The following is a 125,904-nucleotide window of genomic DNA, read 5'->3' as shown; positions in this document are numbered from 1 at the left end:
CTGGCAAAACCCAGGGTTGTTGCATGAAAAAGAAAAACAAAGCAAAACAAACTTCTCTCTTATTTAAGGCATTGCATTACGGCACTGAACCCTTCATGATACACTATCCTTTAAGAATTTCCTTGATGATTCCACAGGTTGACTATCTTTGTTCTATACTCCAGTAGCATGCCTGTGTTTTCCTTCTTGTTAATACCCTGACCCATGCTAAGAAATTCATGAGGCCAGGAATCCTATCTGTCTTCATTATGGTCATGTCTTCCTTTCCCTCCATTATGATTGACACACTGTGTACGCTAGATGCTATTTGTTGGTTAAATAAAATGAATGATTGGGCAAACAAATGAATATATTAAAACAGCTTGGGTGTAATGGTAGAAAACTTTTTGCTATAAGCAATAATGACTTAAACAAATGGGGGCTTATTTTCGCACATAACCAGAAGTCAGGAGGTCAGTGATTCCATGCTAAACAGTGCGACAGTTTCAAAGTTCTTTAGGAATTTTTTTTTCCTTGACCTTTGCCTCTTGGCTGTTAGATGGCTCCAACAGCTCCAAGTAGCAGTTTCTTACATGACAGCATTCCCATTCCAGGAAGGGAGCAGGAAGGAAAAGAATTCCCCTTCCAGGCATTTCTCCTTTGTTAGAGAGGGAAATCTTTTTTCAGCACCCTCCCAGCAGATGTCCCTTATATCATGTGACCGGAACAAGGTCACATGACCACCCTTAGCTACGTGGGCAGTTGGGAGAGGAAATGTTTTTCTTTTTTAAGACCCAGCTGTGTTTTGGTACTGTGGGGCTCACTGAGGCTGGTAGGAAGAAGCCAGTTCTAAGAGCCCATGCCTTTCTTTAGCCAAATGGTCCTTCCATTCGGGAAGTCCCAGGAACCACAGGGTATCATGATGTGGTCACAAATAAGAGCTTCATGCACTGTGCTTAATGCTTGCTGGAGAATGTCACTTTCTGCCTCTTGAAATTCTTCCCAGGAGGCTGAGCTCTGCCAACAAGCTTACCTGTTCCAGTAAAATCCATTGACTATCATCTCTGTGGTCACAGCAGTAACTGTCCACCCACCACGTGCCCATGTGCCTGGGGACTGAACCAGTGAAATAACCTCTTTGTTCCTCCTCCTCCTTGTTTGTCAAATGGGGCTAGTTATCTCGTAGGATTGTTGTGAGGATTAAATTACTTAATACATGCAAAGTGTACCTGGTGCACAGGGCTAAATAAGAGTTTGCAGTTGTCATTTCATTATATCCCAGTCTCATACATGAGATTATATGCTCAGAAAGGTTAAAGAACTTGCCCAAGGTCATGCAGCTGGGGGAACCATCAGTCAAGCCTGGTCTGTCTGACTCCAGAGCCCATACCCTTTCTTCTCCGACCACAGGCCTTCTCTGAGATGACAAGTTTATCCTGAATGTCCCAAGGGTGGGGTGTCTGGCCACAAACACTTTAGGGCCCGGATGGAATGCTACCTCCTTCCAGAAGCCTGTCTGGAGACTTGCCCTCTACTCCTCACTGGCATGTGGCAGCCTTTCTGGAGAACGTGAGAACTGCCACTTGTCTCTTCCTTTGAGGCAGAGAAGGTCAGTTTTGTCCGCTGTTGTGATCATCAATATGGATACACTGTTAGTCCTCCAGTAGCACCTCGTCATGGTAAGGACACTGATGCCCGGGTAAGGTGCTCACTGCAGGTCGAACAGCCAGTACTGACAGAGCCGTGCCTGTAGCTCCCACCAGCAGACTCCCCATTCAGTAGTCCCTGCTCAAGGCTCCTTCCATGAGGTGAGCACTTTGCAAGGACAGCGGCTTATCTCAAGGAGACCTTATTCAAGTTGGGCCAAGCATGGGGCTCCCTGGGAGACTGTAGCCTGAGCAGTAAAAAAGATCATCTCTGATCGCTCACCTCCAGCCCCTGTTCCTACCTAGACCCAGGTCCTGGGTCCATCTCCTGCATGTATGTCAACTGACGCCTGAGTGCCTGTAATACAGATAGTGACACCAGAGGGCGACATCATTACTTTAATCCTTGTGAGCACAGGGGCTTCAAGCAGCCTCTCAGACTCAGATGATGAGGAAGATGATGATGATAACCACGGCCAGGGTTAAGATTTTTTAAGCCGAACCTCTTTGTAATAAGCATGCATCACCTCTGATCAGGAGATCTTCCTGCGTGCACCCCCTTTCTCCTGCTGTGTTCTGCATCTCAGAAAACGGACCACGTGCCCCCAGTCACCCAAGCCTGAAACCTGGGCATCAGAGACAGCAGCTTCTACACTTGCTCCCCACCCAGTATCACTCACTCCTGTCCACTCTACATCCTAAATCTTAACCCATCCACTTCTCTCCATTCCCACTGTTTGTTCTCTGCCTCCAATTCCTAGTTCCACCTACAGAGAACCACAGGCTCTGGCCTCAAGCTTGGTGTTGGCCCATGGTTCCCAAACTTTGCTGCTCATTAGAACCACCTGGGGAGCTTTGAAAATGCTTGCTGCCACATCACAGCTCAGATGAGTTAAGGCAGGAGGCAGAGGGCATGGGTGCCTCCCTGGTAGCTCAGCTGGTAAAGAATCTGCCTACAATGCAGGAGACCCCAGTTCAATTCCTGGGTCGGGAAGATCCCCTGGAGAAGGGCTGGGCTACCCACTCCAGTATTCCTGGGTTTCCCTCGTGGTTCAGACAGTAAAGAATCTGCCCGCAATGTGGAAGATCTGGGTTCGATTCCTGGGTTGGGAAGATCCCCTGGAGGAGGGCATGGCAACCCAGAATAAATGCTTCAGTATTCTTGCCTGGAGAATCCCCATGGACAGAGGAGCCTGGTGGGCTACAGTCCATGGGGTCTCAAAGGGTCGGACATGACTGAGAGACAGCATGGCACAGAGGGCATGGGGGTGGGAGCCAGGCATCAGTACTTTTTAGAGATCCCTAGGTGGTTCCAGTTTGCAGTCAAGTTTGGGAACCACTCTCCCCTTGTTCTGAGACCCTCTTACACATCCTTTCACTGGGGCAATGTCCACTTAATCTGGCAGGCTTCTTTTTAACATTGCTGCTCCTGGAAGCCTCCCTGAACACACAGATCTAAGCAACTGCTCCTTCCCAGTGTTGACACTTACCACATTGTGTTGTTATTGCTTTTTCAAATGTCTGTCTTTCCCCCACCTTCCCCCACTGACCACCACCTCCTTCCCCACTGAGTGGATACGTGCATGCAACTAATCTTCACAACAAGAGGCAAGTTTTATTAACCTTATGATTTTGAACGTTGCCCAGATTTTAATTTTTGCCATTTATCTGTTTACAGTGTTTGAAGCATGAAGAAAAGCATTTTCTCTTTAAATGTGGATATAGATACAAAGGGGGCTTCCTAGGTGGCACAGTGGTAAAGAATCCACCTGCCAGTGCAGGAGAGGTAAGAGACACAGGTTTGATCCCTGGGTCGGGAAGATATCCTGGAGGACGAAATGGCACATAGATGTAAAGATGTCTGTTCTTTGAACTCTTCAAGCCAGTTTTTATCTGTTTTCTATTTGAAATTCCCAAGTGGTGGCTAATAATTACCCAGGGAACTCGAGACTGGGGAAAACACCCTGTATTTAAAACTGATTTATTATTTCCTGTCGATTATCTGTTGACATTGCTTCTCTGGTGTCCAGATTCAAGAGCTAAAAATGAAAACTCTAATGTTTGTTTGATGTTTGTTTCTCTTTTAAGGAAGCTGCTCTCTCTGCTGTAAGACTGTAGTTTTTTCTCTTTTTCTGTAGAGTTCAGTTATAAATTGACAAATTTATATCAGGTGTATAAGGGTATTGGTTTTAAATATGATACTCAGTGAGCCCTTTCAGTTTGAAAACAAGTTTTTCCTCACAGGGAATTTTTCTTCTATAATTTCTTAATTTCTTCTCATATTATGTAAGAATGTAGCAGAACAATTGAGTAAAGAATGACTTGAATAAATAGGTGCTTATTTTCCTGACCTCACAGGGCTCTGGGTAGGCAGCTGCTGACTTGGGTTCTGTTGTTCGACAGCATCAGGGTTTCAACTGGTATCTCCTCACTTCTCTTGGCCTCTTTCTTATGGTTACAGGATGGCTGCTGCAGCTCCAGGCATCATGTCTGCATTCAACATAGGAAGAAAGGAGAAAAAAATGTGACACTAATTGTCACGCGAGTGTATGTTCCTCGGTTCTTGGTCTCGTCACAACGAAGATTTGGAGTGACGGACATTTAAAGTCCCCTCGGTGAGTCACAGCTCTCAGGTCTTGGATAGACCGTGTTATAGCTCTTAGACAAATCAGTGTTACAGCTCCTTTTTATTTAGAGGATAGCAGGAAAATCCATCTTTGAGGCGTGAGGGCACGTCGATGTAAAGACACGAGGAGAAGAGCGCCCCAGCACGCAGGAGAGAGAGGGAGCTGGCTCTGGCTCCTCTATTTGTATGTTTCTCTCTCCCTGGGTCTGTCCTATGTACGTTGGGCCAGCCAGGAGTGTTGTTTGTTTTACCTGAGGTCCTCACTCCGGTTCTCGGACCTTCTTTTGTTTCATTTTCGCGGGTTTTTCCCTTCCTTGTCTTTTAGCCACCACCATTTTGGACTCCTTGTCCCTATTCTACTTACCTAACATCCCCCCCCTCAAGAGATGGGAGGCCCAATTCTTTGGGAATAGGGGCGTCGAGGTCTCTCTGGCTACTTCCTGCTGAACTCGGGCAGCGAGGGGTGTTGGGCCTCCCCCTCTTGCTAGTCTCAAGCCTCAGAGTCCTGATAGCGGTGTCCATCTAAGGGTGTGTGATATTTCCCGTGGTCGGCTGTAGTTTTATATCTTTGTGGAACTGGCACTGTATGTTGTAGCTGGTTGACCTGGGCAGAGACGAAACAGGTTAGACAATTGGCAGTACATGGAACAATCATAAGCGTCATCAATGTAGCATAACAAGGACTAGTAGGGGCATCAGTCATTTTTAAATTCACATCGCCAGGATGGCTCAAGTCCCTCCTTGTTCAGGGATCAGAAGATCTATCTCCTGTCTGTTTTGGAGTACAATCTCTGTCAAGCTGTGTTGGCTCTTTAGAGCTATCTTGAGAAATCTTATCTCCAGAAACCAGATTTGGGGGGTGTTCATTAGAACGGCACTCATTGGTAGTCCTGAATAGGTATCTGAGATCTCCCAGGGGCTCACAGGTGTATTGAGTGTCCTCTTCTGTCATCTTCCATGGCTTGACTCGTGAGTAGTGAATTCAGGAGTCGTGTCCTGGTACCTTGACTGCTGCGGGTAGAAAGTATTACAGGGTAGGGGCCCTTCCATGTGAGCTGGAGTTGAGCTTTTGGGGACCCATCTTTCCAGACTTTAATTAGGACTTGAGTCCCTGGAGCATATAGTGTTGACTCCTTAGAATCTTTTGGGTCCTGGTTCATACCCCACAAGCGTATATCCTATTGGAATTGCCCAGTGGCCATGGTATAAGACTGGAGGGTCTGAGCCTCCGGATCTAGGAAGAGGTCATTGACATAAACGAGAGGTCTCCCATATAGCATCTCATAAGGACGAAGACCAGCCTGTTCCTTAGGGGCAATATGGGTGCAGAGGAGGGCTATCGGTAAAGCCTCCTTCCACCCCAGGGAGGTCTCCTGGGTTATCTTTTTTATTGCTGATTTCAAGAATTGATTGGCTCTCTCTATTTTTCTTGAAGATTGAGGCCTCCAGGCACAATGGAGATAATAAGTAACACCCAATGAGACCCCTTGGGTGACCTTAGAAGTAAATGATGTCCCGTTGTCACTTTGTAATGACCTGGGCAGACCAAATCTTGGAATGATTTCATGGAGCAGTTTTTTTACCACCTCCTCAGCTTTCTCAGTCTGGGTGGGAAAGCCTTCAATCCATCCTGTGAATGTATCTATCATGACTAATAGGTATTTATACCCTTGAGAAACTGGCATCTGGGTGAAGTCCATCTGCCAGTCCTCTCCTGGGTAGGCCCCACGTCGTTGGATAGGCTGGGCCAGCTGGGGTTTTTGAGCTCCTTGGGGGTTGTTTAATTGGCAAGTGGGACAAGAGGACACCACCTGTCTTATAGTTGTTTGGAAGCCTGTTCCTCTGAAGGACCTTTCTAATAATCTTTGGAGGGCCTTTTCTCCTAAATGAGTAGTGGCATGTAAGGAGTTAACCAACCTCCATTGGAGGTTCCCAGGCAGAAAAAGGAGTCCCTCCTTTTGGAACCACCCCATATGATCTTCTTGAAAGCCCTTGCTCTTAGCTTTAAGAGTCTCACCTTCAGTATATGAAGGAGTTTCTGGCAAATTAGTCTGTGGAACTAAGGTGGCAGCCCCTGTTAGGTCATGCTTCTGTAATGCTGCTCTCCTAGCTGCCTGATCAGCTGCTTGGTTCCCTTGTGCCACTTCTGTGCTCCCTTTTTGGTGTCCTTTACCGTGGGAGACTGAAACCTCAGTGGGCAGATGGACTGCCTCCAAGAGTCGAAGAATTTGATCACCATATTTCATTGGGGACCCTTGGGTGGTCAAGTGGCCCCTTTCTTTCTGAATAGCCGCATGTGCATGTAGCACCAGAAAGGCAGACTTGAAATCAGTGTAAATGGCTTTTTTTTTTTTTTTCTTTTCCCAGCTCTAAAGCTCGAGTCAGGGCTATGAGCTCAGCTAATTGAGCTGAAGTACCTGGTGGAAGAGGTTTAGCCTCTATCGTCTCAAAATTGGAGACTACTGCATACGGCTCTTCTTTTTCCATCCAAGACAAAGCTGCTTCCATCAGTGTACCAGATTTCCTCAGGGTTGGTCAGAGGATCTTCTGACAATCCTTCTTGGGGTTTTGTCCAGTGGTCCAAGGTTTCTAGACAGGAGTGAAAGGGGAGAGAGCCCTCGGGGGTAGGCAGGAGGGTGGCATTACTTGATATCTAAGGATTCTTTGATTAGACATCCATAAATGGCCTCTCCCATTTAAGAGTTGTTTTACTTGGTGGCTGGTAAAAATAGTTAGTTTGCCCCCAAAGGAGTGTTTAAAAGCATCTTCTAGCATGATTGCAATAGCTGCGAGATTTCGAAGGCAACCTCGGGTAGTTGGATTGAGCTTTTTGGATAAGTAAGCTACAGGCTGGGGCTCAGATCCCAACCTTTGAGTTAACACTCCCAAGGCTATTCCCTCTCTTTCATGGACATAAAGTTGGAATGCTTTTTCTGGGTCTGGCAACCTCAAAGCAGGTGCCTGAGTTAAGGCCTGTTTTAGTGTAGCCTCTGCCTTCTTTTGAGGAGTTCCCCACATCAGTGGGATTGAATCATCTCGTCCCTTTAAGCTTTCATATAAGGGCTGGGCAATTAGACCATAGTTGGGTATCCAGATTCTACAATATCCAGTTAGCCCCAGGAAAGCTTGCAATTGTTTTCGAGTCATGGGGGAGGGCAACTGGAGGATTCCTTGTACCCGATCAGAGGACAGCCTCCTGGACCCGTGTGTAATCTGAACTCCCAGGTAAGTGACCTTTGTCTCGACCATCTGTGCCTTAGCACGGGAGACCTTATATCCTCTTTCTGCTAAGCAGTTTAGAACCTGAACTGCATGTTGTTGGGCACTTTTCTCATCTGGAGAGCATATTAGTAGGTCATCTACGTATTGTAATATTTTCCCATTAGGTCCTAGGTCCAGATCTAGGAGATCCCGGCTAAGGGCCTGTCCAAACAGGTGGGGGCTATCTCTGAACCCCTGAGGTAATACTGTCCAAGTCATCTGTTGGCGTTTTTCTCCTGGGGTCTCCCACTCAGAGGCAAAAAGATATTGGGATTCTTTAGCCAGTGGTATGCAAAAAAATGCATCTTTGAGATCCAAGACTGTAAACCACGTGGCACTGGGTGGGATTTCTCCCAATATTACATAGGGATTGGGTATTGTGGGATGGAGGGGGACTACAGCTTCATTTATGATCCGGAGATCTTGAACCATTTGCCAGGTTCCGTCTTTTTTCTTTACTGAGAGGATTGGGGTGTTACATGGTGTACTGGTGGGGACCAATAGCCCACAAGCAAGGATTTTATTTATTAAAGGCTGTAGTCCCTCTTGAGCCTCTTTTGAGAGGGTATTGTTTGCGGTTAGGAAACCGAGTGGGATCTCGGAGGACAATGATGACTGGTTCAGCTTGGTGGGCTTGTCCAGGAATCCACTGGTCCCACACTTGGGGGTTAATTTTGTCTTCCCATAGTTTTTGGTCCCTCTCTATTGAAGGTGCAGTGGGTTTTTCAGTAGTAACCAGGAGCCGCAGGGCTCTAGGGGCTGAAAAACTTCCCATCACAAGGGTGGTCCCCAGTTTCGTGAGTATATCTCTTCCAATAAGGGAGTAGGACACTCAGGGACCACTAGAAACTGGTGGGAAAATATTTGTCCATCTCAGCAACAAAGAAGTGCTTGAGTGAATCTTTTAGTAGTTGCTTTTCCTGTAGCACCCAAAATGGTACAGGTTTGGGAGGAGAAGGGTCCGGAGTAGGAGATCAAGACAGAGTAGGTAGCCCCTGTGTCAACCAAGAAATTTTCAGACCTACCTGCCACATCCAGTTGCACCCTTGGCTCCAGCCCCGTGATGGTTATCTGTGACAGGCGGGCTGGCTGGAGCGGGCCGCTTCACTCCTCTTGAACCATCATGAGGGTAGGCTTGGCGCTTGACCTTGAGGCTCTTGGGTCCCGAGGGCAGAGTGCCGCCCAGTGTCCCAGTTGATGGCATTTGTGGCAAGCTGTTTTAGGAGACTTGTCACGGTTTGGACACTCTTTGACCCAATGCCCCGCCTGTCTACAGATCAGGCATTTGTCTTGTGCCTGTCCTTCAAGGACTCGAGATTTGCCATAGGGCTTCCCTGGAGGGCAGCCAGCATCTGGGCATGCCTTGTCTCTTTCTTTCTCTCCTTCTCCTGGGCCTTGGCCTCCTTCTCCTGTTCTGTTATAAAAGGTATTGGTGGCTGTCTGGACCATCTCATCTAAAGAAGCAGCGGAGTCCTGCTGTTGTAGCTGTTGTAACTTAATTCTGATATCTGATGCACATTGGGACAGGAATTTGTCCTTTAAAATCACCTGTCCCAAAAAAATAAAATAAAATAAAATCACCTGTCCCTCGTAAGAGTCCAGATTGGTAAACTTTTGCAGGGCCTCTTTCAGCCTCTCCAGAAAGGCAATGGGGTTCTCATTGGGCTCCTGAGTTATTGCTGAGACCCGGGCATAGCTAATTACTTTTTGTTGGGCTGCTTTCAGTCCTGCCTTCACACAGATTAGAAAATGATCTCTTTCCCAGATGTGCTCAGGGTCATTATAATTCCAATTAGGATCGGAGGAGGGGACTGCAGTTTCCCCTACTGGGTGTCTATCACTGGACATGTGAAGCCCTGTTGCATACCTCCGGGCCTCCTTTAAGACCTTAGTATGTTCAGGGTCAGATAAAGTTTGACTAAATATGACCATAATGTCTTTCCACATCAAGTCAAAGTCCAAGGTAATATGTTGGAATGTATCTATGTATTTGCCTGGGTCATCTGTATAGCTTCCCAGATCTTGTTTGATCTGTCTTAGTTTTAAGAGGGAGAAGGGCTTATGGAACCGGGTTGGTCCGAATTCTCCTCCAGTTTCAACTAAAGGACATACTCGAGCTGGCTTTTATAGAGGGAGTGCTCCCGGATATGAGGGCACGTTAGGATACTAGGAAGGAGCACCAGGCAACTCGGGAGCTGTGGGTGGTGAGCCTTCACGAGGGGGTTCCTTCTCTTGGTTGCCTGTGCCTAACACCATGTGCCTAGTGGGCTCACTTTTAGGGCGTACAACAATCCCATATTTAAGACAGAGTTCCTTCATATCCCTTAGTCGGAAGAAAATTTGGACATAGAGGATCTCTTTCAATTTTTATGGGTGGACTTCCTTAGGGGTGAGTCTTTTTGAAGGTTATCTTACCCAGAACTGTTGCAACCTGAGAGCCAGGCGTCCCCGGGTCAGGGTGCAGATCTCCAGGCAGGCTGAGGCGTGACAGCCTCCTAGAGATCGAATCCCCGGGCAGGCCGAGGCGTGACGGCCTCCTGGGACCCCTGGGACTAGCGGATCCCCGAGCAGGTTGAGGCATGACAACCTTTCGAGGACCAGATCCCTAGGCAGGTCAAAGCGTGATGACCTCCTGGGACCCCCGGACTGGAGTTTGGGAGTCCCCAAGGTCTCCAGTGTGACCAGTACTGGGTAGGATTAGGGGGTTGGATATTATAGAGTATTTCCCTCCCAAGACCAGTTATTTTCTGGTTGTCTCTCCAGAAGATTGTAGAGGAAACCTTGTGGGTCTGGATGGCACTCAGAAAAAGAGCATGAAACAGGAGGAAAGGGGGCAGAGCACAACCTTTGAAAGAATGACATAGCACAAGGGTATAATGTAAACCAGTTAAAATCAATTGGGTCTAAAATGACAAGTCAAATTCAAGTAAACCTTAATCTCCAATCTATAAGCCAACAGACACACCCAGAGGTGGCAGGACAGCTCCAAGGCACTGTGAAAGAGATGGAGGAGTGGGTGGTTCCCCAATGGCTGGGATGATCCTCACACTCGTTAGCATATGAATTTGCCCCTCTAGCAAAACCGAGTCAGGCCGCATTCAATGGCCAGTACCCCGTAGAATGCAGCACTTTTTTCTGAATCTTAACAAATCTACCTCTTATCTATTGCTTTGACTCTCAATGAATTTTTGTAATGAGACCTCAGAGCCTGAACTTTATTAGTTTTGGCCGGGCTTGAGTCCCGGGAGAGAGCTGAAGGACAGGAGGAAAAAGCAGTGGGAAAAACGTGCCAAGGAATCCCATTCATAGCCCGCCGGAAAATTTGCTAAATATCTGACGGGTGCTCACCGTTTCTTTGGTCTGATTCTTGGCACAGAGAAGAGAAAGGACAGAAGAACCCCCACCGGCTTGTGTAACAGCTACTGGGGCTCAGCAGATAGTGCCTTTGGGACATGCTGAGGAGTAGCCCCTCCAGAGTCCCTCAATTGTGCCCCCTGCCGCCCGCCTGTTCGTGGGAGGTTCGAGGAAACAAGAAATGAGAGGTTGTAAAGGAATTAAGATTTCGTTAGGCATGTCCCTCAAGCCAGAACAGCGAGGACCTCTTACCTTAACTGGAGGTCTTCTGGGATCTGAGACTGGGCCGCGTGGGCTTTCCGCCGTCCCGGTTTCCAGCACGATGGGCCTTCCCCTGCGCTGGATTTCCTTCGCGTTCCGCCTCTACCGCGGGAGCTTCGCTGAGCTGGGCTCCGGCTGTGCTTGGCCTCTTCCACGCGGAGATTGTTTCAGCCAGGTTATCTCCGAGTCACGGCCCCATAGGCGTCACGCGAGTGTATGTTCCTCGGTTCTTGGTCTCGTCACAACAAAGATTTGGAGTGACGGACATTAAAGCCCCCTCGGCGAGTCACAGCTCTCAGGTCTTGGATAGACCGTGTTATAGCTCTTAGCCAAATCAGTGTTACAGCTCAGTGTTACAGCTCTATTTTATTTAGAAGATAGTAGGAAAATCCATCTTCGAGGCATGAGGGCACGTCGATCTAAAGACACGAGGAGAAGAGCGCCCCAGAGCGTGGGGGAGAGAGAGAGAGAGGGAGCTGGCTTTGGCTCTTCTATTTGTATGTTTCTCTCTCCCTGGGCCTGTCCTATGTACGTTGGGCCAGCCAGGAGTGTTGTTTGTTTTACCTGAGGTCCTCACTCCGGACCTCGGACCTTCTTTTGTTTCATTTTCATGGGCTTTTCCCTTCCTTGTCTATGGCCACCGCCATTTTGGACTTTTTCCCTGTTCTACCTACCTAACACTAATTATATCAGAAAAGACAAAGAATCTTTCTGGATGTCTACGAACCAGAACAGTATCAAGCAAGGGAAGCTGGTAATAAGTATACTTCACATGTCCAGCCTCCACAGTGAAGGAGGAGGTTGGGAACAGGGTTGAGTTCGTCAGCAGCAGCGTCTACCACATTCATCCTGGACCTGGCCTCCACATCTCTTCATCTTTTTCTTCTAATCCACCTCTTTGTGTTTTTCCTCTGAATTCTGAGATACTTCTCTCTCTGCCTTTCAGACCATTGACTCAATGTGCAGCACGAGCTGTCTCTATTGGATTGTTATATTTGAAAGTCATACTTTTTAGTTTGCAGGAATCTTTTTGTGTGTGCTCCAACTACATCTTTCCGTGACCCTTTTTTCTCTCTTTGAAGTCCTCTTCTGTCTGTCTTGCTAGTTCTAATTTACACGTTCACCTAGGGCTTCCTCCCGTTGTTACTGAGTCCTTTTAAGCAAGTGTGATTTTTCTTTACTTGCTCATATTTTTTTTCCCTTGGTCCCCCTAGGGGTCAGGCTGTTGACATGTCCAGAGCAGGGCCGAGCCAATAAGTGGTGGAAGACACAGCCCTTTCTGCTCTCCTGGGCCTTTGGCAAAGCAAGGGTCTGGCAAACAGTCATTCCTTCACCACTGTCCACCCGAGGCATCCTCAGATGTTCACTGGCCACCTGGGATCCACCGGTCCCCCAGCGCAGTTCCCCTCTGGTCCATGGTGGTCAGCTGGGTGGGGCAGGCCCCCCAGGACCACACACGGCTGGAAGGCAGAAGCAGCCCGCTCTCTGAGAAGAGTTAGGGTTCTACTGTGGCGGGGGGTGGGTCACCTCTGGGAACCAGGAGTTCCTTTCTACCTCGTGCCAAAAGGAGCTGTGCCTTTTTTCCCACCACTGGTCCTTGAGCTGTGACTCCAGAGGGTGGGGCCCCAGACCTTCTCTTGTCCTTGGAGATGTAGGGGCTCCCTGTGGCCTTAGATGCTCTTTCCTGGCTTCCTGGTTATTTCACCCAGAGAGTGAGTGGCAGGCAGGGGGAGGGGATATGCACTCGGTGCTCAGTCAAGGCAATCTCAGGATTCACTTGAGCCAAGTTTGTATGGGTTATGCTTTTGCTTAATACCTGGGTAGTCTCTGTATAAACAAATGTTATAATAAATCTAGGTGTAACTTACCTGTTTGCTGAAACAGGCCTGGTAGGGCTTCTCTGGAGGCATTTGGTCAGCAGTTTGAATTAGTGATTTCAAACAGTGGGTGATGACTAGTGTTTAAAGGGAGACCATAGAAAATACAGGCATGCATCCTGCGGCAAAGGTGACTTTGTTTCGTGCAGATTTTCTGAGTTGCGTGTTTTGTACACTGGACTGTAATGTAAAATACAGTTCTGCATCATGTTATAAACAGCTGTTTAAGCTGGGGAATTCCCTGGCAGTCCAGTGGTTAGGGCTCGGTGCTTTCACTGCCACAGTTGGAGTTCAATCCCTGGTTGGGGAACTAAGATCCCACAAGCCACCGGGTGTAGCAAAAAAAAACAAAACAAAACTATAAGCGGTGTTGAATTGGAGGATGTTCTAGGGGCAGTTGTTTTGGCTTCACATGAAAATAAAAATAGAAAAGGATTAGATCCTTTACCAGAAGAATTCCATGACTCCCTCCACCCCAGCTGATTTTAAACACAGGTTCCTAAGACATCCTGAACTAACTAGTATTTAGCAGCCTAAATTTTCAGTGTTCTTTCCCCAGCCCCCACTTGACCCTCCAGAGGTCAGACTAGCCTGCTTTCTCTGCAGTTCTTGTGAAGGTTTGGGGTCATTTGCTGGGGGCAGAGAGGGAGCCCGCTTTGTTCCAGTGTTTGGGGGGACGATTGAGGAGGCTCAGCAGGAAGCAGAAACCAGCCCTAGCCTGCGTGTAGACTGTAGGGCTGCGTGCCTTTGGGCACACACTCCTCATGAATAAAGCAAGAATTATCTTCCTTGTCTAGTTTTGCACCCAAGGCTATTCTGATGACCCATGGAAAAGGAAAAAAATCCCTCAGTCAATACATGTTTGTAACAGAAAATGGAGTTTTGCTAATGCAAAGCCTTTTATTTTCTCTGAGCCGGACAGAGAGGGACTTGGGAATGTAAGACAGAGAGTAGCAGCCGTGGCTGATGCAAATTGCTCAGCAAACAGGAAAGAGGAAGTTGAAACGGCCTACAGGGAAATGTAGGCCTTAGGAGTCTGCAAGTCTGGGAGAAGGGAACTGGCTCCTCCCAGGACAAGTTTTACATTAAATGTCTGTGGGACTAGGTTTCTGGTGGAAGCCCCAGGGGAGGGCGGAACCTGCAGTCTGAACGAAGCTGCAGGCAGAGGTGGCTCGTGTGGCCGTGTCCATGTTTAATGAGCAGCTATGTGTGTCCAACACCCCACCAGGCCCTCAGATACCAATTGGTGAGATGGTCCTTGCTTCATGGTGCCAACAACCATGGGGAAGGAGGGTGATAGCCAAGTAAATCTAGGAGTGGTGAGGGCTCTAATATGTGAGTGAAAGCACTGTGTCAGCTCTAAACTGGGTTGTCTGCCCTTAGGCCTACCCTTGCTGGGGGTCCTCTAGCAGCCAGCACAGGGCAGGATGCTGTGGCTTGTAAACCTTCCTGACATAGATCAGCAAGTCCATGAACGTTTTCTGAGTGTAAAAGCCTTACATCCCTTCCTCAGTAGCTACAGGATCAGGTTCAGACCCCAGTTCTGTGTTCCCCAAGGCCCAATCTTGGTACCTTCTGACTGCACTGGGGGCCCAGCCACCTCCTCTGAGGCTCCCCTCCCCCAGCAGCACCCAGTCTTCCAGAAGTAGCTGCCCTGCTCTTCCGCATGACAGGTGGAACCACTGCTGCAGCCCTGATGCCCGGGTGCCCGCCACTCCCAGTGAGTCACACAGCCCTGGCCCAGCACCAGTGTACCCAGGCTGCTTTCCCAGAATTCCCGGCCGGGCCCCAGTGAGGTCAACCCCTGCAGGTGGCCAGCTCCGAGACCCTTCCTCTGTTTGAGAGGCCAGCCTGGAGTCTTCTCCAGAAGGGCCTCTCCCCTATGGGAAGAAGAGGTGGGAATGGCATTTCCCCCGTCTGTCAGCCCTTGGCATTGCCTACTTAAAGGAATCTATTAGTTAATTTTAAAATGTACAAAGGGGAAAAGGGGGCTTCCTTGGTGGTTCAGTGATCAAGACTCTCTGCTCCCATTGCAGGAGGCATGGGTTGGATCCTGGTATCCCACATGCTTCACACCGCAGCCAAAGAAAAAATATACAGGAGATAAAATCATAAAATTTGTAAAACTACAAATGACTAATCAACATGTAAAACTACACTTGGCTTCACTAATCATAGAGGATATGCATATTTAAAAACTGTTTTCTTTTCAAAAAACATTTTTCTTTTATTGTGCAATATAACACATATAGAAAAGGGCATTAGGTGTAAATAGACAACTGTGAGCAGGATGCTGGCTTCTTTTAGCTTGAGTTCCTCTGTTCATTTATGAGAGGGGTGGACTGAAAGATCTCTGAAGATCCTCCCAGCTTGGCCACTCCCTGAATCACGACTGTCAGACTTGATTTACTGCTAATTTCCTCTCTGGTCTGTGGGGATGGGGTTGATGTCCTAACCACCCTCTTTTCTCATTTGTAATCAGGCACACAAACACGGAGTCAGCCTGCCTCCCAGTGCTGGCAGGTGGCTCCAAAAAGTTTGAAGGAGAAAACCAGCCAGAGGATAAATGCCCTGGGAGGGTCAATGCCAAGCACAGGGTCAGCACCCAGGCTGTGAGGGAAGGGAAAGTCTGTGAGGTCAGTCCTACCACCCACAATGTCTACTGGTCCCCATTGGACTGGGCCAACTGTGGGCAGATCTGACTCAGTTCTTTAGGACCAGCTTTGTTTTAAGTACAATGCTCGATAATTTCATTTGGTTACCTTGTAGGGTCCCATTTCACAGATGGCATTGGTGTCCGAGGAGGGTAACTCGGGTTCCCAGAGCCTCATTCAGAGTTGATTGGCGTGTGGTAGGGCTGGCATGTAACCCTGCCCCTACCCCAACCCCCCCCAATCCTGAATCACAGTGTTTTTCTCACAGCTGTGCTGCTTCAGGGAGCTTGACTCATCCTCAGCATGTCTCCTTGGTCCCTGTCCCAAGGGATCCCTTAGAATGAACTTTTCCCTTTCCTCTCATGACAGCCTCCAGAACCTGAAGACACTGGTCCTGTCCCCTGAGTGTTTTCTTCCTCTTTCTCTGACTTTGGGGGGCACAGTCTGAAGCTGTCTTGCACTGGCTACACCTCTCTGAACATCTGTGAGATGATGGAAAGGATGGAAAGAAATAGGATGACCAGTTGTCCTGCTTTTGCACTGGTCCTTCCTAGTTTTAGCACCCAAGCCCCTCCAGTCCCAGGTGGACTGTTATTTCTCAGGACTGTCCCAGTTTTAAATGTCCCACAAACCACTAACAGACACTAGTGTTTGAGATGTTAAAGCTGGTGTCTGGGGGAAGATAGAGGTGTGCAGTCAAATATAGTTGAGAAAAGCTGCATCTCCCTCTTTCTTATCGGAGAGAAACAATATCTGTTCTCATGGTAAAGGCTTTGAAACAGTCCTTCAGCATTTCCCAGACTTATTTGATAGATCCTTTTTAACAAAACACTTATCTCACAGAACTACTATGTTGCAGTAATGCACAATAATGCTACGGAAAGTTGCAACTCTAACCAGTATTGAACTCAGTATCTGAGCTATGGTGTATTATTCCAGTTGCTTTTTAAGCCACATAGTTAACTCATTTTACTCTAGCACAGCTGGGCCACATCTGCATTCGGTAGAAAGCACATCATTTGCTGGCTCATAGAGCATTTGGACTTCCCACTGGAGAAAAATCAGTTTACTTCTTTGAACCTCAGTTTCCTTCATCTTTCAACTGTAAAGTGGGATTCATCAAATCAAATTCTATGGGTGGTGAGAAATTAAGAGGTAGTTATGTGAAAGCCCTGATGCTTAATGTGGAAGCATCAGGGCCTGATGCTTAATAAATAACTGGTCGGGAATAAACAGAGATCCTTGAGAGTTAAGATGGCATGGGAAGGAAAAGTGGCCTAAATTCTGAGCCATGAGATGGCCCCCAAAAGAGTCACGGAAAACCTGAAGGACAGTAAAAGTCCCTCCTCCAGAAGAAATAAATTGACTCAAACATGCAGTACTTTAGGGGAAAAACTGGAGGAATGATTTAAATTGATCTGATGACTCTCAAACTTATATCATCTAACTTAAACTTCACTTCTGAGTTCCCTGGACAATTCTACCTGGGTTTTAAGAAGGTATCTCAAAAAATTAAATGGCCAAAGTAATCGATTTTTGACCCACATTCCCCCACCTCCCCCCCACCCCCTGGCAGCAGCATTCTTCGTAACATCCCTCACGTTTGTAAATGGGAGCAAACTTTACCTGGTTGCTCAAAGCAAAAACACTTCGGAGTATCTTGATTTCTCCCTTCCTCACATTCCACACCCAATCTGTCAGTAAACCCTGGTGGCTCTGTCTCCAGGATACATCCCCAGTGCAGCTACCTGTCACCATTCCCAGTGTGTACCACTAGTCCACAGCCCTTCACACTGACCCTGTGCAAAGGCTCCCTAACCAGCTTTCCTCACCCCCAGCCCTGGCCCCCTCCCATCTGTCCTCCATGCTGAAACTGTCTTCTTTTTTTTTGGTTGTGTGGCATGTGGGATCCTAGTTCCCTGACCAAGGATCAAACCTGTGCCCCTGCAATGGAAACTCGGAGTTTTAACCACCAGACTACCAGAAAAGTCCCAGCTGCAACCTTCTAAAGTTTAAATCAGATTCAGGATCACGTCCCTGCTAAACACAGTACCCATGGCCCTCACTAAACCTGGAAATAAATCTGAACTGTTTACAAAAGTTGTGAGGTTTCTTCCCACGCCTCTGATCTCTCCCCATTCTATTATATTCTCCTGAGGTCCTTGCACAAGCCACATGGACCTTCTCAAAGCTGCAGCTTCTCTCATGGCCTTTGTACCTGTTGCTTCTCCCGCTCAGAAGGTCTTCTCCTGCATCTTCAGCACTTGTCAGTACCTGAAATTATCTTTGTCTTGTATTAGTGGTCATACATGTTGCATATCCCCACCCCACCCCCCACCCCTCCAATGCCTCAATAGAAGAGAATAGGCGCTCTTGTCTATCTTGTTTATAGCTGTATCCCCAAAGCCCTGGGCAGGGCTTGAGTCACAGGAGAAGCTCAGCGTTTATTTGCTGACTGATTTGTCTGTGAGGACTATAGCTAAGATTGTTAGAACTAGAAAAGAAACAGTCCAAACTGATGGTTTCACAGAGGGGGAAACAGAGGAATGGATGCCAACTTATGCCAGCCAGGTTGGTTGTGCATAATCGGTAGGTTTCTTTTTCATAGGCGTAGTGGCCACTAAAGGTGAGATTAGTTATTTCCCCCTACAATCTCCCTGCCAGGTTATCATGAATTAGGTATCAGAACAAATTCTGCTACCCATGTAAGCATACAGCAAGCATTTACTAGCAAGGAGCCACAAGACCAGTTCATACAATGTGTTATTTGAAGTCAGTGAAGCCCCAGTTCCCTGTATCACCTTGCATGAAGAGTCCAATCAAGACAGATACAACAGGGACTTCTCTGGTGGTCCAGTGGCTAAACTCCATGCTCCCAATGCAGGGGGCCTGGGTTCGATCCCTGGTCAGGGAACTAGATCCCACACGCTGCAACTAGGCACTCGTACCACAAGTAAGAGAAGTCTGAGTACTGCGACAAACAGCCGGCATGCCGCAATGAAGACCCAGTACAGCCTAAATAAACAAAATTTAAAATGTAAAAAAAGACTCAATCTCTTAAAAAAAAAAAATACAATATCCTAGAGGCAGAATTCAGTTAGCTAGATGGTCACATTAGGCAACCAGAATCCCTCAGGATTTGGGATGCCTCAAGAGTTTAGCCCAGTGCATCACCCTTAAGTAAGATTTTTTTACTCTGAAGAAAGAATCAGTAGTGCCCTCAGTCATTTTAGCCAACCCATACATCTTGAATGCGACAGGCACACCTTGTTTTCTTGCACTTCACTTTATGGCATTTGGAAGATACCGTGTTTTTTACAAATTGGTTGGTGGGAGCCCTGTGTCAAGTCCAGCAGCATCTGCTCACTACATGTTTCTGTCACATTTTGGTAATTGTCACAGTAGTTCAAATTTTTTCCTTATTTGTTATGGTGATCAGTGATCTTTAATGTTACTATTGCAAAAAGATTACAACTTGATGAAGGTTCAGGTGATGATTAGCATTCTTTAGCAATAAACTATTTTTATTTTTATTTTTTTTTAATAAACTATTTTTAAATTAGGCATCGACATTGTGTTTTTAGACATAATGCTACTGCACTCTTAATAGACAATGGTATAAACCTATCTTTTATATGCACTGAGAAACAGAAATTCATGTCACTCACTTTATTGCAATATTGGAACCCTCAACATGAAATATCTCTGAGGTAAGCTGGCAGTAAGTTCATCAAAGAATAGCTCATTTCTAACACCTGTTGTGCTAATCAATAAGCCATGAGTTTCACTGATGCATTCATTATGGCACTCCCTATGCTAATCAGTATTGAGATAAGGAAAGCTGTGGGGCTGTGTTGAGCTGTTTGGGTGTGACTGTGCACATCTCAGACATGGTGGGAGTATTTACACCATGGAAAGTGGCAAGAGTCCCCCTCCGCACCCCCTACCAGAGAGCTAGTTATTTAACTTGGACCTGCATACCACTGGATAGCTGAGTGTCCTCAGGAATGTGACCTTTCTGATAAAATTCTGACTGACCACCTCACCCTCATGACTACCTCTAGACTGGCAATGCCTGCGCTTTAGAAATTACCTGGGACCTTTACAATAACACTGATAACTGATACGCAGGTCCCTGTTGGTGGAGATGCTGACTTGACTGGACTGGGGTGGGGCTTGGAAATCAGGAAACATTGAAAGCTCACCACGTGCTTCTAACCTGCAGCCAGGGTCACCCTCATGCCTGTATGTCATATTGGGTTGGCCAAAAATTTCGTTCAGCTTTTTTTTCTGTAAGATATTCGGGAATACGATTTATGCCACATATTCTAACAAAGTTCATGACTGAACCCGGCTTGGCATCAGACCTGCTGACCCGCAGCCAGGAGTTTCTGGCAAAAGGAGAGAAAAACTGGCACTTCCCTGGTGGTCCAGCAGCTAAGATTTTCAGCTCTCAATGCACAGGGCCTAGGTTCGATCCCTGGTCAGGACCTAGATTCCACATGCTGCCACCAAGAGTTCACGTGCCACAACTAAACATCCTGCGTGCCACAATGAAGATTAAAGATCCCATGTGCTGCAATCACCCAGTGCAGCCAAATAAAGGAAAATAATTTTTTTTTTAAATGGAGACACTGAAAATACGTTGTCACCGCTTCTGAGATCTCAGTGTTTGCCAGTGTGACTGAAGAGTACCCCATAGCACTTGTGATCAGGTCGGGGATAGGGAGGGACAGCAAACTTGCTCAGGAACTGGGGAAAGGCTGTGCTAGCCCCAAAGAGCTCCAGGCTTCCTCTGCAGGGGTGTCTCAGCCTCATCACTCCAGGCGTCATTGTACAGGGGCTCAGGGATTGCTGAGAGGAGCCACTCAAATGAGTGCATGTCATTAGGAAAGATTTGTAGAGGAGCGAGTGCAGCTAGCTAGAAGGCCAGGACTAAGACAGGGACAACTGAAAGAAAATCCCAGCAGGGAAGGAGGCTAGAAGGCTAACCCCAGGGAGAAGGAGACAGACAACCCCTCCGAGGGCATGGTGCTGAGTCAGCCCTCCTGGGGATGGAGGACCTCAAAGAGTAGGTGTAAGGTGAGGGCTGGTGAGGAAAGTTAGTCCTGTAAAGAGGGGTAAAGAGTTAGTTTCTTCCTCCTTAAAGGACAGAATATGGGCTTCTCTGATAGCTCAGTTGATAAAGAATCTGCCTGCAAATGCAGGAGATCCCGGTTCCACTCCTGGGTGGGGAAGATCCCCTAGAGAAGAGATAGGCTACCCACTCCAGTATTCTTGGGCTTCCCTTGTGGCTCAGCTGGTAAATAATCCACTTACAATGCGGTAGACCTAGGTTTGATCCCTGGGTTGGGAAGATCCCCTGGAGAAGGGAAAGGCTACCCACTCCAGTATTCTGGCCTGGAGAATTTCATGGACTGTATAGTCCATGGGGTCGCAAAGAGTCGGACACCACTGAGTGAAACCATTCAAAGGACAGAAATGACAACTTCTAACCTTGAGGTAGGATGCCTTTGAAGCCCCAGGTTATGCATTTGAAGGTGACCCTCAGCAGTCCCTGGTTCCATGTCTCTACCCAACCTTGCAGGGTTTGCTCCCTTGTACCAGGAAACTGGCTTCCTTTCAACCCCTGGGCATGACATTGCTTCCCTCCCCACCCAGACCTTACTTGCTTCCTTCTAGAGTAAAACCGGCAGAACTCTGGGGGCTGGGCCGCCGGTCTCTATCTGTCTCTGGCAGGCTTGGGAATTCAGATCCCGGGAATGGGACAAGAGTGCCATTCCCGAAGTCGCCACCAGGGACCACACCCAGCCCTGCCTTGAACTCTCATATTTAATTCCTGAATGCTACAAACATGGATTGCCTGGTTCCCAAGTCCCCAGCTGAGCTCGTCCTGCGGGGAAAGGAAAACAGCAGTGAGTCAAGCAGGGGCCGTGGGAGACAGACTCACAGCCAGGAAGACAGACTTTGACCCCAGACAGAGGAAAGGCTGGGCGGAAAGAGGCTGGGTCAGACCTGGGCTGTGTGCAAGGTCTGAGGCCCCTGAGTTAGGGCTAGTGGGTGAGGGCTTCTCGGAGGAGGAGGCCATGGGGGCAGGGTTGCTACCTCACCTAGTCCCAGTGAAGGAGAGGATCGGAGACTTGGGGGAAAGCCTCCCACTGTTACAAAAGGAACTGTGGGGCCTTCCATGAGGGCCCTCTGCCCTACCCTGGTCTGCGGCGCCTTCCCAGATGCGACCCTCCCGCCCTGCTTAGACTGAGCAACTCCATTTCCTTATTCCATTCATGGCTTGCACACTTGATTGCACATTTTTTAACGCCTTAAGCCATAAATTCCTGTCCTTTCCTCATGGTCTTCCCTCTGGACCGCAGTAGAAAGCGGGCATTCTGTGTGCCCCGAATGAAGCACTAGCTCTCTCCGTAGCGACGCCCTGCACACTCTCTCCCACGCCCCCCAACGCGCCTTAGCACGGGCGCTTCTAGATCTGCCCGCGACCTGGTTCGCACCACCCTCGCCCCCGCCCCTGCCTTGGCCTCCTCTGGGTCCAGGGCCTCCGCCCCGCCCCAGGCCCGCCCCCTCCCCGAGCGCCCATTGGCCGCTGGGGCTGGCCGGTCCCGGGCCGGAGCTGTGATTGCGGCTCGCCGGTGTCAGTCCCCGAGCGAGCGCGGGTGGCGGGGCCGGGAGCCGGTCCGGCAGCCGCAGGTGGGGCTGCTGGCAGCGAGGGACCCAGCCCGGGAGCCCCCCAGGATGCCCCGCGGGGACTCGGAGCAGGTGCGCTACTGCGCGCGCTTCTCCTACCTCTGGCTCAAGTTCTCGCTCGTCATCTACTCCACAGTGTTCTGGGTGAGTGACCCCAGTCGGGCCCCGGGATGGGAGGGGGAGAACGCACTCCCTTGTTCACCCGCACGATGCGCCGGGGGGTGGGGGGATGGGGGTTGGGTTGGGTGCAGACTTGTCTGCTCCAGGGAGGGGGCAGAAGCGGACGACTGGATTCTCGTCCCACTTTCCTTGGGAACCAGGAAATTCTGGCTGCTCGAGCTTAGCCTGAATTTCAGCCGCCGGGTGGGGAGCCTTAGAGCTCGTTGGCAAGGGCTACGGCGAAGGAGCTCCGCGTGGCTCACCTGTGTGCACCTGACCAGCAGTTTGGTTCTAGGAGTCCACCAGCCTGCCCTGGTGCGGTAGGCTGTGGTTACCACGTTTGGCCGCTCCCGCCCCGCCTGCCGGGTGTTACTGAGTTCGCCTCCCCATCATTCTGTGGAGCAGCGGTCAGGCTTTGTGGTCTGGGGTTGGGGGACCTGGACTCCTTATCCTGTTCCACTATATACCTGCCGACGTCCCCCAGGATGCCTCCCCACTGTGCCGCTGGTTCCTCTAGGGTGGAAGGAGGATGCCTTGTGGGAGGTGTGGTCAGGCGGACTCCACCAGAAGTGTCTGAGGATATCTCCAGCTGCTTTTAGGTGCTCAGATCTTTAAAAAGCCCCTGCGCTTTACCTTCTCTTCTCTCCTGTTGGGGGACAGGATGGTTGTGGTTGGACATGAACCAGCTTCAAATCCTGCCACTACCACTTTCCAGCTGAGTGATAGTGGGGAAGTTACTTCGTCTCCTGAGGCCATGGTTTCCTCATGTGCCAATAGAAACAGTGATGATACTCAACTTTCAGAATGGTTGTGGGGATTAACTGAAACAGGTCAAATCCGTTGCTTACTACAGGGACCAGCAAAGAGCTCAAGAAATCCCAGCCATTGTTATTATGGACAGGGGAGCTGACCCTCCTGGTAAGCTGACCCAGTAGTCTGGGTTTCACTATGGAGATTTCGGACTGGGCTGGGCCCCCTCCTAGATATGAGGACTTCTTTCTACAGGGCAGTGCCAGCCCTGCCACTCTAGAACAGTTCCCCTGCCCCCAGTATGCCACAGGGCAGACTTGCCCAGGTACCTGACACCCATCCCCTGCAAACACATGCACACTCTGGTCTCTTTCTCAACCTTCATTGAGTCTTTTCTTCTGGTGGGAACTGTGAGATCTGCCATCAGGCTTTCCTTGTGACCCCTCTGTGGATGTGACCTTACCTGGTGTCCGGATCCAGAGTCTCGATTTGTTCTGTTACTGACTCAATGGGAGATCTTAGGCAAGTCACTTCCCTGTTTGGGGCCTCAGAGCTGTGAATTGACTCACCCAGCTCCCAGTTCAGTTCTCTGACTCTATGTAATGAGCAAGAGTGATGAGCAGTATGTACGGGGGCTGGAGCACAGACTCACTGATGGATGGTCCAGGGAGGCAGAAGTGTTTCGTTTTGTTTTTTAATATTCATTATTTTGGCTGTGCTGGGTCTTCGTTGTGGCACGCGGGAACTTTAGTTGCAGCATACAAACTCTTAGTTGCAGCAGGTGGGATTTCCTCAGTCAGGGATCAAACCTGGGCCCCCTGCATTGGGAGTGTGGAGTCTTAGCCACTAGACCACCAGGGGAGTCCCAGGGGCAGGTTTTATGTGAAACTGGGATGGGGATGATCTGAGCTGTCACTCAGCGGTTCTCTCTCAAAGTTACACCAGAATCAACTCAGAATTTTAAAAACACTCTAGATCCCTGGGCCCTGGCATACATATTTATTTAAACTTATTTAACCTCCCCAGGTAAGTGTATAATAAGTGTTAAAAACTGCCGGGCTAGATGGTCTCATGGGCCCCTTGATTCTGATTCTGGGATTTTTTTTGCCTGCTCCTTGTTTGTCTGGCCTCAGAAGCTCCTTCCCTGGAGGTCAGAGTTGGCAGGGAGAAGACTAAAGTTGATGGGTGGGGAGAGGGGGAAATAGGAGAAGACCAGGAGTCAGAGGGTGGGGGTTACTTTTTTGGCTTCACTGCTTCTCTCAACATTGTCACTGTCAGTCGCTAAGTTGTGTCCGACTCTTTTTGACCCCATGGACTGCAGCATACCAGGCCTCCCTGCCCCTCACCATCTCCTGGAGTTCACTCAAGTTCATGTCCATTGAATCAGTGATGCCATCCAACTGTCTCATCCTCTGCTACCCTCTTCTCCTTTTGCCTTCAATCTTTCCCAGCATCAGGGTCTTCCAATGAATTGGCTGTTTGCATCGGGTGACCAGAGTATTGGAGCTTCAGCTTCAGCATCAGTCCTTCCAAAGAATATTCAAGGTTGATTTCCCTTAAGATTGACTGGTTTGATCTCCTTGATGTCCAAGAGACCCTCAACAGTCTTCCAACACCACAATTCGAAAGCATCAATTCCTTGGCACTCAGCCTTCTTTATGGTCCAACTCTCACATCCATACCTAACTACTGAAAAGACCATAGCTTTGTCTCCTAATTTCTTTGCATCTCCATTTTTCCATCTACAAAATGGGTAACTGATATTCTGCCCCACACCTCACTGGATTGTTTTTAGGGTTAGCCATGTGGGGAGAAGGTGACACGTGGACAAACCAAGTGCTATAAAAAAGAAAGTCACACAGTTAAAATGAAACTTCAATTTTCAAGACCCTGCTTGCCACTGTCCCTGCAGCCGTAAGAAAAGCCCACTCTCTGGCCCTTGCTCTGTCCCTTCTGGAGCAGGGTGGGACTCAGAACTCAGAATCCTCCCTTTTCAGCCACCTGAGACTGACTTTAAAAATCTTCAACTTCCCATCCCTGGAGGTATTAGTGCTTAATAATCTCCTTATGCATGCCAAGAACCCAGCCACCTGCCAGGGCAACTTCAGGTGCCAGAATTTGACTTCAGGGTGGAGGCCCAGTTTAAGTGATTTGTCCTAGACTGGGTTTCTTGTTATTTGGAAACCATTACAGGAAAGCTTATTAGCTCAGTGCCATCCCTTGGGAGGAGCAGTGGGGCCAAGGGTTACTTGCTTTGTAAGCCCAAGGAGCTGGCATTTTCATCTCAGTTATCTAAGGAGCTAAAAGGTTTACCATAGCTATGCACCTTCCGTAGGACTTTATGCTTTAAAACTTATTATCAAATAGGAAATACAAGGACATTGTACAAAATTTAAACGTATGAAAGAGTAATCATCAGTTATAAGCCTTCCTCCAGTCCCTCTCTGGTATGCCCTGTCCATAACTTTAGTGAGTTTCTTTAGCCTTCCTTTTTTTTTTTTTGGCCTTGTCTTGTGGCATGTGGGATCTTAGTTCCCCAACCAGAGATCAGACCATGCCCCCTGTATTGGAAGCATGGAATCTTAACCACTGGACTGCCAGGGAAGTCTCTGTTAGGAGTTTCTTGTGATTCTTCTCTGAGACACTATCCCAGGCACAAACATGTTCATGTGTTATATACCCTTCCCCCACCCCTGCATAAAATAGCATTCTGGGCTTCCCAGGGGGCCCTAGTGGTAAAGAACCTGACTGGCAATGCAGGAGACTTGATAGACATGGGTTCAATACCTGGGTCAGGAAGATCCCGAGGAGAAGGAAATGGCAACCCGCTCCAGTATTCTTGCCTGGGAAATCCCACGGACAGAGGAGCTTGGCGGGCTTCAGTCCTTGGAGTTGCAAAGAGTCAGACACGACTGAACACACACACACATAAAGTAGCATACTATACACAGTTCTGTCCTTACCTTTTCACTTAAATTTAAATCCGTGTAAATTTTGGAGCTCTGATAGGGGCTGCCTCATTCTGTTTGATGGCTATGTAGAATTTACTGTGGATGCGTGCTAAGTCGCTTCAGTTTGTGTCCGACTCTTTGTGACCCCATGGACTGTAGACTGCCAGGCTCCTCTGTCCATGGGATTCTCCAGGCATGAATACTGGAGTGGGCTGCCATGCCCTCCTCCAGGGGATCTTCCCGACCCAGGGATCGAACCCACATCTCTTTTGTCTCCTGCATTGGCAGACAGATTCTTTACCACTAATGCTGTCTGGGAAGCCCAGAATTCACTGCGGGCTATGCCAAAATATATTTCATCTGTCTCCAGCTTGGGGACTCAGGACTAAATCTTTGATTACTGCAAATAGTGCATTTTTGAATGTGCCATTTTACACATGTGTGTGTATGTCTGCAGGGTGATTTCTAGAGGTGGAATTGCTGGGTTAAAGGCTATATGAATACATAATATACATATGGGAATGCACTCATCTTAAGTGTATACAACTTAGTGAATTTTTACAAAGTGAACATCACTGTATAATCAGCCCCCAGGTCAACCAACAGAACTGTCAGCAGAACCAGAAACCCACCTTGTGTCCACTGCCAGTTGCTACCACCCCTCACCAGTAGTAATCACTATTGGGATGCCTAATAACACAGAAAAGCTTTGCCTGTTTTTGTACGTGCATTAAAACTTTTGATTAATGTTGTTAAAACAGCCATACTAGAAGCTATAAGTATTATAAATTATTTATGTGTAATATTATATTACTTTAAACTGATTCACTTTTTAAACTTACATTTATTTCCCATGTGACTTGCAGGATCTTAGTACCCCAACCATGGAGTGAACTTGTGCCCTTGGCAGTGAAAGCATGGAGTTCTAACCACTGGACTGCCAGGGAATTCCCTACACTTAAATTTATTTTTTAAAGGAGGCTTTATATCACTACTTCCAATGGGGAAGGCTTCCTAAGTGGTACAGTGGTAAAAATTCTGCCTGCCAATGAAAGAGAAACAAGAGACTCGGGTTTAAGCCCCAAGTCAGGAAGATCCCTTGGCGGACTACGTGGCAACCCACTCCGGTATTCTTGCTGGAAAAGTCAATGGACTGAGGAACCTGACGGGCTACAATCCACGGGGTCACAAGAGTCAGATACGACTGAGTGCACGCACACACACACACACACAATGGGGAACCAAAATTCCTCATCGAAAATAGCTGGTAACAGTGATAGTAAATACAGTGCAGGGAGCAAAATCACATTGTGAAATCCTAGCTAGAGACTGTGGGTGCTGGAGGCTGCGAACCTGAGGCTTGCCTGGGTTGTCCCAAAGGCAGGTTGGCAGATGTCTTGAGAGGTGTAAAGACAAACTGACACCAAAGCCAAGATTTGCTCCATGATGAAATTGGAAGGATCAGAAGGAAAATGAGCACCAAAAACTTCTCTTAGTCTGTGAGTCAATATGAACATGACCTTGAACCACTTATGAGATCTCTTTTGCCATGCTTGGGGGCCCTCTCATTTTTTTTAGAGGGTGACCCCAGGGCTCCGACAGGGCATGTCTCAAGGTCACTCAGCACAGCTGGCACTAGCCTTCAGGTGTCCTCGTTTCCAGTTCAGTGAGAAATGAGCTCATCCACAGGCTCTTGGAGCCTCCTCTTCCCACTGCACGGGTGAATCATTCTGACACATGTGCCCTCAGCCCACTGGGGACACACCTCTAATTATAGCACCGACCACAGGGTATCCTAGAGATCTGTTTACATGACTTTTTTCTCGCTGGACTGTGGGCTTCTGGAGGTCAGGGGAGTAGCTCTTTCATGTCCTCTTCCGGTCTCAGGGCCGGGCACACAGTAGGTGCTCAGGAAAGGCTTGTTGCATTGGGGTGGCTGAGTCCCGACCTATACCTCGGAAGCAGGGATTGGCGATATGGGCGCCCGGATCAGAGGCCAAACTGGGTGTGTAGCCAGCAATGGTCAAGTTTGCTGACGCTTTGAATTTGCAAAGTGGGCTGGACTGATCATGGAGACACTGGCTGTCTAGAAAGCACCAAGCCTATCGCCTTACAATGAGGTAGGGTTTTCGGTTGGGTAAGGGTGTCAGGGCTGAGCGGTGTCTATAATTGGGAAGGAAGTGGGTGCGGACAGGTGGTGGAGGTTATAAATGCCGGAGGCAATATTAAGTCTTTCTTGTCCCTTCAAGGATGGGCCTCATTACCATAGTTCTTGTTACCCAAAGTTTAATGGTTAAGAGTGTGGACTCTGTACCAAGCTATCTGGGTTCAAATCCGGACTCTGACACTTACAGGTTGAGTGACATAGGCATTAACTTCCATCTGCCTCAGTCGTCTTATCTGAAAAACAGGTGACACTAGAACCTACCTGAGAGTCGCTGAGACCCTTAAATGGATTAATTACTGGAAGGGCTTAGAGCAATGCCTGCCACACGATAAACACTACACCAGCTACTTAAGAGTTAGCCATTCTTTCCCTGCCTTCCTTTCTATTCTTCAATTAGAAGGGCCCTTGAAGGCACCTCTAGTGTGAACTTTTCATTTTACTGAGAAGGAAACAGGCCTGGAGAGGAGAAGCAAAGATCGGAGACCCCACAGCAAGTTAATGACAGACCCAGACCAGGACTTAGCCACCTGACTTCAGTTTCTTCATGGGGTCACCGTGACCTTTACCAGCAATGGTATCCCCCTCCCCCATCCCCCAGTGGCCTTCCACTTGTCAGGGCTCCAGGTATAAGTGGACAACAGCATTTCTGGAAGGAGCTAGGTAACTGGCCTCCCTCTTGAGCACAGCAGGAATTTTTAAGTTTTGAAAAGAGCTTTGTTTGTGCGAAAATAATATGTGGCACATAGTTGAAAAAGAATTCCAACCAATTCAGGTAAGCACAGAGATGAAAATAAAAGTCACTTTCAATGCTATCAGTAAAAGAACCATTATTGGGGTAAATACTCATTTGGACATCTCATTACACATTTGTGCGTGCGTGCTAAGTGACTTCAGTTGTGTCTGACTCTTTGCAACCCCAGGGACTGTAGCCTGCCAGACTCCTCCGTCCGTGGGATTCTCCAGGCAAGAATACTGGAGTGCGTTGCCATGACCTCCTCCAGGGGATCTTCCCAACCCAGGGATCGAACCCCCGTCTCTTACGTTTCCTGCATTGGCAGTCAGGTTCTTAACCACTAGCACCACTTGGGAAGTCCCTTCCTTGTACCTATATGTACATATTTAATTTTTTTTTTTACTGTGTTTGATTGATTGGGAAGTTCTATTTCCTTCTTGTTCTAGGCAAGCATTTCAAAGAGAAAATAGTGAAACTCAAGAAAATGAGGCAGCCTAAGTAGTGGAGGTGGTCACGGTGCCTCATGGGCCCAGAGACGGCCTGGGGCTGGGCTCAGGCCTCAGGCCCAGGGAGGTCCCTCCCCTAGCCGGGCCACAGGACCTTTACAATCCAGAGAATCCAGAAGGCTGCCCCTGAAGGGGTTTGGAGAATTTTCTAATGCTCTCATTTTCCAGATGAGCAAGTAAGGCCCCAAGAAGGTTTCTTTGTGCTTAGTCAAGGCTTCTGTGGGTAAACCCGCCTTTTCCTGTAAGAGAAGGGTTGTTTTATGCTGTAGGACTGGGTTGGGAGCTCACTGCTACCTTCGGTTGGTTGTTCTTGAGAAGCAGGAGTAAGTAACAGTCTGCCCTTCTCCTTCCCCCTGCCCAGTGCCTCTTCTCTCTGGGTGGCTCACAATGCCGACCTGGGGTAGGACTCAGAGTCAACCAGACTAGGGGCTGATAATGAAATTTTTGTAGTAGCCGACTCCAAATACAGGGGAAAGATGTCTTCTGGGTAAGCCTGGGCATGGGGGATTGAAAAGACAGACTTTTCCCAGAGCGCACCTCTGGATGTGAGTGGGTTGGAATCGACGTCTTCATGGAAGGCAGGAGAGTTCAGTCTTGACACACCATTCCCTCCAGGGTGGGGACCATTTGTTTGCTTATTCAGTCAACAAAATAGTTATTTAATGCCTACTGGGCATACCAGGCACAGTGATAGTTAACCAGGAAACAACTGTGAACAAGATAGACTTGTCTGGAAGACAGACAAACCACTAAATACACATAGCTGCGATAGGTGTTAAGGAGCAAATTAGGGAGGAAGCGGGGAAAGGTGGAAATTCTTACTTTAAATGGGGTGGTCAGGGAAAGACTTTATGAGGAGCTCAAAGACTGAGAGGCTTCCCAGGTGGTTCAGTGGTAAAGAATCAGCCTGCCAATGCAGGAGATGCAGAAGTTGTGGTTTTGGTCCATGAGTTGGGAAGATCCCCTGCAGGAGAAAACGGCAACCCACTCCAGTATTCTTGCCTGGAAAATCACATGAACAGAGGAGCCTGGCGGGCTACAGTCCATAGGGTCGCAAAGAATCGGACACAACTGAGCAACTGAGCATGCATGCAAAGACTGAGAAGGAGCCAGCCACACAAAAGGCCGGTAGAGAACATCTCAGATGGAGAGAACAGTAAGTGCACAGGCCCTAAGGTAGGCAAGGATGGTTGCAGCACATGAGGAAGCCTGCTGCTGCTGCTGCTGCTGCTGCTGCTGCTGCTGCTGCTGCTGCTGCTGCTGCTAAGTCGCTTCAGTCGTGTCCGACTCTGTGCGACCCCATAGACAGCAGCCCACCAGGCTCCCCCCGTCCCCGGGATTCTCCAGGCAAGAACACTGGAGTGGGCTGCCATTTCCTTCTCCAATGCGTGAAAGTGGAAAGTGAAAGTGAAGTCGCTCAGTCGTGTCCGACTCTTCGCGACCCCCTGGACTGCAGCCCACCAGGCTACTCTGTCCATGGGATTTTCCGGGTGAGAATACTGGAGTGGGGTGCCATTGCCTTCTCCGTGAGGAAGCCTGCTGCTGCTGCTAAGTCGCTTCAGTCGTGTCCGACTCTGTGCGACGCCATAGATGGCAGCCCACCAGGCTCCCCCCGTCCCCGGGATTCTCCAGGCAAGAACACTGGAGTGGGTTGCCATTTCCTTCTCCAATGAGGAAAGCCTAAGAGGACCAAATTATGGAAGGAGAGACTGGTGGGAGTCTGGTCATATGAGGAGTCTGGGGTCTGAGTGACCTAGGGGGCGGTTTCATTGTCAGGACTTGATGGCAGTGCCATCTGGAGACATGGATCAAGTGCTGGTTCTGCTGTGACTCTGAGTAAAGAGCGGACTCCCTGAGCCTGCTGGATGACTCATCTATGGATGCTGTGGGGAGGATCCCGCAAGATGAGAGATGTGGAAGCTCCCAGCTCACTGTAGGCCTGGTCCATGGAGGTGATGGAGACTTACCTGGGGAGCCTTACAGAGCTCAAGGGAACTGGGACATTAGATTGATAACTTCTGGAACTTGTCTTATCAGAGGAAGTTACTTTCTGCTGAAGATGCTCTGCCTGCTTAGAGCAGATGGCTGTGGCTTTGCCCTCGGGTGGAAAAGTCTGACCCCTTGGGAGAACATGTGGCTTCTTCTAGGAGCTGGGCCCTTCCTACTCTTTACTTCCTGGCTTTAATGGTGCACCAGTAGAGGCTCTGTGCCATATGCTGAGCATGCGAGTCTAGCCTAACTAGAAGGCGCTGAGAACACCCAGATGAGAGAAGAGGGGATGGGAAAAGCACTTCTGGGAGCCTAGAGGCAGGGTCTGCGCTTGCCAGAGAATGTCAGACAGATGATGTCAACAGGGGCACTGTTCAGCTCCAGTCTGGGCCTTCTTGCCTAGGCCAGGAGGAGGAGACCAAGGAGCAGATTAGGAGAAGAGAAGATGAAGAGGTCAGCCCACGAGGGAGATGGAAACTGAAATCAGGCCGCAGTGGCCAGCTGGAGCTGGTGTGTGGTTTTCTGCCGACTGTCTGGCTGTGACTGCAGAGGAGCCCTGGGGACACTTCCAGGAGGTGGGAGCTGGGCTGGAGGGGCGCAGAGGCCAGGCTGAAAGGAGTGGAGATAAGCTTCCGGAGGGGAGGGTGGGTCACTGCAGAACTGGATGTTTCTTGGGCCTGGTTGTTGAGGTCAGAAACAGCCACTGGGGGAACTAGGCCTGGAGGCCCAGCTCTACTAGGCAACTAGTTAGGAGAATGAGCGCTTCTTGTTTGATGGGTGGGGAGCAGGTCTGATTGACTGAGTGACCGTGGACAAGTCACGAGCAACTCTGTGCCTCAGTTTCTTGTCTGTGGAAATGAGGTAACCCTTGTACCTTGAACAGAACCAGGCTTGGGTGGGCAATGCTTCCAGAGCTCTTAGCAGGGTGTCTTGTGTAATAAGCATCAGCGTGGATGCCGGGAGAAGTGGCATCATTGGGTGGGAGCCAGGTGGCAGCTTGTTGGGTGTTGGCAGAGAGGCTGGAGGGTGGGAGGAGCCTCCACTTTGCACTTACATCACTGAACTTGCACTTCACTTCTCTGGGTTCTCAGAACAACGCTGTAAGCTGGACACTCGTCCCCTTTTACAGCTGAGGGGACTGAGGCCTAGAGGGAGACATGACTGACACAACCCACTGTTTGCCTCCATCCCTGAGACCAGAGCTGTTTCACTGTGAAAATTGTACCTGTTTTGTTTTGTTTAATTCTTTCCAAAGGAGACTTTCTCGTTAATGGAGATATTTGCATCTTAGTCTGCGGGGAAGTAAATATTTGCCCAGAGGGTAGAAGGAGAACAGCCTTGGCCCGGTCATTCTCAGAGCCCTCCCCTTCCTGCGGGAAAGCCCCTCCCAGATGTGGCAGGTGGCCTTGGACAAGTCAGGGCTCCCCGTTGCTGTTTGCCATCCCTACCGGAAGATGGGCTATACTGGGTTCAGTGCAGGGGGCTGCGGTCAGTTCCTGTGCATCCACTGAGAGCTGGGCACTGGGCCCAGAGAAGGGCCCATTGTGCTTGGTGGTGGGCAGAGGGCAGCCTCCAGCCTGACCCATCACAGACCGGGGCCAAATACCCTGCTGTGGTGGAGCGGGGTGCTGGCTTCCGAGGCTGGCACGAATTTAGAGATTGGGTCACTTCCTGAGGTCGAAAGACAGGACCTTCTAGGCCACTGGATCTGTGAGGCCTCCCGTCTCATGGATTTCACAAGCACATGTATCTAAGATCCATTTTCACATCTGATTCCATGGGTCTGGGTTGGGGCCCAAGCACCTATAATTTTTAAACTTCCCCAGGTGATTCTAAGGAGCTGCTGGAATAAAACCACTCATGGCGGTGTCTGTGAGGGAATTCTGGTGGAGTGGCCTGCTTTCCAAGCCGACTTTCTCACTAGCTGAATCCTGATTGATTTGCTGAACGTTATCCCAATCTTGCTGACCATCTGGACAGTGTGTGGGCTGGGGAAGTCAGTATGCCTGTTTGAGGGAAGCTCGCTGGGAGGGAGCTGTCCTGGAAGTGGAGGGAGCATGCTAGGTGGGCGTGGACAAGTCGGGGATGTGAGGGGTGTTGGCAGCACCCAGTCGGGGCTGGTGGAGGTATGTAGAGACTACCAGCCTTGGCATTTGGGTGACTGTGGAGGCTGGGCTTCTCTGGGGATCTAGATGTATCTGGTTGTGGGTGGGTATCCATAGTTCTAGAATTCTGTATTCCTTTCGTTATCTTTACAACATCCCTTTATCTGCTTTAAAGGCAACGCTTCTCTGTAGTTAACTTTGTAACTTGAAGACATTTCTATAGAACCAGACTTGAAGTTTCTTGAGTCAGGGATTCACACACTTAGAGGGTGAGCTGTGATCATTTCTCCCCTTCAATTATGTCTCCAGTTTGAGAACAGCTGATCTGTTAGCATTGTGTTGGAAGGCTGACTATGATCTACTGAGTGTCAGTGACCTAAAGTAATGACCCTACAGGGGAGGTGCAGCAAGGAGGGAAGCAGAGCTTCAGATGGCTGTGATGAACCTGCTTGGGGTCACTGTAATGGCCCAGTTAGTGGAAGGATGAGGACTTGACTTCTGACTCTGACCATGAGCTCTGTATTGGGTTGAATGGTTCCCTCCCCCGCATCCCCAACAACAACATAAAAGATATGTTCATGCTGCAGAACTTGTGAATGTGGCCTTATTCGGGAAAAGGGTCTTTGTAGATATAATTGGGCTCAGAATCTTGTGATGAAGTCACTCTGGATTGACAGAACATGGCTTAAACTGAAATGACAAGCATCCTTGTAAGAGAAAGGCAGAGGGAGCTTTGAGGCAGAAGAGAAGACAGACATGCCGAGGGGAAAGCCGTGTGAATCAGAAGTCACCTGCAGAAGCTGGAAGAGGTGAGAGAGGATATTCCCCTGGGCCCTCTGGAGGAGGCATGGCCCTGCCCCACCTTGGTTTCAGGCTTCAGTGCAGTTCAGTTCAGTTCAGTCGCTCAGTCATGTCCGACTCTTTGCGACCCCATGAATCGCAGCATGCCAGGCCTCCCTGTCCATCACCAACTCCCGGAGTTCACTCAGACTCACAGTCAGTGATGCCATCCAGCCGTCTCATCCTCTGTCGTCCCCTTCTCCTCCTGCCCCCAATCCCTCCCAGCATCAAAGTCTTTTCCAATGAGTCAACTCTTCGCATGAGGTGGCCAAAGTACTGGAGTTTCAGCTTTAGCATCATTCCTTCCAAAGAAATCCCAGGGCTGATCTCCTTCAGAATGGACTGGTTGGATCTCCTTGCAGTCCAAGGGACTCTCAAGAGTCTTCTCCAGCACCACAGTTCAAAAGCATCAATTCTTCGGCTCTCAGCTTTCTTCACAGTCCAACTCTCACATCCATACATGACTACTGGAAAAACCATAGCCTTGACTAGATGGACCTTAGTCGGCAAAGTAATGTCTCTGCTTTTGAATATGCTATCTAGGTTGGTCATAACTTTTCTCCCAAGGAGTAAGCGTCTTTTAATTTCATGGCTGCAGTCACCATCTGCAGTGATTTTGGAGCCCCCAAAAATAAAGTCTGACACTGTTTCCACTGTTTCCCCATCTATTTCCCATGAAGTGATGGGACCGGATGCCATGATCTTTGTTTTCTGAATGTTGAGCTTTAAGCCAACTTTTTCACTCCTCTTTCACTTTCACCAAGAGGCTTTTTAGTTCCTCTTCACTTTCTGCCATAAGGGTGGTATCATCTGCATATCTGAGGTTATTGGTATTTCTCCTGGCAATCTTTGATTCCAGCTTGTGTTTCTTCCAGTCCAGCGTTTCTCATGATGTACTCTGCATATAAGTTAAATAAGCATGGTGACAATGTACAGCCTGACGTACTCCTTTTCCTAGTTGGAACCAGTCTGTTGTTCCATGTCCAGTTCTAACTGTTGCTTCCTGACCTGCATACAGGTTTCTCAAGAGGCAGGTCAGGTGGTCTGGTATTCCCATCTCTTTCAGAATTTTCCACAGTTTCTTGTGATCCACACAGTCAAAGGCTTTGGCATAGTCAATAAAGCAGAAATAGATGTTTTTCTGGAACTCTCTTGCTTTTTCCATGATCCAGCGGATGTTGGCAATTCGATTTCTGGTTCCTCTGCCTTTTCGAAAACCAGCTTGAGCATCATGAAGTCACGGTTCACGTATTGCTGAAGCCAGACTTGGAGAATTTTGAGCATTACTTTACTAGCATGTGAGATGAGTGCAATTGTGCGGTTCTGGCCTCCAGAATTTTGAGAGAGTGCGTTTCCGTTGTTCTAAGCCCTTTGTGGTAATTTGCTGTGGCAGCCCAGAGAACCAGTGCAAGCGCTTTCTGCTTCACCCGGTTGCCTGGCTAGGGAGGGGCCCAGTTGAGCAAGGCCTTGAAAATTCCTTTCCCTTCGGCAGGTGCTGAATGCGGAGGAGAAGGGGTGGGGTGGGGGGAGGAGCCTGGCTGGCCAGGTTGAAGGCCCATAGTCCCACCCCACTGGGGCCCCGCCCCTTACGAAGCCCCGCCTCTCAAGCGGCCCGGCTCCACGCAGGTCCCGCCCCTTTCAAGTCTCTGCCCAAGCAGATCGAAGGCTGTGTTCTACAGCTGATTTCTCAAGGGTTTTTCCTCTGCGAGGAAAGCCTGATAGAAAGAAGTTAAAGCATGGGAAGGGAGTATAAGTTAGCTCTCAGGAAGGACTTCCAGATTCTGAAAATAGTTAAATCTAAGCTGCTTGCCGAGCGGAGCTGTGAAACACCCACTGTTCCCCTACAACCTCTCAGAACAGGAGTGTCACCCACCCCTTGGGGCATTTAGGATGTGGTGGAGTTCCAGTTGGGCGAACTTCGAAGGGCCATGGAGAGCCCCTGGTGTAGCAACACCTTCCTTCCGGAGCAGAGGGAACTGAGACCAGACCACACAGAAAGTGCCTCTGGTTCGAATACCTGCATTCAGAGGGGACAATAGGAACTGCTTCGTGATTTCACCCCAGTGACAGCTTCTCTCGCTGGCATTGTTGGTGTCCTCCCCTGTAAACGGGCGTGCTGCTGCACCTGCTGCAGAGGCCTGATGTGTGACCTGTCACAGACTGGCCTCTGCAGAGCTAGAAAGAACTCAGGCAGCGGGAACTCTGTACCTGCCGCTGACCTGGTTCTCTTCAGCCTTTGACGAGGGAGCTCTATTTGCCTGACGCTATGCTGGGTCGGGGGACAGATGTTGCAGTCATGTCCCTGTCCCTTGAGAGGCTGGCACTCACTGCGTCCTAGCAGTGTGCTCAGGACAGCGGCAGACGTTCTGTGATTGGGGTGGAGCCGGCCGGCAGCTCCCAGGAGGCTCCGGCTGATGGGGAGGCTTATGGGGAAGCTTAGTCAGCAGTGGAGGCTTGGGTTCTGGGCGGAAGCAGCCACTTGACTTTCCATCCTGGAGAGGAGGTGGGCTTAGCATCAGAGCAGAAAGAAGAGGAGGACAGGAGTTGTTCAGGGGCCCACAGTCCTGAGACAGGAGCGGCCCTGTTTTTGTCTTCCTTTTCCACTGCAGTCTCCTTTACTCACCTTACTTAGAATTAAGCTTTCCCTTTGCAATTAGAAAACCTCCCTTGTCTGCCCTCTGTCTAATCTGGTTGTGCCTTGTGCTTCCTCTTTTGTCTTTTTAATTTTTATTCCAGCTGTATATGTTTAAGGTGTACATAATGATTTGATGATGGTTTGAATTAAATCATGAAATGATTATCACAGTAACTTTAGTTACCGTCATCTGATATATCAATAGATATAAAATTAAAGAAATAGAAAAGAAAAATTTTTCCTCATGATGAGAATGCTTAGGATTTACTCTTTAAAAAGTTTCATGTATGACATACAGTAGTGTTAATTATATTTGTCATATAGTAAATTACATTTCTAGTATTAACTTACCTTTTAACTGGGCATGTGGGATCTTAAGTTCCCTGACCAGGGATTGAACCCGTGCCCCCTGCAGTGGAAGTGAGGAGTCTTAACCCCTGGATTGCCAGGAAAGACTCTAGTCTTTTAAAAGCTAACAATGAATGAGCCCTTCCTATGTGCTAGACTGTGCTCTTTCTTAGACATTCTTTCCTTTAATCCTCCAGCAACCCTGAGAGAAGTTTTAGGCTTATTGCCCCACTCTACACTGAGGTAAAGAGAGGCTCAGAGAGGTTAGGGAACTTGCAAGTAAATGCAAAGCCTTACTCTCTCTCTTCTGGCAAACTTCTCGATGCCTTCCTGCCCAGGTATTTGTCCTTAGGAGAACACTTTTAAGGGAGGTGGGCTGTTTGGGGATGAGTTGTTTGTTCTTTGGTTCTATCCTTTAGTTACTCATTTAACATTTCCTAAGCATACAGGAAATACTTGGGGGCTTCCCAAGTGGCGCTAGTAGTAAAGAACCTGCCTGCTAGTGTAAGAGACGTGGGTTCGATCCCTGGGTCGGGAAGATCCCCTGGAGGAGGCATGGCAATCCATTCCAGTATTCTTGCCTGGAGAATCCCATGGACAGAGGAGCCTGGTGGGCTACAGTCCATAGGGTCGCAGAGAGTCAGACACGACTGAAACAACTTAGCATGCACACGTGCATGCAGGCATACAGGGTCTGTCAGAGTCTCCCTAAGATGCTGCTAGAGGAGAAAGGGCACTGGAGTGGGGACCGACTTTCTGGGGCAGGGACCCTGGGCTCCTCAGGGAGATGGGTTGACTGCCCCACTCTGTGGAAAGGGCAGGGGCAGCCCTGAAGTGGCCCAGGTGCCCAGTCCTCTTCAGGCTGTAGGCTCTCTGGAGCGACAGGAAGGGAGAAATGGAGCCTTCAGAAACATCACTGTCCTTCAGAAACAGGTTTTTAAAAATTTTTCTTTTAGGAGAGGATGTGCTAGGGTGTGAGAATTCTTTGTTCCCGATGGGAAAAGGCAGCTTGCCGTGGAGAGAGCACTGGCCTTAGGAGTCTGGGTCACAGCTGCTAACCGAAGGCTAATGTGCTGTGTGACCTTGTGGGAGTGACTGCTTCTCTCTGGGCCTCAGATGCCCATCTGCCAAATAAGAGAAGGGGACTGGAACAGCACCAGCTCCTTAGTGCTGGTGGCCCACAGTGATTTTAGGTGCTTCTGGGGGGGACATTTTAAAATTTAATATGTGTGTATTAGGTGTAATGTGTATTAAAGAAAATAATTAGTACTTCAGATTTATGATTTCATAGATGTAGATTAGGTTAGGTCAGGACCGTATTTATCTTAGTAAGAAAAGTCAGTCAATTTAAAGAAAAATTGTGGCATTTCCCGGTCAGGTGTAGGCACTTAATAGTCTTGGTATCTGCTGAACCTTAACGAAAGAATGGGGATTCTCATTATGTGTTACAGCACTTTACAAAGGAACTTCCCCTTCTCACTGGGTCCTTTGAGTGACCATTAGGCAGGTATTATCATTCCTTTTTGGGTGGCTCTAGTGGTAAAGAGGGCTTCCCTGGTAGCTCAGCTGGTAAATAATCTGCCTGCAATGCAGGAGACCCTGGTTCAATTCCTGGGTGGGGAAGTTCCCCTGGATAAGCTACCCATTCCAGTATTCCTGGGCTTCCCTGGTGGCTCAGACGGTAAAGAATCCACCTGTAATGTGGGAGACCTGGGTTTGATCCCTGGGTTGGGAAGATCTCCTGGAGGAGAGCATGGCAATGCACTCTAGTATTCTTGCCTGAAGAATCCCCATGGGCAGAGGAGCCTGGGGGCTACAGCCCATGGGGTCACAAAGAGTCAGACATGACAGCGTGTGCACATGCACACATCATTCCTATTTAGCAGCAGAGTCAACTGACTCTCCAAGAGGAAAGTGGTCTATCCAAGGTCACACAGCTCCTAAGTGGGCTCAGCTGGCACATGCTCTTTGCCCACCAGCCCAGCCTCAGGGAGCGCAGTTCACATGGCCTTTGGCTGGCACCGGCTGACCTCATATTGTTGGTTTCCCATGTGCATCTTCTCTGTTCTAACTTCCTTAAAGCAGAGAAGGATGCAATTAAAGGTGACGAGAGACTCTCTCTGTCCCTTCTCCAAGCTTTTCCCCCAAGCATAGGAGGAGCATGTCCCACAGCCCCGGGTGCTGTTTTCCTGTGTTCTTGCTGGATGGGTAATAGGCAGGTTCCCAGCACAGCCAGTATTTAGTCCTGGTTGGCAGTTAGTGGAACATCTGGTGAGGGCATTAATTCCAGGCCAGAGGAAGCTGCCGGCCCTGAGCCCTCGTTGAGCCGGCCCCTGGCTGTGGCCACTGAGACCTCCCAGGCCAAAGGGAGACTCGGACTGTGAACAGATCCTCTCGTAGAAGAAATGGAACTTGGACCTTGCTTGCTGCTTCAATATTTTTATTGTAAAAAATTTTTAAACATAAAAAAGGTGAAAGATTGATAGTGAATACCCATAAGCTTACTTTGCTGTGCTGTGCTTAGTCACTCAGTCCTGTCTGACTCTTTGGGGCCCCGTGGACTAGCCCGCCAGGCTCTTCTGTCCGCGGGATTCTCCAGGCAAGAATACTGGAGTGGGTTGCCATCTCCTTCTCTAGGGGATCTTCCTGTCCCAGGGCCTGAACACAGGTCTTCTGCATTGCAGGCAGATTCTTTACCAGCTGAGGTACAGGGAAGCCATATATGCCCACTGCTGCTGCTGCTGCTGCTAAGTCGCTTCAGTCGTGTCCGACTCTGTGAGATCCCATAGATGGCAGCCCACCAGGCTCCCCCGTCCCTGGGATTCTCCAGGCAAGAACACTGGAGTGGGTTGCCATTTTCTTCTCCAGCGCATGAAAGTGAATAGTGAAAGGGAAGTCGCTCAGTCGTGTCCGACTCTTCGCAACCCCATGGACTGCAGCCCACCAGGCTCCTCCATCCATGGGACTTTCCAGGCAAGAGTACTGGAGTGGGGTGCCATTGCCTTCTCCAATATATGCCCACTAGCCAGAATCAATCATTTTAACATGTGGCAATGTCAGAATAAGTTGCAGATAGTTCACCCCAGATATCCAGGATGCATCTCCTTTTAAAAAAAGTGTCCTTAGATATAGCCACAACACCATCATCATGCCTAATAAAAAAACAAGTCCATGTGAAAACTTTGCCAGTTGTCCTTAAGATGTTTCTCACGGTGCATTAGAAAAAGTAATCAGGATCCAGTAATACATTGAATCTCATTTTGACAAAAAAGGTCCCAAGGCATCTGAAACACGAGGGGTGATCTCTGAGGCCCCAAATGATACAGATTCTGGAGTCCCAGGAAAGATGATCATGTGTTACTTGCCTACATTTGCCTAATCCACCAAGAACTACTAGGGCCTGGCTTAGGGAAATTCAGAAAGTGGAGAAGGAGGAGCTTCCTTGGTGATCTGGTGGCTAAGACTCCGAGTTCCCAAAGCAGGGAGCCTGGGTTCAATCCCTGGTCAGGAAACTCGATCCCACATGCTGCAACTGAGTTTGAATGCCACCTAAAGATCCTGCTCGACGCAATGAAGATTAACTATTCTGAGTGCCGAAACTAAGACCCGGTGCAGCCAAATAAAATAAATAAATATTTTTTTAAAAAGAAAGAAAGTGGAGAGGGAGAGGCTTGCTGGGCTGGGATATCCATGTGGATCTGCCGGCCCTGCCTGCACAAGCCCTCTTCCTGCCTCTTCCTGTTGGAAGGAGCACTGCTCAGTGGCTGGAGCCTAGACACTGGACTCCCTGAGTCCCACCCCTTCACCCCGCCCCAATCACCAGTGGTACGTGCTCGGCCCTGTGCCAGGTGCTGTGGGGCGATGTTCTGAAGAGCTATGAGACCTGGGTCCAGCTGCCCACAGTCTGCAGGGACACCCCATAGATGCTCTGTTTGCAGATAACCAGCGTGTATGGATCGGAGAAGGCAATGGCAACCCACTCCAGTACTCTTGCCTGGAAAATCCCATGGATGGAGGAGCCTGGTACGCTGCAGTCCATGGGGTCGCGATGTCGGGCACGACTGAGCGACTTCCCTTTCACTTTTCACTTTCGTGCGTTGGAGAAGGAAATGGCAACCCACTCCAGTGTTCTTGCCTGGAGAGTCCCAGGGATGGGGGAGCCTGGTGGGCTGCCGTCTATGGGATCTCACAGAGTTGGACACGACTGAAGCGACTTAGTAGCAGCAGCGTGTATGGATGTGTGGGGTGGAGCCTCTTTGTTCCTTGGCTTGGCTGCCTGGGGTCTGGTTGGGCTGGAGTGGGAGAAGCTTCTTGCGTAAGATGGAAAGCACTAAATCAATAGTGCCTAATTAGCCGTGACAGGGAAATGAACTTTGAAAAAAAAAATTTAAACCCATAGAAAATTTGAAAGAGGAATTCAAAGAATACCTGTATGTTATTATTAGCATCTTGTTTTAATATCTCTCTCCCTATCTTTCTTCCCCCAAACCCTTCTCTCTTAATACTTTTTTTTTTTGACTGCAGCTTTTGTGACCACAGCCTTACATACCCCAGCAAGCAGGTTTCCAAAAGGGGCATTTTTCCACATGCTGCCATTGTCCATCTGAAAACAAATTACCGTTAGATAGAACCTATGCCGTCCATATCCAGATTTCCCTCCTTGTTCACCAAATGTCTTTTGTAGTGAATATTTTACCCAATCTAGGTCCACATGTTTCGGCTGTGACGTGTCTCTTTCATCTCCCCTAACCTAGACTCTCTTCACTGCTTTTGATTCCTTTGAAGCCTCCAGGCCCTTGTTCTGTAGAATATCAGCGTTCTGGATTTACTTTATGATCTCCTGGTAATTAGGTTCAGGCCATACATTTCTAACTGTGGTGCTGGAGAAGACTCTTGAGAGTCCCCTAGGTAGCAAGGAGATCAAACCAGTCAATCCTAAAGGAAATCAACCCTGAATATTCTTTGGAAGGACTGATGCTGAAGCTGAAGCTCCAATACTTTGGCCACCTGATGTGAAGAGCTGACTCAAAGGAAAAGACCCTGATGCTGGGAAAGATTAAGGGCAGGAGGGGAAAGGAGCAACAGAAGATGAGATGGTTGGATGGCATCACTGACTCAATGGACGTGAGTTTGAGCAAACTTCGGGAGATAGTGAAGGACAGGGAAGCCTGGTGTGCTGCAGTCCCTGGGGTCACAAAGAGTCGAACATGACTTAGTGACTGAATAACAACAACGTAAATTTCCCGTATGAGTGCTTCACAGGGTATGTGGAAGGTATAGGAAGCGTGATGCTCAGCCACTCAGCTGCTCTCCATGCCAGCCTTGACCCCCAGCCCTCTCCATTGCAAGCATGCATTTCCCCGTGATAACGAATGCCTGAGCTGTGGGTGACACCTGAGGCTGTGTGAATATTCTGTCTACCAAATAACTTTTGAAAGCAAATCTGAGCATGGGACTCCCTGCTTAAATGATGTCAGTGATTTTCCTTCAGAATATATCCAGTCTGCCTGCTTCTTGCTACCTGCACATGCCCGTCCTTGTCCAGGCCACCATCACCTAGCATCTAGGTTGCTGCAGTAGATTCCTGACCATTCCGATCCCGTATCTCCATCCCCCAGTTCTCAGCACAGCAGTTTCAGAGTAACTCATTTAAAAATCAAAGTCAGATCAGATCACTCCTCTGCAAACTTGGAGTGCCTTTCACCCACGCAGAGCAAAAGTCAGAGTCCTCTCCATAGCTGCAAAGGTTCCGCCTGCTCCCACACCGCTGCCCTCTCCCCTTCTCCCCTCCGTTCTCCCCACCACTGGGCTGGAGCAGCTATTCTCTGAACACATGGGCACATTCCAAGGTCTTGGTAGCTGCTTGGATGTTGACCTGTGTATCCGTGTGGATGGTAGAGAGCCCCCTACCCCTTCACGTCTTCACTCCAATATCACTCTCCCTGGCTGTGGTATTGAAAATGCCAGCCCCCTCCATCAGCCTTCCTGGCCTCCTTTCCTGTTTCTGCCTTCATAGCCCTCATAACCAAGACATACCATATACTTTTTGTTTATTTATTTCTCCCCAACTGGAACATGAGCTCCCCCATAGCCGAGACACTTGTGTTTGGTTGGTTAACTGCTAGCTGGGCCCAACTCCCCATCCCACACCCCATTCCTTTTTTTTTTTTTATGTGGAGCATTTTTAAAGTCTTTATTAAATTTGTTACATTATTGCTTCTGTCTTATGTTTTGGTTTTTTTGGCCAAGATACGTATGGGATCTTAGCTCCTCAACCAGGGCTCAGGCCCACACCCCCACACCCCCTGCACTGGAAGGTGAAGTCTTAACCACTGGACCAGCAGGGAAGCCCTCCGCACCCTGTTCTTAGCTGCTCCCAAAGTATGCTCCAGGAATCCTTGGTGGGTGGAGCCTTTTCAGGGGATCTGTGAAGTCAAAATCATTTTCTTGGTAATACTAGGATGCTATTTGCTTTCCTGCTGTCATCCTCTCAAGATTGCCTAGGGGAATTTCAAGGATGTATGATGGTGATGTGGCAGCAAATTGAGTGAGGGGCAGCTTCAAGAATCTACCAGCTCAAAAAAAAAAAGAATCTACCAGCTCATCTCATCAGCCAGATATTTACATTTGCAAAAATGTAAAGCCCATGCTACCCTTCCTCTCACAATTTTTTGGGAAAATTTTTAACAAAAAATATGCTATTTATGTTAACATGTAAATCTATTATTATTATTTCTAAATTCAGTTCAGTTCAGTTCAGTCACTCAGTCATGTCCGACTCTTTGCGACACCATGAACCGTAGTATGCCAGGCCTCCCTGTCCATCACCAACTCCTGGAGTTCACCCAAACTCACATCCATCGAGTTGCTGATGCCATCCAGCCATCTCATCCTCTGTCGTCCTCTTCTCCTCCTGCCCCCAATCCCTCCCAGCATCAGAGTCTTTTCCAATGAGTCAACTCTTTGCATGAGGTGCCCAAAGTATTGGAGTTTCAGCTTTAGCATCAGTCCTTCCAAAGAACACCCAGGACTGATCTCCTTTAGAATGGACTGGTTGGATCTCCTTGTAGTCCAAGGGACTCTCAAGAGTCTTCTCCAACACCGCAGTTCAAAAGCATCAATTCTTCAATGCTCAGCTTTCTTCAAGTCCAACTCTCACATCCATACATAACTACTGGAAAAACCATAGTCTTGACTAGATGGACCTTTGTTGTCAAAGTAATGTCTCTGCTTTTGAATATGCTATCTAGGTTGGTCATAACTTTCTTTCCAAGGATTAAGGGTCTTTTAATTTCATGGCTGCAATAAATATTTAAAGTAGGTCTTTTAATTTCTTATATAGTAAATGATCGATAGATATAATCACCCAAAACAAAAACTCTAGGGCCCTCAGAAGTTTGTAAGAGTAAAAATGAATCCTGAGACCAAAAACTTGGAGAATCACTGGCTTACACAACCTCTCAGTAAAGAAAGATCAAACAAATGAATGAACTTCTTGGTTTAGGCTGAGAGACTTTGCCATGGTGGTCTGACTTCTGAGCTCTTCCCTGTCCTCCTCCATCCCCTGTCTGCCTCTTCTCGGTTCTAACTATGCCGACCTGCTTTCCTCGTGGCACCTTCATGGGCATCTAAAATTCCTTGTCCATTTCAGAAATTCTTGCTTGTCCATTACATTCATCGAATGGAACTCAGTTTGAACTCACCTCTCCCAGGACACCTTCCTTGATCTCCCTGGTATTGCCCGTGATTTAGCGTCTCCTCGTATCTAGCTCTTCTGCACACTCAGTTACCTCTACCTCAGTGTCCCCATTTCTGTTGCATTTGTTGGTATACAGATATGTCTTACCAGACTGAGCTTCTTGAGGACAGAAACTAGATCTTACCTTTTTGTGTCCAGTGCCTGGTACATACTAGGAGGCACTTTCTAAAATATGTGTTGAATCAGTGAGTGATGCCTTGGAATTCAGAATAGGGACTTCCTTTCTTCTGATTTATCCTTGGACCAAAGTGCCTCTAAAGGGGGCATGGTTTCCGGCATCGGATTTGAGTCTTGAAATGTCAGGGTGACAACAGTGCTTCACCTTCACTCAGAAGTAATGTTTATTGAGCGCCCGCTGGGTGCTGGGGAATTTTGCCTGGTATCTTGTTTCAGGGGCACTGTGGTTCATTAGGCCATTGTGAACTGGCTTGGGCTCTAATCACTTTTCATATGGTTTCTATGGGGATAACATGGTCTGGGAGCTAAGCTAAACTTCCTGTGGACTTCTGGGACTAATGCATTTGTATTATATATGCAGACTGTGAGGTTGTTAAGTCAAAGATGGTGTGGCAGGTGTGTTGCTGGGTTCTGCTACCATGCTCTGTATGCAGTAGGTAGTAAATAGCTGGAATAATTTGTTCAATGGGCATAGTTAGCACTGGAAATAACAGTACAATGAGGGCTTCCCATTGGTGGTTTCATAGGTGATCATAAGTGGAGAGAGATTTCTATAGCTGGAGTGATCCAGGAAGTCTTCCCAGGAGAGGAGTCTTTGAGCTAAACTTTGGAGGATGGGTGTTAGCCCCTTTCATTTTTGCTATTTCCAAAAACACTTGGTCTCCTTTCCGTGGCTGCTGTGGGAGGCAGTGCCGGAGTCGTATGCCTTGATCAGGCTGGAGTGGGAAGGATATCTGTTCCCTGTAGGACCTACTCATGCAGAAGTGTGACATCTCCTGGCCAGGTGGGAAAGCAAGGGCGGACCCATGGAGAAGGACTCAGTAGCGGAAAAGACTTTGGACTACCATGGCCTGCTGATGGCTGGGGTTCTTGCAAGGGCTGTCTGGGCATGGGTTTCCATGGGTTCCTGGAGCTATGAAGGGATCCTAGGGCTTGTGGCCAAACATCTCCCTTTTTGAGCAGGGAAATTGAGGCCCAGAGAGGGGAAGGGACTTGCCCAAGGTCACATGGGAATTAGTGACAGAATTGGGATTAAAGTTTAGGGCTCTCCTCTCATTTGCCTCCCCCAACCCTCAGCGCTCTTTGTAATGTATAATGCTGCCTCTTTCCCCCTTTTTCCCTTTGACCTCTTTGGAGTCATAAGCCTTTGGAGTGGGGGATCTTTGGGTCCCCAGGGGTAAATCCTGTGCTGTCTCAGGGAAGAATGGGGGATGCCTGGCCCAGTTCCTGGTGGGCAGGTGTGGATTCTGGGACCTGAACTGGAGGCCATTGTTGAGGACAAAGTCCACTTGTCACCTCCGTGAGCCTGTGGCTGCTTTTAAAATGTCTGAGTGAAAAGGAGACTTGGGCCATCTGACTCACTCCTGCCTGCGTCCTGCAGCTGTGAGCGAGGAACCTGTGCCATCTGGGACAGAGGACCAAGGAATGGGGACCAGCAGTGGTCTGGCACAGAATGTACTCCTGAGTGTACCCCAGCAGGAGGCACTGCCCCTGGGCTGAGATCTGGGGAGATAATCACCCAGGTGCCACGGTAATACAGCGCCGGGAGGTGGGCTCTGACTTTCCTGGTGCTGACCTGTGGACGGTGGAGAGGAGGGGGATCCAGAGAGGGAAGGGAAAAGGAAAACCAGGGAGAAGTGTCTGTTGGGTAGAGGTGATGTGTTCTTGGCTCTTCTTTGCCCCTTGGCTGTTTCTCTTTTCAGATTAACCAGATAAGTCATCTTGTTAGTATTATTTTTAAATGGAGGTTCCTCTGGGAAATCTGCTCTTATTCACCGTAATGAATTAGGTCTGCCTCAGGTCTCAATAACATAAGACACCTATCTTTCTGAGCACCTCGATTCTCTTTTTAATGCAAGTTTTCAGGACTGTAAGTCATTTAATCTTGAAGCCTCAGAGTACTCTGGAGCGGGATCATTAGCTTCTTCTTTGGGTTTATAGGCATCTAAAGCAATAGCGTTTCTCACATTCATTCCTCTGATAGGCCTGGCGGCTGGTCCCTGTGTTGGTGGAGCGTCCAGTAGTGTGAGGTCAAAATCCTGTGCAGGCTTAGCTCCAATGGACCTGCTCTGATTTCCCAGAAGGAAGAGACTGCCAGGCCCTCTTGTTTCAGAATATTTTCCCCAGCTGTTTGTTATACCATTCTCCATCTGCCTGCCCCTGAACGCTTCTCAGAGAGAGTCCGGGCTCCATCAGATCTTAACCTCCAGTGTTTCATTAGTTTATATTTGTTTGTGATTAGACATTCCACTCTGCTTCTGCTGGGTTGAGTAGCTGGGGCTTGCAAACCTCCCAGCTTAGCTCTTTCACAGCCTGGAATGTGCTGCGTGCTTGTGGGAGTCTTTTTATTATCATTATTATTATAGGAATGTGGAAGATCATTTAGAGAGAGAAAGGGACAAGGCAGACCTCCAAAAAAACTTAACAATATAGAGAACAGATATGTGTGTGGGTCTTTTATCTTTTTAATTTAATTTTTATTTTATATCAGAGTATAGTTGATTTACAGTCTTGTGTTAGTTTCAGGTGTACAGCAAAGTGATTCAGTGAGATGTATATATACACATATATTCATTCTTTTTCAGATTCTTTTCCATTATAAGTTATTTAAGAATATTGAGTAGAGTTCCTTGTGCTATAGTGGGTCCATGTTGATTATCTGTTTTACGTATAGTAATGTGTATATGCAGTCTTCCCACAGACACTTCCAGTAAAGAACCCTCCTGCCAGTGCAGGAGACGTGAGAGACACAGGTTCAATTCCTGGGTCAGGAAGATCCCCTGGAGGAGGGCATGGCAGCCCACTCCAGTGTCCAGATTCTCCAGTGCCTGGAGAATCCCATGGACAGAGGAGCCTGGTGGGCTGCGATCCATAGAGCTGCAAAGAGTTGGACGTGACTGAAGTAACTTAGCACGTGCACAATGCACAAGTGTGTATATGTTAATCCCAGACTCCTAATTTATCATGCAGGAATGAGTGTTTGTAACTGTTGGTGACAGGAGGGTAAGCAAAACAGGGTGTTAAGTCCACTTTGCTTCTTAGAGAGAAGGCCGTGTTTCCCACCCCGGGCCGAGCTGGAGAGCCGAGCCTGGGAAATACTTCCAGAAGTTTCTCCCCGAATCTGTCTAGACAGCCATGGGAAAGCTTGAGGGAGGTGGAGACCACTGTTGTTAGAGAGGTCATGATAAAGATGATGTAAATAAAGAAGGAATAAACCATGCCTATGGGCAGGAAAGCCTGGTAAAGGTGTCGATTTTCTCCCAAGGGATCTATAGATCCAGTGTGATTCCAGTCAAACCTCAGGAGATTTTTTCAAGGAACTTGATAAGATGATTCTGAAATACGTACACAAGAGTCAAGGTCTAAGAATATCCAGGATGCTTCCAAAGAAGGCAGGAAGGAGGGGCGTGGCCTTGCAGATGCCACAGTGGTATTATAAAACTGCAGTCACTACCGAAGGGAGGTTTGTTTAGAGACAGACTGACTGATGGGAGAGACTGGGAGCCAGAAAGAGACCTAGGCATGTGTAGAACCTCAGTGTATACAGAAAAGTTGTAGCAGATCCATGGGGACAAGAGGCCTAGTTAATAAGTGGTGCCTGTTGCATTCCAAACAAAAGCAGATTGTCAGAGAATGTCATGGACCAAGGGTTGCAGTTAACCAAGTTCTCTGCATGGATGTCAAGCTTTTTTTGTTTTGTTTTTTAAGAAGAAGTTCAGGGTCAAGGCAGAGTTGACAGCAGAGTATCGGTGACGAAGACCAGGGACCGGCTCTTTTGCTGGCAGCGGCTGTCTGCTGCTGCTTCCTCCAGGGCTGGCTTTGTCTTGGGCTTGAGAGGAACCGTATTCCTCCAGCACAGACTGCCTGAATTTAGCACTGGGACCAGGCCAATGGCACCAAGTCCAGGGTCCCAGAGCTTAGAATACTGCCCTGTCCTTCTGGAGGTGGGTCTGGCACTCTCCTGGGAGACAGAATGAGCCCTAGATCAGTTTGGGTTGGGAGCTCTGGATCTGGTCTGTCCTGCTGTTCGTAGTGGCAAGAGAAGTGGGGTGGCAGGAGCTGAGCTTTCTTGGGGAAAGTGAGAGAAGAGATTACTTTCTCTTGGATGAAAGTCATTGAATATAAACTTCCTCTAGCCAGTGGTAGGATGATTAGGGCACATGACTCTTTGATAAGGATGGTCTCTACCATCAGAAAGGAGCAAGGCAGGAATGGTAAGGGGCAGCATCCAAGTGGCCACCAACTACCCCTGTCACATCTAAACTATCTTAAATGAAGTAAAATAAAAAATTTGGGCTTCCCTGCTGACTCAGTGGTACAGAATCTGCCTGCCAATGCAGGAGACACAGGTTCAGTCCCGGGGTTGGGAAGATCTCCTGGAGAAGGAAATGGCAATCCACTCCAGTATTCTTGCCTGAAAAATCTCATGGACAGAGGATCCCGGGAGGCTACAGTCCGTGGAGTCACAAAAGAGTTGGACACGACTTAGCAACTAACCAATAACAACAAAATGAAAAATTCAGCTTTTCAGGCACACAAGCCGTGTTTCAAGAGCTTGCTAGTTCCATATGGCTAGTGACTGACCACACTGGATGTTACCACCATCATAGAAGATTCTGTTGGGAGCACTGCTCTGCTACCGGCACCTTTGTATTTTGCAGAGACATTTCGGACCCATTCTCTCCCAGATCAAAGTGAAAGGCCTGTCTGGTAGATTTAGTGGCAGGCAGACAAGTTTGGGCTGTGCATCCTGACTCCGCCTCTTATAAGCTCTGTGTCACTTAACCTCACTGAGTCTGGTCTTTAAAAGCAATTAGCTGTTTCTTAGATGTGCCAGGGTGTGTGACAGTCAGGGAGATGCTGGTATGGCACTTTGTAGGCTGTTGGTGCCACATAATCACTCTGTACATGGGAGCGGGCATTACTATTTTACAAGTGAAAAGTGAGGCTCAGAGAGGCAAAGTGACATGGCCAAAGCCTCTGAACTAATAAATGAAGGCCCAGAATGCCAACTCCCATCTCTTATTTTACCTCCATCCAGCCCCAATCTGTGCAGGACAGACACTGGTAGAGTGTGCTGAGCAGGAGCACACACCTGCAGGGTGGGCTCGGCCCTGGGCCAGGCAGGATCAGTCTGGGACCAAAGGGCTGGTGGGTATGAGGTCCAGGACTTCCTGGATGGATGCAGGGGCCCTGCTAGCCCCACCTTATTTAAAATCTCTTTCAGGCCTTGGAGTTTATCCTTTTAAGCTCAGACTTTACAAAAGTGCTTTGTTTGGGCCATATAGAGCCTTGCAGCCTTTGAGCGCCCCTTAGGTGGTTCCAATGTGGATCAGTTATTGGAGACTTCAAGAAAACACTGGCTCCTCCAGGAAGCTCATCCTGATTTTCTGAAATTTCCTTTCGCCCCCACAATTTTGTTCAAATTCCCAGAGTCTTCCCCATGGGAGAGATTCAGCATGCTTCCCCTAGATCTGAGATTCTTCCTCTTTTTTTGTGCCAGGAACATTTCAGTTGAAGGATAATGATAGTAAAGTTTGGCTTTTTTCTCCATCCCCAGTTCAGAGATCCCTGAATCCCATCCATCAGGCCATAGAGATCATTTCAAGACTCTCAACCTGTCTTCCCCCAGACTTAGCCCATGTACAGTCTTGTGACCCCTTGTGACCATCAGGGTCTGGGACACAGTAGGTGCCTGGCATGTGCCTTTGGGGGTAAGGGTAGGCCTTGTGGGTCCCCTCTGAGTGCAGACCTGCCCCAGCTGGGAGTGAGCCAGCCGGAACCAGATGCTTCCTGAAGGGGGAGGCAGTGCAGGTGCTGGAAGGCCTCACATGCTTGCCAGCAGCAGCATGAAGCTGGGCCTCAGCTTGCAGAGGAGGAAGACAGTTCCCAGGCTGCAGGGCTCAGAGGGGACTTCAGGCCTGGTTCACAGTGGGCAACAGGCTCCCATGCAGCCTTTTGAAGATGCCACGTGGCTTGTGGCAAAATCTGGGGCTCTTAGCCTGGCCCATGGACTCTTTCCTTCTCTGGCCCCAAATGGGCATGGCCGTGTGCCCCTCACCCCCAGCCAATTTTAGCTGAAGCTGTCCTGCTTGACAGATGGGCCATTTGCTTCCTGTGCTGGAGCTGAGTGGCTGGGTGCCCAAAGAGAGACTATAATTAGCAGAGAAAAGGGGATGGGATTGCACACTAGCATTGACAGTTAATTTTATACTCACAGGGAAACATAAACTAATGTTCTCAGAGATGTAAATATCATTTGGAAATCATGAAGTTCCTGGGAAGGGTATGTCAGCCTCTCCCCATGCCTGCTGCTCCTGCAACCCTTGAATAAGGAGCCTAGATCTGCTTGTGCTGTGTGTAGTGCCACCTCAGGGGCTACCCGGTGGCTTCTGGAAGGACTGAGGTGGCAGCACCCCTGGCTGGACCAGGAGAGATGAGCCTGTGATGGCTCAGTACACAGTGGTGCAGGAGCTCAGAGGTTTGGGTCTGCACTAGAAAGCTGCAGTAGCTTTTTATGGCTTTAGTGGTCTGGAAATGCTGCAAGGCTGACTCGCAAGGAAAATGTGATCTTTTGTAACAGGAGGGAGATCAGACCAAAGAAAGTTTTGTTTCCTGCCAGGAAGGCCGTTCTGGAGTGGGTCCCGGTGCTCTGGAGAGCTTATAAAAATAGAAGAAGCCACTGACTGCCTTTACAAAGAGGGCTGGGGTCAATTCTGCTCAGAATGCAGGCCTACAACAGCTTGGTGTTTTGGGGATGGTTTCCAAAGCAGGGTACCTGAACCCAGAAGCATAGCGTCAGATAGGAAGGAGGGGGGACAGCCTAGGATGGTGGTTAGATGTTGCTTTTTTATCTAAACAAACAAACAAAAATACTGAAACACAGAAGTCTCAAAAGTATGTGGAATCAATCCTGAAAATATTAAGGTGTTATCTTGTTGGTTCAGTGACAACATGCAAATTACAGTTTTCACCAAGATAGAGGATAAAACGCCACTTCTGTTGCCCGAGGCACACCGTGTCCTTGCATATTGATTACACGCCCTGCCTGGGCTCTGATGATGTGGGGTTCTTCTTTAACCATCAACCCTGACTCTAGGGCTGAAAGATCTCTGGGTTCTGTGTCTGGTTCAGGGTTGCTGCTGCTGCTAAGTCGCTTCAGTTGTGTCCGACTCTGTGCGATTCCATAGACGGCAGCCCACGAGGCTCCCCCATCCCTGGGATTCTCCAGGCAAGAACACTGGAGTGGGTTGCCATTTCCTCCTCCAATGCAAGAAAGTGAAAAGTGAAAGTGAAGTCGCTCCGTCATGTCCAACTCTTCACCACCCCGTGAACTGAGCCTACCAGGCTCCTCCGTCCACGGGATTTTCCAGGCAAGAGTACTGGATTGGGGTGCCATTGTTCAGGGTTAGAGTTGAGTAATACCTTGTAAGTGCACTAATAAGGAAGGGGAAGATTTGGCTCTTTAAAACTTCTTGCCCTTGTTCTCAGAGGACCCGCAGGGCTTAGGCTGGCCTTGAACAATAATTTCACCATGTCCTGGGTTTTGGAGCATGAACTGACCAAATAACTTGGGTTAATATTTTTCTATCAAAAGTAGATTTTATTTCTTGTGGTCCTCATTTTCCTATAGAGGGCCTTGTGTGTGTGTCTCCTAACTTTTTAAATTTAAATTAAAAAATTTATCCAGCTGAGTGATTTGGATGACATCATTTCACTCATGGTTTTCCCGACATGGCCAACTTGTTAATAAGCAGTTCATGGCCAAGTTTCTCAATGCCTTTAGCACCTCTTGGCCTGTGTGTGCTGGGAAGGCATTCCTTTTAGACCTGGGGAGTAGGTATCAGTAATCCCAGATTATCCTTTCAAACTAAGGAGAACGGCACTTAGCAGTGACATACAGCAGAGCCCTGGACCGGAGGAGATGGCTTCCCGGTAACCCTCTGTTACCCGATGTTTCCAAGTAAGTAAGTTTGGTCTGTTTGACTTTTGGCATCCCTGCCACTTGCAGAGCTTAGGAGAAGCAGGCACTTCCCTTTGCCCAGAACAGTCTTGGCGCTCTTTAGAAGGCTGTTGAGGAGATCTACTTTGAGGGCACATTGTATAATGCCATTTTAAGCTGGAGGTAGACCAGGAGTAACTGGAGGAGCCACCACCTCCTTGGTGTTCAGGATGTTGACTCTAGGGTGGCTGTGCTCATGGCGTATCTTGCCTATATCTTGTCTGTATTATCCCTCATTTCCTTTACTTAGACCTTCACTGACAGCACCATGGCTTCTGACTCCTCTCCCACACTGCCTCCTGCTCTGTGGAGAAGTCCAGTGTATCTGCTCTTGGGAATGTGTGGCCTGGAATTCCAGAATCATTGGACAGGCAGAATGCTGGGTAGACAGCGCTGGACTCAAACCCAAGCGGGGATCTACTGGGAAGCCTGGCTTGCATCTGTTCAACAGACATTGATTGTAAATGCCTGTTGTGCTTCCTTAATGTCAGGGCTGTTCTGGTGCTGGGGATGCCTTAAACAGTTGAAAAATTCCTCCTAGCATGGAGCTTATGTTCTTGTGGGGAAGACAAACAGTTAAAAGAGAAAACAAAAAATGTAGTACATTTAATACTTGTCAGTACAAAGGAGAAATAAATCAGGAAATTGGGATTGAGAGTTTCAGGGAGAGAATTTTCTGTATTTAAACAAGAAGACCCCGAAGGCCTCACTGAGCAGGTGAGAAGTGAGCAAAGATGAGAAGGAGGTGAGGGAGGGAGCCGTAGTGCCATTTGGAGATCAGGAGAAAGCGCATTCCAGGGAGTGGGAACAGCCTGTGCAAAGGCCCCTAGTGTTTGGCAGTGAGGGGCCCAGTGCAGTTAAAGCAGAGTGAGGAAGTGGGGGGAGTGAGAAGTGAGCTCAGCTAGGCTGTGTGGACTGTGATTAGGGTTGTGGCTTTTACTCTCAGGGCACAGAGAACCAGCTTGTCCTTATTAGATTTTGCTTGGTCAACTCTGGTAGGAAGAACAGGCTGAAAGGGGCCAGTTAGAACACTATTGTGAATCCCAGGGTGATGGGGCAATGCAGTCCCAGACATGTCTGAGGGTTTGGGGTGACAGCCTCCGATAGGGCTCCCTGAAGATTTAGTATGAGACTTTGCCAGCTGAGAGCAGGAAGGGGTCCTCCAAGAACTTTTTTGCCTCATTTTTCCTGATGGGGAGTTACAGTGGTCACCTTTCCACTGTTAGGAAAATTGATGAGGAGGAATTTGACTTAAAAATCTCTTCAAAATCCCTCCTGCTCCAACTTTCAGTTTTCCTGATGATCATTCTGAAGATAAATCCCACTGGGTGCACTGCCCATCCCCCTGAGCAGGTCTGAAATTTCCTTTGGTGTTCTGCCTGTGTAAGACACACCCCAGGGCCCCATGCTTTCAGGTTCATAGTGTTTCCACTGTCCTTATCTCACTAAAGCCTTGCAAAAACCCTTGGGTGAACAGGGCAGAAATGATAGTCTTCATACCCATTTTTCAGATGAGAACACAGACTTGTGTGGTCCAATGCTTGTCCAAAGCCCAGGGTTAGTTAGCAAGTGGCAGAGCTGGGACTGCGGCCCAGGTTCTCTGATCCTCTAGGCAGTGGCATTTCCCCTGACTCACCAGTACTTCCCACCAAAGCAGCACTTCCAAATAGGGTCTGTGTTAATTTACTAGGGCTGCCGTAATAGAGTACCACAGACTGGGCGGCTTAAGCAACAGAGGTTTGTCGTCTCTCAGTTCTGGAGGCTGGATGTCCAAGATGAAGGTGTGGGCAGAGTTGGTTTTCTCAGAGCCCCTCTCTTTGGCTTTGCCAATGACTGTCTTCTCTGTGTGTCTTCACGTGGTCTTCTCTCGGTGTGTCTATGTCCTAATCTCCTCTTATGAACATTCATCGTGGATTCAACCCGAGTCGTAAGACCTCATTTTAACTTCATTACCTCTTTTAAGCCTCAGTTTCCAAGTACAGTCCCGTTCTGAGGTTCTGGGGGTTAGGACCTCAGCTTGTGAATTTTGGGAACACAGTTCAGCCCATAACAGGTTGCCTCACATCCAGTGACCTGGGGTGACCCCTCCAACGGCAGGCACCAGAACCCTCCCTTGAGTCCTTCGTAGGAGAATCAAGCAACTGCAGTCCTTCTCCTCTCTCACTCCTCGTTTTCTTGCTGCAGCTGATCGGGGGCCTGGTCCTGTCTGTGGGGATCTATGCAGAGGTCGAGAGGCAGAAATACAAAACCCTGGAAAGTGCCTTTCTGGCCCCGGCCATCATCCTCATCCTCCTGGGGGTCGTCATGTTCATCGTGTCCTTCATCGGCGTCCTGGCTTCCCTCCGTGACAACCTGTGTCTCCTCCAAGCGGTGAGTCAGCCCCAGGCACCCATCAGCTGGTGGGGCAGGGGGTGTGATCCTTGGAGTCCCTGGGAGAGCTGAGAGACCACCCCTGGGCCCTCGGGCAGCGCAGTTAATCAGTCCTTGCCTCAAACCAGCTCTACTGGAGGGTTTCGTGGGTCAGCCTGTCCATATTGGCCCAAGAGGGCTCAGCTTCCTCCACTTCTGCTTAGAAAGGCTGATTCAAAAACTGTTCTTAAACCCCATGTTGGTCTGGTCTGTCTGTTGGAAGTGGGAGAAGGTACGCTCAGATGAGAGCAAGCAAAACCAAGAAAAGTTGTTAGTGGTGACTCATTAGCTCATGTAACCAGCAAGTCCACCCTAGGTCCAGGGGTTTAGCTGACGCCCTGGGCTTTCTCTTGCCACCTCCCAGCTGGATGCCAGCTGCTGTCCTCAGGTTCTCTTTGCGATGGTCACCAGTAGCCTTAGGCCAACAGTCCTTATAGCTCAGGGTCCTGGGGAGTCTTTCCTGGTAACTCTGGCCAAGATCCTAGGACTTTGATGGGACTGCTTGGCCAAGTGCCTGCCCTGGGGTCAGGGATAGGGTCAGCCTCCCTGCCCCCTTACTGTGGGGTGAGGGATGGCTTCTCAACACAGGGGGTGCCGGATAGGAGATCTGTTCAGTCTGCACCCACATGTGTGTTTGACCTCATTGTTCCCCTCACCCGGGAAGCCCCTAAAAGCCCCTATGAGTGTGGTCTCAGTGATCCTTCCTGAGGCTGGAAGTTGTTGACATTAGTTTGGACAATGCTTGTTTCTGTGCTAAAGAGTGGTGTATATACTCAGCCTGAGACAGCCCCTCATCTGCCCTTGGGGTCTGGGAAGTCACTTTGCAGGGGCTTTGCTGGCAGAGCTGGAAACGCTGCTCTAACCTGCTTGTCAAGACATGCCTGTCCCCTCTGGGTCAGCCAGAGGAGGACCAGCGGCTGCTCAAGGTGTGGGGTTGGGGGAGGGGATTGTGTTTTTTCACCCAGACCCCACTGAGGACTTCTGGGACAAACCTCGATAACAGTCTGGCTGGGACAGCTGAGTCACTCTTCCTCATCACAGGCTCCAGCGACGGGCTTTCCTGGGAATGTCTGTCCACATCCTGTGCCTCACAGGAGGAAGGGGTGAAAGGCCCAGGAACCCATAAGAGCTCTGACAAAGATGATTTTCTTACTGTGCTTGACCTTGAAGCAGATGGCACTTCCCTTCCCCTCTCGGTGACTCACTGAACTTTGTTTTGCAGTTCATGTACATCCTTGGGATTTGCCTCATAATTGAGCTCATTGGTGGCGTGGTGGCCTTGATCTTCCGGAACCAGGTGGGCCTCTGGCACATTTACCAGTCCCGTGTATGCTGGGCACCCGCTCTATGTGCGCCCTGTTGCAAACTGGGAGTGTAGCTGAGAGTGGGGCGGATAATCCCTCCTGTGTCTATTGGGCTGGGGAGATAGGCACTGAACAGGTAGCCCAGAAAACAAGAGAACAAAACAGGCTGATGGCAGTGTGCCTGGGGTGGAGGTGGGGAGGATGCTGATGAGAAGGAGCCAACCTGCTGAGGCTCAGGGGGACAGAGGGAACCACTGAGGCAGAGGGAGCTTGGTGGGTTTGTGCACAGTGTGGAGGCTGCTTGGCTGAAGGTGAGTGATGGAAAGTGGGTAGAAGGTGAAGCTGGAAGGACTGGCCAGGGCAGATCACGTACGGCCTTGGAATTTTTTTAAAAGGCAGTGGGAGCCTGTGGAGAGTTTTATGCTGGGAAGTGATGTGATCTGATTCACGTTTTACTTGCTGCTGAATGGAGAATGGACAGTAGGGGCACTAGCCGTGGGTGAGCCTTAACCATGGGCGTGTCTTAGCCTTGGAATCCAAGGGTCTTCTTCCTGTTTCATGAGTACCGGGAAAGGGAAGGGGAGATTCCCGTCACATTGATGCAGTCACTGAGGCGCAGAGAGGTTAAGAAGCCCTCCTAAGAGTACATAGCAAGAGGGAGGCAGCTCAGGGATGCTTTCCAATTTCTTTTCATTTCTTTTTTCCTCCTCTGCCCCAGCCTTATTGAGGAATAATTGACAAATATTGACAAATAATTGACAAATTATGTTTAAACTCTACAATGTGATGATTTGATATAGGCATACATTGTGAAAGGATTACCATAATCAAGTTAATAATACATCCATCACCTTGGATAGTTAACTTTGGGGGAGGGGTAAGATGTTAATATTTATGATCTATTCTCTAAGCAAACTTCAAATATATAATACTGTATTATTAACTATAGTCCTCATACTGTTCATTAGGTCCTCAGAACTTATTCATCTTGTAACTGAAAATTTATACCATTGACCAACATCTTCCTGTTTCCCCCACCTGCTATCCCCCGACAACCACTTTTCTACTCTCTGGTTCTATGAGTTTGACTCTTTTTTAGATTTCAAATGTAACTGGCCCCATATAAGAAGTGTTTGTCTCTCTCTCTCTCACTTATTTCTCTTAGCATAATACCCTCAAGAGTCACCCATGTTGTTCTAAGTGGCAGGTTTTCCTTATTTTTCATGGCTGAATAATATTCCATTATATATATATACATTCTGTATACACAAACAATGGAATATCTGTGTCTATCTCACATCTTGATCCATTCATCTGGCAAACAGACAGGTTGTTTCCATATCTTGGCAATTGTGAGTAATGTCGAGATGAATGTGAGAGTTCTTTTCACGGCAGATGACTCTTTGAGATAGTAATTTCATTTTCTTTGGCTATGAGTGGGATTGTACCACATATGGTAGTTCTATTTTTAATTTTTTGAGAAAGCATCATACAGTTTTCCATAGTGATTGTACCAATTTTACACTCCCAGCAACAGTGTACAAAGGTTCCCTTTTCGCCTCACCCACATTTGTCTCCTGTCTTTTGATAATGGACATTCCAACAGGAGTGAGATTATATCTCATTGTGGCTTTAGTTTGCATTTCCCTGATGTTTAGAGATGTTGAGCATTTTTTCATATACTTGTTGTTCATTTGTTCATACATGTCTTCTTTGAAAAACTGTCTATTCAGGTCCTCTGCCCATTTTTTAATTAAATTACAGCTGATGCTTGAACAACATGGATTTGAACACTGTATATCCACTTATACACAGATATTTTTCAATAAATATAGTATCTGTGTTTCATTTTACAGATCTTTAAATCAACCAAGTGTGAGAAATGTTTATGTTCATTTTACAGAACTTTAAATCAACCAAGTGTGAGGAATGTTTATGTTCAGTTAGAGATCACAGTGCTGCTGCTGCTGCTAAGTCGCTTCAGTCGTGTCCGACTCCGTGCGGCCCCATAGACGGCAGCCCACCAGGCTCCCCCGTCCCTGGGACTCTCCAGGCAAGAACACTGGAGTGGGTTGCCATTTCCTTCTCCAATGCATGAAGGTGAGAAGAGAAAGTGAAGTCGCTCAGTCGTGTCTGACTCTTAGCGACCCCATGGACTGCAGCCTACCAGGCTCCTCTGTCCATGGGATTTTCCAGGCAAGAGTGCTGGAGTGCGGTGCCATTGCCTTCTCCGAGAGATCTCAATATGTGGAGTCAAAAGGACTAGGGTTTGAGTCCTGATTCTATTTAAACTGTTTTAGCTTCCTGCCCTTCAGTGAGTTATTTATCAGTTCCTTTGTTCAGAGGCAGTATGCAGATTCTCAACTGTATTGGGGGTTGGCACCCCTAATCCCTGTGTTGTTCAAAGGTCAACTGTATTTTTTTGTTGTTGTTGCTATTTTGCAACTGTAGTGGTTCCATATATATTTTGGGTATTAACCCCTTTTCAGATATATTGTTTACAGTTCAGTTCAGTACAGTCGCTCAGTCATGTCCGACTCTTTGCGACCCCATGAATTGCAGCACACCAGGCCTCCCTGTCCATCACCATCTCCCGGAGTTCATTCAGATTCACGTTCATCGAGTCAGTGATGCCATCCAGCCATCTCATCCTCTGTCATCCCCTTCTCCTCCTGCCCCCAATCCTTCCCAGCATCAAAGTCTTTTCCAGTGAGTCAACTCTTCGCATGAGGTGGCCAAAGTACTGGAGTTTCAGCTTTAGCATCAGTCCTTCCGAAGAAATCCCAGGGCTGATCTCCTTCAGAATGGACTGGTTGGATCTGCTTGCAGTCCAAGGGACTCTCAAGAGTCTTCTCCAACAGCACAGTTCAAAAGCATCAATTCTTCGGCGCTCAGCCTTCTTCACAGTCCAACTCTCACATCCATACATGACCACTGGAAAAACCATAGCCTTGACTAGACGGAACTTAGTCGGCAAAGTAATGTCTCTGCTTTTGAATATGCTATCTAGGTTGGTCATAACTTTTCTTCCACGGAGTAAGCGTCTTTTAATTTCATGGCTGCAGTCACCATCTGCAGTGATTTTGGAGCCCCCAAAAATAAAGTCTGACACTGTTTCCACTGTTTCCCCATCTATTTCCCATGAAGTGATGGGACCAGATGCCATGATCTTCGTTTTCTGAATGTTGAGCTTTAAGCCAACTTTTTCACTCTCCTCTTTCACTTTTCTCAAGAGGCTTTTGAGTTCCTCTTCACTTTCTGCCATAAGGGTGGTGTTTACAGTTATTTTCTCCCAATTCATAGCTTACCTTTTAACTTTTTACATAGTTTACTTTTTAGCAGAAATGCTTTAGTTTAACATAGTCTCATTTATTATTTTTTTTGCTATAGGCAACATTGCCTATATATTTGATGTCAGATCCAAGAAATCATTGCCAAGAACAATATCAAGGAGTTTTTTCCTATATTTCCTTTAGGAGTTAGTTCTACTTGAGGTCTTCTGCTACATTTAAGTCTTTAACTCATTTTGAGTTGTTTTTTGTCTATGATATAAGGATCCAATTTCATTCTTTAGCATGTGGATTTGCAGTTTTCTCAACATTATTTATTAAAGAGAGTTGGCATCTTTGTTGGGAATTAGTTGACCATGTATGTTGGCTTTATTTCCAGACTCCCTTTTCTGTACCATTGATCTATGTGTCTATTTTTATGTCAAAACCATACTGTTTTGGTAACCATAACTTTGTAATATTGAAATATATGAAGTGTGATACCTTCAGCTCGGCTCTTCTTATTCCAGATTGCTTTGGCTACCAGGGTTGGTTGTGATTCTGTATGAATTTGAGCATTTTTTTCTGTATCTCTGAAAGATGCCGTCTGAATTTTGGCAGGGGGATTGCGCTGAATCTATAGGTTGCTTTGGCCCATTGGTTGTCCTCCCGATTCAGTTTTGCTATTTGTTCCTCCCTTTTCCTCTTTTCTGCTTTTCAGACCATCTGCTCTGGGCTGGCAGACCCAGGGTCCTGGCTCATTTTTCAGCAGCCTTGAGGAGAGAGAGATGTTTATTCCATTTGCCCATGGGGATGCCATTCTGTGCAGCCAGCAGGGCTCCTGGCTGCCCACAACTTTCCAGAGTTATGAGTTAGTGCTTTACTAACTAGAGCCCAAGTCCAGGCCACAGTTAGCAGCATCAGTGGCTTAATAAGTGAATAGCAGTTCTCGTTTACAGGGTGCTTTCACAAAGACTGATGACTTATTTTCCTTGCCCGTAGCTCAACAGGGGCCATGACACCACTCCTTTCCAGGGAGGAGCTAAGTAAAGGCGAAACCTCCAGGGACCTTTAGTCCTCACAGCTGAGGATGCCATGGGCTTGAGGTCAGGGCTGAGAGCTTACATTATCCCCAAACACGGAGGGCATGACAGGGTGAAGTGTGTTCCTTCCCCTTGGGTACTGTGTCCCCTCATGGGACTATGTCAGTCCAGGAAGGACCCTCATCGTCAGGGCTCTCAGCTCTTTTGGAGGCTTATGATGGGCTGTGCTCTCATATGACAGTGATATATAATTCAAAAACGTAAAAATGAGATACAAAACTGTAAATGTAGGGACTTCTCTGGCAGTCCAATGGTTAAGACTCTGTGCTCCCAACGCAGGGGACATGGGTTCAATCCCTGGTTGAAGAACTAAGATCCCACATTACTGCACAGCATGGCCTAAAAGAAAGAAAAAGAGAGAGAGAAAAAGAAAAAAAAAGCCCTGTAAGTGCAGTAAGATCTCCACAATGAAAAAAAATAGGCCTGAAAAAATCTGGAAGGAAATAGAAATATTAACATATTAAATCATATTTTCCCTGAGGGATGGAACTAGGGTGATTTTTATTTCCTCCTTTATATTTTTTTTCCCTAGCTCCCAAATTTTCTTTTACATTTTTTATAATCAAGAAGGAAAATACCATATAAAGGAAAATAATGTCCCTGCCAACTGTGATGCCATGTGATTTCGTAAAACAAGAAATGGGCCAGTGGCGAGGATAGGGAAGGAGGAGCCTGGCCACTGATGGTGGGGAAAGAGGTGAGGCACAGTCAAGGTCGGGTTCCAGGTGAATTCCCAATTCCAGTTTTTCTTCCCCAAGAGGAGAAGACAGATTTCTCTGAGTCACAGTGTAACAAGTTCGGTCTCCAGCCCCCCAGGCTACCTCTTAACTCTAAGACTCCACTTGTGGTGACAGATGAAGACAAATCATCAGGCTGATGACTTCACACAGGGCTCCCAGGAAGGTGCAACCGTGGTCACCTCCAGGCAGCAAAAGATAACTCCCGGGTGTGAGGCAGAAATTCTGTATCAGTTGCTGACCCTGGGCACAGTTTCTGCCGCTAGGCATGACCCAGGAGTTGGATTGAAGCAGCTTCTCTACTTATGTGGGGTGGAGTGGCTGTGTGATGGGGAACTTGGTGCAGAGCTGGTGGCCCCAAGGATCCAGCCATTAAAAGGCGGATAAGTGCAGAGAAGTGCAGCACCCTGGACCCAGCAGTGGGTGGAGAACCTGCATGACTTCCACGGGTGTCTGGGTCTCCCTGCTCTTTATTTTTTTAAATTAATGTATGTTTTGGCCGTGCAGGGCTTCCCTGGAGGCTCAGTTGGTAAAGAATCTGCCTGCAATACCGGAGACCCAGGTTCAGTCCCTGGGTCGGGAAGATCCTGGAGAAAGGAATGGCTACCCACTCCAATATTCTTGGCAGGATAATTCCATGGATGGTGGAGCCTGATAGGCTACAGTCCATGGGGTCACAAAGAGTCAGACACAACTGAGCAACTAACACTTTCACTTTGGGCTTCTCTGTGGCTCAGATGGTAAGGAATCTGCCTGCTCTGCAGGAGACCTGGGTTCGATCCCTGGGTTGGGAAGATCCCCTAGAGGAGGAAATGGCAACCCACTCCAGTATACTTGCCTGGATCTTACTTCCCTGACTAGGGATTGAGCCTGCATCAGGGAAGCATGGAGTCTTAAGCACTGGACAGCCAGGGAAATCCCCAGGTCTCATTGGTTTTGACCTGACATCACCCCAGCTTGCTGTGAGCCTCCCTGAAGGAATATTGGGGGTGTTGGAGGTGGGCAGCTCCTGCCCATGTGTTCCCAGCGAGGCAGGGCTGAGCAGGGACACCCAGAAGGCTATGGCTGGTATGTCTGTACCCATCCCTGGCCTCCTTCCCTCTACCTCCTGGACAAGTGGAGGAGTGACCTCTTTTCTGGCCTTCATTGGATGGTGCCATGGTCACACCCAACACCAGCCAAGGAACAATGGGCAGCACCCAACCTGTTTATCTTGGCACTGTCACCAGCTGGCTCTTGGCATGACCCTGAGGTTGGAGCAGGGAGAAAGGAGACCGCATGGCCTGCTTGTCCTGTTTCCACCTGGAGCAAGTAGAGAAAGTTCTACACTAATGTGGATGGGCTCCTGCAGCTGGTGCATCCCACTGTCAGCCGTTTGGAAGTGAGAGCTGGGCTCCAAACACCTGGGAAACCAAAGCATAACCCTCCCCCACCATGGGGATTAATCCTGCGACTTCCAGCCAAGTGTGATAGGCTTGCCTGGTGGCTGATCTGCTCGTGGTGGCTCGTGGTGAAGCATCTGCTTGCCGTGAGAAGACCTGGGTTTGATCCCTGAGTTGGGAAGATCTCCTGGAAAAGGAAATGGCAACCCACTCCAGTATTCTTGCCTGGAAAATCCCATGGACAGAGGAGTTCATGGGGTTGCAAAGAGTCGGACACAACTGAGGGGCTAACACACAGTCCAGCCAGGTCTGAAGAAGGGACTGGCAGATATTCCTGAGAACCTTGCAGTGTTCACACCTCTTTCTTTCTCACTCTTTGGGTTCCTCTCAACCCTTGGTTGTCTGATGGGGGCCCATCTCAGGGCTGGAGCAGAGGCTGGGGTCTGGAGGCAACAAGGATGAGTCTTCACCCTCTGGGGGATGCTGAGGGGAACCCGGAGATGCTGGCTCAGCCCAGGCACTCAGGGAGGAAGGAAGTCCGAGTCTGAGCACCAGCGTCTGTGTTGTGAGAGCTGAGCTGGCGATGGTTCTGGCTGAGCTGCTGGCTACTGGGCCTCCCCAGTGTGGGCCCCAGAAGCTGACATGAATCGATGGAGGCCGGCTGGCAGCCTGCAGGAAACTAGGGCAGCTCCGTCCCCAGAGGCCTGGTGGGAGGCTCCAGCTGCTGGCTCTTCCACTCCTCCTTTCCTGCTCCTCAGCCTCCCATCCGGGGGAGCTGCCACCCATTCCCCCCACCCCCCAAAGCCTTATTTATTTGTTCTTCAGGCTTATAAAGGCTTTATTGATGCATAATTCACATACCATACAGTTCAGGTTTTCCCGGTGGCCCTAGTGGTAAAGAATGCACCTGCCAATGGGGGAGACCCAAGGGATGAGGGTTCGATCCCTCGGGTGGAAAGATCCCCTGGAGGAGGAAATGGCAACCCACTCCAGTGTTCTTCCCTGGAGAATCCCATGGACAGAGGAGCCTGGTGAGCTACAGTCCATGGTGTCGCCAAGCTTCGGACACAACTGAGCGACTGAGCATGAAAACCATACAGTTCACTCGTTTGAAGTGTCCATTCGTACATGACCTGTTGATTTTAGAACATTTCCGTGGCTTTGAGAAGAAATCCGCCACCCCCGAGCTATCCTGCTCGTTCATCAACAAACTGTCCAAGTGCCTCCACTGAGGGGAGTGATGCAGAGGCTTCGGGCATCTTTAAAACTAGATTGAAAGACAGGACTAGAAAGGGCAGTGCTCTGTGGCTCGAGCCTGGTAGCTTGAACAATGTGCTGTGAAAATCCCATGGTTTTGATGATTGCTTACCCTTTGTTTTATTTAGCCCAGGCCACATGCCTCTGAGGCCACGCCAGCCATTCATAAAAGGTGGTTTTCAGGTCCTCACTGGAGCTGCCCCACTGCATGACCTGGTTTAGAGCTGGGTGGGGGTGGCCCTGGGTGCGTTGCCCTCTGAGACAGCAGAGGAAGCCAGAATTCGCTTTTCCCTGCTGAGCTCCCACAGGACATGTCCTCTGAGTGGCTCCCCCAGTCCCTCAGAACATTGTGGAACATAGCAGCGCACTACAGTTGATTATAGTTAATTAATGAACCATACAACCCCCACCCCTGCAGGAACCACCCAGAGATTCTACGCGTCTCCCTGGTGTGGACGTGTGCACACACACACACACACACAGACATGGTGCCAAGCGCAGCACGCATGTGTAAGAGCTAGCACAAGCCAGAGAGCTCCCTGGTGGGAACGGGGGCAGCTGCCGCCCATGCAGTCTGGGACCATCTGTTCTTCCTGTCCGTCCAGAGAGGCCTCCAGTGGGGCCTCCCTCCCCCGCAGGGTCCAGCTCAGCTAGCCTGATGGAAGGCCTGATTTGCACAAAGAAGCCCTCTTTCAGAGTCCGCGCCTTTGGAAAATACCCAGAGACTGAGACGGTTTGGGGAGAGAGGTCAGGGCTGCTCACCAAAGAGCGGGGGAGAGCTTTTCCCCGTGGGGCTGCCGGGCATCCGCTCTGCTGCTTGTCTTCCTCCCTGCCCTGGGCCTCCTGCCCTCATCCCACCCTGGCTCCTAACCGCATGTGACCCCATGGGAGGGCTGAGGGGTGACCCAGCAGAGGGACTGTGAGGTGGCCAGTGGGCTGGGATAGGAGGGCCAGGATGGCCTGCAGTGCCTTGAGACTGAAGGGAAGCCACTTCACCCACCACGAGTGTGGCCCTTGACATATCCCTGACCGTGGACATCACCCCCTGCCAAGAGCCCCTTACAGCATGCCATGTAATCCTGTGAGCTCATTCCCTGGGTGACAGACTAATCCAGCCTGGTGTCCTGTTTCTTAGCCACCCCCAACTATGCCCCAGCTGGCTGGCCTTTCCCTTCATCATCACCCCAGGGAACAGGCACCCAAGACTGGAAAGGCTGTGGGACCTGGGGACCTCTGGGAAGGATAGACCTGAGAACCAGGCGGGTCTCTGCTCTGCCCAGGTCGGATGGCCAGCAAACAGCCCTTCCACTGAGCCCCTGCCCCAGGATCCAGAGCCAGACCCGGGCAGGGTGGACGGCTGGTGATGGCAGAGCCTGTTACAGGGAAAGAGGGCTGGCCTGGTGCCTCCCGAGGCTGGCGTGATCCTCCTCAACTCCCAGGTCTGCTCCTGAACGGTGATTATCATCAACAGAGGGTTTTCCTTCTGAGCTCGGAGACTGGTTTCCTTGAGCCAGTCTGCTTTGTCACCTTGGCTTTGAGCAGTGTATGAATGTCAGGAAGGAGGTGGCTATCACATCCTTGTTTCTCTCTTCCTGATACTGGAGATAGTTTGGGGAGCTGGCCCTGAACTCAACCTTGGGTTCTTGGCTTCTTAAAGCGTATCAGGATGCGATTTTGACAGTTTGGTTCCAGCAGCTCTCTGCCCGTGATCATTGGGGTGACCTTAGACAAGTCACATTACCTCTTTGAGCTGCAGGGAGTTTGGGAGGGGTCCCAGATCAGGAGTGGCTCTTGGACAAGACTTAGGGTCTTGATTTCTTTTTGGATTAGCCACTTTCCACTGATGCCATGATGGGTATGAAGTGGTACTACCTCCTGGAAAAAGAGAAAAATCTATCATAATAATACGTAATAATGCTATGTGCCTGGCATCGTGCTAAGCACTTTCGTTGCTCTAGTTTGTTTGAGTCTCAAATTCCTCTGAGGCAGAGGATCCCCTTTCCCACCCTGTAGGGGAGGAAAAGTGTCAGTCACCCAGTCGGGTCCAACTATTTGGAACCCTGTGGACTGTAGCCTGCCAGGCTCCTCTGTCCATGGAATTCTCCAGGCAAGAATACTGGAGTGAGTTTCCATTCCCTTCTCCAGGGGATCTTCCTGATCCAGGGTTCAAACCAAGATTTCCTGGATTGCTGGCATATCCTTTACCGTCTGAGCCACTGGAGGTTCAGAAGTTAATTGATATTCCTGAGGCAGGTGTGGTGCAAAGACTGTTCTTGACCACGAGGCGTGACAGCCCCTTGCAGCTTAGTCTTTGATCTTTGGCGCTGGAAGATGTCTTAAAGACAGGCCTGCATGACTGATTCACAAGTGGGGAGCTGAGAGTGCAGGAGTGGGGTGGGGCCTGCAGTCCTAGGGTGGGGCCTCGAACTCAGGACCCTCTTGTCCCCACGGAACCCTGAGGGCGCCTCCCCCGGGAATTGTCTGGCTCCAGAGTTGAGAATGCGCCCTTTGTGCCAGCACAATCTCTGATGATCCACCGGCCTCCCTGCTCTGAAAGCCCTGATTGTCACTGTGAGTTTGGAGCTGGGCTGCCCACACTCCCGCCCAATCCCTTCCCGCTGTGGGGCCTTTTGTGCTCCTGGATCTCAGCACAACAGCCGGGCTGTTGATCCCGAAGGCCCAGCGTGACTGGGAGAGGGTGCCCTGCCAGCACCCTTCCCGGTGGGGATTGTCCCAGTCCGAGAGGGAGATGGGCCCTGTCGTCTGGGCCAGAGCACTGCAGCGACAGAGAGGCCCAGAGGGAAGTCAGGACACCTGGTTTCCAGTCCTGGCTGGGCCCCTAACCAAAGCCGACGCCTGCTTGGTGACCTGGGAAGAGTCAATCTCCCTCTCTAGGCCTCTTCATCTGTAAAAGAAGAGCTTATATAGGAAAGAAGAGTGGAGAGGGGGCTGGAGGGCAAAGGGAAGGTTCTGGTGCAGGCCTGTCTTTAGCTACAGTAGAAGGCACACTAGGGCAGCCCAGCCCCAGCCCTGGCCTGGCTCCTTCGGAATGGTGTCCCCCAGGCAGGGCCTCACCCTCTTGGGTCCTGGGTTGCCTGATCTGTAAAGGAATGGGATGCACCATTCCTGCCTCTGATGGGCACTGGGGACATGGAGAGGGTGCTGGTGCGGGGAGGTCGTGGGTGGGAATGGAGGTGCTCTCTGCAGGTCATGGGGGGAGGCTGCCTGGGAGGTGGACTCTGGTTCAGTCCTGATCTGGGAAATCTTGGGTTGGGCCCTGGGGTCGTGTGCTCTTCCTCCTTTATAATTTCTCTGTCTACATAGACCATCGACTTTCTGAATGACAATATTCGCAGAGGAATTGAGAACTACTATGACGATCTGGACTTCAAAAACATCATGGACTTTGTTCAGAAGGAGGTGAGTCAGGAGCTTGGGGTCAGAAATTTGCCTCCCACGTCCTTAGCTCTGCTCCCACTGCGCCCCCCCCCCCCCCCACCGCCCCCAACTTAGGACCCTGCTCAAGAGGGTGGGGGCGAGAGGTCAGGTGGCTTATCCATCCCCACGTGGCTGGCCAAGTTGGGAGTTGAGGGTGGGCCATGGACAGCCACCAAGGGTGGGGATGCCAGGGCATGCCTGGCCCAGCATATACTTGCCCTGCCTGTTCCTTTCCAGCTACACAAACCCTCCCTTTCTGAAAAAAAAGAAAGAAAAAGGTCAGAGGGAGCTACAAACCACGTGGCAGAGTCTCAGGGTGCCCCTCTTTAGTGGGCAAAGAATCCTCTTTGAGGTGGGAGTGACCTCCAAGCCACCCAATTCAAAGTTCCCTCTGCCGAGACCCTTCAGGGACAGGGAGCTCCCTCCCTTGCCAAATCAAGGACAGCCCTGATGGGGAGAGAGCTCTTCCCTGGTTCCATTTACCCCTGCATGGGGAATAAAGCAAGTCTCCTTTCATCCGACGGCACTTCTTTGAATGTGATGATTGTTATCCCTCCTCCCCACGGTCCACTCAAGTCTGTGGGTGTAACAGTAACAGCAGTGCCTGCTGCTGCCGTCGGGGGCTTCTACACACCAATCTCACTTAGTCCTGAGCCTCAGGTTCCACACCTGCCCCAGCGGGATACTGATGGTCCCTTCTACTTAGTGTCGCTGTGAGATTTGCCTTGATTTATTTCAGAGGTGGTTAGAGCAGGGCCAGGCATGTGGTGAGACTAAATCAGTGTCAGCTGGGGTGATCATTGTCTGCCTGTCCTCCTAGGTGAGGATGAGTGGAGTTTTAGAGCTGAGGGCCTCCTCAGCCCTGGCAGCGCTTCTTGGGACATGACCTTGGGGGCGTCAGCTGACCTGATCCCCATGATAGCCCTCAGTGGGGGATCAACATCTCCCTTCACCCGGGGCCATCCATAGTGGCCACCCCCTTGGCTCAGGCCTTCCCTGTAGTCATAACAGGTGCAGCCTCTGGGAAGCCCTTCTCTGCCAGGGATGCGCCTGCCAGCTCTGGCCATTGGGTAGGGCAAGATGTTTTTATTGGAAGCAACCTTCAGCTGGCTTGCGAATTTCATTTCTCCCAGGGTGGAATGGCGAGATGACTCATGCTCACTGGGCACCTGCTTGGGGCCAGGTCCTAGGCTGAGTGCTTCATGCTTGGCTTATCTTTGTACTTCTCAGCTCAGCTGTGCAAAGCTGGCATTGCTCTTCCTGCTTTACAGTTGAGCCTCTGAGGCCCAGAGAGGCTGATTGACTTGCCCAGCGTCACACAGCATGGAGTGGTGGTATGAGGATTTGAATGCTGGCCTGTCAGGTGGCTAAATAAATACTCTGCATTGCACCCCACAGAGGCACTTCCTGGACCCCTAGACTGATAGCCTGAAAGGCTCTGTGGAGACTCTGGAAGGGCATCTACTTTATTTCTACTAGAGCCTCTGACCATATCACTCCCCTGGTTAAAACCTTCTCCAGTAACTTCCTGTCACTAAGGATACTACCCCTGTTCCCTGCTTATTTTGGCTGACAAAGCTTTCATGGTCTGACCTCAACCCCTCTTGCTCACTCTGCTCCAGTTACGCCTGCTGCTGAAATATCAGTGCAACTAACTCATCTCCGTGCGGGGTCTTGGCATGTCTTGACTGTTTTTTTTTCCTGTTCATATTTCCGATTAAATGAGATCTCCTCAGGCCTTTCCCAACCTCCTGCCTCCTTCCCCCATTTGCCATATCCCTGGTACCCAGCACTGCCTCACACCTTTTTCATGTGGTGGTTCCTCTCCATCTCCCTCAGGGCTGTGGCGCTTTCCCTCCCCCTTGGTTTTCGGGCACACACAACAATGCCCGGCACACAGCAGCAGCCCAGTGGAGTAACTGCTTCCCCCAGGTGTTGGCATCTGTACAGGGGGACATGCAGGGCAGAGCTCAGCCGAGGGGAAAATGACGCCAGCTGTGCCATCACTTCAGTCCTGAGCCCCGACCAGGGTGTGTGTGTGTGTGCCCCTTTGCTAAGGGTGGGATAGGCAGAGCTGGGTGGGTGAGGTTCAGGGGCCCCTGGATTGTGGGGCTCCCCTAGAATCCTAGTCTCTGGGACTTTAAAGGCCAGGTCCTGGGGTGGAGCACCTGCCCTGGGGATGTGAAGATGGAGTCCGGCTGGCAAGAAAGGGCTTTTCCTCCAGTATTTAGACACCACCCACCATCCCACCAAAAGGCTACCCAGCCTTGGCTTGCATGCCTCCTCAGTGACGGGGTGCTCGCTACCTCCTGGGCCACTATTCTGCTTTTGTTGAGCTCTGACCTGTAATGATGCTTCACATGCTCCCCATGATGCCCCCTACCTGTGTGACCCGCATCATAAATCACATCGTCCCCTGGCTGGGCCCCTCCCTGCTGTTTGCCTGGGGGCCTTGGTAGTGACGGCAGCTCTCTTCCCCACTTGCTTCCTCCTGCAGTTTAAGTGCTGTGGCGGGGAAGACTACCGAGATTGGAGCAAAAACCAGTACCATGACTGCAGTGCCCCTGGACCCCTGGCCTGTGGGGTGCCCTACACCTGCTGCTTCAGAAACACGGTATCCACTGTTCCTGGGGCACATCTCCTGGCTGGTCAAACGCTTCTCTCACCTTTCAGGACCGGGGCGGTGGGGCTGGATAGGAGGGGTAGGCAGGAGGTGGTGGTTCTTGCCGAGGCGAGGCTTCCTGAGCCTCAAGGGCTACTGAATGGGGTGAATCTGGGGGTAGAGGATGGGGAAGACTTGTCTTATTAGTAATGGTTGTTGATATATTGAGCACTTACCACGTGGTGGCCTATTCTAGGTTCTTTAGTTGTTTTAACTCGTTAAGTCCTTTCAACAACCCTGTGAGGTAGGTATGGTTATTTTACCCACTATACAGATGAGAAAACTGAGGCACCAAAAGGTGAGGTTCTTGGCTCAAGGTTGATAGAGCTAGGATGAAATTCAGGCAGATCTTGTCAGAGCCGTGCCCTGGACTACTGTGCACGCCAGGCGAAGAGTGGGAGAGAGTCCAGGCCGGGGGTCTTAGCAGGGTGGCCGGCTTGGCAGCCATAGCTGGGGGCCAGGGCAGGGCCTGTACTTTGAACGTTGCTGGTGGACTTTGGGCTTGACGTCCTGGTGATCATCAGCAACAAGGTGCTTGGAAGCGGCTGGTGATGTAAATGCCAGCCTCTGCCTCTCCCCAGTGGGATCCTCTCAGCTCTGTTGCCTCCTTGGCCACTTGGGAGGCTGCCCTGTGCCGTCACTGCTAATAAATGAGAGGCTCGGTCAATCCTGTGTTTGACTAATGTGTCCGAAAGCTGCCTGGTTTCTGGAGTGGAATGAGGCGGGGAGTTTTGCAATTACTCATGCCTTGAAGAGTCATGGAAAATTTCTCTTCTGACGTCTCCACCATCCTGTGCCCACTGCTGGATTCTGTAAACTGAGCAGCTGCTGGTGGGGGTGGGGGCCTCACCCATGACTCAGGGAGCCAGTGCCAAGTGCATGAGCCCTAAAAAGGCTGGGCCAGGAGGGAAGGTTTGTTTGGAAGTTGGAGCTGCCATTTTAGGGTAGCTCTTTGTGCAGGGGGAGTGCTGAGGAGGAGCCCAGGGTTTTCAGAGAGGCCTGTGGTGGGGGCGGGGATGACTCTGAACTTCATCATCCAAGGCAGTGGCACCTGAATGTCCAAGTTGAGAGGTGAAAGCCCAACGTGCATTCGTTCATTCATTCATTCATTCAACAGGTATTTACTGAAGACCAGCCAGAGGCAGTTTTGTGTTCTAAGGATACAGGAAACACACAGAACTCTCTGCCCACGTGGAGCTGACGTCCTTTCTAGTGGAGAAAACTAAAAAGCAAAATAAATAAGTAAAAGAGATAATATTCTAAGAGATGATAAATTCTAAGGAGAAAAATAAAACAGGGGCATGGAGGACTGCATTTTAGATACTGAGAAGGTTGGTTCTCAGTGAAACCCTGAAAGTGAGGGAGTAAGCCATGCTGTCTGGGGATGGGAATTCCTGGCAGAGAGAAGAGCAAGTGCAAAGGCCCTGAGGTGGGACCTGCCCTTGTGAATTTAAGAAACAGCACAGAGACCAGCTCCAGTGTGGCTGGAGCAAAGTGAGCTTGGGGGAGGATAGTTGTAGATGAAGTCAGAGGTCATGGGTACCCTGAAGGTCATGATCAGGACTTTGCTTCCCTTGAGTGACAAGAAGTCAAGTGACAAGGCTTTAGTGGGCGAGTAGCAGATTTTCCTTAGGCTTTACCAGCACCACCCTGTCTGCTGTGGTGGCAGAGATGACATGGGTGGGCAGTCCGGTTAGGGGCTAGTGCAGTGATCCCAGTGTCTCAGCCAAGGCTGTCTGGAAAGCTGGCTCTGAGATGCTGGTTAGTGAGCAGGAAGCTTGGTAGGAGGTGTGCTCAGGATTGACACCTGTAAAGGAGGGGATAGAAGCTGGGCTGGGCAGAAGGAGAGGCTGAGCAACGATGCAGTCTCAGTGGGCATCTCAGCCAAATCCATGGGGATGTCCTGGGATGATCCTGCAGAATTGTCCCATGTTGGGGTGAGATGGGCAGGCCTTCATACCTCCACATTCAGCAGGCATTACATGAGTTTAGTGTTTCACCCAGGAAGGGACTTGCTGGCTTGTTTAGCAGAAAAACAGAATCAATAGGATGTGTGTGTGTGTGTGTGTGTGTGTGTGTGTAAAGAGGTTTATTATAAGAAATTGATGCACAGAATTATGGAGACAGGCAAGTCCCAAGACCTGCAGAGTGAGCTGGCAAGCAAGAGCCCAGGAGAGCCAATGGTTTACTTCCAGTGTGAGTCCACAGGCCTAAGAACCAGGGGAGCTGATGATGCAGCTCCTGTTTGAGGCTGGCAGCCTCAAGGCCCATGAAGAACTGATGTTTCAGTTCAGGCTTGAAGTCAGACAGGAAGAATTCTTCCTTACGTGGGGGAAGGGTAGCCTTTTTGTTCTATTTAGGCCTTCGACTGATTGTACGAGGCCCACCCACATTAGGGAGAGCCATCTGCTTTACTCAGCCTACTGATTTTAATGTTAATTTCATTAAAAAATGCCCAGAATAATATTTGCCTGGATATCTACATCAGTTCCTCTGGGGCCTAGAGAAGAGTCTTTTGGCTCCGGGTGTAAGGGAGGCCTCTGCCACAGCATGTCTGTTCCCCAAGGGCAGGAGCTGTGGTTCTGCCTCCAGGTCTGGAAGCAGCACAATGAAGAGTAAAGTTACTCTTGTCACCTTCTTACATATCAGACAGTTTACTTATTTATTATGTTCATCGCCTATCTCCATTCCTAGAATAAAAGTTCATGAAGGCAAGGATCTTATTTTGTTCTTCTGTATCCCCAACACCTAGAACAGAGAATGGTACATAATTGATGCTCAATATCTGTTCAGTAATGATTGAATGAGTGAACAAATAAGGCAGGAAGCACCTGCTCCCATCATGCCCTCCTACCTCTGCTACCCAGGCTGGAGCTTCTCCACTGGGGTCTGTTTATGGCCTGGAGGGGCCACTGATGCTGACTGACGTGAGGTGGATCCTGGGTGTTTTGGGGTCTGAGGGTTCCTGGGGGACAATCTAGACTGAAGGAGGTTATTTTGTCCACACATCAAGCCTTGACATTTAGACTGATCTAGATGACATCTGCGGAGAAGGCAATGGCACCCCACTCCAGTACTCTTGCCTGGAAAATCCCATGGACCCGGGAGCCTGTGGGCTGCAGTCCATGGGGTCGCTAAGAGTCGGACACGACTGAGTGACTTCACTTTCACTTTTCACTTTCATGCATTGGAGAAGGCAATGGCAACTCCAGTGTTCTTGCCTGGAGAATCCCAGGGATGGGGGAGCCTGGTGGGCTGCCATCTATGGGGTCGCACAGAGTCGGACACAACTGAAGCGACTTAGCAGCAGCAGCAGCAGCAGCAGATGACATCTGAGGTTCAGCTCATGCTTTTAGAAAGAGTAGCAGCCGTCCTTGACTTCCAGGGTCTGGGATTGTGTTCAAGGTCAGTCCAGCCAGTGTGCCATGCCCTTGGACAATCATTTTATGTGTATATCTCCCTTTATATTAAAAAAAAATCCCCATGGGTACATTCAGAGATTATGATTGCTTTATTGAAGAGTCCAGGGAACCTCTCCATTCATTCATCCAACAAATTCTTATTGAGGGCCTCCGTGTGCCTGTCCCTCAGCGCCACACCTAAGGTTGGTCACAGAGCTCCTAAGTGGCAGAGCAGGGTCTGGACTGGGCAATGTGATGCCAGAGCCCACACTGGCCATTCTGCCCACCTACATCACTGCTGGCACCTGTGGCACCCTGATCCCACAGTAGCTGTCACTTAGATGTGAATGGGTTCATTGAGCTCGCTCTCACCTTCTAGAAAGCAGAGGAGACTCCACAAGGGCTCAGGCTGTGATGGGAAGTGCCCCTGCCAGCCCTGTGACCTAGGTTAGCTGGGAAGAGATTTGATGAGCCCAGGGCCAACCACAACTTCCACCGTGCCCAGATTAGTCAGCAGCTAGAAGCTCCTGAAGGCAGCTGTCTTCCCGGGCAGGAGGTTGAACAGCCCTACTGGCGGGTAGCGGTCTGCAGGGACCGGGAAGTGTGGTCAGAGGCCTGGCCTTGCCCTCAGGTAAACCCCAGCTGGCCAGGGGCCTGGCTGCGGTCTGGGATTTTCTTTCACAAGAGCCAGCAGACTGGAGCAGCGCAGTCCTGACCTCAGCACATGACCATCTCAGCAAAGTGAGGCTCTGGCGGCTGCAACAGAAGAGCCTGGGGCTGTGCCCTTTCCTCTGGGCTCCTAGGCTGCCACTGGTGGAGCAGTGGGTCTCCCACCCAAGAGCCGCAGAACTGGTCTTCCCACCTTTTCTCTCTGGGTATTTCTTGGATCCAGAAGATTAAGATGCAGCCTTGAACCAGGCAGCTGGGATGGGACTCTCAGCTCCATTCATCCTGGATAGTACAACTCTCTATGCCTCAGTTTTTTCATCTGTAAAATGGGGGAGTTGGGGGGTGGCTGTGGAATAAGTGTCTTCTGCAGGAATCACCATGTAAGTGTTAGCTAATACACATTTCTGTTTCAGACAGAAGTTGTCAACACCATGTGTGGCTACAAAACTATCGACAAGGAGGTAATGTCTTTGAAATCTCTTTTCCCCAGAAAGGCTGCCCTTCCTGTTCCATCACCAGGGTGATTGGAGGGGCTTCCAGGGGTGAGGCTCCTGGCTGTTGAGATCTCCCAACATTCCTGGCTGTGAACAGGAGCCAGGGACTGCCCACTATCTAGACACAGAAGGACTTGGGGAGCCAAGAATCCCCTCCAGGTTGGGAGAAGCTGGCTGCCAGAGTTGACTGAGCAACTAATGTGTAAGGCCACCGTGCCCTTCTCGGTGCCCGCAGTGTGTCCCCATGCCCAGCTGCATTCACCAGCCCGCCTCTGCCCTTGGAGCTGCCAGTTTGCAGATACACACTGGCTCCCTCAGCCTGGGACCCAGGAGTCCCCGGGGGAAGAGAGTCTTTGGCTGGTACCTTCGGGGTCAGCTTCCTGGGCATTTCTTCTGGACTTGGAGAGAAGATGGGGTTGTGTTGAGAAGGGAGCTAAAAAATAATGATGACTTGAGATGGCCTCTGAGCATTGGTTCTCAAATGAAGTCCCCAGACCAGCAGTAACAGCAGCCCCAAGGAGCTTGTTAGAAACGTGCACTCTTGGGGTGGGGCCAGTGGGCGACTCTGACAAACACCTAAGATGCTGAACCACAGACCAGCAGTGCTTCTCCAAACATGGGACCCAACGGCTAGTTTTTATAATAAACACTTGGTAATGCCCTATTTGGGCTTCCCAGATGGCACTGATGGTAAATAACTCACCTGCCAATTCAGGAGATGCAAGAGATGCGAATTCGATCCCTGAGTTGGGAAGGTCCCCTGGAGGAGGGCATGGCAGCCCACTCCAGTAGTCTTGCCTGGAGAATCCCATGGACAGAGGAGCCTGGCGAGCTACAGTCCGTGGGATCGCAGAGTCAGGCACCACTGAAGTGACTTAGCATACACAATGCCCTGTTGTTTTTTGTTATTCCAAAATGACACTCACAGATATGATAACCTACCTACACACCTAATTCCAAAACAAGTGGCATAATGATTTGAGATAAGTGAAAGTAGCTCAGTCATGTCCGACTTTTTGAGACCCCATGCACTATACAGTGCATGAAATTCTCCAGGCCAGAATCCCTTTTCCAGGGGATCTTCCCAACCCAGGGATCGAACCCAGGTCTCCCACATTGCGGGCAGATTCTTTACTGGCTGAGCCACAAGGGAAGCCCAAGAATACTGGAGTGGGTAGCCTATCCCTTCTCCAGTGGATCTTCCCAACCCAGGAATGGAACTGGGGTCTCCTGCTTTGCAGGTGGATTCTTTACCAACTATCTATGAGGGAAGCCCCTGATTCGAGATAAAGGGAGAAATAAGATAAAATGATTTATAACCGTATACATGCTTAGGTGCTAGATAGAAACAGCTGCTGCTGCTGCTAAGTCGCTTCAGTCGTGTCCGACTCTGTGCGACCCCATGGAGGGCAGCCCACGAGGCTCCCCCATCCCTGGGACTCTCCAGGCAAGAACACTGGAGTGGGTTGCCATTTCCTTCTCCAAGACAGTAACAGCAGAAGACAGCAAAGTTGATCAGGTGTTTGCACTGCCAGGGGCTTCTGTTGCCTAGGAGGGGTGCTGTGTGGGCAACTTGCATAGCATGGGCATATTTTTTGCCATGGACATGGTTTTTTACATGGTGAACAATTCTTGGATAAAGTTCCAAGCAAAATCGAGTATGATTATCCCTTAGTTTACCCATTTCTCTTTTCTGTAGAATTCAATGTATAGTAAAGCCAAGCAGAAAACACTGTTTTTTTTGTCCCTGGAGTTAGGCTTTGGGCTCATATAGCGGGGACATCTAAGAGGCAGGTAGTCTGGGTGGCTGTCCCTCGAGAAGGATTGCCCTGAGCTCTGTAGTCCTTCAGCCCCCACCCCTATCTCTGTGACAAGCATAGGTGCCACCACAATGCCAGCAGGCTCTCTAGGGAACAGTACTGCCGGTTGAAGGGCTTCCGCTTCCCTGGTAGCTCAGCTGGTAAAGAATTCACCCGCAATGCGGGAGACCTAGGTTCGATCCCTGGGTTGGGAAGATCCCTTGGAAAAGGGGATGGCTACCCACTCCAGTATTGTGGCCTGGAGAATCCCATGGACAGGAGCTTGGCAGTCCAGGGGGTCGCAAAGAGTCGGACACGACTGAGCAACTTTCACTTCCTGTTGGGATCCTGCGGTTTACAGTCAACTTCTCAGGTTGCATATGAGAAACTGAGGCCCAGAGAGGCGGAGGGACTCACCTGGGCCTGGGATGAGTGGCAGAGCCGGGACTGGGGTTGCCAGGCGGGCACTCAGCCAGGCTCCTCCCCGCAGCGCCTCAGCGTGCAGAACGTCATCTACGTGCGGGGCTGCACCAACGCCGTGGTCATCTGGTTCATGGACAACTACACCATCATGGCGGGCCTCCTGCTGGGCATCCTGCTCCCCCAGGTGGGCTGGTCCCTCCTCCACCAGGGAGGGCCCGGGGGTGGGGTGGGCAGGCTGTGGGCCGGGATGATGTGTGGCTTGGTGATTACAGAGTGCAGAGGAGGGACAAAACTGGGGTGAAGGGGGCTCGGCTATGCTGGGCTCAGACATCGAGGGCTGGGGGGCTGGAAAGAGAGGGCGAATGGCCCGGATAGTGAGTGACACCCACCGCGCCCCCTCTCCTCAGTTCCTGGGAGTGATGCTGACATTCCTGTACATCACCCGGGTGGAGGACATCATCGCGGAGCACTCTGTCACCGACGGGCTCCTGGGGCCCGGCACCAAGGCCGGCGTGGAGGCGGCAGGCACGGGGTGCTGCATGTGTTACCCCATTTAGGGCGGTGGCCTGGGCATCGGCTCCAGAAGGACCGTGACAGGACCGCTCTGCTGAGGCCGCGTCGGGGGCGGATGGGGGGCTGGACAGGCCTGCGGCTCCTCTCAGCATACTCAGCACTGACCAAAGCCCCGGCTGTGTTTGCTCAGGGCTCCCAGACTACTGCGTGTCTGGAGGCAGAGCCACTCCCCAGCTGCGGGACTCTGTGCCTGCCCACCCTGCTGGGCACAGGGAACCGGCGCCCCTTCTCCAGGCTCCAGCCGCTGGGAAGGGGGAGCTCAGTGCTGGGCTTCAGACCCACCTCATTTCTGGTAGTGCCTTGGCCTTGGGGTTTGAGCCCTTGAAGGCAGTTTTGTACTGACTTGTAATCGGGTAGCGAGGAGACACACGTGCCCCATGGTGAAGGAGGGGAGGGGTGTAGTCTCCGGCCCCTCGTCCTTCGGCCTCACTCCTGAGGCCAGGGTGGGCCTGTTTCTCAGCCTCCCAGGTGCCTTGAGCCCTCCCCAGGGCTGCTGCTTTGCTGACCTGTTTTTTTACATGATTTTTGTAACATTCATTTTGTACACAGTTAATAGGACTTTCCGACTAATCAAAGCTGGATGTTACCACCCCTTACAGTCTTCCCTCTCCAAGCCAGTACATTAATCAGACAATAAAGATGTGATTTTTTTTTTTTCCTGGTGTTTCATTTGTGCTGTTTGGGTCAAGGGTGGGTGAAGAAAACCTCAGGTTAGGCTTGGAAGTCCCTCGTTGGTGCAAAGATTGAAGGGGGGTCATCCTGGAACCAAGATTTGGGACAGTGCAAGACACTGAGGCTGGGAGGAGGGAAGATCACCGAGGCCGCCTGCTCCCTGCTTGGAAACACCTCCCCCATCCTTTGGTGTTGCTGCTTTAGGAAATGGCTTTTCCCAGCTGTGCTTGTGGGCAGGGCATGGAGCCTCTCTTGCCTGTCATTCCTGCTAAGAATTCACTGTGGGACCTCTGGGAAAGAGACAGTGATGACAACCTGTTTTACAAACTGGGAAACTGAGGCCAAGCCACCACAGCATGAGTCTCCACTTCCAGGAAGTGGAACAGATTGGAACTAGGAAAGTCAGGAGTCCAGGAGGGAGCAGTGTCCACAAATCCGCCTGTGGCCATTGGGCTATAGAACTAAAATGATTCTCCTGCTGTAAACAGCCCATTGTTCCCAGGGTCTGGGGTGGGGCTGGACATTGCTCACCATTAGCAAAGGGTGGTGGGTGCTTGTCGCCCCCTGCTGGAGATGGCAGGACCTGCATGGATCAGCCCTCCCAAGCCTTCCTGCCCCAAGACCTGGGTTCTAGATTTGCTCTGAGGTTCTTAGCAGCCAGAGCAATAGAAATAAACAGCATGAGCCCCAGACCTGAAGAAATCAGTTTAAGAATGTTAAGGGAACTGCCCATCACACCCAGCATTTACATAGTGGCCATATGTACAAGCCTGCATTGTCTGACATGTGGGAAAGAGCTGCTGCTGCTGCTGCTAAGTCGCTTCAGTCGGGTCCGACTCTGTGAGACCCCATAGGCGGCAGCCCACCAGGCTCCCCCGTCCCTGGGATTCTCCAGGCAAGAACACTGGAGTGGGTTACCATTTCCTTCTCCAATGCATGAAAGTGAAAAGTGAAAGTGAAGTCTCTCAGTCGTGTCCAACTCTTGGCGACCCCATGGACTGCAGCCTACCAGGCTCCTCCATCCATGAGATTTTCCAGGAGGGCTATTTTTTAAAAGGATAGAATAATAACAAGCACATCAGTGAGCACACTCTGTCTCAGAAACTTGTCTAAACACAGATATCAACTCCTTTCACCCTTAACCGCTGTATGTGGTAATTGTTATCTCCATTTTATTGATGGAGAAACTGAGGCAAGTTTTGGTTAAGTAACTTGCCCAAGGCACACACTGGTAAGTGCAAAGCTCTGACGTAAGTCTGGGTGGAATCTCTCTTGCGCTCAGCCCCTCTGTTCCACTGTCTCCGTTGCCTCGTGTGGACACATGGTACTAAGCATGACAAACCCATGATAGCTGCTACTCCAGCTGTCTCCAGCGGGTGGTGATTGCAGCCACCTGCCTGGTCCCCATTGTGGTCCATGCACACGAGACCAGGTCAAGCTCTGTGGCTGGTGGCCTCATGGCTGCTCTCCAAGGATTCTCTCTGTGCTCAGAGGGGGTGGCAGCTGCCTCAGGGACAGCAAGATGACAGAGCCACTGAGGAGGCTGGGACAGCAGGGTCTGCTTATCCAGTCATGTTGCCCTGGTATTTGTAAGCTTCTGGTTAACCTGACCTCCCTCTTTTCACCACTGCTTACCAACACCCCCAGCTCCCACTGTTGCTGCTGTGGATCACAGATCACAGACTGGTGTCCACAAGTGGCTGAGCTGCTGTGGACACTTAGCTCTTCTTTTTCTTCCAAACCTCAGCCACTCACGTCTCCAGAAAGCAAACAGAAGCCACAGAGAGAACTTTTTCAGTCCTGTGGTTGGGGTGCCCCTGATTTGCACCCTTTGTGCTTCCAAAGCAGTTACATCATCCTGACCTCTCATCACACAAGGATGGAAGAATGACCTTCAGAATGAGTCCTTTTCCCTCACCATGGCACACAGACAAAATGACTGTCTTAATGCTGCCTGCAATAAGCTGGGGGAGATTTGTAGGCTTTGATTTTGGACTTCTTTTGTTGTAATATATTTATAAGAAAAAAACAGTAAAATGCATTAAGGAAGACTGGCTTTGTATAAAAACTGCAAATACAATATTCTCCAAACTTATTTTTAACAGTGTATTGAGGTATATTCAACCTAAAAAGACCCACACATATTTCAAGTGACAAATATATCACTAATGAAACCATCACCACAATCAAGATAATGAACAAATCTATCATGCTGAAAAATCTCTTGCCCATTGGTGATGCTTCCTCCTCACCACCCCCTCCCTGTCCCATCTCCAGGTGACCTTGGATCAACTGTCTGTCTTTATACACTATTTTATATTTTCCAAAATTTTATATAATGGATTCATACAGCATAGACTCTTCTTTTTGTCTGCATTATTTTTGCTCAGCATAATTATTTTGAGCTTTATCCATTTCATGGCATAAATCGGTAGTCCATTCCTTTATATTGCTGAGTAATATTCCTTTGTGTGGATATGCCACAGCTTATCCATTCGTCTATTGATGGACATTGGTATTGTTTCCAGTTTTTGGCTGTTGTTAATACAAATAAAAGCTGCTATAACCACTCGTGTACCTGTCTTCATACACACTTTCATTTCCCTTGGGTAAATACCTCAGAGGGGAAAAGCTAGAGCATATGCTAAGTGTATGTGTAGGTTTATAGGAAACTGCCAAAATATTTTCCAAAGTGATTGCTTGATTTTATATCCCCACCACAGTGTAGAGTCCCAGTTCCTTTACCTCCTTGCCAGTATTTGGTATGGCCAGTCTTTTAAATTTTGGTCATTCTAATGGGTGTGTGATGGTAAATCATTGTGGTCTTATTTTGCATTTCCTTTTTTGTCTCTCTCTCTCTATATATATATATAAATTGAAGCATAGTTGGTTTACAATATTGTGTTAGTTTCAGGTATACAGCACAGTTACACATATATAACTGATAATATAGTATACTATAAATATATTGCTTTTCAGATTCTTTCCCCTTACAGGCTATTACAAAAATTATTGGGTAGAGTTTCCTGTGCTATACAATAGATCCTTGTTGATTAGATGTTTTGTATATAGTAGTGTATGTATGTTAATCCCAACCTCCTAATTTATCCTCCCTTCCCCCTACCCCCCATCTTTGAGAAGATGACTCCTTCTTTAGGTGACTTCTCTCCAGGCAGAGTGTCAATTAAGTAACAGCTGCCTCTTTTTCATGTTTGTTACTCACCAGCTCTGTGCTCATCTCTTCACCTGTAATAATGGTGTATAATAACCATGCTATGGAAAGGGGGATTGGGACAAGAAGGGTTGAGGAACATGTCTAGGGTCCCCCATCTAGTAAGTGGTACTGCCGGGATTTGAAAACGTGTGAGCCTGGCGTTGGAAATCCTACCTACCATTCTGGCCTCATCCCTGAACCTTGCTGCCATAAGCAGGTCCCTGGACTCACCCAGTTCATTCTTAACTCACATGGCTCTACTTATTGTCTCACCAGAAAGATCCAGCTCTCAACTCTTCCATATTCCCTCTCCCCATTTTCTTAGTGTCTCACTTCAATTCTGTGTGTTCAGTTCAGTTCATTCACTCAGACGTGTCCAACTCTGTGACCCCATGACTGCAACATGCCAGGCTTCCCTGTCCACCAACTCCCAAAGCTTACTCAAACTCATGTCCATAGAGTCGGTGATGCCATACAACTATCTCATCCTCTCTTGTCCCCTTCTCCTCCTGCCCTCAATCTTCCCCGGCATCAGGGTCTTTTCCAGTGAGTCACTTCTTCACATCAGGTGGCCTAAGTATTGGAGTTTCAGCTTCAGCATCAGTCCTTCCAATGAATATTCAGGACTGATTTCCTTTAGAATGGACTGGTTGGATCTCCTTGCAGTCCGAGGGACTCTCAAGAGTCTTCTCCAACACCACAGTTCAAAAGCATCAGTTCTTTGGCGCTCAGCTTTCTTTACAGTCCAACTCTCACATCCATACATGACCACTGGAAAAACCATAACTTTAACTAGACGGACCTTTGTTGGCAAAGTAGTGTCTCTGCTTTTTAAATATGCTGTCGAGGTTGGTCATAGCTTTTCTTCCAAGGAGCAAGCCTCTTTTAATTTCATGGCTGCAGTCACCATCTGCTGTGATTTTGGAGCCCAAGAAAATAAAGTCTGTGACTGTTTCCATTGTTTCCCCATCTATTTGCCATGAAGTGATGGGACCAGATGCCATGTGTGTGGAAAGACTTATTTTTATGGTTACCTATTTTGCAGATGGAGAAAACTGAGGCCAGGCTAGTAAATTGTATACCAAGTGGCTTCACCAGGAACCCCAGAACCTGGCTCCTTCCATGCCCCTGCCCTACCTACCACCCCCCTGGGGCCTGGGACCTGCTCAGTAATAAGGGGTTGATGGCTCTGGTGCCCAGGTCCTGGTTTCCCACAGTCTGAGCCCTTGGAGAGAGACTAATCTGCAATCCTGAGAGCCCAGGAAGGCAGAAAGCACGTCTCCTGGCAGGCCGCATGTTGCCACTAGGTGGCGCTGCAGGCCCGCCTCTTTGAGCCCAGCACGCAAACTCCACTGCTCTCGCTCCACACCCCGAGAGCCGCGCCGGCGCTGTGGCGGTTGCTGGAGTGTGCCCTTCAGTCCCTCAAGGAGCGGGCCAAAAGGTGAGCGAGTCTAAAACGCTGGTATCTGCGTATAGTGGTTGCTGTTCAGTCGCTCGGTCGTGTCCGACTCTGCGACCCCATGGACTGCATCACTCCAGGCTTCCCAGTCCTTCACTATCTCCTGGAGCTTGCTCAAACTCACGTCCGTTGAGTCGGTGATGCCATCCAACCATTTCATCCTCTGTCGCCCCCTTCTCCTCCTACCCTCAATCTCTCCCAGCATCAGGATCTTTTCCAGTGAGTTGGCTCTGTGCAGCAGGTGGCCCAAGTATTGCAGCTTCAGCATCAGCATCAATCTTACAATGAATATTCAGAGTTGATTTGCTTTACGATTGACTGGTTTGATCTCCTTGCTGCCCAAGGGACTCTCAATAAATAATCGTTAACTGAGAAACGGAGGCCGGATACTAACGAGGTTTCTATTACTGACTGTCGTTTGGACACTATGTGTGTGTGTATGGGCGGGGTGTACACCGTGCTGAGCACATCCTCTTTAGTCGCTGCAGCAGGGAGGCAGGGTCCTTATTCCCGTTTTGCAGGTGAGGAAACTGGGGCTGAGTCAGTTAGTGGTGATAGAGGGAAGAACCAGGATTTGAAACACTCTGCCTGCATCCTCTCAGGATCGCCTGTTGGTCCAGTGCTGTCTCCTCGTCCACCTCAACCGGGACCCCAGGTGAAGTCCCACTACCTCGCTCCACCAGCACAGCCTAGGGCCCCTAGCATGGTGTGACCACCAGAGGGAGGCCTCGGCCTTTAGGCGGCTGCAGAAGGGGCTCAGGTAAGGCGCTGGGAGGCTGGCAGGCACCTATATGCCAGAGAGAGGCAGCAGGACTCTGGAGGGCAGTTTCTGTCTGTGCAAGGATGATAATTGCTCCTGCCCAGGTGAAGGGGAGGCCACGCACGCCAAGTTGCTGCTCTGCGAGGGCTCCGCAGCTAACCCTGCCCCAAGCCCTTGCCCCTGGCCCTGAGCAGGCACACTGACAAGCAGCAGTCTTAACTGGCCGCCGCATGTTTTATCTGTTTACCTGATTTGTTTTGTTGTTACCAGTCTCTCCCACTGACAGGCACGGTTTTGCCTGCATCGTGCAGTGCTGTCTGCCAGCGCTTAGATCAAGGTGCCTGGTGCATGGTGGCTTCTCAGAGAGCAGGTGTTGGCCAAGGGATCATAAGTGACCTGGAGCTTGGGGCACCTGTGCTCGGCGGGGCCCCTCGGACTCAGTGGACACCACCCCCCTACTTGTGAACCCCAGAGGGCCAGGCTTGGTGCATTGCACTGTTGTATAGGTTGTTGGGCTGGTCACATCTTTGTCCCTCTCAGGGGTTCTCTCTCCTCCTCTCTGGCTAAGTTGCTAAGTCGCTTCAGTCATGTCCGACTCTGTGACCCCATAGACGGCAGCCCACCAGGATCCCCCGTCCCTGGGATTCTCCAGGCAAGAACACTGGAGTGGGTTGCCATTTCCTTCTCCAATGCATGAGAGTGAAAAGTGAAAGTGAAGTCGCTCAGTCATGTCCGACTCAGCGACCCCATGGACTGCAGCCCACCAGGCTCCTCCGTCCGTGGGATTTTCCAGGCAAGAGTACTGGAGTGGGGTGCCATTGCTTTCATCTAAAGGTTTTCAGGTGTGGTGGCTCAGGGGGTGGCAATGCCAGAGCTAAGGATGACCTTTCATGCCACCTGTCACTGGTCATAGCTTGCCACCTCCTCCCTCTTCCTGCCCCTGTATCCTTTCCTCTATCTATCGAAGTGACCATGCTATGGCTTCCCCTCCCTCTTCCAATATCCAGTGAAAACCCCCTTGCAAATAGAAACATGTCTGCATAAATTTAAGACACTAAGCCTGTGCTTGAGGCAGATTTTGTAGCAACCTCTAGCAAGGGCCCAGACTGAGACACCATTAGCCAAGAGCTGGTAGGGCTTGGCCTCCTGGATGGGGTTTTTATGATTTGGCCTTAGCTGTGCTTCTGATGCTGATGGGTAATACTGGGGAGCCTTTGGCAGTGGAGATTTCTTCAAAATCATTTGGACCCTGCTGGCAGCCATGGTGGGTCTCAGAAACCAACTCCATTGAGAAGAGCCACCCACAGGCTCCTGTACCATGTTGCCTGGAGAACTAGAACTGGGTCTCACATCCAGAAGGGGAAACAGCCCATGGAGAATATTGGCCAGAAGATCCCCTGGAGAAGGGTATGGCAACCCACTCCAGTATTCTTGCCTGGAGAATTCCATGGACAGAGCAGCCTGGCGGGCTACAGTCCATGGGGTCACAAAGAGTCAGACATGACAGAGTGATGAACACTTTCTTCAAAGTCAACGTTGAGCATCCTCTCATGTGCTTGTTGGCTCTCTGTATATCTTTGAAGAAATGTCTGTTTATATCTTCTGCCCATTTTTGATTGGATTGTTTGTGTTTTTTTGACCTTGAGTTGTATGAGTTGTTCATATAGTTTGGATATTAACCCCTTCTTGGTTGCATCATTTGCAAATACTTTCTGCCATTCTATAGGTTGTCTGTTCTTTTTGTTGCTGGCTTACTAAGCTGTGCAAAAGCTTTTAAATTTGATTAGGTCCCATTTGTTTGCTTTTGCTTTTATTTCTTTTGCCTTGGGAGACTGATCTAAGAAAATATTGCTAGGAATTATATCTGAGAATGTTTTGCCTGTGTTCTCTTCTGGGAGTTTTATGATGTCATGTTTTATATTTAGGTGTTTAAACTATTTTGAGTTTATTTTTGTGTCTGGTGTGGAGGATATTCTTTTGCATGTGGATATCCAGTTTTCCCAAAGTATACTGTTGAAAAGATTGTCCTTTCCTTACTGAATAGTCTTGCATCCTTATGGAAAATCTATTGACCATATATGACAGGGTTTTTTTTCCAGGTTCTCTACTTTATTTGCTTGGTTTGTACACCTGTCCTTCTGCTGGTACTACACTGTTTTGATTATGGTAGCTTTGTAGTAAGCTTTGAAGTCAAGAAGTGTGGGTCCTTCAACACTGTTCTTTTTCAAGATTGTACAGGCTACGTAGGGTCACTTTTCAGTGCTTTTTAACTTTTCAAAAGAGAAAGCACAGGACTGATGGGTAAACTCAGAATTTACTCTGTACTAGGCAAAAATTTAAGAAGGAAATCCAGAGTCTGGTGGATGTTTTAAGTACAAGACATAAATACAAATCTCTAAAAATATAAGCAGAAAATAATGGTTATCTACAAATTAACAAAATCAGGGAGACTTTACTTGATGGTTTAGTATTAGGAGATTTAGTTGTATTGTGTCAATAGGTCAAGTCTGATACCCATTTCTAGAAGAAAAACTTCTTTCTTATGAAGAACATAAAATAGTCATAAACTTTTGCCAAATCACACAGCAGCAAAAACTTCTAAAATTACAAACAAAACTTAAAAATAAAGAACTAAAAAAAAAAACAAAAACCCTCACAATCCTGTGGGTGATCGAAACAGAAAGCTTTTAGAATCTGACAATTCAGTAAACAAAAAAAGGCAAGGGAATGGAGGATTTGAATAATTATAATAATAAGATCATATATAGATGTATCTTATATGTGTAAATGCATCTTATATGTACATATATATGCATTTCACATTATTTTGTGAAACTTATATAAAACTATATTGCTGCTGCTGCTGCTTCTAAGTCGCTTCAGTCGTGTCCGACTCTGTGCAACCCCATAGACGGCAGCCCACCAGGCTCCACCATCCCTGGGATTCTCCAGGCAAGAACACTGGAGTGGGTTGCCATTTCCTCTTCCAAAGCATTAAAGTGAAAAATGAAAGTGAAGTCGCTCAGTCATGTCCAACTCTTAGTGACCCCATGGACTGCAGCCTACCAGGTTCCTCCATCCATGGGATTTTCCAGGCAAGAGTCCTGGAGTGGGTTGTCATTGCCTTCTCCGAAAACTATATTAAAAACTAACAAAAGTTTGTTGTTCACTTTATCAAAAAACAATCTTAATAAGTTTCAAAAAGTAGAGATTTCTTTAGGCCATATTCACTTAATTCATTGGAATGATAGCTGACTGGTGAAAAGATTACTTTAAAAAGAGTGTAACTAATTTAAAAAAAATAAATACTTTAAAACTAACCCCTCAAAGAGTAAATCAAACTGGAAATTTAAAATTAATAATACAAGGGGAACAAATTATATAAGACTTACCAGATACATTTAAGACTCTTCACAAGAGAAAACATATATTGTTGGCAATTTGATCTCTGGTTCCTCTGTCTTTTCTAAATCCAGCTTGAACATCTGGAAGTTCTTAGTTCACTTACTGTTGAATTAAGATAGAGAACAATAAAGGAAATAAAATAGAAAGGACAGCATAGGGAATTTTTAAAAAGTAAAAAGTTGAAATAAATACATAGAAAAAATTATAAAAATATTAACAAAAATCTATTTTAACTTTTATAAAAGAGTTAACCTCTGACAAGCCTTATTAAGATTGGGAGACTAGATGAGAAGAAGTTGAAATATATAGCATTAAGAACAAGAGATATGATACAACCACAAATATGAAAAGAGATTAAAAGAATTATAAATGAATATGGTATGCAACTGTAGTGAGAGAGTTCCAGAAAAACACCTACTTCTGCTTTATTGACTCTGCCAAAGTTTTTGACTGTGTGGATCACAACAAACTGTGGAAAATTCTTAGATGGGAATACCAGACCACCTGATCTGCCTCCTAAGAAATCTGTATGCAGGTCAAGGAGCAACAGTTAAAACTGGACATGGAACAACAGACTGGTTCCAAATTTGGAAAAGAGTATGTCAAGGCTGTATATTGTCACCCTGCTTATTTAACTTATATGCAGAGTACATCATGAGACATGCTAGACTGAATGAAGCGCAAGCTGGAATCAAGATTGCCGGGAGAAATATCAATAATCTCAGATATGCAGATGACACCACACTCACGGCAGAAAGCAAAGAAAAACTAAAGAGCCTCTTGATGAAAGTGAAAGAGGAGAGTGAAAAAATTGGCTCAAAATTCAACATTCAGAAAACTAAGATCATGGCATCTGGTCCTATCACTTCATGGGAAATAGATGGGGAAACAATGGAAACAGTCATAGACTTTATTTTTTAGGGCTCCAAAATCACTGCAGATGGTGACTGCAGCCACGAAATTAAAAGATGCTTGCTCCTTGGAAGAAAAGTTATGACCAACCTAGACAGCATGTTAAAAAGCAGAGACATTACTTTGCCAACAAAGGTCCATCTAGTCAAAGCTATGGTTTTTCCAGTGGTCATGTATGGATGTGAGAGTTGGACCATAAAGAAAGCTGAGCACCAAAGAACTTTTGAACTGTGGTGTTGGAGAAGACTCTTGAGAGTCCCTTGGACTGCAAGGAGATCCAGCCAGTTCATCCTAAAGGAAATCAGCCCTGAATATTCATTGGAAGGACTGATGCTGAAGCTGAAACTCCAAAACTTTGGCCACCTGATGTGAAGAACTGACTCATTGGAAAAGACCCTGATGCTGGGAAAGATTGAAGGCAGGAGGACAGAGGATGAGATAGTTGGATGGCATCACTGACTCTATGGACATGAGTTTGAGTAAGCTTCGGGAGTTGGTGATGGACAGGGAAGCCTGGTGTGCTGAAGTCCATGGGGTCATAAAGAGTCGGACATGACTGAGTGACTGAACTGAATTGAATAGCAAAACATTTAAAGAACAAGAGAAATGAATGAATTTTCAGAAGAGTATAAATTACCAATACTCATTCAAAAAGAAAAGAAAACTGGGCTGGATCCATAACAATATGCAAGATTAAAGTGTGATTAAAAGTCTATGAAATTAAAAGACATTCCTTGGAAGGAAAGCTATGACAAACCTAGACAGTGTATTAAAAAGCAGAGACATCACTTTGCAGACAGAGGTCTGTATAGCTAAAACTATGGTTTTTGCAGTACTCATGTACAGTTCTGAGAGCTGGGCCATAAAGAAGGCTGAGCATCGAAGAATTGATGCTTTCGAATTGTGGTGCTGGAGAAGACTCTTGTGAATCCCTTGGACTACAAGGATATCAAACCAGTTATTCCTAAAGGAAATCAGTCCTGGTTATTCATTGGAAGGACTAATGCTGAAACTGAAGTTCCAATACTTTGGCCACTGATGCAAAGAGCTGACTCATTGGAAAAGACTCTGATGCTGGAAAAGATTTAAGACAAAAGGAGAACAGGGTGGCAGAGGATAAGATGGTTAGATAACATCACCAACTCAATGGACCTGGATCTGAACAAACTCCAGGAGACAGTGAAAGATGGGGAGCCTGGCACGCTGCAGTCTGTGGGGTCGCAGAGTCAGATATGACTTAGCAACTAAACAACGGGAACGACAGAAAGTCTATGACTTAGTACAACTCAGTAATAAAAGACAAAACACAATTTTAAAATGGCAGATTCTGAACAGACATTTCTCCAAGGATGGTATGTAAATAGCCAGCAAGCTTATGAAAAGATGCTCAATGTCATTAGTCATCAGGGAAATACGAATCAAACTGCAGTGAGAGGCCACCTTCACACCCGCTAGGATGGCTAGAATCAAAAAGTCAGATAATATTAAAAACAAATGTTGGTGAGGATATGGAGAAATTGGAACTCTTATTCACCACTGTGTGTTTGTGCACTAAGTCGCTTCAGTTGTATCCGACTCTTTGTGACCCCAAGGACTGTAGCCCACCAGGCTCCTCTGTCCATGGGATTTCCCAGGTAAGAGTACCGGAGTGGATTGCCATTTCCTTCTCCAGGGATCTTCCCATCCAGGGACTGAACCCCTGTCTCTTACATCTCCTGCATTGACAGGCAGGTTCTTCACCAAAGTGCCACCTGGGAAACCCAGAGTTACCATATGACCCAGTAATTCTACTTCTAAGTATATACCCAAAAGAAATGAAACACAAACACTTGTATATGAAAATTTTTATGACTGCATTGTTCATAATAGCCAACAGGTAGAAATAACCCAAATGTCCATTGATAAGATGAATAGATAAAACATATTATATCCATATAATAGAATGCTATTTAGCCATAAAAAGAAATAAATTCTGATACATGCTATCAGAATAGATAACATGGATATCTTTTAAACATGGATAAACTTTTAAAACATGTTAGATGAAAGAAGCCAGTCCCAGGAGATCATACAATTACGTGGTTTGATTAATATGGGATGTCTAGAATAGGAAGATCTACAGAGACAGAAAGTAGTTAAGGGGTGGCCAAGGATTAGGGGTAGTGGTACTTGAGTTAGGGGTGATAGCTGAAGGGTATGGGGTTTCTTTTGAGGTGTCAGAATGTTTTAAAGTGACTGTGATCAGGGTTGCAGTTCTGTAAATATACCAAAACCCACTGAATCATGTACTTTAAATGGATGACTCATATGCTAATGAATTAGATCTCAATAAAACTGTTAAAAAACTATGACTTACAAGTGCATCAGGTCTAGATGATTTAACATTGATTTTAGGATTAAGAAGGCATTACCAGCTTAACTTCCCTCCTTTAATCTTAGGGGCTTAACACAGCAGAAGTTTGTCTTTTATTCACATAGAGACCAGGTAGGTGGTCCTGGTTGTTTGGCTGTTTCCCAACGGCAATTCAGGAATCCCTGTTTCTTCTATCCTTCTATCTTTAATGGATAGCTACTGGGATCATTGCAAAAGAAGGCAGTGCAAGGAGGATGGAAAATTGGAGGGTTTTTGCCCCAGAAATGGAAGGGGTCTGCTTTTGCCCCATTCCATTAGCACAAATTTAGTCTCTTGGTACCCTAACAGTTCTGCCAAGAGAATGCACTGGTCATAGCAAACACCCTCTTCCAACAACACAAGAGAAGACCCTACACATGGACATCACCAGATGGTCGACACCAAAATCAGATTGATTATATTCTTTGCAGCCAAAGATGGAGAAGCTCTATACAGTCAGCAAAAACAAGACTGGGAGCTGACTATGGCTCGGATCATGAACTCCTTATTACCAAATTCAGACTGAAATTGAAGACAGTGGAGAAAACCATGAGACCATTTGGGTATGACCTATATCAAATCCCTTATAACTATACAGTGGAAGTGAGAAATAGATTTATGGGACTAGATCTGATAGAGTGCCTGATGAACTATGGATGGAAGTCCGTGACATTGTACAGGAGACAGGAATCAAGACCATCCCCAAGAAAAAGAAATGCAAAAAAGCAAAATGGCTGTCCGAGGAGGCCTTACAAACAGCTGTGAAAAGAAGGGAAGTGAAAAGTAAAGGAAAAAAGGAAAGATATTCCCATTTGAATGCAGAGTTCCAAAGAATAGCAAGGAGAGATAAGAAAGCCTTCCTCAGCGATCAATGCAAAGAAATAGAGGAAAACAATAGAATGGGAAAGACTAGAGATCTCTTCAAGAAAATTAGAGATACCAAGGGAACATTTCATGCAAAGATGGGCTCAATAAAGGACAGAAATCGTATGGACCTAACAGAGGCAGAAGATATTAAGAAGAGGTAGAAAGAATACACAGAAGAACTACACAAAAAAGATCTTCACAACTCAGATAATCACGATCGTGTGATCACTCACCTAGAGCCAGACATCCTGGAATGTGAAGTCAAGTGGGCCTTAGGAAGCATCACTACAAACAAAGCTAGTGGAAGTGACGGAATTCCAGTTGAGCTGTTTCAAATCCTGAAAGATGATGCTGTGAAAGTGCTGCACTCAATAGGCCAGCAAATTTGGAAAACTCAGCAGTGGCCACAAGACTGGAAAAGGTCAATTTTCATTCCAATCCCAAACAAAGGCAATGCCAAAGAATGCTCAAACTACCACACAGTTACACTCATTTCACACGCTAGTAAAGTAACGCTCAAAAATCTCCAAGCCAGGCTTCAGCAATACATGAAACGTGAACTTCCAGATGTTCAAGCTGGTTTTAGAAAAGGCAGAGGAACCAGAGATCAAACTGCCAACATCTGCTGGATCATGGAAAAAGCAAGAGAGTTCCAGAAAAACATCTATTTCTGCTTTATTGACTATGCCAAAGCCTTTGACTGTGTGGATCACAATACACTGTGGAAAATTCTGAAAGAGATGGGAATACCAGAGCACCTGACCTGCCTCTTGAGAAACCTATATGCAGGTCAGGAAGCAACAGTTAGAACTGGACATGGAACAACAGACTGGTTCCAAATAGGAAAAGGAGTACGTCAAGGCTGTATATTGTCACTCTTCTTATTTAACTTATATGCAGAGTACATCATGAGAAACGCTGGGCTGGAGGAAGTACAAGTTGGAATCAAGATTGCACAAGCTGGAATCAAGATTAACCTCAAATATGCAGATGACACCACCCTTATGGCAGAAAGTAAAGAGGGAGTAAAAAGCCTCTTGATGAAAGTGAAAGAGGAGAGTGAAAAAGTTGGCTTCAAGCTCAACATTCAGAAAACTAAGATCATGGCATCTGGTCCCATCACTTCATGGGAAATAGATGGGGAAACAGTGGAAACAGTGTCAGACTTTATTTTTTGGGGCTCCAAAATCACTGCAGATAGTGACTGCAGCCATGAAATTAAAAGACGCTTACTCCTTGGAGGGAAAGTTATGACCAACCTAGATAGCATGTTAAAAAGCAGGGACATTACTTTGCCAACAAAGGTCTGTCTAGTCAAGGCTATGGTTTTTCCAGTGGTCATGTATGGCTGTGAGAGTTGGACTGTGAAGAAAGCTGAGCACCGAAGAATTGATGCTTTTGAACTGTGGTGTTGGAGAAGACTCTTGAGAGTCCCTTGGATGGCAAGGAGATCCAACCAGTCCATCATAAAGGAGATCAGTCCTGGGTGTTCATTGGAAGGAGTGATGCTAAAGCTGAAACTTTTAGTGGCCCTTCTGATAGGCAAAGGGCTAACAGAGGAACAGAAGGTCTGTTTCGAAGCTGTAGTGTGGTTTTGGCCACAGACTGTGCAGACAGACTGCCCAGGTGTGAATCCCAACCCCCTCACTTACCAGCTGTGGTGACCTTGGGCAGGTCCTGCAGCTCGTCTCTGCCCTGGGGGAAGTGACAGTACCTCAGTCACAGGAGGGGGAGGTTCCATGCAGGGCAAGTGCCCACGCAGAGGGCCAGGACAGCGGGGCCCACAGGAGACACTCAGTCATGTCAGCTGTCATCATCTTTACGGTGATGTGGATGATGCCACTAGAGAGGCTCCATGGGCAGCTGGCAGGAAAGGAGCTCCACTTCTGGAGGGAATGGTCAGCCTGAGAGTTAAAGCCTCAGCAGTAGATGAACCTGCCAGGAGTGTGTGCAAGTGAGAGGGAAAGAGAAATGAGCCACAGAGAGAAGCTTGAGGCCAACTAGCCTGAGGAAGCAGAAGGGAAAGGAAGAGGGAGAGATTCCCAGCGAAGGGAGTGAGTAACAGCATCCAGTACTTTTTTCACTTTGCCCACATGGTCCCCCGGAAGTACTCAGCCAGATGTCTGAGTACATTGTGATCCATGTTCCCCCATCTCATCTTTCTAGCTAGAGAACTCTGAGGAGAAGCAGTTTGTGCTTGTCCGTGCTTCCAGCAGGGTTGGGTAGCTCCAAGTCTCCACCTTGACTTCTGCTTTGATTGACTCCATCACTTACAGTGATCTCCTAGGGAAGGTCAAGGTATCCATCCTTGTGTGTCAGCATCTGCCCTTTGCAGTCTCTCTCAGTCTGCTTTGCCTGCTTGCTTAGCCCCTCAGTCATGTCCAACTCTTTGTGACCCCGTGGACCATAGCCCGCCAGGGTCCTCTGTCCACGTGATTCTCCAGTCAAGAATACTGGAGTGGGTTGCCATTTCCTTCTCCAGGGGGTCTTTCCAACCTAGGGTCTGCTTTATAAGGGCCCTAGAGCCTTAGAACTTGTATTATGAGAACTTCCCTCCACCACCTTGAAATATGGGGAGTACTCTTAAAATCGCATTCCACCAGCGCCTACTTGTGGGATGGGTGGTGGTGATCTTGGAGCCTCAGAATCCAGCCCCCCAGCCCTGGCCCTGTCAAGGCCACTTCCGAGGCACGCTGGTGGGGCAGAGGCAAAGGAGTGCATTGTCAGGGAACCGCAGCTGCCCCGGCTGGAGGTTGGGAGTCCTGAATAGCTTCACAGCTCTGGGCCAGCTCGCTGAATGGGAGCGTGCCCCTCCCTGGCGGTGGCCCAGAATAGATGACATTTTCATTGCAAACTAACAAGGGGAGAAATCCAATTACCTTACAAAGGAGCTCCCAAGGGGCCTCACAGCTTAGAGAAAAAGGGAGGGGAAGGAAAGGGAGAGGGAGAGGGTGTGTGTGTGTGTGTGTGTGTGTGTGTGTGTGTGTGTAGGCTCCCACCCAAGCCAGGAGAAACAAAGTCCTAGGGGGCATGGGAGATAGGCTTGAAGGCTGGAGAGGTGGAACTGGGGGGTTTTTAATTCATTCCATTAGGCCAGAGGGTCTGCCAGGGAAGCTCCAGGTCCCTGGAGGCTCTGGGCAGACAGACCTCCTTCCTTGGAGACACATGAGTGGGGCAACCCCCCCCAGGCAAGCCCTAGCCTCTCTGAACCCCTCTCAGCCCGAGATTTCCCAGACTTGAATCATCAGGAATTCATGCAGACATTGCCACATCCTGCTAAACTATTAATCTTTTATCTTAAAATTTATTTAGAGCGTATTATTTAAGTTTAGATTTAAAAAGAAAAGTTTCTATCCTAAATGCAAACAGGAAAAGTAGAAGATAATTCTAAAATGAAATATGATTCAATAACCAATGTTTTAAACTTCAACTAGGTATTGGGGTAACTGAGGGCTTTGGGGCTGGAAGCTGAGATAATTGAGGAGTGGGAGGGGTGGGAGTGGAAAGGGGTGGGGTGTTAGCAAGTGTTTGCAACAAACCCTGATTTCTCCTAGGTCTAACCCAGGAGGATTAAGACAGCTGAAAAGGAACACCTCTCCTCTAGGCCCTTCCAGCCCTGGCCCTGGAGTGGCGGGCGTGGCAACATCAGTCTGGTTGCCCTTAACCTTGGTTGCCCTTAACCTTGGTTGCCCAACTGCTTGGTGGGGATTAGGGGCAAAGTGGAGGTCTACTGTACTACTGGACAGACCTGCTTTTTGTGCTTTGTGGGATGGCCACTGGGGTCCCTGAAAGTGTGAGGGGCCTAAGGGAGGGGGAAGATGATGGTGGTCCCAAGGCAACAACAAAGTCCAGCCTCCTGTTTTCCTCTCTGGACTTGGCAGGAAGGGCCGCAGACCCCCTTGGGGAGGAAATGATCATTTGCTTCCTCCAGGCCAGCCAGAGCAAATCCGCCTTGAAAGGCTGTCCTGCCTCGAGGCCACACAGCTTCCCCCTTTGTGGCTCCTTTCTGGCCCCACTCTCCCTACCCTAGTGAATTGAACTCTCCAAGCCAGACACCTGAAAATTAGCTTTCTGAGGCTCAGGGACCTGGGAGCTCTGAGTGGGGGTGGTACTTGGGATTATAGAGACACCTCTGCCAGTGCCCTTTCCAAACCGGGGACATCACCTGTTTCTTCTGTCAAATGGAGGGTTTTAGGGGAGCTTTGGTCCCAGGGGAGCTTGGGCCCAAGGGTGGGACAACACCAACTCCCATTCCTCACTCTCACAGCCACCCCAAACCTTGGAGAAATTAAAGCAAACTGATAAAGTGCTCACTGGGGGACCAGCTAAGATTAAGCCCCACCACTCACCACTGACCAGGCAGGGACCGCTGTGGGCTTTGGGGGCTTCCTGCTTCCTCCTGCTCCTTGGGCCACCCCTGCTTTCAGGATGCTGGCAGGATAGGAGGTTAGCAAGGGAATGCAAGCCTGCTCGTCAAGTCTTCCAAGGATTCTCCAGTCAATGAGATACTTGGGGAGGGAGGCAGAGTGGGCGGTTCAAGAAGGGGGTGATCTGCACAGGCTGAAGCAGTCAAAGAAGCTTAGAGAAGAAAAAGAGAGTAATCAAAACTGATAAAGCACTTCCTAATCGGTTGCTCTGCATTGTGTCAGATATTTCAATACTCTAGGAGGTGTTGAGGCTGGGGCTGACTTAAGAACACCATTTAGAAAATAGAAGAGTTCACTCTGTATTTCCTTGCCATATACCCATTTCTAGTCCCTATTTATCACCTCCAATGGCATTCGACTGTGTTGAAAGCCCTTTTTTTTTATATTCAGACCTCTTTGCTTTCAGGACTCCACTCTCTCCCTAACCTTTCTCTACTTCTCTGAGCAATCTGTGTGCATCTTCCAATGAGTCCAGCCTGGGTCTCTGCTGCCAGGGTTTTGTGTGTGGGTGTGTGTATGGGTATGGATGTGTGTGTGTTTATATTTAGAAAACAGATGTTCTCTAGATGACTGTAGTAGTGTAATTTTGCAGGGTTTGTCCCATCCTCTGGCTGTACCTGGAGTTCATTCCTTAACCTTCTCATCTATAACCAGTCTTGTTGTTTTGATCTTATCTCTCTCCTGAGGACTCCCAAATTTATTTCCATCACTGATAAATCCCACAATCTATAAGATACATCCACCTGGACATCTCAACTCAAAAACATAAGAGACCCTCAACTGAACTCGTGTTTCCTCCAAACTTTCTTCTCACCATGAAATCTTCTGTCCCAGGCTCCCAAAGTGGAAGTTCCTGGGTCCTCATTGATGCACTTCTCTCTTGATACCTCTCACCCTCCTTTGTGACCAGAACCTCTCCCACACCCCATTGTCATCCTGCTCGGTGACCACAGTATTTCCACCTCTTAAATTCCCCTTGTGTCAGCAGCTTCCTCACCCCCTAGGTCTCTAGCATCTCTTACTGACTACTGAAGAAGACTTGGAACAAGCGGCACCGCTCAGTCTTTCTCCAGCAAAGAGACTCCCTTAGCATAGAAATCTCCTTTTTCTTTAGCACAGAAAAATCCCAGGTGAGGGATTCCCGGGCCCCTGCCTCACCGAGATGCATATTATCACCCTTCTGAGTTCACTTGCCTGTGTATCCTAATCCTTCTATGAGCACATATTTATACACTCCTGTCTTTTCCCTATTCATTTGTTTATCCAACAAATATTTGTTTATTTTAGAAACTGTTATTTTTAATCAATCTTAGTTTTATCTTAAGGGGCTGGGAAAGTATAGCTTAAGACCACTCCATGGTTGTTCCTACCCATTCAGTGGCCTGAGCAGTGGGAGCTATAAACCCATTTTGAGCTACAGGCTAAGGGCTCTATCCTCCTTTGGAACTAAATAGGCACGGCAGGGCCCTGTGCCTTCAGACCCACCTGTGACTTCAGAATGGGCTACCCTGGTGGCTCAAACAGTAAAGAATCCACCTGCAGTGCGGGAGGCCTGGGTTCAATCCCTGGGTTGGGAAGATCCTCCGGAGGAGGGCATGGCAACCCACTCTAGTATTCTTGCCTGGAGAATCCCCATGGACACAGGAGCCTGGCAGGCTACAGTCCATGGGGTCACAAAGAATTGGACATGACGGAGTGACTAAGCACCCGTAGCAGTAAGTCCAGGAGCTGGAGCAGTCCATTCACCCTGAAATTCCTCCTTGTAACACAGCCTGTTCTTCCTCTGCCCTCTGTTCAGGGCCTCTGCGGAAGTAAGAGATTGTGCACAGCCTTCCATGGGCATGCAGGTGGCACCAGGCATCTGCAGAACTTCCCGGGCCTATATCCACCACATCAGACCCTGTGGGGGAGCTCCCTTGCTGGCTCATGTGATGACAGCATCCTCATAGCACAGGTGAGTGTCTTCATTACATGGGGTAACAGTGGGCAGGTGACTGTAAGATGCCTCTGTGAGAGGCTGGCAGTCAGCCTAGGGATCAATAACCAATAGCCAGCTGTGAAAGTCACAGCTCCCAGAAAGCTGCCTGGTTCCGAATAGTGAAGGTTCCAGGAGTGAAGCAGCCAGCAATCGGAGTGGCCCCAGTGGCAGCAGCAAACTTCACTATAGCCTGGTGGCCGGTATCCCTGGGGAGGGTGACACTGATGTCAGCCATCAGTTTTCCATGGCAACAATGGCAGGAGCCACCAGCAGAAGCTTCTCCCAGGTCCTTTCCAGGATTATGATGTACACGCCATCACTCTTCCCTCTGAAGGTTCTGTTTCATTTGGAAGTCAAGGTTCATGCCACCTAGGGCTGCAGACATTGTGAAAGTTGCTCTTTAAGTTATGTGGGGGACCCAGAACCATGCTGTATGAACTCCTGTATAGTTAGTGTAGTAAGACCAGCAACCACTTATTTGATGTCAGCTATGAGTCAGACCATGAGCTCACGGTGGGGGAAGATAAGGATGAAGCAGATCCCGGTCTTGGCTTCATGGCGTGTGGAATCTAGTCTTCATGCCATTGCACATGCTATTCTGCCATGCAGATATAGGTCTTTGCACTGGAGAAATGCCTGCTCATAATTAGGAGATCTTACGCTTCCTTCCCACTCTCCGATGGATCATCCTATGCCCCCTTGGAGTGTATGCAGTCCACTTTGAAGACACCTGGACCAAGACCTAGAAATAGAAGGTAAGTAGGCAGATTTTGTTGTTGTTGTTGAAAGTGACAGAAAACCCACTCAAACCAGTAAAAAAGGGAATTGACTGGTTCATATAAACAGAAAGTGCAGAGGGGGAGCCAGCCTCTGGGACTGCAGAGATGTCACTCACGTTTCGAGGACTCCCTCTGCTCCTCTCCTCAGGCCTTCTTCCCTGATCTTCTTTACTCTAAGACTGGGGAGAGGAGTGGGATGTGGCTGCAGAAAACTGCAGAAAACATTCAGACAGTGATGCCTCTAGAAAAAAGCTTTTTACTCCTAGCATCCATGTAAATATCTTAAAGATGGGTGTGATTGGTCCACCTTGGGTCAGGTCCTCATCCCTGAATAAGTACCCAAGGTAGAGGGATACAGAGGTCTGACTGGCTGGGCAGGGATCACATACCCATCACTGTCTCCTGCAGAGCAGGGCAACATGCATGATTGGCAGCCCAAGCAGAACCACATGGAATTCTCCAAAGGAGGGTGGATACTGTGACCAGGAGAAGGAGGGAAAGGATATGGGACAGATAAAAATTGTAAATGCTGCTACAGATAGTGAGGGGGCAGAATGAGATCCCTTCTCCATGATTCTCTCCATTGTACCACAGACACATTGTAGCCAGATAATCAAATAGAACACTCCTTAGCCCAGGTATGAGCCTAAAATGGTCCAAGTCCTCATTCTCGCTCATTCTTATACAGGGACTGTTAATGGTAGAACATTGCCTCACTCCTAATATTTCTTTCTAGGTTTCTTCCAGCCATGAGGGAGTAACAGAGACAGACTTACCTAGAACACTGGATAAAACATATGATACAACAGTTTTTAGACAGTAGACAACAGATAGCACTGGATTATGATCCCTGAAAGAAGGGAAACAAATGAGATGAGCCCCATAAGCACGTGGCTTATGCCAGGAGGTGATTCTGATCTGTGGTGTACAGATGAGGAAGCTAAACAGAGACTGATGGTCTTGTGAACTGATGAGACAGACACTAGAGTTCAGGGAATTGAGGTGGCTAGGATTTGCAGGGCAGAGGAATGGAGAGCAGGGGTCTTTGTAGAGAAAGCCCCCAAAATCTGCATAGTATTCACAGTACTGTTGAATATATGAAGCATCTTATGTATTTGACGACAGATGCCAGAAGGGTCATATTTCATAGTAGGACTAAACTACCTCTCAAGAAAAGCTACTCTAGTCCTACTTTTAAAAACAAGCCTCTAAAACTTCATCCTGGTCTTTTAATGGCATGCCAGACTGGAGTGCAATCCTCTTTAAAGGATTACGATAAAATCCAGTACTCAAAAGCAAACTTACATTGTGCAGCATTCAATCAAAAACGAATAGAAATGCAAAGATGCAGAAAAATTTTACCTGTAAACTAGAAGAAAAATAAATCAATGGAAATGTATTGAGAAATGACAGAGATGATGGAGTTAGTATTTAAGAATACTAAAATAATTCTTGCAAATGTACTTATTATGTTTAAATGATTTAGAGGAAAACATGAACATGAGGAGGAAGTAAATAGTAAAAGCCCCAAATGAATTCCTAGAAATGAAAAATATTTGAAATGAAAATTTCATTGGACAGAATGAACAATTATTTAGACACTGCAGAAGAGAAGATTTATATACTTGAAGACATAGCCTAGGAAACTGTTCAAAATGAAGCAAAGAGAGAAAAACATTGAGAAAAAAATCAAATCTCAGTGACCTATGGGACAGTATCACATAGTCTGACACACGTGAAACTGTAGTTCCAGAAGGAGAGAAGTAGAAACAGCAAAAACATTTGAAGAAATAACAGGCAAAATCTTTTCGAATTTGATAAACTGTAAATACACAGACCCAAGAAGCTCAATGAACCCCAAGCAGGATAAATACCAAGGAACATTATAATCAAATTGCTGAAACCAGCAATAATGGCAAAATCTTGAAAGCAGTCAGAAATTTTAAAAAGACATTAAGTACCCAGGAACAAAGATAACGGGCATCACTGACTGGATGGACGTGAGTTTGAGTAAACTCCTGGAGTTGGTGATGGACAGAGAGGCCTGGCGTGCTGCAATTCATGGGGTCGCAAAGAGTCGGACATGACTGAGCAACTGAACTGAACTAAACTGAACACAGACTTCTCATTAGCAACTAGGCAGATCAGAAGAGAATTCAATATCTTTGAAGTGCTGAAAGGAACGGAGAAAACCCTATTAATCTAGAATTCTCTTTCCAGAGAAAGCAGCTTTCAAAATGAAGATTGGTTGTTTTTTTCATACAAATGAAAGGTGATAGAATTTGTTGCCAGTAGACCCATGTAAGAAAGGTTATAGGAAATTCTTCAGGAGAAAGAAACTGATACCAGGTAGAAACTTGGATCTACACAAAGGAATGAAGAGAACAAGAAGTGATAAATGTTTGAGTAAATAGAAAGTATTTTTTAAAAAGATAGTTGACTGGTAAAAAAGATAATTGACTGTATAAAGTAAAAGTAAAACTGCAATATTTGGAGGTTCATAATATATGTAGAAAATGTATGACAACAATGGCGTGAAGCATGGAAGTGTACTGCTCTAAGGTTCTTATACATGAAACAATATAATATAATTTGATGGCAGACTGTGATGTGTGATAACAAACCACAGAGCAAACACGGAGAATAACAAGAATAGAACTCAGCCCAAAACAGAGACACAGTGGAATCTTGATGTTTCTTTCTGTGTGTAGGGAGCCCCATCAGCATAACACAGCTGGCCTCTCTTCTCTCTCTCCCTAATTCTTTTTTTAAAATTAATTAATTAATTTTGACTGTTCTGGGTCTTCACTGCTACTCAGGCCTTTTCTAGTTGCAGTGCGTGAGGGCTACTCTTTAGCTGCAGTGCACGGACCTCTCTTTTTGCAGAGCCTGGGCTCTAGGCAAGTGAGCTTCGGTAGTTGTGGCTTGAGGGCTTAATTGCCCCAAGGCACGAGGAATCTTCCCTGACCAGGGATCCAACCCATGTCCCCTGCATTGGCAGATAGACCTTTAGCTACTGGATCAGCAGGGAAGTCCCTCTTTCCCTCATTCTGCTCCAGGAAATGGCAAGTGCGTTACCTGATTGTGAGTCAGACTTGTGTGGCCCAGCCCTTTTCTCTGGGTACAAACTGCCTGCCAGGAACACGTTTCTGCTGTGCCCCAGTGTGTGTGGGAGGCTGGTGACAGTGCACGCTTGTCTGTGACTTTGTCGGTGAGTCTGACTAGTTCTAGGTTTCTGCGAGGATGTCCACTTACCTGTAGCCATGAGCCTTGTTCTTCAGGATTTGTTTCATGTGGAGTAAAGGTGATATTTGGTCTCTATCTGTTTTGCTTGCTCTAATTTCTTAATTGGTTTGTATGTGCTAAGTTGCTTCAGTCATCTCCAACTCTTTGGGATCCTATGGACCTTAACCCCAGGCTCCTCTGTCCATGGGATTCTCCCAGCAAGAATACTGGAGTGGGTTGCCATGCCCCGCTCCAGGGGATCTTCCCAACCTAGGGATCAAACCCAAGTCTCCTGCGGCCCCTGCATTCCAGGTGGATTCTTTACCATTACCACCACCGGGGAAGCCCCTTAATTGGTTTAGAAATCAGTATTTATTGAGATACCCCTCTGCTGTACACCACAGCTAGTGGTTTATCAGTCAACTCCCTGACAGATCAAGGGTGCTCCATCTGTTCCGCACCTGCCTCGTGTGGTTGGCATGGAACAGGGAGGGGGGAGCAGCGGAAAAGGCAACAAGGAGCCCCCTGGTGCTGGACTCCTGGACTCACAGAGGCCTGGAGGGGCCTCAGTGAGCCTACAGGGAGGGAGCATCTCAGTTTTCCTCCCCTCACTTGCTGCTCAGAGTCTCCAACACCTCCCCAGGTCCTCCCAGCCAGGCCAGTTATGACGGTGGCACAGACTGGGAGCCGAAGACCTGGGTTTCTTGCCTAGCAGGGCCACTAACTCACCCTATACCTTAACCAAGTTATGCCTGTCTCCCCAGTCTGGCCTGAGTTTCCCCATCTGAAACAAAAAGGGTTATGCTAGACAGTACATGGTCTTCCCAAGTGACTCAGTGGTAAAGAACCTGCCTGCCAATGCAGGAACCACAGGAGATAGGAGTCTGATCCTTGGGTTGGGAAGATCCCCTGGAGGAGGAAATGGCAACCCACTCCAGTATTCTTGCCAGTATATTCCAAGGACAGAGGAGCCTGGTGGGTCACATGGGGCCACAAAGAGTTAGACATGACTGAGTATGGAGCAGACACTATCTAATAGTGGCTCCTCTGGTCTTTATGGTGTCTGCATCTAAATGACAGACTCCAGCCTAGGCTACATGTAGACTTTTTCTGTGTTCCATTCTTTTTTTTCTCATTCTCCTTTTCATTTGATTTTTTTGTTCCTAGCCAGTTGCTAACATTGGGAAGACTTCACATAAAAGTTTGAATTTCTAGCTTTTCTTGAAAAAGTCTTTGTTTTTGCATGACAATCACAAGCTGGACTTAAGTGGCAGTTGGCTCTTTTAGGGGTGCATGGCCTCTCCAGGAGGCTGCAGTCCCCCACTTGGCCATCTCCATCACGTTGCAGCCTGCAGGCCTGGCAGCACTTGTCCTGGGGCCTCTGCAGAGATGGTGGGGAAGCTGTGATGCGAACCCTGGTCTCTGGATTCCCAGACCAGGGTGATTTCTACTATGTTTTGTGGCCAGTTTGACTCTGCCCAAATGAGACGGAAGAGACGATTGAGTATTTCGGAACTGCCCGATGTTGCAATCCTGGAACCTGGACTTAGAGTGGGGAAGACACAGAACTTCATGGGCTCTGTGGGTCCTGGTGTTCTACAGTGGACACCCATGCAGGAAACACAAGTGCAGTCAGAGGTGCCTGGTCTCTCCTTTGGTCCTCTTGCTCCCACCCCCAACCAGTGGCTGAGCCAAGAGGCTGAGTTAAAGCCCTTCCCCCATTGACAGCTTTATAGATCGCTCCCAACCCCCCACCAGTGTGGTTAAATCATTGTCAGAGGCACAAGGTCGGGTCACCAGCTGGCTGCCCCATGCCGAGGAGACCAGTGGTGGTGTTAGGAGGGGTGGAGAGCCTATGGGAGTCCCTGTCTTCTATCTCCACAGCCCCAGACCCCATACTCCCTGGTCCTGCAGACCCTGCTTATAATCCAAAGGGCTCCTGTCCTATTAATAAGTAATGCTGAAAAGTAATCTCAACTCTGGTGACATCCTGGCCCAGGGAGGGAATAAGGGCTCTGGGAAGGTCAGACAGACCTGGAGTTGAATCCTGGCTGCCCACCAGCTGTGCCCACCAAAGTCATTTACTGAATACTCCGAGCCTCAGTTTCTTCACCTGTCACCTGGGACAAGTAATAGTCAATAACTCCACATCTCAGGGATTCTGTATAGATACAATAAATGACAGGAGTGTGGATGTGCAGTAGCAGCAGCACTTAATAGGCTCTCAATAATTGTCTGTTTTCTTTCCCTTCTTTGAGCCTCAGGGAGCTGCTCCTGGGAGTTCTCGGTTAATCTGTTGAGCCTCTGTGTCCTAAGTGTGTGTGCATGCTAACTCGCTTCAGTCGTGTCCATCTCTTTGCGACCCCATGGACTGTTGCCTGCCAGGCTCCTCTGTCCATGGGATTCTCCAGGCAAGAACACTGGCATGGGTTGCCATGCCCTTCTCCAGGGGATCTTCCTAACCCAAGGATTGAACCCGTGTCTCCTGCAGCTCCTGCATTACAGGAGGATTCTTTACCACTGAGCCACGGGGGAGGCCCCCTCTGTGTCATATAGGCAGACTGAATAGCCCAGAAACAAGAGCTTTTAGGACAGAAAACTAGAAAGCAACCTCTATTTAAAACATTCATCTCTTTAACATATACACACTACTATGTATAAAATAGATGATAGGCACCTACTGTATAGCACAAGGAACTCTACTCAATCCTCTGTAGTGACCTGTATGGGAAAAAAAGTCTCAAAAACAATAGATATATGTTTATGTATCATTAATTCACCTCACTGTACAGCAGAAACTGACACAACATGGTAAATCAACTATACTCCAGTAATGTTTTAATTAAAAAATTAATCTCTTAGACTAGCCACAACTTACAAAGACCAGCCCCCCGCTTCTCACTCAGTCCCCACAGCTATTGTGTGAGAGTGACATAGCTGTCATCCCCATTTGCAGATGGGAAAACAGAGGCAGAGTAATTCAGTGAGCTGCTCAAGGTGACAGAGCTAAGTGTGGGAGGCGGCCTTGGCTGTCCCAACAGATCGGGCCATGGGGCAAGGCTCTGCCCTCCCAAAGAGTCAAATAACATGGCAGGGGACTGTGGCTACAGCTGAGGGCAGGCTCTGGCTGTCGCCATCTCTCACCTCCCCCCAAAATGTGGTGTGCTTCTCCAACCCTTTCCCCTACCTGGTGAATACTCCTGCTGAATAAACACATCCTTCTCCCCTCTCAAGGCTGGCAGAAATGTCACCCCCTCCGAGAAGCCTTCTCTGAGTTCATCTCCCCTGAAGATTTTCTCCTCTCTACTCTTACTTCTATGCTGCTCCCAGTGCTCACCTCCCAAGCCCATGGGGCTCCTTATCTGCCAACTCAATCGCTTCTTTCCCGGGTGGAAGCCTGGATGACAGCCCCCTGGAGGATGGAGTCCATGCTAGGTAGGCCTTATTTCCAAACTCTGTCCACAGGGCACCCCCATCCTACCTCTCTCCCTCACCCAAGTGTGGGATGGACAGGCCACAGGCTCCAATAAACACAAGTCTAACCCTTTAGCAGTATGTATCAAAAGCCTTTAAAAATACACATGCTTTGACCTATAAGTTCTAGGACATTTTCCTAAAGAAGTAATGAAAAGATATATGTATAAAAATGTTCATCTTAGTGTTATTTATAAAGGACAAAATTTGGACAGAACTTAAATGTCCAGTAAGGAAGCTGAGGTTAAATATATTATTATGCTCGGGGCTTCCCTGGTGGTACAGTGGTTAAGACTTCAGCTTCTGCTGTAGTGGGTGCACATTTATCCCTGGTCAGGGAGCCAAAAAAACACAACAGAAAACAGAAAAAATATTGTAACAAATTCAGTAAAGGTTTTAAAAATGGTTTACATCAAAAAACACTTTGAAAATTGTATTATGATACTATGCCTGAACACTTGGAATATATGTAGCAATTGAAATGATGAGATGTGTGCTGTGCTTAGTCATTCAGTTGGGTCCAACTCTTTTCAACCCCATGGACTGTTGCCAACCAGGCTCCTCTGCCCATGGGAATTCTCCCGGAAAGAATACTGAAGTGGGTTGCCATGCCCTCCTCCAGGAAATCTTCCCAGGCTGGGGATAGAACCCAGGTCTCCAGCATTGCAGGCGGATTCTTTACCATCTGAGCCACCAGGGAAGCCCACGAATACTGTAGTGGGTAGCCTATCCCTTTTCCAGGGGATCTTCCCAACCCAGGAATTGAACCAGGGTCTCCTGCAATGTAGGCAGATTCTTTACCAGCTGAGCTAGGGAAAGCCCAAAATGATGAGATAGATCTACATTTCATTAACACCAAAAGACATTCATACTGTGGTCAAGCTCAGTTGCTAAGTCATGCCCAACTCTTTGTGACTCCCAACGGACGGTAGCCCACCAGGCTCCTCTGTCCATGGGATTTCCCAGCAAGAATACTGGAGTAGGTTGCCATTTCCTCCTCTAGGGAATCTTTCCAACCCAGGGATCAAACCTGAGTCTCCTACGTCTGTCTCCTGCATAGGCAGGCAGATTCTTTACCACTGAGCCAATGATGTATTAAGTGTAAAAAGAAGATCATAAGAAAAGAAGTATAGAGTGATCTCTCTTCATATACCTATATGTGTCTGTGTCTGTGTGTGTGTGAGGTGTCTGTGTGTGGATAAAGACAGGTATAATATCTACCAAATGTTAACAGAGTTATCTCTTGGTGGTGAGATTAATGGGTGATTTATAATGTTTTACTAATCCACACTTTTCTTCAGTGAGTTACTTGGGAGATTGAAGAAACAGGAGAAGCATTTATTTTGGAGCTGAGTGCCGCAGGTTGGGCTCCAGGGGCCTCTCTGCGGCTTCTCCCATTAGAGACTAAATAAGGCCAGGCGAGGCCAGGTGGAATTGGGGACAGGGTAGGCAGCAGGGGCAGCGTAGCTGGCTCCAGCTCACATCCGATCAGGTCTGAGCCAGGCTGAGTGACATCAGGTTTGGTTCTTGGCCTGGGTCGGGCTCCAGGAGGCACCCTGTAGCCAGGTGACTGTCCCGCCCCAGCCCGCACCTGCTCCATTAATCTTCCTTGTCCCAACCCGGTCGACAGAGCCCACTCTGTCTGTTGACCTAAGAGGAGGGTGCCAAGGGCCCAGGGAGGGGCTCCTGCTCCATACCTGCCGTTGCTCAGCAGCTGAGCCTGGAGCCCTCACAGGGGGCCAGGTTTGTCAACTCTGATGGATGGGGGCTCAGGAAGGCCACTCTGTCCCGCCACCATTGCCCTACCTTCCCTTGCCCATGCTGTTCCTTGGAGCTTTCATCCCCTAGACAGGACGGCTAATGAAGTCCAACCTGCAGATGGCCATGACCCACACACAGACCCCTCCCCCAGTGCGCATCTGTGGTCCCACAGGTGTTCTCGTTTAAAACTCCTCTAAGCCCGAGAACATAGCAAGTCAGATACTAGCTTTTTTATAGATGAGAAAATGGAAGCAATTGACATAACAATTCAAATAACAAGGTAGATCTATGTTTTACTGAGATCAAAAGATATCTGTACTATATTAAGTGAAGTAAGCATAGTATGACAAAAGTAGAATATCATTTTTCTATGTAATATGTATGTATATATATGTATGTATACATATACATATACACATACATATATGTATATACATATACATATATGGAAGGACATCTACCAGCTGTTAAGACTGACTGAGCTGGTATTCGAACCAGGTGACTGGGCTCACATCCATGCTCATTTCACTGTCTGTCATTGCCTCTTTGTCCTGAGGTTCTTCCCTCCTTCAAAGCGCTACCACCTTCAGGTGGCCTTGTGGGACTCCTCCCCCAGCGCGGCTTGAACCACCTGACCACAGCGTCAAGTTTGTGTTCATTCCAATGCCTGTACCTCTGAGAGCCCCCAGCTGGTGCCATGGGGTCTTTGCCCCACCCCACTGGATGAGGCCTCCCTGCTCCCCATCCCCTCTGGCATCACCCTGATGGCACTAAGTCCAAGACTCAAAGCTCACACACTCAAGAGGGAAGGCTCCTCCCTTGGATGCCACTTATTCTTCTTTCTCAGCTTGGATAACTGACGCCCCAGGCCACAGGTTTCTAGATATTGGAGTAATTTGCAAGTTTCCTTGCCTGGCATCTTGCTTAAACTCCAGTTTTTCCCACTTAGCGATATATTATGAATATTTCCCCTTTTAAGAAGCATTATTTTACGACATAATCTTCAATGGGGTATAGTTACCCCTTTGAATATATATAACAATCCAATATATAACTATGTGCATGCTCAATTGCTCAGTGGTGTCTGACTCTTTGTAACCCTATAGACTGTAGCCGCCAGGCTCCTCTGTCCAAGAGATTTTCAGGCATTAATACTGGAGGGGGTTGCCATTTTCTCCTCCAGAGGATATTCCTGACCCAGGGATCAAACCCACATCTCCTACATCTCCCGCATTGATAGGTGGATTCTACTGTGCCCCCTGGGAAGCCGTATATATATTAGAGTATACAATAATCTAATCTGTCCTCTATGATTGAATATTTCTTCTGTATTCAACTTTTAGATACATATCTGCTGCTAAGTCACTTCAGTCGTGTCCGACTCTGTGCGACCCCATAGACGGCAGCCCACCAGGCTCCCCTGTCCCTGGGACTCTCCAGGCAAGAACACTGGAGTGGGTTGCCATTTCCTTCTCCAATGCATGAAAGTGAAAAGTGAAAGTGAAGTCGCTCAGTCGTGTCTGACTCTTAGCGACCCCATGGACTGCAGCCTACCAGGCTCCTCCGTCCATGGGATTTTCCAGGCAAGAGTACTAGAGTAGGGTGCCATTGCCTTCTCCGAGATACATATCTAATGATCTAATATTTAAAATATAATGTCTAATATATAATTATATAATTTGTTCTCTATGGTTGAACATTTATATCTAACTTTCTGCCATTCTAAAAGATGGTATTATAAATACCTTTGTTGATACATTTTTATGCAGTTTCTGATGGTTTCTGTAGGCAGAATAACAAGGCCAAGAAGTTTGACCATTTTCAGGCATTTGATAATTCCATCAACAAGAAAGGATGGGTCAGTTTTTAAAATAATTGTTGTAATATATGAACATGATAAAAATTTTAAAATACCAAAGGACAGTAATCATGATAGTCACCATAGCTAACCTTCACTGACGGTCTCATATAGGCTCCTACTTTTGTATATTATTATATTGTATATAGTGTAGACTTGTTGGATATTGTATTCTACTATAGAAATGGCAACCCACTCCAGTGTTCTTGCCTGGAGAATCCCAGGGACGGGGGAGCCTGGTGGGCCGCCATCCATGGGGTCGCACAGAGTCGGACACGACTGAAGCGACTTAGCAACAGCAGCAGCATAGATCCCAAGAGAGAAGAATTACAATTATTCCTATTTCACAAATGCCATCAAGGCTTTAAAGAGGTTACCTGTGGTCACCAAGCTGTAGGTGGCAGGTCTATCATGCAAGCCAGGGAGCCCGACTCCTAAGCTACGCTGTTGACACTACGGAAGAGAGATGGGCAGCTCACCTCTCCTGCGGGGAGAATGACAGGAGCAACAGTGAGAAGGCCTGTGGGCTGGACCAGAGGGAGAGGGGACAGGAGGGCTGCAGGCAGGGACCTCTGCGTGGCTGCACAGCAGTGCATTCCAGAGCTGATGGAGAGCCAGGGCGGCTTCGTGGACATTGCTGAGGCAGAATCCACAGGGCCGAGGGGAGGCTGGGCACCCAGGTTTCTAGTGTGGGAGGTGGGTGCTCATGGTGGTGCCATTCACAGGGGTGGAACCTTGAGAAAGAGGTGTGCCCAGGTCAGAGAGGAGAAGCCTTGTACTGGGCGTGTGCCTGTGACCTGACCAGGCCCTCCTGCTGAGGCCCGTGTGGCTGTCTTTTCCCACAACTCGCCCAGGGCCTGGCATGCACACGACACACTGAGGGCTGATGGAGCCAGAGCCCCTGTCAACCCGTCTGCTTCTCTTTCCTCTCCTCCTTCTCTTTTACTCCCTCCTGTTTCATGCTGCCCTGGTGCGACGCCCATTCTACCTCTCTCCCTGTCTGAGGCTCTGATGATTCTGACCTATTTGTCCTGCCCCTGGAGAAGGGCAGGTACACCCCTCTCAATTCCCCCAGTGTTGATTGTTCTTAGAAGGGGAAATGGCTGGAAGGGGCTCTGACTGCTCAACACATAACCCCTTCTTATGTACTGTCCCCTCTCCCTGGGTCCAGGAAACACCCTGGGTCCAGGGAACATCCTGGGCCTGGCAAAAAACTGCAGCCCAGAAGGTGACTGATAAGAGGTCCAGCCATTCAGGAGCAGCCTGACTCCTGCATTCCTTCAGGTCAGTTTCATTAAAAGCATCATCACTGAATGCCTACCATGTAAGCATCCAAGGGACACTGGGATGAACTGGACATGGCTCCTGCCTTTGAGCTATGACCCTCTCCTCATCAGAAAGCTGAGTCATAAAAGAAAAGTAAACTCAGTACCTTGGACATGGAGGGGTAGCCTTAATTCTGCATCGCGAGTCTAGGCTGCGAAGCTGGAACACTCAGCTCTGGACCCTGATCTGCCACTGACTCTGCATGTGACCTTGAGCCAGTCTCTTCCCTTTTCAGGGCTTGAGTTTCCGCTGCTGTGAAGACAACATCCCGACTGAGGGCTCCCTGAGGCCATTTCCAGCCAGAGCAATAGGCAGTTCTGTTCCTGGACCTGAGTCCTTTTTTAGCCGCTGCTGACTTTTTCCTCCCACTCTTTAAAAGCAATGAGAAGAGGCTGGGGGGGGGGGGGGGGCAGGGGACACGGGGACTGTGAAGAAATTCCCAGACTGATCTGTTGTTTTTTGTGTGTGGACAGAGGAACTGGGGAGTGCTCGGGGAGGGCGGAGGGGAAGGACAGGGATGAAGTGAGGAGGGGGTGAGGAGGGTGCCCAGAGTAGACAGAAGAATGAAATAAAGGCGAATCCAACAAAAGAAAGTGAAAAGTGAGTGACAAGTTTGAGGCTGCAGGCCTGAAGCCGGCCAGGCTTTTAGGGTGAAGAATGGAGACAAACGAGCTAGATTTTCATGCTTGGTGGACGGTGAATGAAGAGCATCTTTTAAAACCCTATCAGGAACTCTTTGGATTGTCATTAGATCTGGAGAGGGGAAAAAGACAGAGGGAGGAGACTGCTGAATTTGGCCCCCTGGGTGTGAAAAGATGCTGATTCTCTGATGGCTGCTGGGGGCTTTGGGCCTTCTTCCTGGACCCAGGCACGCCTGGGCCCCCTCAAAGGTTTCGGTAAATTAGTTATTTCTAGGGCTCTTGAAATTCAGTGGCAGGCTCCCCCTGCTCTCAGTGGGTGACACCACACTGGAGCTAGGAGGCAGAGGGAGGGCTGGGTGGACGCGGGGTTTCAGGCTCCTTGTAGGGTGAACTGACCATTGGGGTTTGCTGGGGATAAGACTTGCAATTCTGAGACAGGGAAAGTCCTAGGCAAACCAGCATGATTGGTTACCACACTTTAGGGTGAGACTGGTAGGTAAGGGAGGGAATTGTCTTGTCCAAAGCCAGTCCCACTAAGGCGTGGAGTCAGGGCTGGCCCAGTCTTGGTCATGGACTTGGTCCTGGCCTGCAGCTGACTGCCCAGCTGACCTGCTCAGAGGGGAGAGAGGAGATTCTAAGATGGAGATTCTTTGTCTAAAAAGATGATTGGAAGCATTTGAATATGACTGGATATTAGATCATGTTGTTGTCGTTTAGCCACTAAGTTGTGTCCAGCTTTTTACACCCCATGGACTTTAGCCCTCCAGGCTCCTGTGTCCATGGGATTTCCCAGGTAAGGATACTGGAGTAGATTGCAATTTTCTTCTCCAAGGGATCTTTCTGACTCAGGGATTGAACCCACATCTCCTGTGTTGGCAGGAGGATTCTTTACCACTGAGCCACCAGGCCATATTAGATCATATCACAGAATTGTTAATTTCATTAAGTATAAAAACTGACAGTGTTTTTTTTTTAATGTTCTCTTATTAGACATGGACACAGAAGTCTTTACAAGTGGGATGGTAGATATCTGGGATGTGTTTGAAAAGATTTCACTCAAATAAAAATAGAAGTGTGTGTGCAGGGTTGGAGTGGGTGGGAGCAGGGTGAATAGATGAAACAAAGTTGATCATGACTTGATGGCTGTGGGAGCTGAGTGACAGTGCATGAGGTCACAGGATTCTGTTCTATTTTGTGCATATTTGAAAATGTCCAAAACCAAAACTTAAAAAGAGGAAAACTAGAGCATTCCAGTGGTGCAGTATAGCGGTGGTTAGGACTGCTGCCTCCAGGGCAAAAGAGCTTGGGTTCAATCCAACTCCACCTCTCACTGGGTAACATGTAACATGTTAATTGCTCTCAGCTTCAAGTTCGTCATTTGTAAAATGGAATGATAAATCTGATCTCATAGATTAATTAACAGAAAGCATTAGAACTGTACTTAGATATAGTAAATGCTCAATAAAAATTAGCTGCTATCCAGAAAAGGGAATAGGGCTTCCTGATAGTTCAGTTGGTAAAGAATCTGCCTACAGTGCAGGAGACCCCCATTTGATTCCTGGGTCGGGAAGATCTGCTGGAGAAGGGATTAGGCTACCCGCTTCAGTATTCTTGGGTTTCTCTTGTGGCTCAGCTGGTAAAGAATCCACCTGCAATGCAGGAGACCTGGGTTCAGTCCCTGAGTTGGGAAGATCCCCTGGAGAAGGAAAGGCTACTCACTCCAGTATTGTGGCCAGGAGAATTCCATGGACTGTATAGTCCATGGGGTTGCAGAGAGTTGGACACGACTGAGTGGCTTTCACTCACTCACTCAGGAAAGAGGAAATTTGAGCGAGCCCTTTCAGCCCAAGAGAACCCTTTGGAGCTTTGATGCTGGGGGAGTGGTTGATATCCTGAAATAACCTTTCTCGGATCAGCTATCAGGACTTACTGTATTGTGCTCAGTTGTGTCCGATTCTTTGCAACCCCATGGACTGTAGCCCATCAGGCTCCTTTGCCCATGGGATTTTCCAGCCAAGAATACTGGAGTGGAGTGCCATTTCCTGCTCCAGGGGATATTGCTGACCTGAGAGGCCATTATTAGGACTCAGGCCTCCTCTTTTCAGTGAAACTAGATAGGCTGCCACCCTCTCCCTTCCTGCATCTTCCATGGAGCCCCCGCCTGCCTCTCTCTTCTGTTCTAAACCTAATGTGTTTGGCCAACCTTAGTTTCTCCCCACCGTCTCCAGGAGGTCTTAGTACCATGCTCATGACTTCATGCCTTTATTTGACCAGTTTTAATCTGGTCTCTGTCCGTCCACCACAAATGTAAGAGGGCAGGTTTTAGTTTCCTAGTAGAGTCTCTCTCACAGGCTGAGTGCACAGAAGCATGAGAACATGCTGGTTCACGCATAGGGACATCACACACTCAGACACACATGCACACACACAGAGAGGCATGGACACATGCATGCACACACAGATACATGCAACTTTAAGGTAGGTGTATTGATACCTGCTCATAATTGGGACCAGCTGCCAAGAGGTCACGAAGCCCAAAGCTACAAGAAGAGAAGGAGGGTGGTGCCTGGTCTTGCTGGTTCAGGGGTCCGTGGTGCAGAGCCGAACAGGGCTGCGAGCAGGAGGCTGTCAGCACTGACACCAAGCTCACTGCTGAGGTCTGTGTTCTCAGAGTCTGGTGCCAGGCAGAGAGTGGTAGTGACAAGCCTCTTGCCTTTAGTTTAGTCTTGGAGGCCAAGAGCTGACTTCTTGCCAGACTAGAGCCATTGCTGATGGTGCAGTGGTGGCAAATATGAAAACAAAATAAAAGCCTCCATCTGCACTGCACCTGGCACAGATGCTGAGCACTTGTATAATTTCATTTAATCCTGACAGTTACTCTCTGAGGTGTCATTGCATCCTTTTATAGTTGAGGAAACTGAGGCTCAGAGACATTAGGTTACTGGCTGAAGGTCACACAGCTGGGAAAGAGCAGATCTGGGATCTGAACCTAGAGGATCTGTCTTCAGAGAAGCTCTCAGCTGCTACACGCTATTATTACATTTACACTGAACAGAAAACAAACAAAATCTAACACTGGGGAAGGATTTTGTTGAAACTGTATGATGTCTCAGGTTTGCTTCAAAATAATCCACAGAAGTAGTGCTGAGTGAAGTGAATAGTTACGTGCGTGAAATACAGCTGCCTTTGAGTCAATGACTGTTGAATTTGGGTGATGGATACATAGAATTCATTAAAAAGTTCTACTGGTAATTTCCTCATAATACATTTCACTGGTCCTGGGTTCCTCCTTGCCTTTACCATCACTGGATGACCTTGAACATGTTGCTAAACCTCTATATGCCTCTTATTTTCCCACTGGCCTTATCCCATCTATTTCCAACTCATTGCAAGACTGCAATTATGCTTAATTTATGCCCATGGATTAAAGGGTGTGGAACCTGGATCTGCTGAGACACAACCCCCCCCCCCCTTTAAGGACAGCCATGGACCCCTTCTAACTTAACATCATTCTTTGCCTCTCACTTTCAAGAAAGAAAAATTATGGAAGAGATGCCTTTGTGTTTGGTCTGTGTCAGGAATCCTGGAGTGGAAAATAAAATGTGTGTGCGTGGGTGCGTGTGTGTGTGTGTGTGTCTGTGTGTGTCTGTGTGTGTGTGCGTGTGGTGGGGAATGGGCAATACACTGTTCACTCCACCTGTGCGGGTCTCCTCTTCTCTTCCAAGTCGCCACCTGTTCATTCCTCATTCAAAAGGAGCATAGGGGCCCCAAGCAGAAGGGTGGTACTCAGACCCTGGGGGAAGCAAATGAGGCTCTGGGCCTCCCAAACACTGAGGATGATAAATGGGGTCCAAGTCTTTCAGGCTTCATTATAGAGTCACCATGGGTTTGCCCAAACCATGGCAACCAATTCAAGCAATGATTAACCTAATAAAGCAGAGGCAAAGGGGAAAAAGATGCATTCAAGACCTCAAGTCAGGCCCTGGTTCTCTAGAGGCAGTAAATTTCCCTTCAGTGGGTACGGTGTCCAGGCTCCAGACGTCCTAAATCTCTGCCTCTGGGAGTGGGGGTGGGGAGGCCTGTGAAAGCATAGATGAATGTCAGAGATCAGCTGGGGTGGCTCCAGTGCTCACTTGGTGGTGCCCCTCCTAGGCCCTTGGAAACAGGCCCAGCACTAGGGGACACGGAGGCATCTGCTTTCCCTGGAATCAAATCACCTAGGCTTTCTTCTGAATTCTGATCTATTTGGTCCTAGGGAAGTGTGTGTTTGTGAGTGTATGAATGCACACTTGTCATCCGTCTGCCTATCTCTGGGGTGTGGAGGGCAGGCAGCAAAGATTCTGCTACTGCCTCTGTGATGGGCACCTCTGCCTCTAAGACGGACCCCTGTGATCCCTGCCTCCTGGTATCCATGCCCTTGTGCAGTGCCCTTCCCTTAGCTGTTGGCTGGATTTAGTCATTTCTAGTGGATAGAATGTGGCACAGGTGATGTCACTTGTGAGACTGTTGTGAGATGTCACTTATGAGATGTCACTTGTGAGACTGTTGTTTTTGTTGTTCAATCAGTAAGTCATGTCTGTTTCTTTGTGACCCCATGAACTGCAGCACTCCAGGCTTCCCTGTCCTTCACCATCTCCTGGAGCTTGCTCAAACTCATGTCTGTTGAGTTGGTGATGCCATCCAACCATCTCATCCTCTGTTACCCCCTTCTCCTCCTGCCTTCAATCTTTCCCAGCATCAGGGTCTTTTCCAATGAGTCAGTTCTTCGCATCAGGTGGCCAAAGTATTGGAGCTTCAGGTTCAGTATTAGCCCTTCTAATGAATATTCATTATTGATTTCCTTTAGGATGGACTGATTTGATCTCCTTGCTGTCCAAGGGACTCTCAAGAGTCTCCTTCAGCACCACTGTTCAAAAACATCAGCTCTTAGGTGCTCAGCATTCTTTGTGGTCCAAATCTCATATCCGTACATGACTACTGGAAAAAACACAGCTTTGACAAGATGGACTTTTGTCAGCAAAGTGATGTCTCTGCTTTGTAATAGGACATCTAGGTTTGTCATAGATTTTCTTCCAAGGAATGAGATTAGATTACAAAAAAGATTAGCTTACAAAAGACCATGCTTTCTGTCTTGAGTGTCCTCCTACCTCTTGTTTGTTTGCACTGAAGGAAGCCAGTTTCCATGTTATGAGCTGACCTATGGAGAGGGCCATGTGGCAGGGAACTGAGGAAGGCTTTTAGTCCAAAGTCACTGAAGAACTGTGGCCCTCAGTCCAATGGCCCTTGAGGAATTAAGTCCTGCTAACAGTCACATGAGTGAGCTTGGACATGGATCTGGCCCCAGCAAAGCCATCAGGTAAGACCACATTCTTGGCTGACACCCTGACTGCAGCCTCATGGGACACTTTGAGCTAGAGTCACCTGTCTAATGTATACCTGGATTTCTTACCTACAGAAGACCCACATAATCAATGTTTCTTGTTCTAAGTAGTAGAGTTTTGGGTAATTTGTTATGCAGCAATAGATAACTAGTCCAACAGAGGTAGTGTAGCTGGTGATGATGTTAGGATAGCAGGGGCATAAGTTTCTCTCCATAATTAACAGGCTTATGGGCTTGGGCGAGTCATGTAACTTCTCCCTGATTAATGGGAAGTCGGTCCTGGTCCATGCCTTCTTAGTTAGTCTTCTCTAGGAATAAGATAGAGATAAGGTGGGTATCATAATGAGGTCTGCTTCAAATTGAGGCAGGCTCATGAAGTGTATGGATATACCTGCCATCTCATCTGAATCCTCATAAAACTCAGGGAGGTAGGTGTGATTTTCTGCATTTTTATATATAGAGAAATTTCTACATGTGGAGGCTTGGAGAGGCTAAGTAACTTTCTCAACTGATGGAATTAGGAAGTGCTAGAATTGAGATAGATGTCAGGTCCATGATCTAATGGACTATCTCAGGAGAGATCACCCACACCCGACTATTGGAATGTTTGCTGGTGATCGCCAAAACAATGATTCTCTTGTGATAACCCAGTCTCACCAAATCACATGTGGCATCTTCTGAAATGAACCCATAGGCAGCCAAAGACAGGTTATTTTGGTGCTGAGGAGGGTATGAGGGAGAAGCGGTAACAGGTCTCTGTTCACTCACTCTGTTCATTCACTTGTTCAACAAATATTCATTGACCTTTATATAGCAGCCAGTCAGGGGAAGGAATGAAATTTCTAAACAAATAATTGAAATACTTTCCATTCAGTCAGTCCATTTACTGACTCATTGAAAGTGAAAGTGAAAATATTCACTGCTCAGTCATGTCTGACTCTTTTTGACCCCATGGATTGTAGCCTACCAGGCTCCTGCATGGAAGTACGTACACTACCATATATAAAATAGATAGCCAACGGAAATGTGCTGTATGACTCAGGGATCTCAAACTGGGGCTCTGTAACAACCTAGAGGGGTGGGAAAAGGTGGGAGATGGGAGAGAGGTTCAAGAGGAAAAGGACATATGTACACCTATGGCTAACTCACGTTGTTATATGGCAGAAAGCAAACCAATATTGTAAAGCAATCATCAATCAATAAATTGATAAATTTATTTTCAATAAATAAATATAATTTTTTTAAAAAAAAAAGAGTACTGGAGTGGGTAGCCATTCTCTTCTCCAGGGTTCTTCCTGACCCAGTGATCAAACCTGGGTCTCCTGCATTGCAGGCAGATTCTTTACTGTCTGAATCACCGGGGAAGCTCTATTGACTCGATAATTCATTCTAAAAACATGTGGCGTATGGTTAGAATAAGTGCTCATTGGAGACATGAAGGATACTTCCTTTTGTCAGGAGGGCACAAAGGGGTGATAATTACAAATGCTACCTGGAAAGTTCAAGGATATTCATATGCGCAGGATATTATGGGAGCAGGAGCAATGAGGGAGAAACAGTTCAGAGAAAGATTCTAGAAAGAGGTGATATCCACACTGGAAATCTGGGAAGGGGGAATGAGGGTTTGGGCAGAGACAGCACTGTGGGAAAAAGGGTGGGAGGGGTTCTGACTGTGTGTGAGGGGAAGACTTCAAGCAGGTCAGTATTCCTGGAGGGTAAATGCTGAGGCAAACAAGGCATTGTGAGAAAGAGACTGTTGCAGCAGGACTCTGGTCGTAAGCATAAGTGATTCACAATGATGAAATAATAGCATATATAATCCAACTTAATCCTGACAACAGTCCTGGAGACTGTTGCTGGAGACTGCTGACTCACCCTTTCTTTACTTCTTCCTGGCACATAGCCCCTAGTCCAGTTAACTTGAGGGAATATGATCATGTATTCCTAGAGGAATATGAGCAAAGGTGAAACATGCTATTATACCTCTGAGTCTAACCTTTAAGACTGTGAGTGAGGTTCCCCCATGACTTATTTCCTATCCCCACTGGCTCAAACCCATGGCAATGAGCCTCAACCATGGATGGCAAGGGCCCAGCTGCTGAGGGAGGAAGATGGAAGAAATGTAGGTCTCTGAATGACGTCACAGAGCAGAGCTATCCACCCACATGGAACGCTCACCTCAGAATAAATTATTGGTGAGTCTGTCATAGCACCCTGGCTTACCCTATCAGGGACTATTGTAGTGGGAAGGACAAGTCAGTAGGATTTAAAGATTAATTGGTTGTGGGTAGAAAGAGAGAAGGGTCAAGACCAACCGTGTGCTTAGTCACTCAGTCGTGTCCGACTCGTTGTGACCGCATGGACTGTAGCCTGCCAGGATATTGTGTCCATGAGGATTCTCCAGGCAAGCATACTCGAGTGGGTTGCCATGCCCTCCAGGGGATCTTCCCAACCCAGGGATCAAACCCAGGCCTCCCACATTGCAAGAGGATTCTGTACTGTCTGAGCCACCAGGGAAGCCCAAAACCCTAGATTTTGAGTACGTATGACTGAATGATGCTAGATAGTGAGATCAGGAACAAGAGGCAATATTTGTTTGAAGTTAGAGGATAATAATTGTATTTTGGACATGTCTCATTTGGGGTGCCCAAGTAATGTCTGGATATATAATCTTGAAGCACAGGAAGGGTAGATCACATCTGGGGAGGGTCACAAGGAAGGGGTGGGTGGCCCTTGGCCTTTATGCCAACTTGCACTGCACAGTAATGCAGAAGAAATTCAAATTCATACAAAAGCAACCTCCCTACCCCCACCCTCACCCCCCAAAAAAACCCTTGGGAGAATGAGAAGAATTTGAGACAAATAAAGGTGATTATAATAATAATAATTATTATTATAACCATTTATGGCAGCTTAATATGCACTAAAAGCAAGCACATTTAATCAACTCAATTAAATGGCTACTATTTATTGTCCCAAATCTGCAGGTGAGGACAACGGGCCTTAGGGAGGCAAAGGGGTATAATTGAAAACCACCAGTTAGTGGCAATACCAGGCTTTGAACTAATGTCTGTGTGATCTCAATTATTCTTAACTATTCTGCCATTAGTGTGTGTGTGGAGGACTTCCTTGTGCCTTTGTTCTTGGAATAACTAAAAGTTCATTTTAACACAAAGAATGAGACCCCTCTTTTTTTATATTTAAGAAATATATTAAAGCATCTTATCACAAAGATAGAAGCACTTACAAATTAGAAACATGCAACTGTCTCCCACAGTTGAGTTAAAGTGTTATATATATACATATATATTTTCCTGTTTTCATAGCTGAAAACTTCAGATCTTATGCCAAACTCACCCACCCTAATATTTAATTCATTCTTTTTGAAATTATCCAGGCCAGCAAATAACCAAAATACAAACTATTGTATAAGGAAAGCACAAAGTTAAAAAAGAATATATGTAGAAAATGCCCCCCTTTCCACCTGTCAATCAAAGGCAAACAATGGCTCTTTGCTATTGCTTAACCTGCTGCTGCTGCTGCTGCTGCTGCTAAGTTGCTTCAGTCGTGTCTGACTCTGTGCGACCCCATAGACAGCAGCCCGCCAGGCTCCCCCGTCCCTGGGATTCTCCAGGCAAGAACACTGGAGTGGGATTGCTTAACCTAGATTGTCTTAAAAAACTATTTAAGTGCAAAGTTCCAAGCCAGTTTTCTCAGTTAGGCCTGCTGCACCCTAAACTTCCAATGTTGTCCCACTTCAGAACTCTTAGACCTCCTCATCTGGCAACTCAACTCTAACTCCATCATTTATAAAGAAGGATGTTTTGGACTATCTAAGAAAAGGGCCTTTCTGGGGTCACACAATGAGTTAGTAGCAATAGAGTCCACACTTTCCCCACCACATCAAGGAAGCCAACAGCTTTCTGGGTCTACATGTCCACAGGGATTCCCTAGGGACTCGGACCTGGAAACATGGGCAGAGGCAGTAGATAGGTGGTTTTCCTTATGAAGAATGGCCTCGTTCCTAGGAGTGCTTCTCGCGCTGAACTAACGCAGTCATTTCAGCACCATGGTCAGGGCCACGCTGCTTTTTTTTTTTTTTTTTTTTCCCCCCAGGACCTCAGACTCGACCAAGTTAGCCTTGCAGATGCTCTCTCTCTCTGACCGCTTTGGTCCTAAGATCCCAGAAGCAGAGGGGTACACAGCAGCCCGTGAATCTCACTAGTGTTCCAGTGGGTAGTCAAAGCATAAGAGAGGCTCTTATTTTACAAGACTCAGAGGACCCAGTTCAAGCCAGAGCACAAACTTACTATTGGTTGTGTTGGCACAGAGGAGACGGCTCTAAACTAAGCCTAGAGCGAAGGTCATGCTTTTGGTTTGCTCCAATAACTCCATCAGTGACTCAGGGCTTTGGGCAAGTCACCTACTTCCAAGACTTTGGCTCTCTATTTCCATGGGTGTCACCATCCTGCCTTGCCCACCTCACCGACTGTAGGAGGGGCCCTGAGATGAGTGTCCAGCCCTCAAACCTCCCACTGCCTGTGCTCTTGGCCTTCTAAAGGTGGGCAAGCAGGCAAGGTTAGCGAGTGTCCCCACACTGCCCCACCCCCTTCTAAATCACTGGCCACAGATATGTAAAAGGGGAGGAGAGGGAAAAGAAACACAACAGAGAGTACTAATTACATATATGTAAAATGTAATTATAGTATACTCAGTGTTTATTTTGCAGCACATTCTCAGCCAACCCCGCCTTCTTCACTGTTCCGCTGGACCAAACGTCTCTTTCCCACTGCTTTCAGCCGCAGGGGCCTTATAACTCCATCTATCGCAAGCACAGCCTTCTCTTAGGTTCCCAGAAACCCAGTGAAAGGGTGTTAGAGACTCTCTCCAGCTTCTCATGTGTATCAGCTGAGGCTCAGAGACCCGTTCAAGGTCACACAGCTGGGCAGAGTGGCCCGTGGATGAGAGGTGGAGCAGAGTATGCCTGTGGGGTCGCGTGCTCCCTTGGCCTCACTTGCCTTTGTGCCAGCCCAGCGGCCAGGCTCCCAGACATTAGCATTCCAATGGCCCTGGGAGGCTTTGTCCTCCAGCTACTGCCGGCTTGGGGATGGGGTGGGATGGAGGCAGGACACCATAAATCTACCTGCTTGTGTGTGGGGATGGGGTGGGGTGGGGTGGCTGCAAGATTCATGTGCTGTTTTTCTGGAAGCCAGGGCTCAGACAAAGGCAGAACAGCCAGAGCAGGGGAAGACTGTCAACTGGAGCATCTTTCCTGCCCCTACTTGGGACCTTGTCCGGGTTTGAGGGAGATGGGGCGCAGGAAATGACCTCAGACCACAGGAGGCTCCACACTCACTGTGGCTGAGGCATAGTGGTAGGGGGTTTCTAGCTGAGATCCAGAGCAGCCTGACTCATTTTAAAAGCTGGTGAATGCAAAATGCCTGGAGACAGGTGAGGGTGTGATGGTGATGATGCTGGGCTTGTGTGTGCCACCCAGAAATGTTTCCTAAACCCTTCTTGATGTGGGGCTCTTTGGAAAAAGGGTGAGGTCTCCCACCTCAAGATGATTTCTTTGACTGTGATGGAGCTCATCCTTGGGAAGGAGCCCTAAACCTTCCTCCACCTCCTCCTGACTTGGAGAGTTCAGCTGACAGCTCTGGGGTTTCAAATCTGCCCCTACCCAAGGTGACCATCCAAGTTGGTTAAACAGTACTTTTAAAGAAAATTTGTAGGTTGGAGGACCAGTCTATGTGCATTGAGTAACTAATAGCTTCTTATTTATTTATTTCCCACTTAATTTATTTAATTGAAGGATAGTTGCTTTACAGAATTTGTGGTTTTCTCTCAGACATCAACAAGAATCAGCCATAGGTACACTCATGTCCCCTCCCTCCTGAATCTCCCTCCCATCTCCTTCCCCATCTCACCATTCTAGATTGTGAGTGACTAATAGCTTCTTAATGAGCACCCTTACAAGCAGGAGAGGGGCTGGTCGGTGGGTGCCTCCACCCAGAACACAGGATTAATATTTTCTGCTTCTGAAAGTTGTTCGCACCAAAGGAATCCCCTGCCTATTTGAACACTGCTCCCCACAGCCTTTCACAGGAAGAAGGATCTTCCTGCTTGAGGACCTCCTCTCCAAATGTCTAGTCCTGGCCCAATATACAGTGTTCTCTGGCAAGCTTCCTAATCCAGCCACACGGAACAGTCCCACTGTCCTTCCTGTGGCTCCTACCTCTACTCCTCACCAATGTTTTTTCAGCCTTGAGTGATTTTGTCTGTATTCTTGCTATTGTCCCAGGAGGACAGAGATGGACCTTCCTGATTTTTATGTCTGCCCATCTCTCCCCTCACCACCCCACCCACCCCCCACCCCCCACCCCCGCAGTGCCCAGTAAGCAGCAGACCCTGCCTTGGTCTGTGCAGCTTGGAGCTGCTGACACCTGCCCGGGGCGGTGCCGCAGGTGGAAAATTGGCTGCTGCAGAAGTCATCAATAACCCATTAATCTTCTCCCAGATTAAAGCCATGAAATGAAACTACACCTTTGTTCATTTGTTTGCAGTGTCCCCCTTCCTGCCCCCAAATCCAGCCCTTGATAACTAAGACATATCTCCTTCAAGCTATCTTTAGGGACCTAGGAATAGAGGAGAGAGGAAAAGTTCAATTTGTAGCTGTTGGGTAGGGGGTGCAGTGCATAAGAGATAGATGCAAAACACATTAACCCCTGCAAAGCCACCACCTTTGTCCTCTAACACTGGAAAGCAACCTACTCTATGACTCCTTGTCCCTGCCTCTGACATGTGCACCCCATTGGTGTTGGCCTGATTCTTCCCTGGGTACCATGGGCCAATCCAAGGAGGCCTCTGCAGTTCAATTCATAGGGTAGGGTGCCTGCCCTCTGTGGGTTCTTGGAGCTTAAACCTGCTTCCTGGACATCCTGGGACATCTTGGAAGCTAATATAGAGCTGCTCCAGCAGTGTTTTGGGGACTTTCAGTGTCACTGTGCATCAGCCCTACTCTACCTTGGAAGTAATAGAGAACACGTGGCTGGAAACCTTGAATACTTTCTTGAAAAGAATAAGAATTTGTTCAAATAAAGCTACTGGTTGTTGGGAGGTGTCAGGAACTACAGCCAGACCCTCCACCTTCTCTGCTCCGTGCCACTGGGGATCACAAGTCACAAGGTCTCGTCCCCAGCACCAGAAACGTAAAATGAGCTCTGACATTGTTCTTGGTCTCTAAGCACTCAGGGACAATTCCTAGGATGCTCAGCCTACCAGCGTTTCTGACCCTGCTGCAGGGTTATTTTCCCCTCCCTGTCCCAAATGCAACAGTTACTCTAAATCCAAGCTAGTGGCCTAACAGAAAGGGCCAGCACCATGTGAGTAGCCCTAGTTGCAGGCTTATCTTACTCCTAAACCACTTTTTGGAATTAGACAAGTAACTGCTCCATAAATAAAACGAGGCTGAGCCAATGATTTTTAAGTCTTCCAGTTCTTCCTTTCCAAGTGTGTATAGCTGACTTGCAATCTGCCTGGCCTCCAGCCTAGCACCATAGTTTCTCAGGTCAGGCCTCAGCAGGGGCCCCAGACCCCCAGAAAGTATCTCCTCCCTCTCCTTAGACAGGGCCCCCTCCCCCAACCCCAGTCACAGGGGCTGGGCCCTCCTCTCCACACAATGAAGTTACCTTACTCAGGCTTCTTAGAATCGCTTTTTTATTGGTTCAAAATCTCATTCACCAGTCCCTAAATAATCTTATGTACAAAATAAACACTTTTCCCACTGTGAAGTCTCATCAATAAATACAAACATAAAACAGGGGAGAGGCCATATAATTTACCAGACAAAAGTTCATTTCAAGAGACATTACATCATTTACAAGCTGATTTCTTTTTTTTTTTTTTTTTTTTAAGACAAGGGCGCTCCAGTCTGCAGGGTGGTGGTAGAGGCGCTCCCCCAGTTGGTCGCCTTGCCTCCTGCCCCTGAGAGGGCAATGGCTCCGGGGAAAGTGCACAAGCAGAAGGCAGAGCATCGCCTTCATGGATTAAGGCAGAGTAGAGAGGCCCAAACCCCCGGGACTTGACAGGGACTAGAGGAGGTCAGAGGCAGCTTTGAAGAAGACAACCTGGGGAACAAAAGCGAGCTCTGAGAGACCAAATATTGGGTGCAGTGGTATTGCGGGAGGGTGGTAAGAGACCGGCAGACAGACATCGGTGAGGGCAGGGTCGGGGAGACAGTGGGTGTCTCCTGCTGTATAGTGCTACCACGCTCGTCTTTTTTGCAGGAGACTTTGGGGTGGCCACGGGGAGAGGGCTTAAAATGCGCGGAGCATGCCGTGCCCACTAGCGCGGGCAGCAGCAGAGGGTGCAGCGCAGAAGACCAAGGGATTGAACCCGGCCTGCCACTCCGGGCCCTCAGGGGTCAGTGAGCCAGAGGCAGGATCCGCCGCCGCGCATCTCCGGCAGCCTCCGCCCCTGCCCTTTCTCCCAGGACCCACTGCCCAGCGGCGGACAGGCCCCTTCATAGAAAGTCTGAAAAGGCCAGAGCGCCAGGATGCAGGCAGGCCGGGGAAACAGGCGCCTGCAGGCCAGGTCGGTCCTCCAGCGAGGCGGTGGGGCTCAGGCTTCCCGCTTGGGAGACCGGGGAATAGAGGGAGCCCCAGTCTCCCGGGGAACCGCCGTCTGGGCTGGCCAGCTCCTCGCAGGGAGGCGCTAGCGGCTCCAGCCCGTAGAGGCTGTGGTCCGCTATGCGCAGCGTCTGCGTCAGCGCCCAGATATAATTGTGGGCGAAGCGCAGCGTCTCTATCTTGGTGAGCTTCGCGTCGTCCGGAAAGGTGGGCAAGACGCCGCGCAGCGCGTCCAGCGCAGAGTTGAGGTTATGCATCCGATTGCGCTCGCGGTCGTTGGCCTTCTTGCGCCGGCTCCGTCGCTGCTTGCTCAGAGCCAACTCACACTTGGGGCGACTGCGCCCTCCGC

General features: G+C 48.4%; 2 protein-coding genes across 2 annotated transcripts in view; one reads left to right on the top strand and one right to left on the bottom strand.

Annotated features, from left to right (window-relative positions):
- The first annotated feature begins 22,364 nt into the window (after positions 1–22,364).
- Positions 22,365–79,047, top strand: TSPAN15 (tetraspanin 15). The gene is made up of 8 exons (XM_052640676.1): positions 22,365–22,501; positions 55,663–55,848; positions 57,110–57,184; positions 68,264–68,359; positions 70,875–70,991; positions 75,523–75,570; positions 77,893–78,009; positions 78,233–79,047. Exons 1-8 carry the CDS (start codon positions 22,406–22,408, stop codon positions 78,380–78,382), a joined length of 885 nt encoding a protein of 294 aa, XP_052496636.1. The 5' UTR covers positions 22,365–22,405; the 3' UTR covers positions 78,383–79,047.
- Positions 79,048–125,449: 46,402 nt separating this feature from the next.
- The window catches only part of NEUROG3 (neurogenin 3), a 648-nt gene continuing 193 nt past the window's right edge, over positions 125,450–125,904 (bottom strand). Inside the window, exon 1 of the mRNA XM_052641522.1 lies at positions 125,450–125,904. This exon is cut by the window's right edge and continues 193 nt beyond it. Within this exon, the coding sequence (XP_052497482.1) occupies positions 125,450–125,904 (455 nt within the window).

Source organism: Budorcas taxicolor, chromosome 5 (genome assembly GCF_023091745.1).
Source record: "Budorcas taxicolor isolate Tak-1 chromosome 5, Takin1.1, whole genome shotgun sequence".
In the NCBI taxonomy this organism is placed as follows: domain Eukaryota; kingdom Metazoa; phylum Chordata; class Mammalia; order Artiodactyla; family Bovidae; genus Budorcas; species Budorcas taxicolor.
The sequence above is the reverse complement of the archived record's forward strand: the minus strand, read 5'-3'. Positions and strand labels throughout refer to the sequence as shown.

Excerpts from the sequence above, each read along its gene's own strand:
- TSPAN15 (XM_052640676.1), top strand. The coding sequence starts at position 22,406 with ATGCCCCGCGGGGACTCGGAGCAGGTGCGCTACTGCGCGCGCTTCTCC. Across the intron at positions 22,502-55,662 it reads TCTACTCCACAGTGTTCTGG|CTGATCGGGGGCCTGGTCCT; the intron begins GTGAGTGACCCC and ends TTCTTGCTGCAG. Across the intron at positions 68,360-70,874 it reads TGGACTTTGTTCAGAAGGAG|TTTAAGTGCTGTGGCGGGGA; the intron begins GTGAGTCAGGAG and ends TTCCTCCTGCAG.